At 41.7% G+C, this 144,179-nt stretch overlaps 1 protein-coding gene across 1 annotated transcript; it reads left to right on the top strand.

The window, feature by feature from the left end:
* Positions 1-50,587: 50,587 nt before the first annotated feature.
* Positions 50,588-139,405, top strand: LOC111158999 (transforming growth factor beta receptor 2). The gene is made up of 7 exons (XM_022521358.1): positions 50,588-50,762; positions 85,207-85,375; positions 90,066-90,256; positions 118,059-118,858; positions 120,547-120,688; positions 133,875-134,002; positions 136,680-139,405. The coding sequence occupies exons 1-7, from the start codon at positions 50,669-50,671 to the stop codon at positions 136,857-136,859; spliced, it is 1,704 nt and encodes a 567-aa protein (XP_022377066.1). The 5' UTR covers positions 50,588-50,668; the 3' UTR covers positions 136,860-139,405.
* The last annotated feature ends 4,774 nt before the right edge of the window (positions 139,406-144,179 follow it).

Here is a 144,179-nt window from a genome sequence, read left to right as displayed (position 1 = left end):
GTTGAAATTCAGGTACTCTGGTATTAGATCACAGCAGTGTGAGAGATTAAATTTCAAGCATGGAGACTTTCATTTCAGTGTTGTTCCTGTGATTGCAAAGCAACCACACGCATTCCTTTGCAGTAATAATTAGCCTCTCAGTTAATGTAATTGTTCCTAAAAAGTCAACAGAAAGGTCCTAAGAAAATTACAGTTTCCTTTTGTTTATCACAATATGAAAGGATAAACTGTAGATTAATTAAATGCTCTCGCTTCTGTTTCTATGTGGCATTGATTTTTCAATTCAAAGTTAAAACTAAAAAGCCTGTTTATAAGATCATTTTTAATCCTTCTCTGAAAAGGTTTAATTTGTAATTGAGTATGCTCTCTCCTCTACTTTAATTGTTCACAACAAACAATGCAAATGAAAATGTCTTTTATGGCATGGAAAATTGGGGATAAGAGAATTCTCACACATTAACTTTCAATATGTTTTTATAATTTCCCCGGAAATGGTATTCTATTTGAATAAGTGCCCTCTCCCATTACAATGGAAACATTGAACAAAAGAATGAGAGCACAGGTTTCTGTTGCAGAGGTAAGCCCACCAGGACCCAACATGATAATACGGAGCAATAGTTTTGATTAATGACTACAGTGAGTAATAATTCTGTTCAGGCTCTGTATCCCCTGCCTTTGGTTTCTCCTGGTCCCCTGCTTCCCTTTCTTCCTTCTTAATTTCAATGACTTTCATCTCTTGTTAATTTTTAAGAGTCCTTTGTAGAATTCTTTAAAATAGTATTTTGTGCATTAAAAAAAAAATACCAAAGCAATAAGAGAAAACTAAAACAGGCAATGACAGCAGTAAATTTCAAGGGAAAAAAAGTGTCCTTGATAATGAAGTGTTCAAACGAATTAAGCTGGAAATGTTAGTGTGTGCACATACACACAAAGAATACATAAAAAGCAAACCATAAAGATAGATCTTACTTAATTTACCCTTTTGAAAAGGGTATGACCTCACCTTTCATCACAAAAAATAAAGAGGTTTCTCAGCATAAAAAGATTGCATACCTTCATTTTGTTTCTGTCTAGTTTGGGAGTTTCTATTTGCTTCATTTCCATTTTGATTTGTATTTATATCTTAATAGAAAAAGTCAACTTGATCCCCCATGGACCTCAGAGCCATGATGTAGAATGGAGACCATTGATAAAAGGTAATCCCCTTTTCTCCCAGCCTGGTGGATGAGATGTGGATGGATTAAATAGATTTGGACCAAACCAACAATGGAGTCATTGATTTATGAAAGTCCCAGCTGTGAGCTTGGCATCAGACCAGAAACCATTTTTTGGATGCTCTATCCAAGAAAGACCACCAAGACTCTTCTTTTCCAACAAGGTAGGATCATGAAAGAGTCCCAAAGATCCAAAATCTCTCAAAGGATGGAGATCATAAACCGGCCTGCAGATAAGTGTTTGACTCATTTAGGTTTTAAATGTTTTTAATTAATTTCCAACATTTAAAAATATGTGATTTAGGAGTACCTGGGTGAGTCCATTGGTTAAGCATCTGCCTTCGGCCAGGTCATGATCCTGGGGTCCTGGGATTGAGCTCCTGTTCAGCAGGGAATCTGCCTCTCCCTTTCCCTCTGACCCTTCTCCCCCCTTCTCTCATGGCCTCTCTCTCTTGCTCTCACTCAAATAAATAAAAACTTTATATATAAAGATTTTATTATATATATATGATTATATATATGAAATCATATATATATGTATATATACATATATATATATATGATTTAACATAGAAAAACAAGATAACTAATCTTTTGGAGAAACATTAAATATCTGGCAACACCATACCTGTGTGTGATGGCATTGGCAAGAACGAAGAAAGTGCTAGCCCCTTTAGACAGACTGTGGGTGCTCTGGTTTCCACAGTGGGTGCCCTGCCCTCCTCACTCATATTGCCGCCTGCCTGGCCACCTGAGCGTGTTTCTCTGGAATCAGTTGAACATCTGCCCTCTTCCTGATGGGGAGACATGGTTGTAAGAATCGAAGGCCTTGACTGACATTGCCAGCCGTCTGACCACAGAGGTCAGCTTACTGAGGTCAGCTTACTGAACTCAGAGGATCAAACTCGCCTGTGCTGAGAAGGTGATGTGGGTCATTCCAGACACAAGGGATGGAGAATCTCAAAGGGCAGAATGTATGGGCAGAATTCCTTACCTGGAATGCCTCTGCTATTTCCCAAAAAACTGGGAGTCTCATACCAAGGATTAGTGGCGTCCTGTTATTATTACTAAGGACACGGTTATTCTTACGGGAAAGGCCAGGTCCAATTCCCAGGGCCTGATTAGAAGTGCTATCACTCTACCAGCTAACAAAGCTTGCACAAAAGCAGTGACATACTGCAGGTAGGCCTAGGAGGGGCTGGTCCTCTTTGTGGTCAATAAAACGGATGTAGTGCCTATAGACCATGCTAAAACAATATTAAAATTGACTGAAAGTCAGCTTACTTTGTATTTGTGCCCTAGCACTAGCAAATGTACATGCACTAGCAAATCTGAATAATGTCGGGTATGTAGAGATGTTCTTCCCTGAAAAAATACGTTAAGTTCTAAACTATCGCTGTGGTTGTAACTGAATTTTTTAAATATATGTGTAAGCAGAAAATTTGCTTATTTTATTTCTATGTGAAACTTAGGGAGTCTGTTAGACAGCCTGACCCAGAACATCTAGACCCAGCTGTGTAGGAACACACTTTGAGAATAAGTAGCAGTTTGAAATCCTTTGAGCTGGTTTTGGGCTAAGTTCCTGTGTCCAACATCTGCTGGACTACATATTCCTGTATTTAAACAGTAACTTGGAAATAAATAATGATGGTCCAGTGATTGCAAAAATAAGAAACACAACTTGAGCGACCTATTCTGTCATTGTATGGTGTTTTCATTTCTGTTTATAATTCTTCAACTGCAGGGACATTTGTTTAAAGCCCCTAGAAGCAGTCACACTGTCCTAAAGAAACAAATATATGGTTAGTTGTATTTTGGGGGATTTCCTATAAAATGGAATTTTTATAATTTCTGCCAAATTTATTCCTACATTTAAGGTGTTTCCTAATTATTTGCATATATATTGCTTAATGTGAAACTAATTCTTGGAAGTTAAATTTAATAAAGTATGTGCACTAATCAACAGTGAATAAAACAGATTGAGGGGCGCCTGGGTGGCTCAGTGGGTTAAAGCCTCTGCCTTCGGCTCAGGTCATGATCCCTGGTCCTGAGATCGAGCCCCACATCAGGCTCTCTGCTCTTCAGGGAGCCTGCTTTCTCCTCTCTCTCTCTCTGCCTGCCTCTCTGCCTGTTTGTGATCTCTGTCTGTTAAATAAATAAATAAAATCTTAAAAAAAGATTGAAACCTCTGAGGACACTCATTTCTCCAGGCACGCATGAAGAAAATTAATTTTGATGAAGTCATAGATAAATTTTCAGAAATTAAACCTCAAAAATGAACTGTCATGTTGTTATTCGTTATTGTAGTGGACAATATGATTGTACACATTCTCTTCTTTGTCCAAAGAATACATTAATGTAATTAAAAAGTATTATAAATTACTCTGTGTTTCTTTTCAAACCATTGTTGTTATGAATCCTTTTACTTTACAATATACCAGAAATAATATTACCTAGTGAAGGAAGGTGGTGTTAAATTGGGATAAGCTCCAGGTGACAATTATGCTAAATCTTTTACCTTGTGAAGTACCATGTTCTGCCTTTATCCCAAACTAGATTCCCAAGATTTATCAGATGTGGGTAACGGGTTTTCACCTGGCCCCCACCTGGACAGAATTTAGTGGCAACTCACTATCAATAATAGAATTCTCTGCACTGTGATATTTTCCCAGAGGTCCCATTCCTGGAGAGTTAGAGGGTTTTCTGCTTCTTAGCCGAACCCATAGCACTTTGCCCACAAATAAATATGTTATGAATAAACATTTACATGATTGTCTCCTCCAGTAGGCATGAGTTCCTATAACATGGGGAATATTCATTAATTATACTATTCCTACTACATTTCAGGTGCCTATAAATACCACTGGATAGATGGATGGATGAATCATGCTCTCATCTGAGAACAATGCTTTTGTGAATATGCGAGATGTACATTTAACTAAATATACAGGTATGTTCAAAGGAGCCATACATTTTCTTTAAGAGCAGACGCTAAACTTAATATGATTGATAGACTTTATTTATTTTTTAAGATTTTATTTATTTATTTGACAGAGAGTGAGCACAAGTAAGGAGAGCAGTAGGCAGAGGGAGAGGAAGAAGTAGGTTCCTCACTGGGCAAGGAGCCCGACGTAGGGCTCGATCCCATGACCCTGGGATCATGACCTGAGCCAAAGGCAGGTGCTTAACAATTGAGCCACCCAAGTGCCCCTAACTGATAGACTTTAAAACCACTCCTCACTGGTGTTAAGTATCAGTAAATCTGAATGAATTCTTTGGAAATCCTTCAATAGCCAATAGCCAATCAATGATATCATGACAGCCTAGTATGTTAGAGTTTGTCAAACTTCAACTTCATTGCATACCACTTCCTATTTTTGCCTAACCTATTTTAGATTATCTATGTGATTATTCTGTAAATATTTTAACTTCACACACTTTAAGTGTACATAAATATCTTAACACCATTTTAAGAAAAAACATCTGTGAATATTTGAGCTTTATGTGTCTGTTAAATTATTTTTCTAATGCACACTAAAATCGACAGATAAATATTGCAATGCATCACGTCCATCCTAGAACTATCTAAAGTCATCTCATATGCCAGAAAACACTGGCACAGTGGAATTAACATAGACTTTGGGAGAAGCTGAATGGGCATTCAAGCCAGAGCTTTACCATTCCCAGAGTAACTTAACCTCTTCAAAAGTCAATTCTTCGTGTAAATAGATATGGAAACTGACCTCAGGGAATTGTGAGGGTTAAATGAAATAAAGTATGCGAAGCACTTAAATGGAGCCTTCCATAGATTATTTAGAAGCTCAATCACAGCTGCTCAATCATATGGCCGCACAGAACCAAAGCGGCCCAACTGGATGCAAAGCAAACATCAGTCATAACAATCGCATTGAACAAAAATAAATAGGAACAATATAAAAGTAAAGCTGGGCCACTCTTAGGGAGCAAGAGTGCAGAATGGAGAATTCTTCAGGCACTGCTTCTAGTGGCCACCTGCCGCCTCTGCAACACCACATGGGCCCTCTGGGCCTTGGTTTCTCTATCTAATAAAATTGAGGGAGTAAGTTCTTTTTCCATCAAAAACATTAGTGGATGAAATGTGCCCTATTTCACACACCCTCCCTTTGCTTTCTTGTTCTCACTCTCGTAACTGTTCTTATTTTTATTGTGGGAGCCTTATAGAGCAACGTGCACTGTGCAAGTCTAAAGACCTTCTCCTGGGGTTTTTAAGAAAGAATTTTTCAAGTTCAAACAAGTTTTAATGTAACGTCCCTTAACCCCTCTCCTACAGAACCATCAACCCAGGCCCTTATCAGGGCATTGTCATCTCCCCCTCCCGCTTTCACACAGGTGACACCAACTCCCTTTTATTTGTTCTTATCTTGTTGGGGGACTTGGACTCTCAGAGAGAAAGTAGGTTTAAATCAAGAGCAGATAGCCATAGCTGGAATTTGAAGACTGGACAGGAATTTTAGTTTACATTTTTTTTTTTTCCCAAGGAAAGAAAAGCGCTTAGAGTTTTGATTGTATGGTCTAGGCTTCCAGAGCATTTAATTAAGATGTCTGAGGCAGATAATAACAAATATGAGGGATTCGGCTCCCCAAATGATCGCCTTGCCCACAGCCTGGAAACCAACAAGCATGGAAGCGGGAGTACATGTTTCTCCTTCTGACCCTTCACCCTGTGGACTCAGCAAGCTCACCACACGTGTGCCCTCCCTCAAAGGTCAGCTTCATGGAGGTAGAAGTACAAAGGTTCTGCCCGGCTTGAGTTCAAGTCTTAGATCTGTGCCACTATCGATGGTAGGACTAAAGTTACTGAAATTCTTTCTTAGTTCCCATCCATAAAAATGGGATTATACAGGAGTTTGTAGAAACCAAGTAAGAAACTGTTCTGATTATTTATTACTGCCTAACACACCACCCAAGAATGTAAGGGTATATCAATGACTGTTATTTTGCCTATGAACTATCTGTTCAGGAATTCAAACAGGGTATAGCCAGTATGGTTTGTCTGTGCTTCATTGTCTGGAACGTTGGCTGGGAAGGCCCCAGTGGCTGGGGTTGACTTGAATGGATAGGGCTGGAACTTTGTAAAGACTTCTTCACTTACGTGTCTGGTGCAAGAGCTGAGAAGACGCAAATGACTGGGCTCACTGGCATCCCTCTTGATGCAGTCTTGGGCCTCTTTCTGTGGGAGGTCTTCTCCTAAGTCCTCACCATCATGGTGGCTGCAGGATGATCACATTTCTTACATGATAGCCCAGAATTCCAACAGCAAATGTTCCAGGAAACAAGGTGAAAGCTAAATGGAAGCTAAACCAAGCACACACAGATGCTATATTTAGTAGTTAAATGTGTTATATTTAAAAGTATCAGACTCAGTACCTGCAACATTATTGGAGCTGTAGAAATATTCTAGAACAGAATGTCTCCAAGCCAATTTCCTATTGTAATAGTATGTAGTAAAGAGATCATAAAATATGTGAATGTATGCTTCACAAGACTTATATTCATTAGTTCATTATGTCACATTACCTCTATCTAAGTAGGAGAAATATATACAGATTTTTATATTATGGAAATAAAGAAAGTGAAAGTCAGAGAAGGTAAACAAGTTCCCCAGGATCACACAACTAATAGGATATCTGGGAACAAAACCCAAGATATCTAATTCATGATGTAATCTGTTTTACTTTGTAGAGTGAATGGGAATAAATGTACTCAAATATATAAGTGTACAGTTATATGCTTTTTTTACATTATAGACATCTGGTAATCATTGACAATTTCAGTTCATCAACTATAAGACTTGCATATGTATACATACACGCATTGTTATATATAATAATACATACTAATATAATATTATAATTATTACAATGATTATATATGATATTACATTATATAAGTTTTCCTCTTTGTCTGTTTCTTTTACTAACTTATTACAAACATAAAGTTGCAATGGCTCCCATTTGTACCATGTGACACTAAATTCTGTGAAAATATTCTTGGGCTGAATCCTCCCCTTTTTGTGTCATAAAAGAAAAAAGTTCCTGAAATGATCACTTTCCTAGAAACCATTAATAGTTCCTTATATTTTGACCAAAATTGATCTCTCAGGCTCTCTCTCAGAGTGAGTTGTACCTGGCGGCTGGTACATCATTATCTATTCCTCTTCTCCTTAGAAGGGTAGAGACCTCAGATCAAGCAGGAACCTGACTGGTTTCAATGTAATCCCACTCTTCTTGTTAATGAAAGTTTCAGGAACAATCATGTGATCATTTTTTGACCAATAAACAACAAGAGAAAATTACTGGGGGGTTTCTGGGAGTTTTCCTAACTCATCTGAGAGACCTAGAGTGACTCTAATGCTCTGACTCCCCAAGAATATGGATTAAAAAGTAGGTTTCCCCAGCGGTTGCTGGCAGCCATTATGAAACCATGAGACAAATGCTGAAGATGAAATCCATACACAGGGAAGAGTATAAACTGGAGAAGCACAGAAAAATGCAGCCAGTGGATGCTGTGGGTACCCTGCTCTGGTCCCTGTACTTTACCACATTGACATATGCCACTGCTAGGAGTGTTGTCTGCAAAGAGCTAACAGTTGCCCTTCTCTCCTGAGAATTGCCCTTGGTGAATGAGGTACCCAAGATCCCCGTCTCTAAAGTTATACACCCTTCCATCCCTAAAATAACTTACAGCAAATGATTGACTAGCACAGTGGTATGAAAGGCTACCTTCTTAACTCACAGTAAGACTGCTTTGTGGTACAATTACTGCTTCAGGGAGAGCTCCCTGAGCAACCAGGCAGAAGCTAATCCAGCTGATATGATGCCTCTGCTTAGCTCCTTTCCCTGCCTCTTTATTTACTGATGCCTTTTCTCCTGAGAATTCTTCCTCCATAAACCGCGTGGACTTAAACATCTCTCTCACATTCTCTTTCTCGGGAACCCAACTCAAAACAGTGCCTGAAAGCATGATTAGACCATCCCTGATACCTTCCTTGTCTCTGTTCTTCCCATTGTGTGAACCAGTGTAAGTCCTTGCGTTTGAAGACGTTATGGGTACTCTTGGCTGAAACTTTCTGAGTTATGAGATGGAGTTATGACAATGGACTTTATTGGGAAATCTGGGTCAGAGAAGCATGAAGCATGAGCTACTACTTAAAGGTCAGGTTTCGATGGTTACTATAAGACCTAGAACAAAGTGATCTTGGACTCAGAAAAGGACATGGTATTTCTGGGATAATAATTATCGAGGGTATGCTGAATATATGGTCTTATTTGCATATGCCAGGAAGTTAAGCCAGGTCAGTAAGACTCATATCTACCAATGAAATTGTTTGACCATTGAGACACATTTAAGAGTTGGGGGGGAGGGGTCAGGTGGAGAAGTTGGGTCAAATAGCCAAATATTTGCATCACCATCTTTCATTAAAACAGAGAAACAACTTAATCCTAAATAGGATTATCTGAGAAATATATCCTTGGAATTGACCTTGAGTTTAGGAAGCCAGAAGACCAATGTCCTTATCTTCAGGATATAGCTAGGCATATATCCCCCAGGTTATAGGCCTGTGCTGACTAATACAGTGGCCATTTGTCACATGTGACTATTGACCACTTAAAATGTAGTTTAAATTGACATGTATCGTAAGTGTAAAATATATAATGAAAATCAAATATTTAGTACAAAAAATGTATAACGTATCTCATTAATAATGTTTAAGTTATGCATTATTATGTTTTAGATCTGTTAGATTAAAAAATATATATTATTAAGATTAATCTTACCTGTTTTTTTATATTTATCAATGTGGCTACTAGAAATATTAAAGCACAAACATGGCTTATATTAACTCACTGGCAGTGCTTATCTGAACTGTTTAAGGCACAGGGATGTGTCATGCTAACACCATAGAAGTCAGGCCTGGAGCAACATGCCAAAAATTCCTTAAGGGAAGCAGCTTGAATTTAGAGCTAATATTAGTATGAAAACATGACTAACGAGACAACTAAGAACTAAACATCCAGGCTATCCAGTGAGGTTTAAGTCACCATATGCTCAGTCCAGTGTTTTACAAAATGTCACTCAACAATTATAACTGCTTATTTTTTATTTCCAGAGTAAAAATGGCTAAAATGACATTAAGGTGCAATTGACACCAAACTAAGAGGAGTTTGCCAACACACTCTCAGGAAAGACACAGAAGACATTGATGGAGGTGTGAAAGAGACAAACTAAATGCAAATGGGAAGGTGTTGTGCTGTTGTGTAAAAATACTCATCTCTGTTTACACTATTTACTAAATTCCTCTGTGATACAGGGATACATGAAGAAATACATTTCGGGAAACTAGTAACGGACAGATGTGCAAGAGATGATGCGTTGTTTCAAATAGTTTAGAGAGGAACTGTAGCTGTTTTGACGAGGAAAAAAAATTCGAAAGCATTTCCTTCTATCATATTTGTTGGGTGTGGTACCATATCCAGCTAAGGAACTATATTCCCCAGCTTCCTTTGCAGCTATGTATGGTCAAGTGACTACAGTCTTGACAATTGGATGAAGTTGTGGATGGAACTTCTGGGAAGCTTCCTTGCAAGAGAGAGTAGAAAGCTAGACTATAGCCCTTTTGATCTTCCTTTTATTCCTTCTTAGACACAGAACTGATGGCTAGATCCCTAGTAGCCATCTTGTTGCTTTGAGGATAAAAGCCACAGAAAAGATACAGGAGCCGAAAGCCAGAAAGAGCTTATGACATTGGATCCCTCATGCTAGCCCTTGAAGGTCAGTCTCAGAGCTTATTCTGCATGAGAGAAAATTAGTTTTTCACTTTTTTTCTAGCTGATAAAGGTAACTAAAAATTTTTGGAGATCCCTGGCCTATGAAAGAAGATAGAATGTCCAGGATTGGTGGTGGGAAATGAAGAGCAGAGGGAAAGTCAACCAGGCCACAGGAAGCTGGGAGAGGGTTTTGGGAGAAGGAGGACTCTCTCTTAGAACTGCACCAACCACCATTAAGGGAATAATCCAACCTGACCACACCAACGGGATCTTTTTTGCATAAGTTCTTTGGGGGGACCCTAGAGCTGTCTTGATAAAGATAAAATAAAACTCCTTCATGAGAAGACCAGGTTACCTCTCTGGTCTCATTACCTGCCACTCACTCTTTCTTTTGCTCTGCCATTCCTTTTGAAGGCTTGCTCAAATATTAATTCTTTATCAAGACCAAAGTCAAGTGGAAGAATCAGAGATAAAAGCAGATAAAAGTAGACGGGTGCCATTAAGTCATTTAGCTACCACTTGTGAGCAAGACCAAGTAGTCATATTAATAGCTTATGGTTAAATTTTGATTGTGAAAGGTCATAAAGCTCTCTTAAGAGGAGAGCCAAGTTTTCATAAAGACAAAGAGAAGAGTCCATTTGTTTCTCAGCATTGTGCTGCTAACTTCCACAGCAGTCCTATGGCTATTGAACTCACTTTCAACATAACAGCCAAAGAATGGATTTTTTTTCCTTTTTAAATATCTATTCCTTGCCTGCAAGCTTTATATGTGGATTTCAGTTTTTGAATAGAATATTCAAGTAGAATATTCAAGTAGCATCTCCACTTCATCTCCCAGCAAATCTCTAATTTTTTCCAAAGGAAGATTGCCCTGAATTTAGGGCTTCTTGAACTCTTTATAAGATCTGCCAGAAATTTTTGCCAGCTCTCAGTAATTCCTTCAACAAATACAATATCAAGATCTTAAAACCTCTCATTTCTGCCTTCCCCAGGAAAAATAAACCTCATAATTATACATGCATGTGTGTGGATATGTTTGTGTGTATATGTATATAATGCTTAGAGGTAAAAGAATAGATTTCCTCACAAATATTTTATTTCTGAGAAAAGGAACAGAGCTCCCAGGATTATTAGATTTAAGTTTCTACAATGGCTAGGAGGGTCATGATTTTAGAATCCCAGCCCTAACTGCAATGAAATGCTGATCTTGTTTCTCTTTGTTATATAGAATTTGTATTTATGCCCAAATCATGATTTGACAGATACTCAAAGGGAAATTAATTGTACAGAGATAAAATTTCATTTTTGTCTTTTTAGGTTAATATTCATACTTCAATTCCTAAAATTCTTAAATGGTTTATAGCCAAGCAATACAAAATTAGATTTAGAATTATAATACTTCAAAAATGTAACTGAAAAGGAGCACAAGTAATAAATGCTATTATTATAGCTGAATAATGCAGACTAGAGTCTATATTTACACAATTTGCAATGTGATCTTTTATTTGGAATAGGTTTTAATTTAAAATGTAATTAAGATTATATCAGTAAGGAGTCTTTATATTATATGCAGTAGAAAGCCCAACTCAAATATAATGAAAGAAAGTATTGACTCACAAGATTGGAAAGCTCAGAATTAAGGCAGGCTTTACATTTGGTTTGACCTAAAGACTCACAATATCATCAGGGCTCATTTCCCTTCAATTCTTTCAGCTTTTCCCTCTTTTGTGCTTTTATCTCATCCTTAGACTGGCTTTCCTCATGGTAGGAAGATGACTGCTAATCGTTTCCAGAGCTTTCTCCTGACTTCTACCCTTGTGGGTAAGGGATACTACTTTTCTCCAAACCAAGAGTTTAAAGTGTTAAGCTTCACATTGTATCATCCTTCATCATATTACAATTTCTAAAACTATAAATGCCCCAAGGATGTTGGAATTATTTTGATGGACCTGGGCCAGGTGTGACCTCTAGAACTAGCAGCCTGGCCAATCTCATATAAACCTTATGCCTGTTCTGCAGGGGAAAGGAGATGAAAGAAATTTTTCAGAGGCCACCAGAAGATCCACTACCAAAGAAGAAAAAGTATATATATTTCTAAGGTGTACTATTTACTTGCCTTAATGCCATGACTCATCGTATAATACCATAACAATATATAGTTCCAACACTGAAAAGACTCACAGATTTGATGTTATAAAACTTACCTATAAGGAAATTACAGTCTAGGAGATGGGATAGGGAAGTGACCAGTAAGTGTACTACTGTGTGATAAGTACTGTGAGTGATAAAAACCCTTGGAATTATGAGGCTCAGATCCAAGATCTGTTATAGCTCAGTTGTGGAGGACTTGGACACAGTTCCTCAGCAACAAAGTAGGGATAATAATATTTTCTCATTCATGGTGAATTCAGCTACAAGTAACATGAAACCCAATTCAAATTCTTTAACAATAAGAACAAGAGCTTCACCTTTGAGAAGACCAGAATTGATTAACTCAGTCACTTGATGACATTCTTAAGGGCCAAAATTCCTTGTGTGTGGGCAGGGGTGGGGGGGAGGAGTTTCTTTCAATATTACCCCTTAATGGCTTAAACCATCTCCTCAAGTAGCCATGCCCATAAGACCAAAAATAGAAGTTGTACATCTCTTTGGAGAGCAACGCAACTCTTTGGCAGAAGACATTTCTTACCCTACCAGCAAACATCTTGTTTGGCCAGAATTGTATCATTTGCCCATTATCCTGGTGTTGGCATTTATTAATTCTCTTTTTTCATTCAATTTGAGATCTTCCTTGTTCGTGGTATGAGTGATAATCTATAGCAACCTGAACTTTTTAAATTATGTTATAAAACTCTGGCTCTTATTTAAATCTTCTGTTTAAAGTGTGTGTGTGTGTGTGTGTGTGTGTGTGTGTGTGTGTGTGTGTGTGTGGGTTATCAAGACCTTTTTCCCAGATGGGGTTGTAACAGAGGAACTACTCCAAAGAAGCAAGTGAGGAGAACTTTAAAATGTGAGCTCTTTGAAACAATCAACCTCACTTCCCGGCACTAGTGTCTTTGTCAAGCAACAGGAACAGCAGAATCGCCCTAATGAAACGGAACAATAACCTATTTATTCTGATATCCTGTCTCCTACTGAGATTTATGCCAGGTTCTTTTGAGGAAGGGCTAAACACCACATAAGCACCCTATTGTGTACCACTTGATGGAGTATGGAGTGGGGCCCCTTTGGAGAGTATGGGAAGGGTGGTTTTCTTCCTGAAGCATGTGGGATGTATAAACAATATCCAATCATTTGTCCCAGATTTGGATTTCTAGGGACCTTGGTAAGCAGGACTTCTGAGCTGCAAAAAAATATGCTATGAATAGTGACAACTCACTAAGTACTTTGATATTTTCAATCACCTTTTGGTTTCTCTGTGCCTTGCCTTCTCTGCTCCCTAAGCTGAGCACGCTACCACCTATTCCAAGCTTTTTATTTTGACCTTGGGTAAATGCTATGTATTCAATTTTCTATGCTTGCATGTGGAATACTAATAACTTCTAGTAGTACATATTGATTAAAACTATTAAAAATTTATGATCTCTAAGTTTACCCACAGAACCAAGACATTTGTTCTATTTATCTCTACTTGATATTTACTCTTCTGCACAGCTGTTTAAAAAAAGCTGTTTTCACTCTGGAATCCTTTGAAAACCCATCACTTGCATTTTTTTTGGTTAGACTCAAATGTTGACTCAATGAATTTTTTTATTACTTAATATTTTATATCTATCCATGAGGTTTTAAAACACACCAACAATATTCATTTCTTACCTAAGTAGCTGTATATTCTATAGAAAGAGATTTAAAGTCTCACAACATGTTCTCATTGCATCTGGTTCCCTGGTTCTGTCCATTGTTTGTAGCACGAGTGATGTGAGGCTTTCAAACTATACAACTTGAAATCTTTTACATGGTTAAGAGACATGAGAAGATGGGTTAAAAAAAATCACATGAAAAATTATGCCAAAGCAATTTTCTCTGAAAGGAATGTCTTCACTGATGTGACAAGAGGGTTCACATGGGAAAATGCTCCATTAGAAGCCATGGAAAGTGGGGCATATTGACAGTGCTCTGTAGAACAGCCTGCAGGAGTGGATGAAAAATCAACAAAGGATAAAGAGTTAAGAGCCATTCTTATTCCATTTCGGCCTTTGCTGATTCTGGCCAATCTCCCATTGCTTGGTTTATTTAAAAAAATATTTAAATTTATTTATATTTTTATATATTTTTATAAATACATTTTTTTTGTTTTTTTGTTTTTTTTTAACAGAGAGAGAGAGAGATCACAAGTAGGCAGAGATAAATACATGTTTTATAAATACATTTATATAAATAAATTTATTTAAAAACATATTTTTATTATTTTCATTTTATGAGAGTAATTTCAGTAAACTCAATGCATGCACTGATTAAAAGTGCATAAAAAACAAAGCAGTATATATAACCTGAAGTTTAAAATAACACAAGCTACCTAGGGAAATATCTGGAAAAGAAAATCATATATGAGATAAACAAGAAAGGGAAAAGAACAACAAGGAATCTTATTTGACTGAATTAAACATGTTAGAATGACCAGTCCTGGACCCAGCACACTTTGCAGAAATGGTGAAGTAGAGTTTCTATTTGGTGATGTAGGGGAAGAAAAATCTCTTTTTGTCTACTGGGGAGGAATAAATTTCCTCTATCCTTCAAAGATTCCTCTGGCTGACTAGTCTAAGGATTAAATTGACATGAGGTAAGTTAACAGGAGAAAATCAAGTTTAATTTTGTATGCATGGGAACACCATATACACAGGAGATTCAAAGACAGAAAAGTAAAATGAGGTATATACGCCATCCTGAGCTAAGAAATGGAATAGGGGCCTGGGGTTTCAAATGGGAGGAGGGCAATTCACAGAGCAATAAGAAGACCAGATGTTTGGTGATTAGATGTTTGCCCTGTCATGCAGTTGGGTCACTCACACAGAAATGATCTCTGCTTAATAACTCTAATTATGGGAAAGCACCTCCATTTAGATTCTCCTAGGTAGTTAAGACTAGTAGCAAAGCTTCTCTTGAGTCCACAGGGTCTCAACTGCCTTTAGTTCAAAATATCCCACATGCCAAAGTGGCACATTCTGGGAAGACTTGTCTTGAACCCCTTCATCTCTACCTTCCTAGGTTCAGTGGTTGGGGCCAGCAAATCAAACTAAAAAAAGACAGATTAGCAAGAGAAAAAAAACAGTTGTAACTATGTGCAAATGCCCTAGTCTTCACATAAGAAAATTTGGCTCCTGAGAGGCAGTCAGAAGACTAAGGCTTATATACCATCTTAGGCTAAGGCTAAAGGAAGGGCTTCTGGGCAGGGGAGGTAAATTCTGGGAAGATGAGGGGAAGAAATGTATGATAAATAAGGGTTTTCTAGTTATGCAGATTAGAGTCTCTAAGGTGATAAGAGTTGTCTCTCTTCCTGGTACAGACACATCTCTACAAATGGAAATTTCCTTTAGAAATGTAAATTTCCTCATAAAGGGGAAATTTATACTTTATTTTTAGGCAGTTAGTGGGAGGTAAAGAGCTTTTCCTGTGTCTGTTGGCTCTTAATTGCCTGTAACTCAAAATATTCTTATGCCAAAGTGGCCTAATTTCTGATGGCATATTCTGGTACCCTTCAGTGATGTGTTGCCATAAATAATGAATAATAATGAATAATAGTTAATGAATGTTAAGTCCATCACTTCCCACTCTTCTTGCCCATTGGAGAATGAACAGACTTCATCTCATCCCAGGAACACTACTAAATAATTTATGAATATAATCTGCTACAAACCTTTTTATTTTATAGCAGGTTTAGAAGAACTTTTCCATAGAGAGCCAGGGAGTAAATACCAAGCCAAGATTAGGGAAAGACAAGGGAGGCATATAAGATGCAAAATTTAAAGAAGCTCTCTCAGGGTCAGGCAGGCACCCCTGAACATGAATGTCCACTACAGATACCACACTCATCTCATCCTAGTCCTGACCCTGAGTAAATCTGTTAGGGCTTGCTGGTCAGATGGTCTCTTGTAAGCACCCAAGTCTGCCATTGTAGCACCATACATTTTAAGACAATACTAAACAAATGAGTGTGGCTATGTCCCAATTTAACTTTATTTACAAAAACAGGCAGTGGGTCAGATTTGACTCAAGGGTTATAATTTGTCTAACTCCAGTTTTATGGGAATATTTAAAATGAATATAAATGTTACATTATTTGATTTGCCTATTAAATTTCATCAGTATGCAGAAAATGCGTTAGGCCAGCAAACAGCATCTATTAAAAAACAAGTTTCTGGGACACTGCTTGGACTTACATAACACTGGAAAGAAGGTTCCAGAATTGGGACCCAAAACATCACTGGTTTCTGGGTTAAGATGTGTATATTTTCACACCTTTTAAAATTTCTTGCTTGCTTTCTCTCGCTCTCTCTCTTTTTCTTTTTCTTTTTTTTTTTTTTTTTTTTTGGCTTTTACCCACCCACGTCCTAGTCTACCTGTCAAAGTGCTACTCATTTTTTTAAAAGCTAAATTTAAAAATTGCTTCCTCTATGAAACTGTCTCTCCTTACTTCATCTCCCCAAATTCAATTATTCACACTTCCTCTGTGATGATACAGACTTTGGTTTGGAATTTTATACTAAAAGTCTTCAAACTACCTTGGGTTATAATTAGCTATATATCTGTCTATTATATATTATTATATTTATATAGTATATTATTATAATTATTAGTAAATTATTATAATTAGCTATATATATGTCTAACACTCACTAAAGGCAGGACCCATCTTGAATTCACCTATTTTCCTAAATATGAAACTACATTGTACACTTGGCAGTCTTTAAATATATATTGAAGTAAAGTGAATTGATATTTTGCATTGGTCTGTTCTGAAGGCTTTACAAAGTGTCACTCTTCAAATCTCTCTCATGCCAGCGCACTCCAGAAAGAAGTGCCCTGAAGCTATGTGGGAAGCACATGTGGCAGTCTCTTAGCTCCAGGCCATGGTCACAGCCTACACTTTATATTTTAACAAGCTGATATGTCACCCACTAGTTAATTATTACATTCTAATTTTTCTGATGCTACATAACTCATAATGGGAATACTCCAAGAGTCCAAACATGCAATCTTTTATTAGAAAAAGATAATTGTAAATGATTTTTCAAAGTTATTCAACTGAATGCCATGACATCTAGGATTTTCTTCCTAATCTAGTGGGGTAGGGGGAGAGAGGGCATAGACGAGACGAGAGTGATCTTTGTGGATGAATATTATACTTAGGAGCTAGATACAGGGGAGTTCTGTCTATTTCTCTCAAGTTTTGTGTAAGCTTCAAATTTTCTAATTAGACAAAATGGCAAATCAGCTAAAAAATCAAAAACATTTTAAAGTCTGCATTTGTTTTTGATGAATGCATTTTTTCCTTAGAGACTAATCCAAAGAGAAATAGAAAGGAAGAATAGATAGATGATCGATCGATCAATACATAGATTGATAGATAGATAAAGCATTTTGTAATGGACCTATTTTTCTGACTTTTGTTTGTCTTGCCTTAATTCCTTCTGGACCTTTATCCATTGGTCAGTGTTTGTGTTCACAGCTCTGGTAGTTGTCTTATTGTCTTAGCCAAAAGCAGGGTAAAGAGGCTTAACAGAGGGAAGAAACCCACTCATACTAATAGTAGTATTGAGCACACAATATAGATAAAACACTGTTTGGTACATTTAATCCTCCTTGCATACCAACCAAAGAGTTAAATCCTATTCACCACCCTATTTTAGAGAAGATATTATGTAACTTGAACAAGTACACACAATTTGCAGATGGAAAAGCTGGGATTAAAATGCATGCAACTGGCTTCAGAGCCCCAGTTTATAACCATTATGTCATATAATAAAAAAGAAAATGTTTTATGGAATTTAGAAAATGGACTAAACCAAGCCCAAGTTCCATTCTTTAATGCCTGACTGTATTTCTCAGCTTCTAATCACAAGCTCCTCCTTAGAGTTACAGCATTTGCACTTTTGCAGCTACCTCTATGTGTGTGTTCCCATTCAGTACCCTAGAAGGGAAAAGAAGCTTCTATGTGAGCCATGGCTGTGTATATAGAACAGAAGAGCAAGAACTCTGAAGAAAACTTATGATGTCTCTGAAAGTTTGTGTGAACGTGAGATACATCACATCCCCTCATATTGCACTGGCTGAAGCATGTCATATGGCCAAGCCCAAAGTCAATGAGACATGTTTACTCTTCTTCCAAGAAGCCCAACAAGATATATATAAGAATAGGCCGGAGTGGTTTTTCTTCCACAAAAGAAAGGAGTATAAGTAATTGTGGAAAGTGAATTAATATGCCTTCTTCCTTCTAATAACCATTCATTTCTCCCATTATTTACTCTACCAATACTCTGTGATTACTAGGTACTGATTTAACATGTCCCTAGATTCCATCATTATTCATGTCTTGGTTCAAGGTTTTTCTTTAATTACACAAACAAGAGATTTTGGTGTTCTTAAGTCTGATGCTCTCATCTTAAAGAAAATGGGCTTCTTGTCCAAAGGCATATGAATAACTCATGAATAAATTGTTACAAGAGCACAGGACTCCTAAACTGTTGTCTAGGGCATTTGAAATCAGGATGATAAAATAAAAGTCTATTTTGGTGACCCCAGTTACATTTGGAACAAATAAGAAGGTGTTATTTAGGATTACATGCAACATCAAAAAACATAAACCCTACTACACAGTCTTAAATACAAAGGGTGTATTTTTCTCACATGTTACAAAACCCCAAAGTAGGCTATCCTGGGATAATAGAGTCAAGGACCCAAATTCCTTCTAATTTTCTACTTCACCTGCATATGCAAACTTTCTATTTCATACTTATATATCGGGTCCCATATGTGTGTTTCACGAGGGAAGAAGGATAAAAAAACAAAGGTGAAAATATAAACAGTAGTCTGTCCCCTTTAAATATGATAAAGTAGCCTACACAGAACCACCATCTGTGTAATTCTGCTTTTTCTCACTGGTAAAAGTTGGGTCACAGGGTCATCCTTACTTGTAAAGAAGTCTAAATTTTTATTTGGAAATATAGAATCACAAGAAGTTGCACAAATCCTGAAAGCTCCCAGTTAATCATTACACTGCTTCCCTCAATGGTAATATCTTCTATACCTGTAGCACATTATCAAAGTTAAGAAACTTATACTGACAGATTACATTTGACTAAACTACCAACCCCATTAAGATTTCACCAGGTCTTTTCATGAACTCTGTTGATATTTTATCACAGATTCACATAACTGTGGTCACAATCAAGACATAGAACAGTTCCACAACACAAAGGAACTCCAAAAGATGGGTCTTTTTAACTACATATATTGCAGCCCTCCACAAAATCAGGGATCCTGCTAGGAAGGAAAAAGGGAAATGGATTTAGGGTAGGCAACAAGCAGTACCTGCCACAAAGGGCAGCTATTTTAAGGAGAGGGAGTTTTCCATGATCTTGGAGACATGAATAGATTCCACCCACCCCCATCCTTCCTCCAGACACATACACTCCTTTTGTTCTTTAGAAATCTCTCAAACAAATGCCATACAATTTGATTTATCTCATGCTAGAGGACTGTAATGATCCCATTGAGATGTGGAATTCATGGTTTCAAGAAACAGCAAATATATGTCTGAGTTCAATACCACTAAAACCACCCAAGAGACCAATGAAAGAACAAAGGGTTTTTGTTGTTATTGTTCTAATGAGAATAATTCCTTGACACAGGACCAAAAGGCAATACGTATAGGAAAATGAAAAACTCAGAGGGTCTCAAATTGCATCATGTTTGGACAGGGGCTTTGAGACTAAGGGTGACCTTTTAACTAAAGAGCCAACCATGATTTGTAGTTCAGCTCCAGAATTTCCTGAGTGAAACTCAGCAATATGCTTACTCTGGGACCTGTGCAACATTCCTTCTTGTTGTTTAACCTGAAATTTCTTAAAGTGCTAGTAATGAGGAGAAATGAACATGAAGAAACATGTAAAGAATATGATGTCCATAGTGGGAAAAACGTATCTTCTAGAAAGTACAAACATATATAACAAAATAGAATCATTTATTCAGGGTACTCTGAATTTGCTCTTGCAAAACAAGGGCAAACTTGATCTGATGTGGTTGATTTGTGATTAATAAAGGCCATCTCATGACATTCATTTGTAGGGAGTTCTCCTCTCTACAAATATTAGCTACTGAGCTATCTGCTGGAAGAGGTTGCTCAGACCCTGGGCAAAAATGATCCCAGCCCAAGTAAAAATAACTATACAGAAAGCAGTTTGCCCACCAGAGCACATCTTTCAAAATGGCGACTTTCCCACTATTTTTGAGGTGACCGTTGGCATGATGGTGGTCACAGCAGATGACATAATACACCAGAGTAAGCACTGTGAAAATAAGGATCAATCTAGTCAGTACTGGACTGAAACCTTAGTGGTCAAATGATGAGACAGCCAGCAAAGTAATCAGAGGGTGATGCCATTGGTATGTACAACCCTGCCCCCCACACCAGGCTGAGGGATGCGTCATTCTACTTTTCCCCTAGCTCCTTTTGGGCCCCAGTTCTAGGACATACTCTCAATAGCTAAGGCTGGGTTTTATATATATATATATATATATATATATATATATAGCCTCTAACATGAAGGGAAATGAGTACATAATATATATATATTTTATGTACTCATTATGTACTTATATATATCGATATATATATATATTTTATGTACTCATTATGTACTCATATATATCGAGATATATATATATATATATATATATATATATATAAATATATATATATAATGTACTCATTTCCCTTCATGTTAGAGGCTAGTTTCTGAACCAAAAAGGTGTTAACAACCAGAGAAATCTATAGAGTGAAGAAGACCTCAAGTTGCAGGCACTAAATGAGTAACATCCGTAAATGGAACAGATCAATGTGTGACAGGAAGGAGTACTGAGGACTGTTCCTAAGAGTAGCATGAGTACGCAAACACATTCAAATTCACCAAATAAATAAATAAACAAAGAAAACATGAACAAACACAATAATATGCTTATTTGGATAGTGTGAAGGACAAATTCAGTCTAGGATCCTCCACTAAAAGACTTTTACCAAGTAGAGGACAAACATAAGACCAGTTGTGTTCTTCCAAAACTCTGCACTTTCCTTTATTACATAGCTTAAATCCAAGTTTCTGTCTTTCTCACGGTTTCTTCTGTTTGTAGGCATTTTTGCAATGGGTTCCACTATAATATTTTATTATCAGATTCTAACACAGGTGATTCCCTTTTCACTTGACCTACAAAGCCTGAAAACTGGCTACCATGGCAAGGATGTGGAGTCTGATCCCTTTCCACCTGCATCTACATGGACCTCCATGCTTGCTTGAACAACAGAATGCAGAGAAGCTATATTCTAAACCTCTGGGGTTAGGTCTTAAGATATCTTCATATCTTAAGATATCATCTGGCTGTTCCTGAGTTCTATCCTTTTAAAATGAACTGGAAATCTAGTAAGTAAAATACTTCTCTGGGTTCCGTGAGCCGCTCTAACAAATTAACCAAACGCAAGGAAGGGTCATAGGAACTTCCGTCTATAGCTGATGGTCAGTCAGAGAAAAGGGAACAACCTGGACTTGGCATTCCAAGTTGTTCTTATTGGTAGTGGTGGGGGGATGGGTCAGTCTTGTGGGACTGCATCCTGAACCTGTAGGATCTGACATTGTCTCCAGGTAGATAGTGTCAACATGGAGTTGATTTGTGGGACACCCAGCTGTGTCCAAGAACTGCTTCTTGTGGGAAAACCCCACTGTCCACATTGGAATTAGGTGTAGAGCATTTTACACAGTTTGGTTCAAAGCCCTCAATAGGACAATAACTAACACTGGCATGGTGCTTACTATTGTCAGGCACTATGACACATGTATTTCTCACAAAATCTATGAACTAAGTATTATTATTACCATCCTACAGGAAAATTATGTCACTTGTCCATAGTCACTCAGCTAATAGGCAGCAAGGCTGGGATTCAAAGCCAGGCAATCCGGTTTCAGAGTCAGTGTAGGTTATTACCTACACTAAAATCACAACACCCTTTTTAAACAATTTGATTCCCTTTATTCAGACTGAGGAAGGGTTATCCTAGTGTGCTCCATCAATCCTTTTAGGTGGTCTCTTTAGGCAGATGATTGTTCTTCTCTGCTTCATTTTGGGCTGTGCTGATGCCTTCACAAAGTACTAAACAGCCTGGTGCAGTGCCATAGGTGAAGGTTGAAGGATTCCACAGCACAGAACCTGATTACATTACACAATGCTCTATTTATAAGGATCCCCAGAAAAAAATATTCTTCCTGACATTAGGGTCAGGAATAGTTACAATTGTTCTGAACAATTGGTTGGCTTTGAATAACTAAAATTTGGTTTAAAAACAAATGTATGGCCCCACGACAAGGACCTGAGTTTAGGCATTTTTTATCTTCCCCTCTCCAGGCTTTATTTTAGGTCTTCACCTTTGCTCCCTTTTAGATTCTGTCCTAATTCCTTAATTTAATGTGCCTATAACTTGTGTGTTTTTCTAAACACATTCTAGAGTGAGACAAGGTAGTGATCAACAAATTAATAAAATCATAAGTATGAAGATAGTTTTGAGTTCTTGGGCAAGGTATGGAATGTAACTTTGAGCGTTCTGATCTTGAATCTGAAGTATGTGTGTGTGTACAAATTAGACCATTGGTCACCTTGTTGGAAATTCTAGAATATTACTAAAAGACAGTACCTGGGAAAATATTCCGCTAAGAGAAGATGACCCGGAGAAGAAGAAGAAAAAGATTTGGGGTAGACAACATCAGTGAGAATGTTCTCAGGTAAAAGAAACAGTAAGCGTAAACCATAAGGAGACCTACAATTTAAGCACAGTGATTTTCATTGAACAAGAAGCCTGGAGACAGCTCCTTCTAGCTCTGCCATGACGGTGTGGAGGACTAGGGTCTGACATCCTCTTGGATTCTGCCCTGAGTGGTTAGGTGGCCCCGGCCACTTCTGCTCCATGGGACTGCTTCCAAGGTAAGAAATGTCTCCTTAGATACTTTTCTGCTTTCATCGAGGAGGAAAAAACCTTCTTAGAAGGACTCCAGAAGACGGCCCTTCCATCTCCTTGTTCTAAACTATGCAGCAGGGCCATCCGTGGGTGCAGGGGAAGCTGGGAAAGGCAACATTGACTTTTTAACCTTTGTAGTAGAATGCAGGAAAGCAAAATGAGGCTGGGAACAGTTGTTAAGTAACAAGATATTGCTGCCTGCTCCAAGAATTCAATAAAACAAAAAACACGGGGGATATAAAATATTTAACAATGTAGATGGATTGCATAACAACCCATCAGAACGGAGGATGGCCTTGAACAGCTGGTTAGACTGGAGCAGGGGCTGCCTGGTCCCTATTAGTCTTGATTACACACAAATCCCCAAAAACATTAGTGAGATTCTCACAAGAATGTTCATGTCAACTTTGTAGTTCTTCCCAAGAAGGAAATAGAAGAGCTTTTGTTGAATGGGGCTTTGAGGAGAGAGGTGTACTGGCTGTCAGCAGCCCAAGGGGACCTCTCTGGGTAACCTCTTCAGGTTAAAGGGCAGGTCAAGGCCACAGGTACCTAGAATGACCGTGTGCCCTTGCCAGAGCAGCTCTGTGTTTGTTCTCCGTCTATACTGAGTTTAAAAAGCAGTTAGCTGCTAGCAAAATGTCTGATAAACATGGGTAATTTGTCGCAGCTGTAGTGCAGGGTTTCCCAAAATGTGATCCGCATCAGAATCCCCTAGGCGTGCTTGTCTAAAATTCATTTTCCTACATCTTATTCCAAACCCATAAATTACATATTCTGATTCATTGATTCGGGCCAGGGCCCAAGTTTCTGTATTTTAAGCAAGATCTAAAACTGGAGACCTCCCAAGATCCCATATAACCAATACCACCCTAAAAAGACACCTATTTCAATAATTAAAGATGTGAGCAAAGATTAAGTTAAAAGGATGATGATCCCTGGTTGTCTTTAATGATGATTTTTTTTTCTTCCTCTCTCTCCTAAATTCTTGTTGGACATTCAGCCCTGAAATGCTCATACAGATTCTGAAATTACACTCCTGGTTTCTCTTGGCTTGTGTCTATGTATGCAAAGTAAAAAGTGAAGTATTCATTGAAAGTGTTATATATAAATCACTCCTTGGGCCCTGCCAGGAATGCTTTGTTCCTTTCATCAATGAGGCCATATTTTAGAATAATTGTTTCAAACGACTGATGTAAGCTTTTTTCCCCCCCCCCAGGAGTTAAATAAAAACAGGCAAGTACAGACAAAGGCAAGAAGTACTTTGCGAATGGTTGAAATTCAGGTACTCTGGTATTAGATCACAGCAGTGTGAGAGATTAAATTTCAAGCATGGAGACTTTCATTTCAGTGTTGTTCCTGTGATTGCAAAGCAACCACACGCATTCCTTTGCAGTAATAATTAGCCTCTCAGTTAATGTAATTGTTCCTAAAAAGTCAACAGAAAGGTCCTAAGAAAATTACAGTTTCCTTTTGTTTATCACAATATGAAAGGATAAACTGTAGATTAATTAAATGCTCTCGCTTCTGTTTCTATGTGGCATTGATTTTTCAATTCAAAGTTAAAACTAAAAAGCCTGTTTATAAGATCATTTTTAATCCTTCTCTGAAAAGGTTTAATTTGTAATTGAGTATGCTCTCTCCTCTACTTTAATTGTTCACAACAAACAATGCAAATGAAAATGTCTTTTATGGCATGGAAAATTGGGGATAAGAGAATTCTCACACATTAACTTTCAATATGTTTTTATAATTTCCCCGGAAATGGTATTCTATTTGAATAAGTGCCCTCTCCCATTACAATGGAAACATTGAACAAAAGAATGAGAGCACAGGTTTCTGTTGCAGAGGTAAGCCCACCAGGACCCAACATGATAATACGGAGCAATAGTTTTGATTAATGACTACAGTGAGTAATAATTCTGTTCAGGCTCTGTATCCCCTGCCTTTGGTTTCTCCTGGTCCCCTGCTTCCCTTTCTTCCTTCTTAATTTCAATGACTTTCATCTCTTGTTAATTTTTAAGAGTCCTTTGTAGAATTCTTTAAAATAGTATTTTGTGCATTAAAAAAAAAATACCAAAGCAATAAGAGAAAACTAAAACAGGCAATGACAGCAGTAAATTTCAAGGGAAAAAAAGTGTCCTTGATAATGAAGTGTTCAAACGAATTAAGCTGGAAATGTTAGTGTGTGCACATACACACAAAGAATACATAAAAAGCAAACCATAAAGATAGATCTTACTTAATTTACCCTTTTGAAAAGGGTATGACCTCACCTTTCATCACAAAAAATAAAGAGGTTTCTCAGCATAAAAAGATTGCATACCTTCATTTTGTTTCTGTCTAGTTTGGGAGTTTCTATTTGCTTCATTTCCATTTTGATTTGTATTTATATCTTAATAGAAAAAGTCAACTTGATCCCCCATGGACCTCAGAGCCATGATGTAGAATGGAGACCATTGATAAAAGGTAATCCCCTTTTCTCCCAGCCTGGTGGATGAGATGTGGATGGATTAAATAGATTTGGACCAAACCAACAATGGAGTCATTGATTTATGAAAGTCCCAGCTGTGAGCTTGGCATCAGACCAGAAACCATTTTTTGGATGCTCTATCCAAGAAAGACCACCAAGACTCTTCTTTTCCAACAAGGTAGGATCATGAAAGAGTCCCAAAGATCCAAAATCTCTCAAAGGATGGAGATCATAAACCGGCCTGCAGATAAGTGTTTGACTCATTTAGGTTTTAAATGTTTTTAATTAATTTCCAACATTTAAAAATATGTGATTTAGGAGTACCTGGGTGAGTCCATTGGTTAAGCATCTGCCTTCGGCCAGGTCATGATCCTGGGGTCCTGGGATTGAGCTCCTGTTCAGCAGGGAATCTGCCTCTCCCTTTCCCTCTGACCCTTCTCCCCCCTTCTCTCATGGCCTCTCTCTCTTGCTCTCACTCAAATAAATAAAAACTTTATATATAAAGATTTTATTATATATATATGATTATATATATGAAATCATATATATATGTATATATACATATATATATATATGATTTAACATAGAAAAACAAGATAACTAATCTTTTGGAGAAACATTAAATATCTGGCAACACCATACCTGTGTGTGATGGCATTGGCAAGAACGAAGAAAGTGCTAGCCCCTTTAGACAGACTGTGGGTGCTCTGGTTTCCACAGTGGGTGCCCTGCCCTCCTCACTCATATTGCCGCCTGCCTGGCCACCTGAGCGTGTTTCTCTGGAATCAGTTGAACATCTGCCCTCTTCCTGATGGGGAGACATGGTTGTAAGAATCGAAGGCCTTGACTGACATTGCCAGCCGTCTGACCACAGAGGTCAGCTTACTGAGGTCAGCTTACTGAACTCAGAGGATCAAACTCGCCTGTGCTGAGAAGGTGATGTGGGTCATTCCAGACACAAGGGATGGAGAATCTCAAAGGGCAGAATGTATGGGCAGAATTCCTTACCTGGAATGCCTCTGCTATTTCCCAAAAAACTGGGAGTCTCATACCAAGGATTAGTGGCGTCCTGTTATTATTACTAAGGACACGGTTATTCTTACGGGAAAGGCCAGGTCCAATTCCCAGGGCCTGATTAGAAGTGCTATCACTCTACCAGCTAACAAAGCTTGCACAAAAGCAGTGACATACTGCAGGTAGGCCTAGGAGGGGCTGGTCCTCTTTGTGGTCAATAAAACGGATGTAGTGCCTATAGACCATGCTAAAACAATATTAAAATTGACTGAAAGTCAGCTTACTTTGTATTTGTGCCCTAGCACTAGCAAATGTACATGCACTAGCAAATCTGAATAATGTCGGGTATGTAGAGATGTTCTTCCCTGAAAAAATACGTTAAGTTCTAAACTATCGCTGTGGTTGTAACTGAATTTTTTAAATATATGTGTAAGCAGAAAATTTGCTTATTTTATTTCTATGTGAAACTTAGGGAGTCTGTTAGACAGCCTGACCCAGAACATCTAGACCCAGCTGTGTAGGAACACACTTTGAGAATAAGTAGCAGTTTGAAATCCTTTGAGCTGGTTTTGGGCTAAGTTCCTGTGTCCAACATCTGCTGGACTACATATTCCTGTATTTAAACAGTAACTTGGAAATAAATAATGATGGTCCAGTGATTGCAAAAATAAGAAACACAACTTGAGCGACCTATTCTGTCATTGTATGGTGTTTTCATTTCTGTTTATAATTCTTCAACTGCAGGGACATTTGTTTAAAGCCCCTAGAAGCAGTCACACTGTCCTAAAGAAACAAATATATGGTTAGTTGTATTTTGGGGGATTTCCTATAAAATGGAATTTTTATAATTTCTGCCAAATTTATTCCTACATTTAAGGTGTTTCCTAATTATTTGCATATATATTGCTTAATGTGAAACTAATTCTTGGAAGTTAAATTTAATAAAGTATGTGCACTAATCAACAGTGAATAAAACAGATTGAGGGGCGCCTGGGTGGCTCAGTGGGTTAAAGCCTCTGCCTTCGGCTCAGGTCATGATCCCTGGTCCTGAGATCGAGCCCCACATCAGGCTCTCTGCTCTTCAGGGAGCCTGCTTTCTCCTCTCTCTCTCTCTGCCTGCCTCTCTGCCTGTTTGTGATCTCTGTCTGTTAAATAAATAAATAAAATCTTAAAAAAAGATTGAAACCTCTGAGGACACTCATTTCTCCAGGCACGCATGAAGAAAATTAATTTTGATGAAGTCATAGATAAATTTTCAGAAATTAAACCTCAAAAATGAACTGTCATGTTGTTATTCGTTATTGTAGTGGACAATATGATTGTACACATTCTCTTCTTTGTCCAAAGAATACATTAATGTAATTAAAAAGTATTATAAATTACTCTGTGTTTCTTTTCAAACCATTGTTGTTATGAATCCTTTTACTTTACAATATACCAGAAATAATATTACCTAGTGAAGGAAGGTGGTGTTAAATTGGGATAAGCTCCAGGTGACAATTATGCTAAATCTTTTACCTTGTGAAGTACCATGTTCTGCCTTTATCCCAAACTAGATTCCCAAGATTTATCAGATGTGGGTAACGGGTTTTCACCTGGCCCCCACCTGGACAGAATTTAGTGGCAACTCACTATCAATAATAGAATTCTCTGCACTGTGATATTTTCCCAGAGGTCCCATTCCTGGAGAGTTAGAGGGTTTTCTGCTTCTTAGCCGAACCCATAGCACTTTGCCCACAAATAAATATGTTATGAATAAACATTTACATGATTGTCTCCTCCAGTAGGCATGAGTTCCTATAACATGGGGAATATTCATTAATTATACTATTCCTACTACATTTCAGGTGCCTATAAATACCACTGGATAGATGGATGGATGAATCATGCTCTCATCTGAGAACAATGCTTTTGTGAATATGCGAGATGTACATTTAACTAAATATACAGGTATGTTCAAAGGAGCCATACATTTTCTTTAAGAGCAGACGCTAAACTTAATATGATTGATAGACTTTATTTATTTTTTAAGATTTTATTTATTTATTTGACAGAGAGTGAGCACAAGTAAGGAGAGCAGTAGGCAGAGGGAGAGGAAGAAGTAGGTTCCTCACTGGGCAAGGAGCCCGACGTAGGGCTCGATCCCATGACCCTGGGATCATGACCTGAGCCAAAGGCAGGTGCTTAACAATTGAGCCACCCAAGTGCCCCTAACTGATAGACTTTAAAACCACTCCTCACTGGTGTTAAGTATCAGTAAATCTGAATGAATTCTTTGGAAATCCTTCAATAGCCAATAGCCAATCAATGATATCATGACAGCCTAGTATGTTAGAGTTTGTCAAACTTCAACTTCATTGCATACCACTTCCTATTTTTGCCTAACCTATTTTAGATTATCTATGTGATTATTCTGTAAATATTTTAACTTCACACACTTTAAGTGTACATAAATATCTTAACACCATTTTAAGAAAAAACATCTGTGAATATTTGAGCTTTATGTGTCTGTTAAATTATTTTTCTAATGCACACTAAAATCGACAGATAAATATTGCAATGCATCACGTCCATCCTAGAACTATCTAAAGTCATCTCATATGCCAGAAAACACTGGCACAGTGGAATTAACATAGACTTTGGGAGAAGCTGAATGGGCATTCAAGCCAGAGCTTTACCATTCCCAGAGTAACTTAACCTCTTCAAAAGTCAATTCTTCGTGTAAATAGATATGGAAACTGACCTCAGGGAATTGTGAGGGTTAAATGAAATAAAGTATGCGAAGCACTTAAATGGAGCCTTCCATAGATTATTTAGAAGCTCAATCACAGCTGCTCAATCATATGGCCGCACAGAACCAAAGCGGCCCAACTGGATGCAAAGCAAACATCAGTCATAACAATCGCATTGAACAAAAATAAATAGGAACAATATAAAAGTAAAGCTGGGCCACTCTTAGGGAGCAAGAGTGCAGAATGGAGAATTCTTCAGGCACTGCTTCTAGTGGCCACCTGCCGCCTCTGCAACACCACATGGGCCCTCTGGGCCTTGGTTTCTCTATCTAATAAAATTGAGGGAGTAAGTTCTTTTTCCATCAAAAACATTAGTGGATGAAATGTGCCCTATTTCACACACCCTCCCTTTGCTTTCTTGTTCTCACTCTCGTAACTGTTCTTATTTTTATTGTGGGAGCCTTATAGAGCAACGTGCACTGTGCAAGTCTAAAGACCTTCTCCTGGGGTTTTTAAGAAAGAATTTTTCAAGTTCAAACAAGTTTTAATGTAACGTCCCTTAACCCCTCTCCTACAGAACCATCAACCCAGGCCCTTATCAGGGCATTGTCATCTCCCCCTCCCGCTTTCACACAGGTGACACCAACTCCCTTTTATTTGTTCTTATCTTGTTGGGGGACTTGGACTCTCAGAGAGAAAGTAGGTTTAAATCAAGAGCAGATAGCCATAGCTGGAATTTGAAGACTGGACAGGAATTTTAGTTTACATTTTTTTTTTTTCCCAAGGAAAGAAAAGCGCTTAGAGTTTTGATTGTATGGTCTAGGCTTCCAGAGCATTTAATTAAGATGTCTGAGGCAGATAATAACAAATATGAGGGATTCGGCTCCCCAAATGATCGCCTTGCCCACAGCCTGGAAACCAACAAGCATGGAAGCGGGAGTACATGTTTCTCCTTCTGACCCTTCACCCTGTGGACTCAGCAAGCTCACCACACGTGTGCCCTCCCTCAAAGGTCAGCTTCATGGAGGTAGAAGTACAAAGGTTCTGCCCGGCTTGAGTTCAAGTCTTAGATCTGTGCCACTATCGATGGTAGGACTAAAGTTACTGAAATTCTTTCTTAGTTCCCATCCATAAAAATGGGATTATACAGGAGTTTGTAGAAACCAAGTAAGAAACTGTTCTGATTATTTATTACTGCCTAACACACCACCCAAGAATGTAAGGGTATATCAATGACTGTTATTTTGCCTATGAACTATCTGTTCAGGAATTCAAACAGGGTATAGCCAGTATGGTTTGTCTGTGCTTCATTGTCTGGAACGTTGGCTGGGAAGGCCCCAGTGGCTGGGGTTGACTTGAATGGATAGGGCTGGAACTTTGTAAAGACTTCTTCACTTACGTGTCTGGTGCAAGAGCTGAGAAGACGCAAATGACTGGGCTCACTGGCATCCCTCTTGATGCAGTCTTGGGCCTCTTTCTGTGGGAGGTCTTCTCCTAAGTCCTCACCATCATGGTGGCTGCAGGATGATCACATTTCTTACATGATAGCCCAGAATTCCAACAGCAAATGTTCCAGGAAACAAGGTGAAAGCTAAATGGAAGCTAAACCAAGCACACACAGATGCTATATTTAGTAGTTAAATGTGTTATATTTAAAAGTATCAGACTCAGTACCTGCAACATTATTGGAGCTGTAGAAATATTCTAGAACAGAATGTCTCCAAGCCAATTTCCTATTGTAATAGTATGTAGTAAAGAGATCATAAAATATGTGAATGTATGCTTCACAAGACTTATATTCATTAGTTCATTATGTCACATTACCTCTATCTAAGTAGGAGAAATATATACAGATTTTTATATTATGGAAATAAAGAAAGTGAAAGTCAGAGAAGGTAAACAAGTTCCCCAGGATCACACAACTAATAGGATATCTGGGAACAAAACCCAAGATATCTAATTCATGATGTAATCTGTTTTACTTTGTAGAGTGAATGGGAATAAATGTACTCAAATATATAAGTGTACAGTTATATGCTTTTTTTACATTATAGACATCTGGTAATCATTGACAATTTCAGTTCATCAACTATAAGACTTGCATATGTATACATACACGCATTGTTATATATAATAATACATACTAATATAATATTATAATTATTACAATGATTATATATGATATTACATTATATAAGTTTTCCTCTTTGTCTGTTTCTTTTACTAACTTATTACAAACATAAAGTTGCAATGGCTCCCATTTGTACCATGTGACACTAAATTCTGTGAAAATATTCTTGGGCTGAATCCTCCCCTTTTTGTGTCATAAAAGAAAAAAGTTCCTGAAATGATCACTTTCCTAGAAACCATTAATAGTTCCTTATATTTTGACCAAAATTGATCTCTCAGGCTCTCTCTCAGAGTGAGTTGTACCTGGCGGCTGGTACATCATTATCTATTCCTCTTCTCCTTAGAAGGGTAGAGACCTCAGATCAAGCAGGAACCTGACTGGTTTCAATGTAATCCCACTCTTCTTGTTAATGAAAGTTTCAGGAACAATCATGTGATCATTTTTTGACCAATAAACAACAAGAGAAAATTACTGGGGGGTTTCTGGGAGTTTTCCTAACTCATCTGAGAGACCTAGAGTGACTCTAATGCTCTGACTCCCCAAGAATATGGATTAAAAAGTAGGTTTCCCCAGCGGTTGCTGGCAGCCATTATGAAACCATGAGACAAATGCTGAAGATGAAATCCATACACAGGGAAGAGTATAAACTGGAGAAGCACAGAAAAATGCAGCCAGTGGATGCTGTGGGTACCCTGCTCTGGTCCCTGTACTTTACCACATTGACATATGCCACTGCTAGGAGTGTTGTCTGCAAAGAGCTAACAGTTGCCCTTCTCTCCTGAGAATTGCCCTTGGTGAATGAGGTACCCAAGATCCCCGTCTCTAAAGTTATACACCCTTCCATCCCTAAAATAACTTACAGCAAATGATTGACTAGCACAGTGGTATGAAAGGCTACCTTCTTAACTCACAGTAAGACTGCTTTGTGGTACAATTACTGCTTCAGGGAGAGCTCCCTGAGCAACCAGGCAGAAGCTAATCCAGCTGATATGATGCCTCTGCTTAGCTCCTTTCCCTGCCTCTTTATTTACTGATGCCTTTTCTCCTGAGAATTCTTCCTCCATAAACCGCGTGGACTTAAACATCTCTCTCACATTCTCTTTCTCGGGAACCCAACTCAAAACAGTGCCTGAAAGCATGATTAGACCATCCCTGATACCTTCCTTGTCTCTGTTCTTCCCATTGTGTGAACCAGTGTAAGTCCTTGCGTTTGAAGACGTTATGGGTACTCTTGGCTGAAACTTTCTGAGTTATGAGATGGAGTTATGACAATGGACTTTATTGGGAAATCTGGGTCAGAGAAGCATGAAGCATGAGCTACTACTTAAAGGTCAGGTTTCGATGGTTACTATAAGACCTAGAACAAAGTGATCTTGGACTCAGAAAAGGACATGGTATTTCTGGGATAATAATTATCGAGGGTATGCTGAATATATGGTCTTATTTGCATATGCCAGGAAGTTAAGCCAGGTCAGTAAGACTCATATCTACCAATGAAATTGTTTGACCATTGAGACACATTTAAGAGTTGGGGGGGAGGGGTCAGGTGGAGAAGTTGGGTCAAATAGCCAAATATTTGCATCACCATCTTTCATTAAAACAGAGAAACAACTTAATCCTAAATAGGATTATCTGAGAAATATATCCTTGGAATTGACCTTGAGTTTAGGAAGCCAGAAGACCAATGTCCTTATCTTCAGGATATAGCTAGGCATATATCCCCCAGGTTATAGGCCTGTGCTGACTAATACAGTGGCCATTTGTCACATGTGACTATTGACCACTTAAAATGTAGTTTAAATTGACATGTATCGTAAGTGTAAAATATATAATGAAAATCAAATATTTAGTACAAAAAATGTATAACGTATCTCATTAATAATGTTTAAGTTATGCATTATTATGTTTTAGATCTGTTAGATTAAAAAATATATATTATTAAGATTAATCTTACCTGTTTTTTTATATTTATCAATGTGGCTACTAGAAATATTAAAGCACAAACATGGCTTATATTAACTCACTGGCAGTGCTTATCTGAACTGTTTAAGGCACAGGGATGTGTCATGCTAACACCATAGAAGTCAGGCCTGGAGCAACATGCCAAAAATTCCTTAAGGGAAGCAGCTTGAATTTAGAGCTAATATTAGTATGAAAACATGACTAACGAGACAACTAAGAACTAAACATCCAGGCTATCCAGTGAGGTTTAAGTCACCATATGCTCAGTCCAGTGTTTTACAAAATGTCACTCAACAATTATAACTGCTTATTTTTTATTTCCAGAGTAAAAATGGCTAAAATGACATTAAGGTGCAATTGACACCAAACTAAGAGGAGTTTGCCAACACACTCTCAGGAAAGACACAGAAGACATTGATGGAGGTGTGAAAGAGACAAACTAAATGCAAATGGGAAGGTGTTGTGCTGTTGTGTAAAAATACTCATCTCTGTTTACACTATTTACTAAATTCCTCTGTGATACAGGGATACATGAAGAAATACATTTCGGGAAACTAGTAACGGACAGATGTGCAAGAGATGATGCGTTGTTTCAAATAGTTTAGAGAGGAACTGTAGCTGTTTTGACGAGGAAAAAAAATTCGAAAGCATTTCCTTCTATCATATTTGTTGGGTGTGGTACCATATCCAGCTAAGGAACTATATTCCCCAGCTTCCTTTGCAGCTATGTATGGTCAAGTGACTACAGTCTTGACAATTGGATGAAGTTGTGGATGGAACTTCTGGGAAGCTTCCTTGCAAGAGAGAGTAGAAAGCTAGACTATAGCCCTTTTGATCTTCCTTTTATTCCTTCTTAGACACAGAACTGATGGCTAGATCCCTAGTAGCCATCTTGTTGCTTTGAGGATAAAAGCCACAGAAAAGATACAGGAGCCGAAAGCCAGAAAGAGCTTATGACATTGGATCCCTCATGCTAGCCCTTGAAGGTCAGTCTCAGAGCTTATTCTGCATGAGAGAAAATTAGTTTTTCACTTTTTTTCTAGCTGATAAAGGTAACTAAAAATTTTTGGAGATCCCTGGCCTATGAAAGAAGATAGAATGTCCAGGATTGGTGGTGGGAAATGAAGAGCAGAGGGAAAGTCAACCAGGCCACAGGAAGCTGGGAGAGGGTTTTGGGAGAAGGAGGACTCTCTCTTAGAACTGCACCAACCACCATTAAGGGAATAATCCAACCTGACCACACCAACGGGATCTTTTTTGCATAAGTTCTTTGGGGGGACCCTAGAGCTGTCTTGATAAAGATAAAATAAAACTCCTTCATGAGAAGACCAGGTTACCTCTCTGGTCTCATTACCTGCCACTCACTCTTTCTTTTGCTCTGCCATTCCTTTTGAAGGCTTGCTCAAATATTAATTCTTTATCAAGACCAAAGTCAAGTGGAAGAATCAGAGATAAAAGCAGATAAAAGTAGACGGGTGCCATTAAGTCATTTAGCTACCACTTGTGAGCAAGACCAAGTAGTCATATTAATAGCTTATGGTTAAATTTTGATTGTGAAAGGTCATAAAGCTCTCTTAAGAGGAGAGCCAAGTTTTCATAAAGACAAAGAGAAGAGTCCATTTGTTTCTCAGCATTGTGCTGCTAACTTCCACAGCAGTCCTATGGCTATTGAACTCACTTTCAACATAACAGCCAAAGAATGGATTTTTTTTCCTTTTTAAATATCTATTCCTTGCCTGCAAGCTTTATATGTGGATTTCAGTTTTTGAATAGAATATTCAAGTAGAATATTCAAGTAGCATCTCCACTTCATCTCCCAGCAAATCTCTAATTTTTTCCAAAGGAAGATTGCCCTGAATTTAGGGCTTCTTGAACTCTTTATAAGATCTGCCAGAAATTTTTGCCAGCTCTCAGTAATTCCTTCAACAAATACAATATCAAGATCTTAAAACCTCTCATTTCTGCCTTCCCCAGGAAAAATAAACCTCATAATTATACATGCATGTGTGTGGATATGTTTGTGTGTATATGTATATAATGCTTAGAGGTAAAAGAATAGATTTCCTCACAAATATTTTATTTCTGAGAAAAGGAACAGAGCTCCCAGGATTATTAGATTTAAGTTTCTACAATGGCTAGGAGGGTCATGATTTTAGAATCCCAGCCCTAACTGCAATGAAATGCTGATCTTGTTTCTCTTTGTTATATAGAATTTGTATTTATGCCCAAATCATGATTTGACAGATACTCAAAGGGAAATTAATTGTACAGAGATAAAATTTCATTTTTGTCTTTTTAGGTTAATATTCATACTTCAATTCCTAAAATTCTTAAATGGTTTATAGCCAAGCAATACAAAATTAGATTTAGAATTATAATACTTCAAAAATGTAACTGAAAAGGAGCACAAGTAATAAATGCTATTATTATAGCTGAATAATGCAGACTAGAGTCTATATTTACACAATTTGCAATGTGATCTTTTATTTGGAATAGGTTTTAATTTAAAATGTAATTAAGATTATATCAGTAAGGAGTCTTTATATTATATGCAGTAGAAAGCCCAACTCAAATATAATGAAAGAAAGTATTGACTCACAAGATTGGAAAGCTCAGAATTAAGGCAGGCTTTACATTTGGTTTGACCTAAAGACTCACAATATCATCAGGGCTCATTTCCCTTCAATTCTTTCAGCTTTTCCCTCTTTTGTGCTTTTATCTCATCCTTAGACTGGCTTTCCTCATGGTAGGAAGATGACTGCTAATCGTTTCCAGAGCTTTCTCCTGACTTCTACCCTTGTGGGTAAGGGATACTACTTTTCTCCAAACCAAGAGTTTAAAGTGTTAAGCTTCACATTGTATCATCCTTCATCATATTACAATTTCTAAAACTATAAATGCCCCAAGGATGTTGGAATTATTTTGATGGACCTGGGCCAGGTGTGACCTCTAGAACTAGCAGCCTGGCCAATCTCATATAAACCTTATGCCTGTTCTGCAGGGGAAAGGAGATGAAAGAAATTTTTCAGAGGCCACCAGAAGATCCACTACCAAAGAAGAAAAAGTATATATATTTCTAAGGTGTACTATTTACTTGCCTTAATGCCATGACTCATCGTATAATACCATAACAATATATAGTTCCAACACTGAAAAGACTCACAGATTTGATGTTATAAAACTTACCTATAAGGAAATTACAGTCTAGGAGATGGGATAGGGAAGTGACCAGTAAGTGTACTACTGTGTGATAAGTACTGTGAGTGATAAAAACCCTTGGAATTATGAGGCTCAGATCCAAGATCTGTTATAGCTCAGTTGTGGAGGACTTGGACACAGTTCCTCAGCAACAAAGTAGGGATAATAATATTTTCTCATTCATGGTGAATTCAGCTACAAGTAACATGAAACCCAATTCAAATTCTTTAACAATAAGAACAAGAGCTTCACCTTTGAGAAGACCAGAATTGATTAACTCAGTCACTTGATGACATTCTTAAGGGCCAAAATTCCTTGTGTGTGGGCAGGGGTGGGGGGGAGGAGTTTCTTTCAATATTACCCCTTAATGGCTTAAACCATCTCCTCAAGTAGCCATGCCCATAAGACCAAAAATAGAAGTTGTACATCTCTTTGGAGAGCAACGCAACTCTTTGGCAGAAGACATTTCTTACCCTACCAGCAAACATCTTGTTTGGCCAGAATTGTATCATTTGCCCATTATCCTGGTGTTGGCATTTATTAATTCTCTTTTTTCATTCAATTTGAGATCTTCCTTGTTCGTGGTATGAGTGATAATCTATAGCAACCTGAACTTTTTAAATTATGTTATAAAACTCTGGCTCTTATTTAAATCTTCTGTTTAAAGTGTGTGTGTGTGTGTGTGTGTGTGTGTGTGTGTGTGTGTGTGTGTGTGCCTTTGTTTTCAATATTGCTCCAGTAAGTTGAGGGGCACCACGCTGTTGCTGTCAGTAATAGTAACAGCACTGAAGTCAGAGTCCAGGATGCCAAACTGACATCCACTGACACCTGATTGTGGGGTGGGGAGATTCTCATTGCTGGATGAAGGTGGAAATTCCAATCCCCATGTGGTATCTAGTGATGTGCCTTATTACTTCAGGGCAACAGTAAAACTTCTGAATCTCCAGGAGCTCTCTTCTGGCACAACCCCACTGGGGATGGGTAAAGACACTTTATTACCACAGGATGGAAGCAGAAGTTCAGGCTCTCTACATGGTCTCCACTGACAGCACAGAAGCAGGAAGGAACAGAATGGGTCTCTCTTTTGGACAAAAGTCCTATATTTCTACTTGGCCTTCTCTAATAGCACCTTGGTGAGGGTATTGGGGTCCCTCATTCCAACTTCACAAGCATGGAGATCTATGCTCCCTATTTGGTTTTTGCCAGCATGGATGGGGGTGGAGCCACAACATTTTTATGTAGTATTTGATGGAGTCTGAAATTTATCTCTTGATACTTTGTCTCTTTTCTAGTCTTTTGGCTAAAGAGAGGAGTCTTTGATTGGAGGAATTCTTTTCTTCTTCTTCGTCTTACCTATTGATGTTTCAGGCTGTGGGCTTCTTTAGCTCTAAATGTGAGCTTTATGGGACTCGAAGAGGAGTTGGGGAGGAGGGGAGGCAGGAATTGGGAAATTCGCCACCATGTGGTCCTCAGGTTCAAAGTCCTTAGATCATCTTACTTCTTCTCTCCACCTTCCATAGTCTTCCTATGTTTTCTTACATATAGTATCCAAGGTTTTTAGTAGTACTTATCAGGAGGAATAGGGAAAAGTAGTTATGTGCCATCTTCTGCACTGTGGAAGTCTGGTGTGATTATCAACCTGACTTTGACCTTGAAATCAATTAAGTCTCAGCAATGTTGGATGAATCGCTCAAGTCTCCCAGTTAGAAAGTGGAAGATCAGGAAAAGGGCCAAGAATAAAGACTCTAGGGTGAGACGGATTGGGTCTGTTTCCCAGATCTATCACTCACTTTAAATACCATTAGCAAGTTTTTTATATCACAAACCCGTTTGAAAATCTGATGAAAGCTATGATCCCCTCTTTTGAACAACATGTTTATGTAAATTCGTACAAAATTCTGCACATCATGGTAAATTCCATGAATTCCAGATTAAGATCTCCTGTTTTGGAGAAAAGTATGCTGTAGCCTTGTGTATAGGGAAGAGAGAGGCCACATTTATGAGAAGCAGCAAAGAATCACATTCCAAAAGGTCATTCACTGGTTCAAGAACTGACCTCAGGATCAGTAGAATCGGAGGCCGTGGAGCAAGGAGAAAGCAACCTTGGGGCATTATGGGAGTGCAAAGAGCAGGGGTTAGATGGGATGGCATCCCCCCCCCCTCCCCTCTCCAGGGCTCCACTGTCCACCCCACACCCTGACTCCCTTAGGGATGACAGTCCTGGACAGACAGTCCCCCAGGGCCCCTCTGTGTGTGAAGCTACTGTCCACTAATTTTCAGTCACCATGCTGCATGGGCTGTTGTAATGCTCCCAGGGTACTTCTGGACCCTTCTGGAAGCAAGGGACAGTACTTGAACTTCAAGGGTGGACTTTGGCATATCAGCAGAGATGAGAACCCAGTGTAGAGATGTGGAAGTCAGCAAAAAAGAGAGTTTAAAAAGTCCCTGAGGAAGAGAAGAAAGAAGAGTCAGGTAACCAATCTGTGTTCTGGCCTTTACTAGCTGTAAACCTTTGCAATCTGTAATCCTTCACTAGCTGTGCAGCCTCGGGCAAATCACCGAATGTCTTAGAATGTCGCTTTCATCATCTGCAAGATGGAGTTAACAATTCCTGCCCCATCTATATCACATGGTTTCCCGGAGTCACAAATAAGATCGTGTATGCGGAACCTCTTTGTAAATTGGAAAATGCTACACCAATGTTATTTTTAGGTCTGACTAGAGATTGTACACTTCACCCAGAAGTAGAATTTTTACATACAGAATTGTTATTTTTCTGTAAAAGATATTTACATAAAAGACCTGATTCAAAACCCTATAAAAGTTCTGTGGTAAAACCATGATCTCGTTTTCTTTACTTAGAGAAAAACGTCCTAGGGAATACGGGTGTTCTCCATAAAAGAAGCAAATACGTTTCATGGAAGCAGATGGCTGAGATGAAAAAAAAAGTAGAGCGTAATAAAAGGTGTCTATAAAATCAGTCAAATAAAACATTAAGTGTTGGGAAAATAGCCCAATGTTTTAATTGTCTTTTAGGAGTTTATTTTGTGTGTGGAGGCAAAATGATAATGATAAATTTCAAAGGCAGCCACTCTGAACTACTTCCTCCAGCATCCTAAAGAACTAGGAGCATTTTGATAGCCTTTAGGTGAGCAATGACTGCATGGAGCAGATGGTTTGATGTTCTTATGACTTGGAGATAAGCATTTACCATGGCAATTCTAAACAAGAACCTGGACGTCTGTTGTCAACTTCAGGAAGAAGGCAACCCTTTGAAAAGCCTGAAGGCACAAGTGGCACATGCTTTTCCAATGATTCAGTGAGTTAATAATTAATAACCTCTCAAGACTTTCGCAAATCATTATGCAAGAGCATGTATCACACTGTGAATTCTTCACCCCAGATACACTAAAGCGTTAAGTGTTTTGTTACCAAATATTCTTTGCAATCATCCTTAGCAGTTAATCTAAAGCTTCTGCATTTATAGAACTGCTGTGAACTGACTCAAGGCATTTTGTCATTGCCAAATATTTGCTTATGTTTGGTAGATGGAAGAAGTTAGAGATGGGTTGAGTACTGGAGGTCTCCCCAGATCCTCGCCACCCGGGAACACTTAACAATGGAAGTAAGTCTCGGATTGAATTCAGCTACACGTACACGTATTTATTAAGCAAACCGACATTGATCTCTGCGGAAAGGTAAAGACTCTGCTCTCTGTCCTTTCACACACCCTGAAAGTATTTTGCAGGAAATAGTCACTCCAGGAAAATGTGACCATTTTTTAGCAGTAGAGTTCAGTTAATCTGAGATCAAGGGTCAGAATCTTCCAAAAGTGGCCAAACACAGTATACTGGGTTAGGGCTGGGGCTCCCTCCTTTAAGCCAATTTACATACATTGAGCAGTAATCATTTCACCAATGAAAATTCAATTTCTGACCTCCATGATAACACTTAACAGACCTTCTGGAATTTATCTGAGTGTAATCATTTGATAAAAGCTTCCTAAATGCTACCACTACTCTCAAAATATTTATTTTTGACTAGGGTACAAAAGTTTCACCAGAAAATCTCAAATATTCATTGAATCTAATTAGCACACATGCATATTACATGCTCTAAGATGTGTAATACCGTGGGATCAAATTACAAATTAAATGTAGCTCTTAATATGGTTATGTCATTATTTTTTTCTGAAACCAACTAAATAAATCCACCTTAAGGTTTAATTTTTTAAGTCAATGAACCAGTACTATTATGTGATTTAGTACTTTTGTGAAATGAACAATTAAAACAGTTTGTTGTAATTAAAGCAATAACTTACGTTTGATTAAGTGTCTAACTTTCAAGTCTTATAATATAATTCAGTTAATAGCTATTTACTCAACTGAATGATTTTGGAGCTGAGAAAATAATGTTAAAACGAGACTGAAGTTATCCAGCATTTCTGCAATTTTGTTGCAATTTTCTTTTTTTTTTTAAACACTTAAAAATTAAAGATGAACACTCACCAGGTTGAAATTGATTAATGTAACTGTCAAAAACATAAACCTTGGGGCACCTGGGTGGCTCAGTCAGTTAAGCGTCTGCCTTAGGCGCAGGTCATGATCCCGGGGTCCTGGGGTCGAGCCCCCTGTCAGGCTTTCTGCTCAGTGGGAAGATTCCTTCTCCCTTTCCCTCTGCCACTGTTCACGCTCTCTCTCTCTCTCTCTCTCTCTCTCTTTCTCTCAAATAAATAAATAAAATCTTAAAAAAAAAAAACAACTTCTCTTGGGAGGTAAAAACCTGTTTTCATATATTTGTACCATTTTCACTTATAGGAAGCATTTCTCAACATTTTAAGAAGTTTATGCTGGTGTTTACATTCCATGGCAAGCATTTCTAGCCTCATCGGGTAACCAGGCATTGAGAGGGTTACAGATTTTATTTCCCAGATTCCCAATCAGCTGCATCTCAGTTCTTGAATGTTATATGTTATGTTTATTCATTGAATCATCTTATTATTCACGGGTGTTTATTGAGCAACGAATACAGATCACACACAGGAAGCTAAAGGTGTGAAAAACACAGTCCCCACCTCAAGAATGTCACAGTCTGTTGGGGGAAATTGAGGGGTCGCTAGTGCAATGGTGGCAGATGACAAAGTGGCTTAGTGCCTGGGCTCTGCAGGGGGTCTCCACTGGGCTGGAATTCTGGTTCCTTTTTTACCTCTCTGTGGTTCAGTTTCCCTACCTATAAAGTGGGTATGATAATACTGCCTATGTCACAGGATTGTTGTGAGGACTACAGGCATTTATTTATAAAAAAAAAAAAAAAAAAAAAAATCCCAGAAAAGTGGGTAGCCCGTAGTAATAGGTGGGCAGGACAGCCCATGTGAGTTACAAAATATCCCTCTGCTTCATCACATCTCAATACAGACACCAGTTCTGCCAAATGGAGCTCTTTCTTACCTGTTGATTTCTCTCCATTCCCATGCTCCTTGGGCTTAGATGTGTTATTTCACACTTGTTTTCCTACCACAGTCTTATGCCCTCAGATGCATCCTTCAGACTTTCTAATCATATTTTGAGAATCTTATCTGATTAGCTTTGATCATCTCCCTCCCTTGATCCAAATCTTCTTCAATGTCTTTTATCACCTGAAATATGACGTACAAACTCTTTAGCCTGACACACACACACACACACAAAAGGTCTTCTCAAATCTCAAGCTATTCTGAGCCGCTCTTGGGCTTTGAGATTCCCTTTTAATAATATGCAAAAATGGATAACCATTAAAAGGAATTCACGAAACTTTGATACATTTACATGTTTGCAATGTATAATCAATACAAACACATGTGGATATGTATTTCTTTATGAATATGAATACATAAAGATAATCGTGTGACTCACAAGATAATTGGAGACATTGTACAATTCTTAATTCATCCTTGATGTGGTTTTGTATTTGGTACACAGATTGACAGCCATGTGGTGACCGGAACATCTCCTTCTTTCCATTTCACTGGCAGACTTCTCCCTATTAGTTAGAAATAATTTTGACTGGAACTAGCAATTTATGTAGTATCAGTTTAGGATGTCTTGTGATTCTGCAATCTGGACTGAGATCACCTTGTTGATTCTATGCCCTCCAGCATTTGCTAGGACTGGAACGTCCAAGATGGCTTCTTCACTCACATGTTTGGTGCTTTAAGCAGGAGGACTGGAATAAGTGGTGGCTGGCTGGGTATCTCATTCACAATGTGGCCTCTCCCATGGCTAACCTGGGCTTCCCCACAGTATGATGGTTGCAGGGTATTCGGACTTTCTCACCTCGTAGGTGGTTTCTGAGAGAAGTCTCCCTTTGAGACCAGTCCTAGAATAGGCATTGTATCATATCTAACATGTTCTATTGGTGGAAGCAAGTTATAAAGCTAGACCAGATTCGGGAAGAGAAGAAAGAGAAAATGGGCTCCATCTCACCTCTTGATGTGAGGAGCAACTCTAAGTCAGTGAGGGAAGGAAGGGATCATAACCACCTGTGAAGACTATCTACCATACTTGGACAATGACCAAGTTGAAGTGATTGCTTGTATTGGTTCAGTAGTTCTACTCTGTGATACTTTTTGCCTTCTGTCATTGTTGAAACATGATTATATCACTTCTAACTGCTTTACCCTTCCCCAATCATATTCAAAGGTAGGAAACAGGAGTGAGCAAAGTGGCTTTCCTTGGAAAGGAACCTTTCTCACAAGCCCCAATCCAATATCTTCTTACATTTCTCTGCCCAGAATTGGATTACATACTAACCCTCAACCAAGGATGGACTCTTTCCCAAAGATATGGTCAAATCCATATCCTAAACAAAATTAGACTCTAATAGCAAAGTAGGAAGGGGAAGAATTAATTTTGTGCAAGTAACCCATGGTGTTGGCCATATTCTATAATTGCATATACAACCAAATTGTAGATAACACCAAAAATCTAAATTAGAGCTGCCTTGCCCTCCTCATCTTCAGCCCCATGACAAATCCCATGATAGTTTTTGCTTTTAAGAACCCTTTGCTTCTAGCAGAAGGGACTCCAGCTCACAAGGCAAAGAGCATGAATTCAGGGAGGGGTGCAGAATTGGGGCCAAAATATGCAATCTAAAATCCCTTCAAATCTAGACTCTAGGTATTGTGAAGTCTTTACATTTCCCTACCCACTCTATGATTGTACTTCTCCTTGTCTCTGCGCTGCTGACCTGTGTGTCTGCAGCACCCTTCTTTATGCCTTCACGTGACTATACTTCAAGATTCAGGCCAAAAAGCACTGCTTCTGGGCAGCCTTCTCTCACTCTCAGGCTTCTTTACAGTCTCTAATCTAGTGCCCGCTCCTGAGGTACCCTGAGCTTATCACCATCGTGACAATCATATTATCAGATTTATTCATATTATTTGTCTCCTTATCTCTGTCTCACATTAGATCATAAGGACAGGATAATGCCCTTCAATTAAGGCCTGGATTACATTTTCTGAGCCCTCATGTTTTCAGTGCTTAACACAGTATTTGGGTCATAGTGGAGGATCAAATGCTGGTGGGATGCATAAATGGATTGGCATAAATGAAATTCTATCCTGAAGGCAATGGGAAGCTGTTGGATAATTTTAAATGTGATTGTTATTCTTGTGTTTTAGGAGGGGACTATTTGGTCACAGTGGAGTATGTAGTGGGATGTGGTAAAACCAGAGAGGCAAGCAGTTGAAGAAACTGAAGGAATCCTCTGTGAAGTTATAAGAGACAGAACTAAAATATGTCAGTGGTGTTATGAGAACAGCACAGACTCAAAAGATACATAGAAAGTGAATAGATAGACCACGATGCCTACTTAGTTCAGGAGGGTAAAATAGAAGCAAACTTTTAGCTGATTTTTAATGTTTCTGGACTGGGTTACCCAAAGGAGATAGAGTCATTTCTAAATCCGGGGAATGTACCAAGGGGACATACATTTTGGAGTCCAATTTTAGAATAATGAGTGTGTGCAACCCCAGTATAACATCTATGAAGAGTTGAGTAGGTGATTGGAATAATGGTAGCTTAGGTGAGAAATTAGAGCTTGATGATTAGATTTGGAAATAATCATGTATTACTGCAGCAATAGAAATAGATGTACTGAGGCTCCCTGGGTGGCTCAGTGGGTTAAGCCTCTGCTTTCAGCTCAGGTCGTGGTCTCAGGGTCCTGGGATCGAGTCCCGCATTGGGCTCTCTGCTAGGCAGGTAGCCTGCTTCCTCCTCTCTCTCTCTCGCTCTCTCTCTCTCTCTCTCTGCTTGCCTCTCTGCCTACTTGTGATGTCTCTCTGTCAAATAAATAAATATATCTTTAAAAAAAAAAAGAAAAAAAGAAATAGATGTGCTCCCAGGGAGGATGAGAGGGGCAGAGAACAGAAGTGGTAAGGACTAGCATCTGACCAGTGAGTGGAGGAAAATAAACTTTAAAATATTGAGAAGGAACAGTTGGAAAAGCAAGCAGGAAATGGGGTGTCCTAGTCTGCTAACACTGCCATCATAAAATACCACAGACTGGATGGCTTAAACAGCAGAAATTTATTTCTCACAGTTTTGGAGGCTGGAGGTTCAAGATCAAGGTGCTGGTGGTTTGGTTTCTCTTGAGGCCTCTCTTCTTAGCTTGCAGATGGCTGCCTTCCACTATGTCTTCCCATGGCCTGTTCTCTGTGTGTGTTTGCCTGTGTCCCTTTCTCTTTTTGTGAGGATATCAGTCACATTGGGTTAGGGCCCCAACCTTATGAACTCATTTAACATTCATTACGTCTTTAACGTTCCTACCATTAAATATAGTCATATTGTAGGTTAAGATTGCAACATATGAATTTGGGGGGGGGTAGTATTATGCAGTCCGTAACATAAGAATGCAAAAGCAACATGGAAGTCAAAGAAGAGAGAATGCAAGGAAGAGAGGTGAGCATACGAGTGGTATCCAAGGCAAGAGCGGAAGAAGGCAGGTAAGCCACTGACTGGAACGTGCCCACTGATTGTACAAGTTGAAGACAAGATGTGAGCTGAACTAAAGAACTTTCCAATGGAGAAGTGACTGCCATGGGTTGATTAATGAATAAGAGATGAGGAAGTAGTGACAGTAAAGGATGGCCCTAATCAACCTTTAGTCACCCAAGATACTGTGGTGATCAGGCTGGTCCGCTGGTTACGATCAACCCCTTTGTCAACTTTCTCTAGAGTGTGGACTCTGGAGCTAGAGACAGGCCTCTGTTTAAACCTGGGCTCTGTCCCTCACTAGCTATGTGACCTCTGCCAACTTCTTAATCTCTGTAATCCTCAATTTCTTCACCTGTAAAGCAAAGCTTAGAATAGTACAGCAAGGACGTGCTCCCAAATGTTAACAAGTGATTATCTTTGAGTGAGAGAGTGAAGGATCTTTATTTTTTGCCTTTGGCTTATCTGTATTTCAGATTTTTTTCTACCTGTGGTTACCATATATTATTTTTGTAACTTGAAACAAAGCTATGTTTTCTCCAAAAGAAACTCTTCATGCTTTCTCTAAACAAGTAGTGTACTTGCAGGTTTTATTAATATCTGTAAAGAACTGCAAGCAAGGGGATGGATTAGAAAAACAAATACTCTCATTTTCCCCCCTTTTTTCCTCTCATTTTTTCCCTTATTGAAGACAGGAAACATACATCGAATACTGTCGGGCACCAAGTGTGGTTCAAGGTTGAAAAGGGAATAATCTATGTTTCTAAGAACCTTACAATTGGTGGGGTAGGATTCCAGAAACTGATGAATAATTATAACGTACTCCATATCAGAATGGGGTAAATATTAAAAAATATATATGGCTAGGGCGCCTGGGTAGCTCAGTGGGTTGAGCCGCTGCCTTCGGCTCGGGTCATGAGATCGAATCCGCATCAGGCTCTCTGCTCAGCGGGGAGCCTGCTTCCCTCTCCCTCTCTGCCTGCCTCTCTGTCTACTTGTGATCTCTCTCTGTCAAATAAATAAATAAAATTAAAAAAAATATATATATATGGCTAAATAAACTAAATGCCCCTAGAGTTCTCCTTGGGAGAGGAGGGGTCAGTTTAAGCTGGAGGAATCAGACTATTTCCTGGAGGAGCAAACCTGTGTAGGAGTCTGAAAGGGGGAGGGGAGTGATCCTCCCACATTCACTATTTTCTCAGTGCTCATCTGGTCTGCTTCACAATAGAAGGAAAATTGGTCAGGAGCTAAGAGCTGAGAATGCAGAATGTTTGATTTATATGGAAAGGAGTCTCCCTTCAACTGCTTTGGTTGCCAGTAACCTCAACAGCTGCATGTCAAGAAGTTCAGGGGAGTAGAGAGTTCTTGCCTCATCACAACTGGAAAATGCAGGGCTTACATTAACTACATTTTGACTCAGTCCAATTGTTTTGTGTGTTCAGAGTTCATGGAACTGGAAATATGGAGACACTCAAGCTGTTCAACTTTGGCTTGACTTGGGTTTTATTGTTTTTCAACTTGGTAAGGGCCTAAAAATTACTCTCTTTGTTTTTTAAGTCCTGAGTTGAGCTTTAAATTTTGTTTCTATCTGCAAATGGCCAAATTTTTGCATATGTATATTAGCGGGAAATTGTATTGCATCAAATATATAACTCTGTGTGAAAACAATGTTGTTGGTTTTTTTTAAAGATTTTATTTATTTGAGAGAGAGAGAGTGAGTGAGAGAGAGCATGAGAGGGAAGAAGGTCAGAGGGAGAAGCAGACTCCCCGCAGAGCCGGGAGCCCCACGCCAAACTGGATCCCTGGACTCAGGGATCACGACTTGAGCCGAAGGCAGTGAGTGGCTTAACCAACTGAGCCATGCAGGCGCCTCTGAAAACAAAGTTTTAATGGAGAGTATCAGACTTCTCTTTCAGCGAGAATCCCAAAAGGATTGACAAATTTTTCAGATCGCCAAATTGCAATATGTGTGAATTTACACGTCTCTGATTTCATTGTGATGGCTTCTAAGGGATGAGTTTGCACTTGGCAATGCTGACTTCAGACTCTCGATTTCACAGGAGATTGGGGATTAAGTCAGAAATGCTAAAGGCAAACAAAATTAAAATCAACATTCGTGATACATGATGACAAAGACCACCAGTTAAATACTCCACCATGGACACCACTGTCCTCTAACAGCGAAAAACATCTGTCTTGGCAATAAGTATAGAGAAGAAAGCCTTTAGAATCCCTTGGACATTTTTATTTACCTCTCAGTGTGTTTGGGGGGAATAAGGAAGTATATGTATACTGCCCGGAGGAACTTGGGCAAATTTAGAAAAAAAGAAAAAAAACCTACACACTTCTTCTTTTAAAGAAAAGGAAGTAATAGTGACATCACCCTTAGCTAAAATCTAGCCTGTTTACATCTCAATTCAGTAGGTAACAGAATGCCTTCTCCGGAGTTGTGAAATAGGGAGGATGATGAAGTCCAGTTTTCTTCTGAATCTTTACGACCTTCTTCTTTCCTTCATCCAACAGGTATTTTTTAAACACCTATTATGTGCTTGGTACTAAGGATACAACAGTGAGTCGAGGGGGAAAATGTAATCCCTGTCCTCAGAAAAGTTGGACTTGAGTGGGGGAGAGGAATAGAAATGAAAGAATGACACAAAATCATCACAAAACCAAAGCTGTACTAAGTGCTAACAATGAGAAGCGTAAGGTACTAAGAGAACCTGTAATAAAAGATCTATTCAGGGAGATCAGGGAAAGCTTGTCCATCCAGGAAGTTAGGATGGGTCCAAGCAAGACTGGAAGTTGGCTGGGTAAAGAGGAAAGGAAGGAAGGAGAAAGGGAAGGGTGCCCTGGGAAAGGCTCTGTGCAGGAGGAATCATGGGTATGCTCTATGAATCTGGAAAAGGCTCTCAGCTGGAGAGGAAGAGAAGCCCAGTGAAAGGTTACCAGAGAGGAAGGGCATTGAAGGATCTGGTTTCTAACCTCCATCTCAAGAGCAGTGGGAAGCCATTGAATGAATTTAATCAGAGGCTTGGTATAATTAGGTTTGCATTTTGAAAAGCGGACTTCAGCTCTGAGCTAAGAAACTGGGTGACTGGGCCCAGAATGCCCATGACTGGGGATGGGTGGTTAGGAGATCTCCCACCCTAGTGATGGCAGTGGCATGGGCGGGGTGGAAGTGGAGGAAATGGCAAGAAGCAGATTTTGAGCACAACTCTCTGACTAAAGTGGCTCCTGCATTAGCAGGAAGCCTGTTTGGTAAGGCAAGGCTGTTTGGTAAGCAAGAAAATGCCCAGTGCTCCTGATTTCCCTGCCCTTCCTGAACACAAGAGCTGGGAAGTGGTCTTTTCCTAAGAGACATTCAGAGGCAGCCTCAGTGTTGGGCGGACCAATGGTGAGGAAACTTGAAGTTTCAGGGACCAAACAAATGAATGCTTAGATTGACAGGGACGTTTTCTGGAGTTGGGTTTCCGGGGAGAGCTATTTGCTTTTCTTCCCAGCGAGCCTGGCCACCTGCCTTGGCAAATAATCTTTTTCTCAGATAAAGGAAGTTCATTGTGTAGCCTACTGGAAGATCTCCTGGCCAGCAAACCATACAGAACTTAAGTCTTTGAGAGCTGGAAGTAAGATGAGCATATAATTCCTTACCCATCCAAGGTGCATGGGAAAGAAGAAGGGGCTTCTTTAATAATTAAACCTCAAAGGTTTAAACCTCAGGATCTCTGAGGGCAAACTTGGTCACCCTAGCAAGAAGGGGGGGTTGAAAGTCTATCCTGTCCTGCTGCCTTTGTTTCTCCTTCCACAGAGGAGAAGCTAAGGGTTGTCTCTCGTTTCAGGGTTTGGAATGCAAACCCCGGCACTGAGCTGACTCCCAGGCCACTTTCCCATTTACATTTTCTGCCACACTCCATATAGTCTCAACATAAAATGTCCCACCACTGTCACTGTGGAGGCTGTTCTTTTACCCTTGCAGAGGCAATTCCAAAAGGGAGGCAGTGCTCGAGAGCGCATCAGAAATATGGCACCATGGATGTCCCGGATCAGAGGATCAGAACCCACATTTTCACAAGATACTCAGGTGGTCTATTTGCGCAGTAAAGTTTGGGAAAAAAAAAAACAAAAAACTAAAAACAAAAACAAAAACAAAAAAATTCCGGACTTCGACCTACCGTAAGCAAAACATTTTACAATGTGGCGGCGTGTGTCTGTGTAACCGAAACCAAAGTTCAGTGACGCAATCCTTACTATTCGATTTGAAACAGAAATGTGCTCACAGCTCCGATTTCAGCATCCAGTCTTGGGAGCTGGAAAACACAGTTCTGGAGCACCTGGGAACAATGCAAAGAAGGTCGTGGGGAGGCGGAAGATGCTCCCTGGGGGTGCTCTGGGAAGTGTATACACTTTGTGTGTTCAGCTCCTTTCTGAAACGCGTGCCCTCAGTCACGGCGGGGTAAATACTTGGAGCCAGGAACTCCCGAGGGCGGTGGGGGCAGCTGAAAGTTTGCCAAAGCCCTCGGAGGGGCAGGTCTCAGGGACATGATTGGCAGTCAGGAGAGAGAGGAGGGCTGGAAGCCGAGTGGAGGGAGAAGGCTCTCGGGCGGCGAGAGGTCCTGCCCAGCTGTTGGCGAGGAGTTTCCTGTTTCCCCCGCGGCGCCCGGGTGAAGTTGAGTGAGTCACTCGCGCGCACCGACCGAAGACACCCCCGCGCGCGCGCTCGCCAGGGGCAGGAGCCGGCCTCCTGCGCAGCTCCCCTCGGCCGCCGGGGGCCTCCCCGCGCCCAGCCGGCCTCCAGGCCCCCTCCCGGCTGGCGAGCGGCGCCACATCTGGCCCGCGCATCTGCCCGGCCGGCAGGCGCGGGGTCCCGAGAGGGCGCGGCGCGGAGGCGCAGCCGGGGCTCCGGGAGGCGCCGTCCGCTGCGCTCGGTGCTCGGTCTATGACGAGCGGCGGGGGCTGCCATGGGTCGGGGGCTGCTCAGGGGCCTGTGGCCGCTGCACATCATCCTGTGGACGCGCATCGCCAGCACGATCCCGCCGCAAGTTCAGAAGTCGGGTGAGTGGCCCCCAGGTGGGCTCGGCGGGGCGCCGGGGGGTCCCCGCTGCGCTTTGACAGTCGGCCCCGGGCGCCCGGCGCTCGGGCGGAAACGGGAAAGTTCCCTCGGCTGCACCCACGCAGCGCTGCTCCCCGGGGCGCCGGGCTGTGAGTTTCTCTTTCAAAAGAGGAGGAAAGTTAAAGAGGAAGGGGCGCGGGCACGTCGGGCCCCCTTTGTGCGGGCAGGAAAGGCGTTGTGCATGCCGCGTTCGAGGCGAGCCCCCACCCCCGGAAAGGGAAGTTTGAGAAGTTGCTTGGGTATCTGAAGGAGGCTGGGGAGCCGCGGCCCGGTGCGGAGGCCGCCGAGGCCGCCAAAGCAGCTGGCGCACCTGGGGTCGCCGCGGCCCGGGGCGATGCTGCGTGCCCACCCAGCTCCCGGCCAGACACCCCATTCAGTGGCCCGCAATTCCAGTCTGGGCTCTGGGGAGGCACCGCACGTTCCCCCAGGCCCGCTTCTCGGCCCCCGAGTCACTGTATGAAAGTTTCACGGAACCAGGCAATTTCCAAAAGAAAGTTATCTGGCTCCACCGAGGGCTGGGCGTGGGTGGGGTAGGAAGCGGGGATTGTCAGGTGGCAGGCGGGGAATTATTAACTCGGTGCCCACTAGGTGCTAGGTACTGGGTGCCGGAGATGTTGCCTGGAGCCAGACAGCCCTGCCTTGCCCGAGGTGATGGTTCTCTGCAACTGTCCTTTGAGGGAAACGGAAAGGTTAAATTCCTAACTGTCCCTGAGCTCCCCATCTCTGGACGTCTTCGGAGGTGAAAAAATGCAAGAATTGAGTTGTTAATTATTTGTTATGGAAAGTACCGAACCCCCTTGAGACTTTAAAAAGTTATTACTTTCTGGCAGCTGTGATCTGCATAACCCAGTTATCTGCAGCTGGGGCCTGGGTTAACTGAGTACTTGGAACCTGAGGGCCTCAGCTTCCTCATCTGTAAAATGGTTAGATTTGGATAACTTTACATCCCCTTCATCTGTGACATCTTGTCGCTCTCTTTCCCCTTTGGTGACTTGGAGATGCTCTGATAGCCCACATCACCCTGAGGAGCTTGCTTTATTTACCAGGGCCAGAGACAGACTTAGCTTTAGGTTTGTCTAGAAGAAATAAGCACCAGGTTCTAAATGGTAGGCCTCGGAGTATTTGAAGTGAATTGAGAACTTTTTAAAATGACATTTCTTCTTGAAGGTGGCATGGAGATGGGAGTTTCGAATGGCATGAGGAAGAAACACTGTTGTAAACAAAAAAAAAAAATGTTAAAAATCATTAAAACTTTTGTTTCAAGCTAGGAAAGAAGGAAATCAAACGACCTTGATTTCGTTAGATTTTGTTTACAAGGAAGATTTATGGATTTTCAAATTCCAGACTCAGTAGTTCATGAGTCAGTTTCATCTTATCTATATACACATTTCTAAACAATTAACTTAAAAGCCTAGTGGCTTTTTATTTGGGCTTTTGAACAGTTTTAAACAACCCACAGATTTCATATTTGATGGAATTAAAGTCTCCAAATTTGAACTAAGGAATCATTTTGGAATTTGCATTCATTTGAAATTAAATTTTCAAAGATACTGGAAGGTTGAAGGTAGCTATAATGAAAACGAGAAACCTACTTCCACTTCCATTTTAATTTTCCATATAAGTAAGCAGTTTCAGGATTTTTCTAAAATAACTGCTAAACCGTCAAGACATTTTTCAAAATATCTTCCTGTGTGATAAGATATGAGGAAATGAGATGCCTAGCAACATCCTTTTAGGCCCCGCAAAAAAGTCCATCTTCTGTTCCATAGATTGATAAGTGGGCCAAGGATTTCAGTATAAGAAAAAACTTCACTCAGAAATGTACTTAAAGCCTTCTTAAATTTTGTTTTGTTTTGTAGATCCACCCTTCCTCAATGCCCCAAATTAAGTAATGACTCTTCAGGGGGAAATCTTAAATGTTAGAAAACTCTTCAGATCTGGAAAATGTGACCGGTACTTTTCAAATACCTAACAAGAGATTTCTGTTGAGGACTCAGTGTTGGTAAAAGTATCATACAGATAAACTTCTTACCTAAAATCATATTAATTATGTATTTATTTTTGTCAGGGTCAGAAACTAGTGATTACTAGGCCCAGAATTTGATCTTTGGTCTATGGCTTTTCGGAAAACAAATTTTGACCTCCCTGGCTGCTTCCTTTAGTAACATCAGTTGTGGTCTATACAAAATCCTGTTTTGGATTTATTCCCTTTTTACAAGGTAGCACCCCATGGTGATGAGTCCTTATTATTGTCTGTGTAGCTGCCTCAACTGCTACATGATTTCCATTTTAGTTTTCCAATCCTTAGTTATCAACACAACTTTTAAAATTTTTCTTTATTTTTTTAACCCCATTTTTCCAATTAAGAATGACACCTCATTGGTGCCATTGTAAAAAAACAGCTATTACTAATTGGTCCTTCTCAGCGTATTTATAGAGTATCTCCTTGCACCAGGCAGGAGACTCAGACCTGGAGACACTATCCTAAACGAATAAGACAGTTGAACGTATGGGAGGGTGTTAAAGGCAGAGACCAGGACACATAGTTTAACACCGTGTGCTTGGGAGCATTAATGAATACTGGTGTTTATTTTTCAGACTCCCCCTTTACAAGAGCTGTTTGGTTGTTGAATGCACTTGGAGGGGAGCAAGTTGAATGTTTTTTTTTTCTCAGTCCCTCTGAATGTCTTCCTTTTTGTTCATCTGTTCTTTTCTATGCCCACCATGTTATAGGCCCACACCCCAGTCCTCCATTCTGTAGCCAGTGTGGTGGACCCAATGTGACGGTCTAATCTTTGTTTTGAGGAGAAGCTTCGAGATATGAGTTTTGGAATGGAGGCCTCGTGGGTTCCAGACCCAGCTTCCATTTACTGGCTGTGTAAGGGGACACAGTCCTCTTACTTCTCTAACCCCCATACCCATTTGTAAAATGGGGATTCTGGAGTTATGGTGAAGATTAAATGAAATAATGCTTTGAAGTGCTTAGCCTAGTGCCTGCCACATAGTAAATGCTCAGTAAATACCAGCTTTCATTATTATTTTTAGCTCCGAATTCAGGCCTCAATAGGATCCTCCATGACCTGGTTGCCATTTGATTCTGAGACTTCACATTCCGCCAAGGCTCACACTTTCCCACTGTATCCTGGTCATCCTACATACACATTCCCTGAGCAGCTTAGTAGTGCCTTTGTTCAAGCTGCTGTCATGCTGGAACTCCTAGCACCTGAATAATTTTCCCTCATCTTTCAGACTTAAGTGTCATCTGCCCAAGGAAACCCCTTTGAATGCCTAGTGGTTGAGCTAAACATCCCCTCCTGAGGACAGGCCTCTCTCTTAGCTCATAACAATAGCTGAAATTACATCTTTACGTGACTCCCTTGCCAGTCAAGCCTCTCAAAAGCAGGAGGCGTGTCTTATTAATTTCTCCATATCCAGGGTTTCTGAAAGGACCAGAAACATCACCTAGCACCCAGGAAATGTTGAGCTGAGCTCCTGGTACAATCCAGAGCAACCATTTTAACAACCAGGCAGCCCTTATCTATTGGGAGTTTGCTCTGAATAGTAAAATCTTCCTTTTACTAACTTAACGCAGAGTAGTTAACTACTAGTAGTAACTCTAAGTTAGAGTAGTTTACTACTCTAGTTGTTAACTAGTAGAGTAGTTAACTACTACTTTTGACTCTGATCTAAGTAAGCAGTTTGGCTGTTTTTATAGTATGTAATTGGTGTGTATTTTTTTTTTTTTTTCATTCTGATGAGATATGGAAAAAGATGCTTCAGCTTCTGACAAACATGCTGGAAAGTTCTCATGCAGTCCCTTTAGCTATACATTTTGAATTGATGTAAGACATTCTAAGCCATCCAAAACTTTAGGGTTTCACCAAAGAAATTTTCCAGTAAATACTGAATTCTCTCTCTCTCTCTCTTTTTCTTCTCTAGAAGGTTGTCGAAAGGAGACTTTCATTAAAAATGAAGTGCTGAAAATCTAAATTTAGCTTTTAAGTTTCTTTTTTCATCAGGGTTTGATGTTTTGGTTTATAAGCGGTGAAGCAGAGTCCATCGAAGGGAAGTGTGGGCCCTGTAAGCAGCTTCTGTCTGCTGCAGAGCAGTGTGGGTATTATTTAGGTCTGATGCAAACCACCAAAACAATTTAAAATAGGGTGCAGAGGAAACATACTTCCTGGCTAGAGCATGGCATTATTTAGCCAATTTCCACATAAAGGCATAACGCTGTCACCTTGTTAGCTTCTGCCCTCCAGCTCCTCAAGTGTAGCTTCGGCTGAATTAACACGTGATTTTCAGTGGAAGTGACTTAGCAGATATGCACTAGAGGTGTGCACGCTCACCACTTATTTTGTGCTACCTCTTTTTCATGTCACATTTTGCTCCCCAGGTGTGTGTTACTTCTGACCAAGGCAAGACGATGACTCTCCCTCCCTGCCTGGCATGTCAGAAGGGTTTAGAATGCTGAGCGGGCACACTGGCTACTTTCAGGGAGGAGCGGGGGTGGGGGGAGGGAAACCAACATTTGAAAATCTGTTCTGAGCCAGCTGCTTGACGTGACTTATCTAATTTAATCTTCAGAAGAAGTCTGCAAGATAAGTTTTGTTAACTTTATTTCTAGATGGGGAAGGTGGCGTCTGCTCAAGGTCTCTTGAGGTTTGCCCATGCGTGCGTGTGCTTGTGCGTGTGTGCGGGTGTGCGTGCGTGTGCGTGAGTTCTCAGCTTGCCCTGTTTGCATTCAGCTAGGCTCTTTCACATAGTCCATCTGTGAGCATCTGTGTTCAGATGGAAGTTAGGGAGGGGGTAAGGAGTCCTCATGTTTGAGAAGGAGAAATTTACCATCTGATACCATCAATTCAGTGCTCCTGATTTCACGATTTGCTTGGCTTGCATGATCTGCCTCCTCCCTGAGTATCTCTGTACCATAGAAAATCAAGATAAGGCCATCTCTTTAGAAGGAAACTCTACTCTTCCTAGTCTGATCACAGAGTCCTGGTGGTGGAACCCACCTCATGTGACCCCATGGTTCGACCGTTAACAGCAGGACAAGCACCGTTTTCAAAGCTGTGTATTGTACATCCCACATTGCAGGCACGTAGGACCAGCATCTGTGTACAGGTCTCAAACAACTGTTGGTGAGGGCAGAAAGAACAGAATTTATCCAACATAACAAAGGCGGATGGGATGATTTGACTTTTGAGGTCCCACTAATTTGAAAACTTGTAGGTGGTTAAGATTCTTCTCCCCATGATAGGATCTGGCCTTCTACTTGCTGTGATCAGCTTTTTAGGTCTTGGCAATCAGCATGAAGCTACTGCCTCCTTAGATGTAGTCAACTCAAGATCTCCCCTTTAGGCTTTTAAGGGTTCCCTAATATCTTTGTTTTGTTTACAGGACTGAAGCTCAGTTCGTTAGAATTAGGGTTTTAGTTAGTTCATTAGAATTAGTTAGTTCATTAGAATTAGGGTTTAGTTGCAGAGTAAATGCCCATGACTTCTAAGGATATGAGGATATAGGTGGGAAAGGCTGTTTGCTGTCAAGACATGCAGCTCTATCTCTCTCCTTTCTTTCTATTTCTTTCTTTCTTTCTTTCTTTCTTTCTTTCTTTCTTTCTTTCTTTCTTCTCCTTTCTTTTTTTTTCTTCCTTTCCTTCCCTTCCTTCCCTTCTTTCCCTTTTCTCCTTCTCTTCTTTTCTTTTCTTTCTTCTTTTATGATGAGATCTCCCCCTCAATTTTTTCAACTCAGTTAAAATATAGGCCTAGTATGTGGGCAAAAGGGGCCTCTGCCCTGGATATTAGAGGGCACTGCCTTTGGTCTTCTCAAGTCAGACCCCTGTCCGTGGAGTAAGAAGACTCTGGGCCTCTGAGTCCAAACCCCTCCCTTTTTTAGATCACATTTCAGGTACCTGGGAACAACACTTCACTATCCAAATAGCCCTGGGTTAACTTTTACAGGCTATATGGACCTTTGGGTACCTCTGTGTCTCTAAGGGGTGGATACGGGGGAGATGTGTATGTGTAGGGTATGTGCAGGGATGTGTTACAACTTGGGTGTCCATGCATATCTCACAAGGCCCCACTTGATATAGGATGGAGCAGGCAGTGGAAAGAGGAAGGTATTACTGGCCAGGCCTGGGACAATGTTCACCCAAAGCACCCAGTTCCAGAAAGGGACTTGAGTAGCTCAAGAGTTTCAGAATTATACTAGGCCTTCCAAAGTATTACAAAGATACATTTGTCAGTCAAGGTAGGACAAAACCTATTTTATGGGACAGTTTCTCCACTTGATTTATAAATTTCCAATATTTTGATCTTTGGTATGTGGGCCTCCGTATGCCCTCACCCTGGGTCTTCCAGTGCCTTTGGAACAACATTCCTTTCCAGAGGTGTGGGGCACCAGATTGGTTTTTGTTGATTTTATTCTGTTCTTCCTGGAGAGACTGGTCATTAGCAAAAAAAGCTAAGACTCCTTCTGTAATCATAACGTTGTATCTTCTTTGAGAAATTCAGTTTTTCATAGTTTGTATTTTCTTGAAGGAAACCTTAGTTCTATTAATTTGACTTGTCCTGTCTGTTATTTCACTTAACACATTTTTTTAAAAGATTTCCCAGTGCTGTATTGGCATTTCCTACATGTATTGGAAACACTAGGGCAAGGTGAAACTTCTCTGGATGTTTTTTCTGCTATTGTAAATGTTTATTTGAGTGATCCATGGCCTTCTCAAGCTCTGTAAGGAAAACAAGAACATTAGAACAGTGTTAAGAAGTAAAAAGCCCTTCTGACACTATAAAAGGTATAAGGTTGTCAAAACTATGCATTTTAGAGAGCCGGGGAGTTGGCAGAACAAACATGAATGTTTCAAAGGAAAATATGGGGTCAGATGCATGCTCTGAGCCTGTGCCACAGCAGGTCTTATCTGTGAAGGCTATAAATCATTAGAGGACTCACTGACTTCAGAGGAAACTCACTCTGCTGCTTTGTGGATGACTAGTGGTCATCCTAAAACTCTATGAAACTTTTCCACGTAGGGAAATTGAATTGGCTTCATGCTCCCGGGGAGCTGTGTCCCTCTCTTGAGGAAGCTTCATTCGTGACCCTTCTTGGACCGGTTTCCCACTAATGTATGGAGCCCACTTACCGAGATCTTCCACTGCCTAGATTGTGCTGAACACTTCTTCTCTTTAGTTAACCTTCAAATCAACTCCAAGAGGTAGATTTTATAATACTCATTATAAGCGCTTTGGAGTTTAGAAAACTTAGCAAAGGCTGCCCTGTTATCAAGTAATTATGTTGGGGTTGGAACCAAGATGGTCTGGTCTAGGGACCCGGCCTTCAATTGTTATATTATATACTATACTGAGACTAGGTCACCTCAGGTGACATAAACTGTTCTCTATTGTAGCATGGGTGGTGGGAGAACATAGGGGTTAAGAAAAATAATGGTAATATCCAACATATTTCTAATGCTTTAATGTTTTTCATTTATTATCCCATTTAATTTCTTTAGCTAAATAAAATAATGTTTGATTCCTACACCAGGTAATCAAACGTCATGCCGGTCTAGTGACCTCAATGAGAGAATGAAATATATACATCACTTGACAAATCGTGGCGTATTTATGCCATCAAGGAATTTTTAGGTATTCTGAGCAAAACTAAACCTTTGTTTGGAAGGATTGGGGGAATTAAAAGATGCATAAATACGTGGGGGATATATATAGTATGCCAAGGTGGATTCATCATAAGTGAATGGAATGTAACTTTTAAGGCTTATGCCTGGTGTAGACCCATCTCCTGGCTTTGGAAGGGAGACTGGCAATGTGGTTAGTGAGTGTCAGTCAAGTCCAAGAATATTTAAGAAATCTTGCTGTGCCTTGAATATTATAGCTCACCATATAAAAGGAACTTGATAGAGGTTTTCCCAAATTTAGAGGCAATTCAGAACATTTATAGTATATCACTTAAAATGAATGAGGAAGCTGAAACTTTTTCCAAGCTATTCAGAAATAAATTACGAATCCGGATCAACAGTTCTAGAGGAAAGACTGATTTATTTTTCAATTCTCTCTATACAGACTATTACAAAATATCATTGGAAGATGCAATCAAAGAGTATGCAATCAAAAAAGGTAGTAAAAATATCTCAGAGGCATGTCAGGCAGTTAACTAATAAAAATAATCGTTTCTTTTCAAATTTTATGTTTGTGGCATTTGTAGCTTTTTTAAAATTTGCAATTTGTAAGACGACATTTTAAATTTCAAGTATTCACTTTCATACCTTAATTTCTATTCTTAATTTTTATATTCTTTTTCTTAGGGTGCCCCTGAAATTTAAAAGCTTCAACATTCACAAGACCCAAATCTATGCTTAATGGTAGGATTTGCTTTTTGGCCTAGAAAAATAAATAGAAATGCCTCCTCTTCTACCACCCACCCCCATACTGAGACTGAAGTCTGCATTGTTACATCACCAAACCCAAACTTCTTTTTCCAGGTTTAGCTAAACCCTTCATTTTTTTTCCTAGTTCAGAGGCCCCATGCCAAGTAGAGAAGAAGTTGCAAATATGTAATTATCGCAGAACCTCGATCCTGAATGAAACCCAGATCTGACCCTTAGTTTGAGATGAAGACTCTACCTACAAAAGAGCTGGTGAAGACTAAAGCATGTTATAGTGGCAACCAAGGTGTCTGGGTGATCTGGCCAAGTCCCTTGGCCTCACTGGTTCTCATTTTTGTCTAGGTACAGTGGCAAGAGTTGGCCTAGATGAGATTTTCAGTTTTTTTCTGTTCCGAAATGTTTCATTTTGTAGCTTTAGTGGAGGAAACCATTGAAATTAATGTAAAAACATAATCCTTAACTAATCGAAGTAGAAAACTCAAAAGTCATAACAGGACAGAGCAGACAAATACCGCAAACATCCACTTAGAGTTTGTCGGAGATGACTACTATTGAAAAAAGAGAACAAAACCATAGTTATTTTGAAAATTTCCTGCTACAGGTGCCTGAGCATACACCCTAACTAAATAGCATGTTTACTTGAGCTAGCACTTCTTCCTTGCTGAAAAAAAAGTTTTATTTGGTTTTGGTGGTAATACCATTTCTCTTTTGTTAATTATGGTGTTCTCATTCTCCCCTTCCTCTGAATTGAAGAATCTGTGAAAGTTTTTCCTGAGGAAGAGAATTATGTAATGCTTTGCTGTGTCTAGGAAAAGAAAGTCCTAAAGGAGCTTCTGTGTTTTTTGGGAAAAGAAAAGAAACTCGTCTGAATATAATTAGTCTTCTCTTGCCTTTCAAAGATCTGTCCACCACTTTTCTTAAAATATTCTCAGAAAAGACAGAATTTGCTACAGATTGGCAGATTGCAGACTGCTTTTTTCGGCAGGGGAGTAGCTATGAGGCCCATAATTGCATTTCTGTATGGTCTGCATACATCAGTTAGCACAGAGGAGAAATCTAACTATTGCTTTGAATGACTGTCTTGTTACTTCATATCACTTTTATGGTTTTGTTCTCTTAAATGCATTGTATTGGGGGAAAACAATGATAAAATTTGACCTCAGATGTGTGAAAAGGAAGAACAACAATTACGACAACCGGCAGTCGCATTGTGCATTCACTATTCTGGAATCCCTAAAATTACATTGTTGTGAAACAGTTTCTAACAATCGCAGCCCTTCCTGGGCACTCTTTTATTCTTATAGTTTCTATCATAATTAATTATATAATTTATATTGCCTCTCTTATCACCTATTTATTTATTCCAAGGAGCCCCAGACCAGCCAGTCTCTTCCTTTTTGCTATTTTCTGTTTTCCATCACCTCTGGGAAGTCCTGCTTGTTCCAACTTCTCACCCCTTCATGAGCCTCACTTAACATCTACCTATTGTGAGTTAGAATAGGAACAGAGGTTCAAATCTGGAGCTCAAGCATTCTGACCCCAACACGATGCTTTCATATCATCACCTGATAACAGTAGCTGAAGATGTTCTAATACCTTGCTACTCAAAGGGGGGTAGTCCAGACCCAGCAGCACCTGCATCATTGAGAATTACTGCAAATGCAGAATGTTGGGCCTGTTCAGAACCAGCATTTTAACAAGATCCCCAGGGGATTCGTGTACATATGCCCTGAAGTTTGTGACACGCTGCCCCAGTAGCCTTAAAGCATCTTCCACAGAGGAATTGAAGGACCTGCAGTAGTGTTGGTGAATCAGATCAGACTTCTTTCTGTCCCCAAGGAAGACAGGGATTCCAGGGAGAGTAGCTTCTAGTAATATGAGGGCATTTTGACTCCTCCCTAGCTACAAGGCCCCCTTCTAACTGTATGTAACTAACACACTGAGGCTAGCAGAAGCAAATGCTCTGACAGCAAGTCAAGTCAATTAGTGAGTCAGTTTTATCCTGTCTGTTTACCCAAAACATCTTCCATGGTTCTTTCCCTTGACCCAAAACTGTAGATCCTAGAGATCCATTTCTCTGCTGAACCCATAACATTTAACACATTTACTCATTAGGCATTTAATCATAGACTGCCTTGACATTTGTAGGCCTTAATTAAGAGCTATTATACCTTGGTGTTTCTTAAAGCATGTAGCACTGTGCTGTATACAAAGTATGAACCCAATAAATTAATGAATTAATGCCAGGTTTTTCAGGACATGGTTCTAGTCTTCGGCATTAAAAACATTTTTATCTTTTGCCTTGAGAAACTTATTTCACTGATGATGAGTGAGAACTCACTGAATTTTTCTTGAATCCATCAACATTTTTTTAGTCTGTTCAGATCATGCTACCAGTGGGTTTTTCGGTGACTGGTATTTTATTCATCATAAGGCAATTTTTTGCACCTCCGTTACTTTTGCCTTTAAGAATTGTTGGTCTCAGCCAGTAACAACAATCAGTTCTCACACCTCTTTCTGACTTTTTTCAAGTAATTTTATTACCTATTTTTTTTTCCTTCTGACATTGTAACTGTACTCGGCAAAAAAAAAAAAAAAAAAAGAAACAAAAAACTTTCCATAGAGATCTGTATCTCACGTTGCTGCCTTTTGCATCAAATCTCAACTTATTCATCATAATAACTGTAAATCTTATTTCCTAGAATCTCGTAATCAGACAAATTTTTACAACAGGAATGCCGTTACATGAAATACATAACCATTTGGTTTCATTTTTACTCTTAAATCATGCTACCGCAATGCAAGTCGGAACTCGTGTTTTCTGTCTGGTGTGAGAAGCTCTTTGGTTTCTGCCTGTGGATGCCCTTCGTCCCTTTTCTCTTTCATACATATCCATGGCCATCGGTTAAATCTTCTCCCCAGATAACATTTTGAATAGCTGGCTCCTGATAGAGAGCCTTCCGTGATCTTCTCTGTGGATCCCAGGTGACTGATTACATGGCCCTGACTTTTTCTCTTTGAGGTCAGGGGCTGTGTCAATATCCTTGTCTCTTAAGATGCATCTTGGGGTCCCAGGACCAGTTAGATGATTCCATGCATGAATGAGGCCAAGCCTCTCCCCTATTTCCCTTTCTGCTCTTATACATGTCTCAGGCCCTAGTTCCCTTTGAACTGGACGTCCTCACACATCCTTCTGCTTTTAGATTTTCTAACTGGTGACTCTTATCCCAATTTTCCCATTCTCTACCCATGCCCTACCGTCCTCCACATGCTGAAATAACACCTGAGTAGATGCCATTTCCTCTCCTGGCTCTTCACTTAGTTATCCCAGTCAGATTTCTCTCCTTTTTCCTCTTCACAGCCTCACCAACCGGCCTGGCTTCCACACTCAGGTGACTTTATGTGTGTGGCTGTATGCATGTGCCCGTTACTAGAATGAAAATTCTTTAATGGAGAATCTTCCGTCTGATTCTTCCCTGGCACTCACTGTGCGTTCTCACTGAAAGATTGTTGCTGTTTAGAATTCATTATTTTAAAGGCCAGAGAAACTGCTTATAAATCCAAGATGGGATTATAGGTTATACACACACACGCACACACACATATATAAATAATTTATATTTCTATTTATGTATTTATATTTAAATTTGTATATGCTTATTTTTTTTTTCCTAGACTGTTTACCTTCTCACCATCAAGTGTGTCATCAGGGGCTTTGTCATTTATAATAAAGCCACCTTGAGGGAACAATGGGCTTGTGGGAAATTTTGAATGATCTGATACGTGTAAGTTTCTCTTTGCAGGGGAGGTTCCCTGTGCCTTCAGTCTTTAGCTTCTGTGAATTTGGGGGAGCTACAGTCTGTGGGTGTTAAGGCCTGTTGCTTTTCCGTCCATCACAGACTGCCTTTGATTCATCCTCCTCTCGTGTGTGAATCTTTTGTAGAGGACCCAACGTGTTATGCCTGTAGGCGCCCAAAGAAGTCATAAAGTAAATCATATTATCTGACTCAGAAGATTTTTTTTGCCACTCCTGCCTTTCATTTTTTTATGAATTGTAGATTATCTCCTATCACTGGGATACTTGGAGAAGGGGTAGTTGAACGAAGGGGTCTAGGTGCAATGGAGAGCGTCGGAAGACACCTTTCTACCTGCCTGAGGGAAGACATCCCCGTTGCAAAGGTGACTCCTGACTTTAACAGCACAGTTTCCAGACATGCTCCTGCCTCTCTTCCTGCCGGATTGTCACCCAGGGAGCCCCTCTTCCAGGGAAATTGGGGAGCTCCCCTGACTTCATAACATTACTTAGGCATGGACTAACAATGCTCTATCTGCATTATCTCGGGGAATCAGGAGATGAAACAAGAATTTTCTGTCTTAATATTCTATGGCACTTAAGAGAAATGGTTGAGATAGAATACTTTTAATTTGATGTACTGTTGGTTAACTTTCAGAACTGCTGAAAACATTTCTCTTTCAAGATTTTGATGATGCCATTGGTGAGGATGTTTGTGGCCGTTACATAATCACTTATGCAGCGCTGTGTGAAACGTTTGGCAAACTCAAGAGTGTCTCCTGTTACCAGCTACCAGCTTATTAATGTAATACTTATGGTATCTTCAGGGCCAAGGAAGGAACCTGGTTTCTTGATAGTCCCATTTTTACTTTTTGAATAACTGTTGGAACTATAGTTACCTGTGCTCCAAGCTTACTGGCTTTGTTACTCCTCAAGGTATAACTCCTTCTTAAAAGCGAATGACTAGGGGCGCTGGGTGGCTCAGTGGGTTACGCCTCTGCCTTTCGACTCAGGTCATGATCTCAGGGTCCTGGGTTCAAGACCTGCATCGGACTCTCTGCTCAGCAGGGAGTCTGCTTCCCCCTCTCTCTCTACCTGCCTCTCTGCCTACTTGTGCTCTCTGTCTGTCGAATAAATAAAGAAAATTCTTTAATAAAAAAAAAAAAAGTGAGTGACTGAATGGTAGATGTCTGTGTGACTCATATTCTGCCAGTCCAAACAGTTTTGTTTTTCTTTCTCTACTTTGATTCAGACATTCATCTTTAAGTTCTGGAAGGGGAATCTTCACCTTGACCTCTGACACAATGTACCATCAGTACTTTAATAAAATTTATGTTAAAGCAAGTCATGGTGAGCATTTTGTAAGGTGCCAACTGTCAAATCATTCTGTTGTACCCCTGAAGCTAATATATAATATTAAAAGTCAAGTGTACTTCAGTTAATATTAATGGTAATAATAATGAGAAAAGAGAGTCCTTTAGAGGGAGTCCCTGAAAATCTTGGGAAAAACTGATCCAGTGTCACTTCTTCCCAGTTACAGGAAGTGACCGTGGAGCCCACCTTGGCACTTGTGCTCTCCAAATGGAAGTGCCTTGAAGTTAAGAGCCAATGAAGGGGCTGGAGGTGGTAGTTGAAAGCAGCCACTTGTGTGCTCTTTATCAGCAGTGACCAGGGCTGCAGTGGAAGGTCCAGATGTTTGTGAACATTTCTGCCCACAGCCCCCTCTGGCACATATCTCTTGGGAACATATAAAATGTCCTTTGTTGTTAAAATGGCTGTTAAATGAATATGAAAAGCACAACAAACATCGTAAAAATAGTCATTTGCCAGCCTGTCCAGGCAGATAAAAAACTAGTGTCAGGAAAACAGAAAAGAGCAGGGATTTGAATAACTTTATTCTTTTTGAGGCTTATGGGGGAAAGAGCACCAGTAGGAAAAAAGACTGGTGTGATAACTTTGAAGAAAACATGTTGACCATGTCTGGCTATAATAATTTTTTAATAGTCCCTTCTGTTAATAGAGTGTTTTATGTAAACTGTTTCACCTGGATGTCATATTTAATTTTGGAAACAACCCTCTGAGTGGGTATAATTACCCTGTTTTACAGATGATATGGAAACAGAAGCCCAGAAAGATGAAACCATCTGAGGCATTGTAAAGACTCACAAATTTGTGTTTCTGTCATTTTACCATTTTTTGATCTCATGCTCCCTTGCTGCCTAATTTTCTAGGTAAATGTAAGACAAACACTACGGTCCTATTGTGTTTTTATATTTCCATAGCTAACTTGTAATAGAGGGGATGGTAGGGTTCACATCAGAAGCCCTGTTCTTTGCCTCAAAAATCGGAAACCATATTGAGGACGGGAGAATTCCCTCCTAAAAGACACACTTCTCTGAGGGCTTTGTCCCCGAGTCTTACTAGAGTTCAAGGCTATGTAATGAGTCATTTTTCTTTTTCTCCTTTTCTTGTGGGACAGTTTTTCTTTTACACACTGTGCGGTCTGCCTTTTTGAGGGTCATGTCATGCCTACCAGTAGACACAGGTTGCCATTTATAAAAGACTGTGGTAGTTGCCACAGTCCTGTCATTTTGCTCTTCTCCAGAGCTTCAAGGTCCTTCACATAATTGGGGAGATGGACGTCTTTACACAGGAAGGGTGTGTCTTTGCCATATAGGCCTGGAGGTCAAGTGTTGTCTTTGGCTTCCTTTCCTAGAACTTCTTAAAGATGAATGTCTGAGTAAAGATTTGGAGAGGAACAGGATTGTTTTGACTGGCAGAACAGAAGAAACACAGACATCTAGGATTTATTTAAATTACTTTTATATAAAAGAACTTATATCTTGAGGAGTAGCAAAGCCTTATTATTTGACTGACATTTTCAAAGGTGATGGTAAAGAATCACCTTCATGAGCAGAAACTGCATTTGTTTGCCAGCCACATGAAGGTAACTGATACGCCTGCCTGCCTGCGATTTGTTCTATAAAATGTCATTTCCCCCACAGCATCAAAGGGGAAGTTGAGTCATGATGTCGTTTACTCCATTTTGGTTAAGGAAACAGGTTAAATAAGCTCCCATGTTGTATAGTATGGACTTCTTTCTCCTCTTTTCCACCATTATTCATCAGGATGATTTCCCAGTGGATTTGGGATTAAGGATTATTCTGATCCTTCCACCTCTGTGAAAATTTCCCAGAAGAGATCAGCTTCTTTAAGGAATGACTGGGTTCATGAATTTATATGGAAAGTGGAGAGACCTTCAAATTAGAATAGATTTCAGTGTTACCTTTTTGTGTACTTCTTATCTAAAAGGGATGCCATAGTAAATCTTCTAGAGGACTACCTTTTATATCATCCTTTAAAAAATGGTAATTTGTATATACTGTTTTCTGTTAAGGCAGATGTAATTATATTTTGAAAAATATCCAAATTTTGAACATCTCAGAGATGGTCCTTCTTCAGATGTCTTACATTGGTGGTGCTTAGTATATAAATGGAATAAGAAAGAAAAAAAAAATCAGAGACTAGGAAGAGAATTAAACTGTAGGACTATATTGACTTAAAAGTTATTTTTTTGTGTTGTATCTATTTAGCTTCGAGATTTTCTGAAGGAAAGGCTTATCCACAACTGTTAACTCTGATCTAGGGAACTGTTTATCTTATTGATTTCACTGGTAGTTTATCTAAAGGGAGATACACTTTCTTACGTTTGACTTTTCTGAAATCATTATTCATTTTGCCATGTGGGGTCAAAACCCTTTAAAAATTCAGCTTTCTCAGGAAATCTTCTCCTCAGGTCTTCCGACAGATCTTCCTTCAAACTTATTGTGCCCTTGGCGATTGGCAAAGGATTTCCACCCTTTAAAAAGATAGGAATTTGTAAAACTCCTACTAAAAAATTAGGCTAAAAATGACCTTCCAAGGAGTATTTGTACAATAGCAACCAAATACCTGACACCAATTATGTTGATGATTCCTGCCTCATCCCAAAACATTATTAGAGTTTGAGTCACATAAGAAAATCACTTGAGGGGTGCCAGGGTGGCTCAGTCGGTTAAGCGTCTGCCTTCAGTTCAGGTCATGATCCCAAAGTCCTGGGATCAAGCCCTGCATTGGGCTCCCTGCTCAGTGGGGAGCCTGCTTCTCCCTCTGCCTCTGCCCCTCCCCCTGCTCATGCTCCCTCTCTTTCTCTCAAATAAAGAAAATCTTTTTTTTTTTTTAAAGATTTTATTTATTTATTTGACAGAGAGAGATCACAAGTAGACAGAGAGGCAGGCAGAGAGAGGGAGGGAAGCAGGCTCCCTGCCAAGCAGAGAGCCCAAGGCGGGACTCGATCCCAGGACCCTGAGATCATGACCTGAGCCGAAGGCAGCGGCTTAACCCACTGAGCCACCCAGGCGCCCCAAGAAAATCTTTTTTTAAAAAAAGGGGTATATAAAAGAGATATACACTGATTAAAATGTTCTGTTCTAATGCCCTTTGCGACTTTCCTAGCAGCCAGACCAAGCTGCGAAACAGGGTTTGTAGTGCGCCTGCCCTCCTTCCTCTCTCTGGGGCTGTCCGCTTTCTCTAACCCCCAAGTTTGTTCCTGTTTAGTTCTTTGCTCCATACAGAATAAATCCTTTCCTGAACCATATTTACTTTTTTTTTTTATACTTCTGGCTGCACATAAAAATCATCTGTGGAGCTTTTAAAATAATCCAGTGCCCGAGCCAAACCCCTGAAGTTCTGAATCATTCGCCCTGATGTAGGGCCCTGGCATCACTATTGCTTGGAAAAATCCCCAGATGGTTCTGTTGTGGAACCCAGGTTGAGAAACACTGATTGCTACAAATGGAGGATTTGAACAGAGAAGTCAAGGTATTCACTTAAAGCCCCTGAGCAAAGCCGTACCATTGATTAGGGTCAGAAGATCCCACCTTCTGACTCTAAATCCAGTATAGCAAATAAAAGAAAGGCTTTGTTACAGAACTATGGGAGAATCAAAAATCCCTTTTCTTCTGGAAACTCACCAGCAGAGCAGGGTTAAATGCTCATGTAAAAGCCTGTCTCACAGTACTCGTGTTTGAAAATCAAGGCCAGAGGGACTGCAGCACTGTAGGGTGGGTTGCAGGGGGGTGACTTTCCAAAGGAACAAACAGTTGACCTGGCTCGGAAAGCCTGGACACCCCTCCGTGGTACCATTCATTGTCCACTCGTTAGCAGTGGTGTTTCTGTGCTTGCTTCAGGAAACTGAGGCACAGCTGGGGAGAAGCTTGCATGCGATGCACGCCCACCAGCCACACGGAGGAGGTGTCCAGCTCTCCCAAGCCACAGCCGACATGGGCAGTCAGCACACTCTCTGTCTTGGGTCTCTCCTCGTGGAAGATGGCAGACACTAGTGTCCTTGGAGAAGCCATTTTCTGAGTCCGTCTCCAGTCAGAATAACCCCCACAGTGGCTGGCAGAGGCACTGAACTCTTTTTGAGGCCTGGGCAGACCACCCTGGGGATCGGAGGTCCTGTGGGGAGGTGGAAATGCCGGGGGTGAGGAAGGCAGAAGGAGTTAACGTACCATAGAGTTTCTGGTTAGGGGTTGTTGCTCAGCAGAAAGATAATCAGACTATGGGGGCCTTAAATACCAGGCCATATTGTGGTGGCTTAATTCTCTGAGTCACTGGCAATTTAAGTGGGGACATGGCATAATGGAGCCATCGCAAAACCAAGAGTTTGTGATGTGAAGGCTGTGAATGCCTTTCCTCTTTGCCTCCAGTGGCTGCCTCTGTAGTTAGCCAAGGGCAGGGGCGCCCTTCACATCCTGCCCATGCACCTGGTCGGCCCCTGGGCCCTTCTTAGGGGTCCACTGTCAGCACCTTGTGATTTTTTAGAACACCAGTTCCTTCATGGTACCTCAAAAGCTATATGGGGAAGCTCGGAAGTGTCCCAGAACTTCTAACATTTCCACCTTCTGTTTAGGTTTTGTACAGCTCTCACTCCGTATGAAGGTGTCTGCTGACTCCTCTGGAATGAGGTGTGAAGGAACCAAGCAAGAGTGCAAATGCATTAATTCCAAAGGGATGCTTGCTTTTGCCGGGACCTCACTCGTAGACCTTTTCCTGACATGTTCACACCCCAAGTATCTCCAACATATGCTTCATACTTTTAGAAATCTGAAGAATTTAGAGTTTCAGTTGGGTAGAGCCTCAGTGGAATACTTTTATTATATCTAATGCCGTTTTAATGGGCTTGAGACTAGGGAGGTTGGGTTGATTGGACAACTTATATAAACCATTGCAAGGAATTTACTAGAGTGGAGAATGATGCCAACAGCCCAGAAATGTGGTGTTTAGGGAGCTTTTTACTTCTTAATCACCATGACAATATCGGGACAAATTGTGTAACCTTTTTAGACAGTAGCACCGTTTACTAGAACTTTCTGTCTGCAATGACAGTATCTCATATCTTGTGCTCTCCACTGCACTAACCATTAGTCACCCGGGGCTTGAAATGTGGCAGGTGTAACAAAGGAACTGAGTTTAAAATACTATTTTATTTCCATTACACTTAAATGTAAATAGCCACATGTGGCTATTGGCTACCATAATGGACAGAACAGTTACAGAAGATTCTTTAAAATCCTCTTTCTTTTCAGGTCCTCTGAAGGAGCACAGTCAGGTAATTTCTTAACCTCTGTAGTCCTAGTGGGGCCGATTACATTATTTCTATCTTTCCACCCCTGTACTTGGGAATTGTAGGCTCTTTCTGTCCTGGACACATGATATTCTAATGTTTATGGAAATACCCTTTAGTAGTACACTTTAATTATAATACTTTGTTCTGGGAGGATCCAGCCAGGCCTCTTTTTATCATCGTGTTTTCAGTTTTAGTCTTAAAAGGGCTATAAAAATAGCATTGTCTTGCAAGAAAAAAAAAATGCTTAAAGTCGATGGCCGTGAAGCAGTAGGGATTATAAAACATTCAAACTTATCCTGGGAATACTGAATAAAAAAAGAAGCTAAGGAGGCAGGTAGAAGTCTCCAGGGAGAAAAGTTGCCCTGGAGGAATGCTTTTAATTAGATTTAGCTTCCCTCAAAAGGGTCTAGCAAAGTGGCTTTCCCTGAGGACATCGGGATTTTCCCCTGTGAATAAATTCTCTCCCCCATCGGCCGTCCCTCTATTGTGTTCTTCTGCACACTCACCCTTACTTGACGTGCCGTGACTTAAACCTTCCAGAAAACCTTGGAAAAGAAGCCAGTATTTTTTTCTCAAATGTTAATTTCCTTGCTTTAGGCTTATGTAGGCTTTGACTAGAAACTCAATCTGTGCACCTCGGCTCTGCTTTATGTTTCAGTCATTGAAATAGGGCTTAGTAAGAATTACTTGATACCTTGGGAGTCAGATGAACCTCACTTTTTTTTTTTTTAACATTCTTTTATCTTAGGCGCAGGGATTTGCATTTTGTGAGGCTTTGCCAGCTGACTTGAGCCCCCACAGGTTTTAGCTTGTTGCAAACTGATTTTGGCCCATTTTTCTCACTTCTGGAACCTTCTGTTGCTGCCACTCATGGTTTATGAGTTTACTGGGGAACTCTAGTCCTAGTCCGTAATTGTCTTGTGTCCCTACCTCACAGTAAATACTACAGATCACCCATCGTTTCCTACGTAACACCTCCCTTAAGAAGTCGGGATGGAACGTTGATTACAAAGGCCATCCAAGCCAGTAGACAAGTCTTTTCCCCATGGCACTTCTTTTCTGGCTCTGCCCTACTTCTCCTTCCATGTCCCTTGTAGCCTCTGATGTCAGAGCTCCCTGGAAGCTGAGAAGCCCAGGTTTTTCAGGATTTCTTCAGATCAGCGTTGTCCAATAGAACATTCTATTGTGATGAAAATGTTCTACATCTCTTCTAGTGACACATGGCTACTGAGCGCTTGAAAATGACTAGTGCTACTTGAAACCAAACATGTGATTTTATTTTACTTTAGATATTTATGTTTATGAATTAAGTTATTTAAATTTAGAAAGCCATGTGTACTCCTGGACACCATATTACACATTACACATATTACACAGTGCAGCACCAGACCATTGGCTTCAGAAAGCATCTTCTTTTGAGTGCCCCGTGGTGTTTTTTTTTTTTTTAAAGATTTTATTTATTTATTTATTTATTTGAGAGAGAGAGAGAGAGAGAGAGTATGAACAGGGAGGGGGCCGAGGGAGGGGGAAAAGCAGACTCCCCACTGAGCAGAGAGCCCGATGTGGAACTCAAGCCCAGGACTCTGGAATCATGACCTAAGGCAAAGGCAGGTGCTTAACTGACTGAACCACCCAGGTGCCCTGCCCCATGATCTTCTACCTTTGTGAACCAGTCCTTCCCAGAAAAGAAGTCCTCTTGACTTCTGAACTAACTTCTTTATACTGCTAATTTTGATTAATGGAAACTTAAGCTTTTTATTTTTATACTGTTAGACGCCGCACAGGTTGTTCACACTCTCCACAACTGGGTTCAACATGCTTTTTTTTCCCATTGTCCTATTTCCTCTGTGAGCATATCTTTATTCCTTGTCCAACAACTGTAAATTTGCATTATTTTATTATTATTTTACAAATAAGAGGAATTTGTCAGAAAAGTAGATGTTTTCTCCAGGAACCTAAGGAAGGGATATGAAACGTGGCGTTGCAGCACAGAGGGATATGAAAAACTGAAAACAAGTGTTTATTGTGTGTCAACTACCACATGCCAGTCAACATTGAAGATTCTAGAGTAAAGCAATGAACGAAACAAAGTCTCTTGTGCTCAAGCTAGCAAACAAGATTCTACTAATATGTTGGAGATGTTAAGTGCAGGGTGAGGGGCAGAGACTGATGATGAGTAATTTTAGAAAGGGTTGTCATACTGCTATCTGAAGAAGACTGTCTGGAGTAAGAATGTTCCAATTGGAGGGAATAGCAAGTCCTAATGTCCTAAAACCAGAGTGTTCGTATTACCTCTTCATATCATCTCCATATCCCCATGGTCTCTCATCTTCGCTTCTCTCTCTCTCTCTCTCTCTTTTTTTTTACATTTATAGGTACATATTTCTAGATTAGACTCCTCAAGATAAGGAGTCAGTCCACAACCCCATTGGTGTTGGTAAAAAGGTTAGATTAAGATGGATGAGAGACCACACAGTGTAGTCCAAATGTGCTTTCTTGGTCACCAGTAGGGGCCATGCTGCAATTTACATGTCTCAGCTCTCGTTCCGGCACTGGGTAGTTTCCAGCACTAGGGAAGTTGAACGAGTCAGATTATTTGAGTGGGGGGCAAATCCAAGGGGCAGAAGTTTGCTGCCTATGAGAGTGTGTTTCAAAAGTCTTCTGAAGAACTCAAAGGTATTGTCATTTGACCTCCCAAAGACAATTCAAAACATTTTGAAGTTTGAGTTACTTACTGCACGTTTAGCCCTAGTAATGAATGTTATTTTCGTATGCAAATATGGCTGTTCCCAGTGGTGGAAGGAGCCCCCTGTATTCCAGTACCAGTGGCAAGAACAAGGCAGCTCACAACTGTGGGTATGCCTCTCATTTTCTGTATCGAAATGACTACTGGGGAGTCTACTTGACTCCTCCACAGCTTGCTGACAATGAAAGCAACATCTTTACGTAAATTCTGTCTTCTCACCAGCTTCGGTGGGGTTGTTATGGCGTGGAGGGAGGTTGACTTTTTACTCAGTGGAGGAGAGCATCACACAAATCGCAGCTCCTCTACCTTACGAGGGCCCTCTCTGCTGTTTACCGCAAATAACATTAAGGTCATGACAGCGATGAGTAATGCCCAGGAAAGGCATAAGTCCGCCTCACACTTTCTCATCCAACTGCACTGTGAGAAAACAAGCGGAGTTGCCCAGTTTAAGGGCAGATTCTCAGATTTCATTTCATATTTCCTACCCTTTGTTGTCCCTTCTTGAAGGCTTCACAATACTTAAAACACGTTTCTTTTTTATTTCACTTCCTCTGTTTGAAAAACACGAAGGGAAGGTTTCAAAGTATTTGGTGTTACTTACAACCAAAGTGAATCTGAACGTGCCTTTTAGTTCTCTTATGCCGACTAGGCAAGGGCAGTTTGGCTGCTACTTGTCAGTTAAAAGTCTCCCCAATTTTTTTTAGAAGTGGATCACAGTTTATTAATATAATGCTAAAACTATACCAGGAGTGGTTTTTACTTTCATTTCCTTAAAACTGACTGTAATTTCTTTGCCTTAATTTTTACTTTAGGGAAAATAGCCTTAAATAGATAGCATAATAGAAGGAGCTTGATTTGGAATTTTGGGCTTTTAATTTAACATTTATTGAGCCCGTTTTGTGACATACCCTGGGCCAAGGCTATCCACCTTGGAACAAGATAGATGACGGTCCCTGACCCCATGAAGCTTACAGCCCACTGTCAGCCCACCTCAGCAAGTTACTTTAAATGCTTCCCTCTTCTGTAAAATGGAAGCAATAATGCTAATCTTCCATAGCCATTTGTCAGATGTAATCAAAGTATAGATCAAGTAATAGGATGTTTTTGTACAATCATATGTGTTATTATGATTTATCATTCAAGCAGGGCCCAGAAATGGATTCAGAGTAAACAGAGATTTTTCTAATGCTGGAGATTGTTTTTTTAAACTGCTAGAGTGAATGTCTGTGCTTGAAACCAGAATTTCTTCCACATCCCCCATAAAATTAGAGGAAATGCCTACAAGAGCTGAATGGAAAGTGATCCTTTGTCATCAGACATAATTTTCCTTCCTTCCAACCTCGGGATGCACGAGTATTCATTTTGCAACATGGACCCGCTACAGTGATCGGGTTTAAACCTGAGTGTGAACAAGGGATGTGGACCCCCCACAATTGCAAAGAGTGGGTTTCTCAATGTGCAGAGATCACAAAACTTAAACCACTCTGCTTGATCGTTCTGAAGCCATTTTTCTTATAAGCTAAAACATAGCATCGCGTTCTGTTTAACCAGAACTGCCAGGTCAGGCTGGAGCACGTTTGAATGATTGAGCTCTCTTGACTTCTGGGGGTTGAAATGTGAATATTTTCCAAAATGAAAGGGATTTGAAGATCATCCTATTCAGCCTACCTCTTTGACTGTCAAAGGTTGGCCACGGAGAGTGGTTGGGTAGCTTCCTGGAGGACCCAAAGCCTGCTCACTGTGGGTCCAGACCCTTCTCTGCTGCAGGCTGCTTCTGACTCCCAGTGTGAGCTCTCCTCCAGTGAAAATTCTATAGCAATATCACATAATTAATTTTTACATGAGTAAATGGCTTCAAGGAGAAGAGATTAAGGAATATTGCTTTCCATATATCTAAATGGCATGGAACACGTCTTAACTAGATAATTAAAAATCTAGTCGAATTGTTGCTCATATTCTCCCATTTTCTCATCAGCTGTGAATCAAACTGTACGGGTTTTATTTCCCTGAGAAAGAAGGCCACACGTAACTTCATTTCAACATTTTAGAATTCCATGATCTTCAGGCGCCTCAGTGCCTCCCCATCTCTGCTTGTCACTCACTAATTTTATTAGCGCGTTGCCAAATAACACACAAAGCGCCTCAAAACCAAGGCAGATCAGCTCTCCCTGGTGAATACTGTGCAAGAGTCAGCAGAGGATTCGAGAATCGAACTCGATCCTCAAGTTACTAGCTATTTGCCAGACCTAATAAGCTGGTGATGAACAATATTTTAAAACCAGATGATCTGGCTCTGGTAGGGTGTTTAAAGATCCCAGCACTCTTGGGAACTTGACTATAGCAGTGGTTGATTCCATTAGATTTCTTTGAAAGCTTCGGATAGTGGTGGTAACAAAAAGTTACTATATTTCAGTTTGTTGTTCACTCAAATTTCCTGAAATATTTTGTAGAAGTCATCAAACTGCTGCATTCTGTTGATGAGTAGGAATAGATTTTCCAAACTCTTAATTATCTTGTCATGCCTTTCCTGTAATTTTCTTTTGAGAGAGAGTGTTGCACGCCGTGTTACTTTCCTAACCAGAGTGCTTGTGTGGCACTTTCTATTGTCCAGACGACTTCACATGTAGTCCAAGCCTGCTTTCTCTTCATCCTGACCCTCGAGAGTACCATTTCATAGATCAAGAAATGGGGTTCTGAGAAGTGTAGTGGTTTGCCTTGGGTCTCATGGCTCTGATTAACAGCAGAACCTGAACTCTGAAGTCTTTGACTTTAAAACCGTTGTACTTCACCAAGCTGCCTCTATTATATATGTCTCCCCAAATGAGTGAAGTAATTGCAAAGAACCAAAGCTCTTTTCTAAGAAACATACTGCTCCTCTGCCCCTACCTGCCCTCTACGAACTCCTTCTGGCCACACTCTGTCTTTGCCTTCTGCCAGAGGGACCATAAAGTTCTGCCTGAGAACCTTTACAATGGGGATGGCTATCACACTGCTAGGATCAGAAAAGCTGACGGTTTTGGCTTTGTTTCTCATGAGCTGTCTCTCATTGACCTTTGATAGTTATTTTACCTCTTTGACCCTTAATTTCCCCATCTATAAAATGGCAATGACAAAATTACATGGCGGTTGTGACGAGTAAATGAAATAATCATCACAGCACTTGGTATTGGGCTAGGCATTTGGTCTGCATTCAATAAATGGTGTAGAAATACCTATTATGATTACTAGCTTTATGATGATGGTGATGATGATGTTCCCATGCAGATCTGACTTCTCAAGTAGAAAATTTTCCTTTTTCTTGAACTGAAATATGAGTCTCCATATTCATGAATCATGTACATATTGAAATATATCCATATTAGAGAGTTACACATGAATTTTTGCATTCCAGTTAAACCTCCAATACTGGGAGCCCCTGGGTGGCTCAGCTGGCTAAGCGTATGACTCTGTTTTGCCTTGGGCCATGATCTCAGGGTCCTGGGATCCAGTCCAACATTGGACTCTGCTCAGTGGGGAGTCTGCTTCTCCCTCTTCCTTTGTGTCCCCCCCACCTCTCTTTTTCTCAAATAAATACAAAATCTTTAAGAAATTAAATAGACCTCCAAGAGTGGAAGAAATAATTGAATAAACATGTTAAAAAAATCATTAATGGTAAAAATTCAGATGGCTGCAGGGGCCAGAAGGAGTAGCAGGGAGGACAAACATGGATCCTCATGCCACTTCAAGGGCCCAGCCCTCCTTTCCAGCTGACTGCGGGCTGTCCTCAAGGGACCCTGTAGGCCCACTGCTGCCACATCTTTTTATTTTCTTAAATGGAGTTGGAAATACGGCTTTTCGTGCAAAATATCCTCATTTTAACACTTGGGACAGAGGACCTCCGGGGACTGTACGTAGCTTATACAGTTCCTGCTCTAGTGTCTCCCAGACGGGTCTACTCCTGTGTTACCTGATGGTCAGAAACCAAGCATCTGAGGCCTCACCCCTCAAAAAAGTATTTTGCCTGTGTGCTAAAATATTCCCCGTCCTTTTCCATAGTGGGAATATGGGAATCATCTGCTTTGACCAGTATTTTCGCATACTTGATACAACTGTAATTGAAACATCTCTCAGGCACCAACCAGGCACCAGGACACTGCAGGACATTTTGAAGAGAAGGGGAGAAAGCCTCTACAGAGAAATTTCTAAATGAAAAGCCTGCTCTCACCAGAAATTGATATGCAGGCCAAATTCCTTACTTCGTTGAAGCAAATGGTTCATCTCAAGTGCCTGTTTTTCTGATTCTCTAAGAGTTTTACCTTAAAAAAAAAATCCCTTCCCAGCTTTTCCATTAATTTTGGAATTTGGCATTAGGCTGCCTCAGCACTTGGAGATAAAGTATTGTTTAAAAATCTAAAATGAGTAACTTCATTAAAAAGCACATCTTCATGAAGAACCTTTCCATTTCTGAGGTTCTTTTAATAAAAATCATTTTTGTACTCTTTCTTTTTCTTTTCTTTTTTTTTTTTTTTTTTTTTTTTTTTTTTGGTTCCCTGTAAGAGCATAATCATCTTGAGGAAAAAGGATTATGTCTTATGCTATCTGCCTTTGCGATCACGATTTAATAGAAAGCTGCTCACAGAGCAGATACGTAATACTGTTGGTTTATGTCGGCTAATTTTTCTGGTAACAATTTATTTGAGCTGAATTGGAATGCGATAGCACTCCATAAGTTGTGTGCTCATTATTGTGCCTCTATCAGGCTATTTACCAACGCTGTTTTGACTGTCACCAAGGAGTTAGCAAATCATATTTACTTGCAATAATCTCTGGGTCCTTTCACTTGTTGCTACAGTATACCATCCAAGTTGTATCGACGCAGGGAGAATTGTTTTTTCAGTTACTATTACTTTACATAAAGTACCAACTTTCAAGCACTTCCCAGCAGAAGAACAGTTACTATTTTGACAGAACGTGAAATAGTGCCAAATTATACTCCTTCACTTGGTATGGTATCCCATTTACATTGATGTGGCTTGATGTTTTCGGCTGGCTTCATCTTTTCCTCAGCCCCCATTCCTGCATGCTCCTGGGGTTGGCTCATCTCAAAGTCTCTACAGTTAGGACTTGCCAGATAAATACACTGTGAAAATCAGCTTTCTCAATGATAAACTAAAATTTACATGTATGGATGGTGGTGTTTGTTGCCGACTGCTCAGCCCTGCCCAGCTCTCTGGGGGCTGTTTTTCTACTGGATCCCTATTAAAGATGAAAAAGAACAATTGAGAATGTTAACAGTTTTTCAGCTCTTTGAATATGGCAAAAATGCTAGCATCCTGAAATACTGACTTTGGCAATAACAGAGATATTTCCGTCTGCAAGAGTCATTTTAAATGTTTGGGTTTTGTCACCTGATATGTGACCTGATTCTGGGACATATATCCAAAAAAAAGAAAGCAGATTCAGCAAGTGTTGGGAGAACTCAAGCTGCACTTCATCCTCAGCGATCCAAGAAATTCAAGGCTAAGCAAGAAAACAGAGTGTGCATATTGGGAGCTATTTGGAGCTCTAGGGGCCGGGGAGTGTTCAATTGAGAAGTTTGCTATTGAAACCCCAGCTCAGTTATTTTATGTTTGTCACTAGAAAATGCTAATTACTTTTCCATTCAGCTACAGCTTGTTTTATTCTATATGTGGCTTTAAAAAATTTCCTTGTAAATCAAATCTTAAAAATTGTCTTTTAAAGACACAGTCAAGTTTTCAATTTAAAGTACCCTGTTGGATGAATCCCTTTGAAATATGCCTTAATCCCTTGATTTGCTTGTTGGGCGAATACAGATTTCTATGTTTGTTTATGCAGTTTCCTTAAAGCAATCCATAGTGAACAATTCAACTCATTTTAGCTAAAAAGGAAAAAGAAAAAAAGAAAGAAACCAAAACCATCAAAGCTAAATTCCTCAGTAGAAGAAATCAAAGAGGGAGAAACACACACACACACACACACACACACACACACACACACACACAAGCGCACACGCACGCACACGCACACACACCCCTCCTCGCCATTTCATTCAGAGTTACCTATGTTTCAGGGAAGTTTCATTAGGCTGGTTGACAACTGTCCAGATTCATTAGTTTATTTGCCAGTCCCTGACTTTTAAGTTTTTAAACCAGGCCTTGAGTTTATTCAGTTCATTTCTAGAGTAGACTATTTCTATTATAAGAGTAGGGCGGACAAAGTCTGAGATTCTGTTCCTGGCCCTTGTGCTTCTGCTGGGACTTTTTCTCTGCCTTCTTAAGTCTCCTTGCCTTTTGTAAATCTCATCTGCGTCAAGCCAGGCATATGAACGGCATGCACACCAGAGCATTGATGAGCCCCTCAGCCTTCCCATCTGTAGAATGCAGGAAATATCTTTTCTATTAGGTTTTGACTGGAATGATTTTTCTGCCATTTCAAAAGATACTTTAGCATATGGACCAGGTCATCCTTGGGAGGTTTTTTTTTTTAAAAAAAGTATTATTATTACAGAACATTTGCATGAAAATGTTCTGAAATAAAATGAAAGAATTGATGGGTTCAGGCTGCTTGTCTCTATTTCTCTCCTTCGCACACCCTGGTCTCCAGGTTAACTATGTGATGGTTTCATGCTGATCCTGGGGCCCAGAGACCATGTGGAACCATCACTTGAAGGAAAGCCCGCCTCCCCTGCTCTCAAGATGTTTATAATACTTAGAGAATGAGGGTTCAAGCCCTTTTAAAACTGAAAAAGAAGGTATTACTTTGTGTTAGAATCTCCAGGTATGCCGTAGAGAAGAAGAATATGACGGAGATATCTTTGACTTAATCATGAGGTGTTTTTTGTTTGTTCATAGTAATTGGCCAAAGTATTTTATTCACTTGGAAATGTCTTTCTTTCATGAAGGATCATGAAGGGACTCCTCTGAGGCTGCTTGACTTGCTGCTTTGTTCTGGAGGGGAGGACGTGTGTGACGGGCCCATACACTTGTCCCACCTGGTCTCGGGGGCCTTAGGGTGTTTGTTGCCAGCATCACAGACCATGGCGGCTGTCTGCCAGATGGTTGCCTCAGTGTCTGACTCTGAAATGCCAACTGCAATTAAAAACCTTCTTTCAGAGAACAAGTCTTTCAATTCTGGGCCCATATGGTGATCAGAGCCTCTGGGCCTGTGATCGTTTAAGAGGCCAGACTCAAGAGAAAAGCAGATGGAAAGAACTGTAAGATGAGACATGCCCGTAAAAAAAAAAAAAAAAAAGGTGAGGAGTAGTATTTAATTTTGCTGGATCCAGCATTAGTGGAGAAAGGGAAACAGTGGCCAGTCAAAGACTTGGGTTCACCCTCGCCTTCCCACTCAACACATGAACCAGGAGCATGGGCATAGCCCGGGACCGGTTTCAGCTCCTACCTGGAATGCTCAGTTTAATGAGGACTTGGCCATGTTACAGGGCCCAGTTCCTCCATCAAACATTAACCTGGGCATTGCTGTGAAGGTGCTTTGCAAAAGTGATTAACTACAATTGGCTCACTGGAAGTAAAGGAGGTTATCCCTGGTAATGTGACTGGGCCTCTCCCAGTCAGTTGGAAGGCCTTGGGAGCAGAAGAGGTTTCCCCGAGAAGCAATTTCTGCCCCAACACTGCCGCATTCATTCCTGCCTGACTTTGCAGGCTGCTGGACTGCCTTATAAATTTCAGACTTGCCAGCCCCCCTATTGCATGAGCCAATACACTACCCCACACCTGTGGGGTAACGTATTCCCAAAAGCTTTGTGTCCCTCTTAACATCTGAGAAGCACGGCTGAGAAGCGTTCTGAGTTCTGTTCACCAGTTGCCATGGATTATTCTTTGAGAGGCTGCACGTAGTTGGATCAGTTTTTGTGGTCCTGCTCTGAAACGTATAGCACTCCGCAAGACAGCCACAGGTGTGTGTAGAATAAATAGATTCTTCATTGCCCCCCAAAACACAGAACTAAACAGCAGTAGGCAGATGCATGATTCAAATGGGCATGAATGCCTTTCTGGCAAAGTATTTAAGATTATTTGTAGAGTCTTGAGATTTTTACCTACTAGCTCAGTTAATAGTTGACACCATTCCAAAGATACAGACTAAGAATTTATATTCAAAACTCCCTGTATTTATCTGGAGTAAAGCTAAGCCTTACTAGGCTGCTCATCATTGACCTTCAAAGACAACAGTACTTTTCCAGCAATAGACACAGCTAAGCATTTACTTAATTCATATTCTCAAGACCTGGAACTTGTGTCTCCAGGCAATGAGTTTGGGGGAAAATGTGCCCTAAAATGAGGAAGGCAGCATGACCTAGACTGAAGGGCTTGATATTACTCACGGGTTTGTTTGAAGAAAAGTGAACTATGATGAACCATGTGATCCCATCATATGCTGAAAAGAAGCTGTCCAGGCTCACTTCCTTCAGCGCATGACTTTCTAGGTGAGAGACACTCTTATTGGAACCTCTTTTTTGGGAGACATCATGAATAGCTGATTTGCCCGTTATGGGTAGAAAGTTCCCTGGAGATGGTCAGCGGGGCACAGAGGGCATAGAGACACTAAAATACACTACCTTAATATGAGAACAGATTAGCTGAAGATACAGGAGTCATTTAACCTGCATGGAAGTCATTTTGAAGTTAGGGTCTACTCTGGGGTAATGAGATGGCTTTTGTTGTGCCATTGAGGGTAATATCTTTGTCCCTGGCTATTCACTTACATGCATTTATTCTTCAAGACTTAGGCTTCGTGAACATTATTAAACAGAAGGTGCTTGATGCCCATGGTTGCAATGGTAACTTCTTTTCCTGCTGATTGGAGCGCACAGATGCGATCATGCCTGTAGTGAGTAGCCATCGCCACCCTTCCTGCTCCCAGGAGCCCTCCACCCCTCTAATGAACAGGAACTACTTAGGGTGTTATCTGTGACCCCGGAGGACACCGGGCTAGTCCTTGGATTCTTCAGTGTGGATTTGTGGGTCTTCAGGGAGTCTGTAAGTCAGCCCCCGGCAATGATGAGCAAAGCTTTGTACGTAGGTCTCTCGGTGCCTTCTCCCCAGCGTGACTCCATCAGTTTTTATCGAAATTCAGTGATCTTCAGCACAGCCTAAAGGTAGCTTTGCCCCTTACACTTCACCCTATCCCACCAACACATATTCACGAGGGAATCTTAAACCAGAGGCTGACCATTACTGAAGGTGGGGAGCCTCCTGAGGTCAATTAGTTAAGGAGTGGCTGTCGGGGGAAGGGAGGGGGAAAATTATAGCGACTATGCCCCAGGTAAAGGCTTTCACATTTTTCGAAAAGAAGAAGGAGAAGAAGCAGCTGCTCAAGGTGAAAAGTCTGTTCACCTTAGCAGTGGTCACTTTAATGATAATAAAGAGACAAAGGAGGCCTCCTCACTGGCTACTTAGGACATGATATGTGACGACTTACGTACTTTAACTGGCACACAGTAGGTGCTTAGTGTGTATGAGTTCCCATTGTATGCTGTCCCCTCCCCCACAAACCTCTGCCTCCAGGTGTGGAGTGAAGTTCGCTGTTGGCCTTTCTCCCAGAGTTCATTGCAAAGGTCTTCTCTTTCTGGACCTTGCTGTAGGCAGCCGCCATCATACACCTGCAGGTCTCCAGGGGCCCTGTTTGCTGACTGTGATCTGAGTGATGCCCCTGGATCTGTGCAGCTTGGTGGCCATTCTCCATTCCTTTTTTTTTTTTTTCCCTTTTTCCATGGTCTCCTTTGGTGTCTTCACTGTTGATCGTCTTTTGTAGGCATCAGATCTAAACCACTTATGCTTGTCAACACGTCTGTGGCCGCCTCTGTGGCTTCCAGCAGCAGACTCACTGGTGGCACTTCTCTCATTTCACTCCCTGACTCCTCTCACTTTTCTCACACTTCTTAGCTTGTGTTAGAAAAGCATTGGCCAGCCCAGCAGAGGACCCCTTTCCATCTGAGGGGTAAAAGAGTTCATCACATAGCTTTCAGACCCTGTTTTTCACAAGGAATCTCCTTCCAGATTTATTGAAGGGCTGCTCCTTCACTGTCATAGAAAGTGTGTGTGTGTGTGGGGGGGGGATCGGAGTAGGTGTTTCTTTGTTTTCAGCCAGTCAGGTTGTTTTCAACTCATTCCAGGTCAGGGTTCTCTGCCTTGGGTGCATGTTAGAATATCTGGGCAGCTTCAAAAAATCTCAATGCTCAGGCCACCTTCCAGAATAATTAAATCAGTGTATCTGGAAGTAGGACTCAGGCCTCATTATTTTTTAAACCTCCCTAGGTGATTGCTTCTAACATGCCCTCAAAGTTGATAACTACTAAGACAGGCTAAAATCCTAAAATGTGAGAAGGCTGAATTCTATTTCATGGAGGCTTGATTTTATATTTAAAAACAACAAAGCTTCCTAGCCAGCAAATACATGTTTGTGTGAAACATACTCTATTAAAAAATTCACATAATCAAAACATGACCCAGATTTTTGTTGTTTTACCCGTGTCTTTTAGGGAAACCTGAGGGGTTAACTTAGTTGTTTTACAAATAGATCCAACTTTAACTATTGTAGAAAAATATATATATTCATTGTTGTGTTAGTCCCAAATTGAACACAAAGTTCAGAAAGCATTTTGGCCTGTATTTTTAGCTTAGCATAGAGCTCTTGGTCTGGGAGACAAATTTCAAAATAGTTTGTTGCCTAAAAATACACTTCCTGAAATGAACTTGAGGCCTGAGAGGGATGAATGGGTGTTTTTTTTTCTTCTATATTTAATGTTACCACAAGAAAGCAAATCTTAAATTTATATATGTTTGTATTTTTAGAGACCCAGGAAACAGGTGCTATGCCCAAGTGACAAGGAGGGTTTTGTGGCAAAGTGTGGATGACAGAAATCAAAAATTCACGGGACAAGGAGAGACCGTGGGAGGGCGTTAAAGTTGTTTGTCTGGCTTTAGGCAGGAGCATATTTGACACAGGGAGGAGATGAGGCTCTCCTCAGGCCTTTCCAAGGGAGATCGCTGGCAGAAACACACCTCCCAGCTGCCTAATAGCCAGTGATTGGTCCAGTGCTGTACCTTGTCTAAACACATAATCTTTCTTAGACTAGCCTGTAAGTGTTTCTAAGTTCATGTCTGTTAACCAAATGCCTCGTAGCCTTGTCTTCCTTCACTTGATTCTCCAAACTCAACCCTTTAATTTCCACTTTTGCCAGTAGAAATGGATCTGTTGGAGGAAGAAGATGGGGAAGGTGGTGTTACACCTTTTTTAATGGTCTGGCAACGTGTAGCATGTGTTTTGCTAAGAACGGTCCTGCCTGTGATATACTATAGATGACTGTGAATGAATATTGCATTTATAATCACCACCCTCCCCATCTGAGTGAAGAAGTTCTATATCCTTTCCCACATGGCATATAGAGCCAAGTGTGAACTTCTTAAATTCAGTCACTATTCACCCACTCACTCAACAAATACTATCGGATACCTTCTATGGAGCAGGTCCTCTTCTTGACACTGGACACCCAGTACATAAAGTACACCCAGTACATAAAGACAAGAGCTCGTGGAGCGTACATTTTGGTGGATAGGTTATAAACAAGTAAGTGAATGAGGTCGTTGTGCAGGAGATAAAACAGAATTCTGGGCTAGTTACCCGTGGGCTGCTTTAGGATGAAGAGGTGACATTAACAGGGGACCAGAAAGGTGAGGAAGGGGATTGTAAGGGAAAGGCTCTGAGGAGGAAGGAACTTGGCTTCTTCCAGCGAAGGCCCATGTGTCCTAAAAGGTAATGAGTAAGGAGTAAATGGGTTGGTGGTGGGGGATGAAGTCAGAGAGGTGGCGGAGAGCAGACTCTCAAGGTGGAACTCGGCTTTTCCTCACCTGCAGGACTCCAGTGCTCTGAGCCTCACCAGTGTTTGGGATTCTGTCTCAGAGACACTTATTCGGTGTTGGTTAATCACCTGATTTCCCTCAAGGCAATGGGAGAAATTAGAACCAGTCTCTCTCTCTCTCTTTTTTAAGATTTATTTGTTTATTTGAGAGAGAGAACACAGAGGGAGCGGGAGAAGCAGACTCCCTGCTGAGCAGACAGCCTGATGCAGGACTTGATCCCAGGACCCTGAGATCATGACCTGAGTGGAAGGCAGATGCCTAACTGACTGAGCCACCCAGGGGCCCCTAGCACCAGCCTCTTTCAAGCAAGGGTCTTAGAGCTCTTCCTATGCAGGTCGGAGAACACAGGCGGTGCCCTGCCTCACCTACAGTGTCTTCTCTGAGTTGGCCAGCAGCCTTACGCATTGCACAGCTCTACACCATTGTGACCTGTCTCTGCCCATCTTGGTGGTGACTCTTGTCAGGATCCTTTATCCTCTGTGCTTCTCTCTATCTTGGGTTACCCTACCCTCATCTGTTTCTTCGTCTGTCTACCCACCTAAAGGATAATTTCCTTAAGACAGTATTCTCTGTGCTCTTACCACCCAGCACTGTGCAGTGGACCCGTCAGATCTATGGTTCTTGATTGAACAATTGTGTTGGAGATAGAGTGCCTTATGGTAACCACTGACAAAAGCAAGAAGTTACTCAAACCTCCCCCCACCCCAGCTACACCACCCCCACCCACCCCCACCCCCGCCGCAATGGCTTTCATTACAAATTGCGTACGTGAAGGAAATTCTAATCTGATGTGAAGGCATTATTTGGTTCATTTGAAATTGCATAACATCATCAGGAATTCATTGGCAGGCTGCCTAGCAGTGAGATACTCATTTAGTGTGTCTTTTCCCTCCCCAGTTAATAGCGACATGATGGTCACGGACAACAATGGTGTCATCAAATTTCCGCAATTGTGTAAATTTTGCGATGTGAGATCTTCCACCTGTGACAACCAGAAATCCTGCATGAGCAATTGCAGCATTACCTCCATCTGTGAGAAGCCACATGAAGTCTGTCTGGCTGTCTGGTAAGGCAGCTTTTGAAAATCTCCCTTTTCCCCCTTTTGCAAGTGATGCACGCCATGGTACATTAGAGTCAAGGCTGTCTCCATGCCCTCTCACACGTCCCTTTCCTTCAGGCCGTCTCTCTTTCAATGATCACATGTAATTTCCAGAGATATTCTGTACATTCTCAGATTCATACACACCCATGTGAATCGCTATATATGAGCGTGACGGTATATAAGATGACCTTTCATATTTACAATAAATCCTGGGCCTCTTCCTTTTATGAAGGAGAGACATTTGCCACTTGTCATTTTAATTGACACCTGCTTCGTACCCCAGGATGACACCAGGAGCTTTGTTCTTCTGAGGCAATCTCAGTCTTGTTCTGTGGAAGAAGAGGAGATGAAAGGTGGGCTGTTGGAAGAGGGAAGCCTTTGTCAAAAAAAAAAAAAAAAAAAAAAAGGAAAGCTTTCTGGAGAACCAGAAAGACAACCCATTCTTCACTCTAAAGCCCTGACCAGTTCACTCACAGCACCACAGGCTACATGCGACATCTTCTTGGATCAACACTGCGTATTTCTCTTAGATCACATTCCCTCCATATTCTCTCTCTGTCCCTCCCTCTCTCTCTCTCCCTCTCCTTTTCATTCCCCCCACCTTAACACACACACGCATATGGTGCTCACAAATCCTTTGATTCTGTCATAGTTACAGATTGGGAGTCTGAACAGAGATGAAAGGAAAAAAGAGATTAAAAGAGCCCCCATTTTATAAAAAAAAAGTATAAATTCATTAATGAAATATAACATTTGCAGACTTATTCTGATGTTTTGAATTTACCAGCCTTTTTTTTTTTTTTTTTTTTTTTTTAAGTAACCTATGTGTCTCCTGGCCAGATGGCAACTGAGAATATAAACCCAAATATCCCGCCCCCCTTGTTGGGGTAATAAGTCTTTTAACCACATATAGTTAGCCTTGATGATAGATCTGGAAACCTTGCCAATTTCCACACACACTGCAGATGAACTCGTTTCTTAAGCACTAAAAGAATGTTAACAGCAAAGAACTGTCGTGACATCTTGCTGTCCCCGCCAGCTTCATTCAGGTCCAGTTCCGAGCACTGCTTTTGCAAAAGGGATTTTGACAAAGATCGTGTCCAGAGGCAAAGGGGCCCGTAGGACTGCAGGCTTAGGAAGCAGAGATGTGAGGAATGGTCGATGGAATCAGATACAGCCAGTCCAGTAGAGAGAAGACTTGGGTACCGTGGAGAGATCCTGGAAGGGCTCTCAAGTGGAAAATATAATAAACTTATCCTGTGGAATTCCGAAGGGCAGAAAGAGGATCCATAATGTTTACCAGGGGACAGACTTCAGTATAAATTTAAACGTTTTCACCATCATGGTTTCCTAACAGCAAAACAGTCTTCCTCCTCTGAGGAGTCAAAGTTCAGGAGACGCTGGAGGACCATCCCATCAGAGGCTAGTGCAGGAAAGACTGAGACGCCAGATTGGGTGACCTCCCTGCTTCCTTCTTTGCTCCTGTTTTCTGCTGATCATCTTTACGTGAATGTGCACTGTGGCGTGAGAGCTTCTGTTACCCCATACAGGCTCATCCAATAAGGGCATTTTTTTCTTGACCCACCATACAAACCCCATTGATGGAATGTGAATCAAGTCTCTCTGGAATGAGGCGTTACGTTATTCGCTGTCTCAGGAAATGTGAGCATGTAGGGAGAGGAAACCCCCCACTCCCGTCTCCTCTCCGTTCCCACTGTAAAGAGTTAACACAGTGAATGTTTTCACCTGTCTCGGCAGAGACAAATACTCCCGTGGAGTGGGATGTCAGTAAGAAGAAAGGGAAGCGAGAGGTACTGTGGTGCACCTCGCTGATCCCCCTCAGCAGTGAGGCGCTCTGCCCTCAGCTGCTGGCCCAAGTCGCTGCGGAGGGACCCCTCCGAGTCCCTCCAGGGGAGTACCACCCCTGCCCACACTGCCTGGAGCTTCTTCCCTCTTTTGGCCCCTCCTCAAGTTTGCTCCTCTCCATAGGCAGCCAGCTTCCCATGACTGGTTGATGCCAGGGTCCAAAATGCCGGCCACTGGGCCTCCTTCGAGACAGCTCTGACCCGCCATCTTACGAGGCATCGTGAGTAGGTGGCTGTGATCTGCACTGGGGTTCCACCCCCACTGTGTGCGGTGCTGCTTCCCTTACAGGTGCCTCTCGGAAAACTCTCTGCACAGAAATCTCACAGCCTTAAGGTCTGTTTCCAGGGAACTCAAAGGAACAGCCAGGTGTAGAAACTGAAAAAAAGGCTCTCCCCTGAGAGTACACTGCAGTGCCTTTATGAGTCTTAGCATTCTTTTCATTCATTCACTGATGCGTTTGTCCGTTTCACTGATGGCAGCTGGGTACCTATCCCATGTCAAACGTGTCAGTTCTTTCCAAGGATAAAAATCCTGTGGAACCAAAATTAATTTGATCATCGTGGTTCTTTTGTGAGTAGATCGTGACAAACCTCTTCACTGGCTCAGAGCAAACGTTTCAGGACAAAGAAAAAGTCTGTGTTTGGTTCATTGTGTTTTCCCTTCCTAGGCTCAGCTGTATCCAAAGACATTTTGCAAAGTTGGCTCTGCCTGCCAGGGAGCACTGTTGTAGGAGTGAGTGGAGAAACCAGTGAAGGACTTTCCCGGGCTCAAGTATTCCAACTCAATTTCCTCTCTGCGATGTTAGTCCTCTAAGCAGTGAGGGATGAAAGGCAAGAGGCTCTGGAAGGGCTGCCCAGTGGTTATAGAGCAGCTCTACTTCAGGGCGCAGAGTTCCTTCCTCATTCCGTTCCTTGGCTTCTAGAAGCTTCCCAAGGAAGAAACACCATGCTTTTACCTGGGGGCATGGAAGACGCAGAGAGCCTTCATTTTGTGACCCAAACCAGAAAACAACCCTGTTGGGCACATGTCTGAGGACAAACACACACACGCTGTGGGGACAGGGAGGAAGGTGCTCTTGTTTCATGACTGTCATTTTGCCAAGACTTCCCAGGAGTTTTGGAGTTAAGGATAAGTGGGTTTTTAAACATACATAGTTTGTTGTGTGGTCATGCCAAGTGTCACATAGTTCCCTGCTAGCCACGCTAGAATAAAGATTCCGATTTGGGTGCTTCCTTTTCCAGTAGAGGCCTGCTTAGCTAGGACTGGCCCCTCTTGCACCCGCTGGAGTGTTAGGTCGAGAACCAGAACCCCTGAACTCCTTCAGCAAGGGCACACCTGCCTCTGAGGGAGCCAGCTCTGGGTTGCATGGATGTCAGCCACATTGACTCTGGTCCTAGTTCGACTGTTCCATCTGCCCCGCACTCCTGCTCTTCTCATCCCCTTGTTGACAAACCGTCCTTTAGTGTCCCAGAATAAAGCACTCTAGCGGTGTTGCCATCAAAATTACTCGTTCTCTGGGGATATGGACCTGCCTGTTTTCCAGGTGAAGGCTGGACTTAATGCCACTCCTCACTTCCTGCCTGTCTGCCATTTTGTTTGCTGCAAGCAGTGAGCTTTCGGGGGGAGGGGAGTGGCTGGTGAGTGTGAGCAGGCATGTGGGCACTCAGAAACCTTCCCCGGGAAGATTCTGTTCAAATAGTTCAGGCCTGATTAGCCCTACCCTAGACTCCCCCTCCCGAGGTAGAGAGGACCATTTAAGACAACAGGTTGCCTCTGAAAACGTCAGAGATGGGAGGAAAGAGGTCAGCACAACCTTGGTGTTGGAGGCAGTCATGCAAGAGGGCAAGTTTATCAGAGAAGCAGATTGAAAGAGGCAGAGAACGATGTACTTTTCCAAGGATGCCAGAGTTTTCTTTTGGCTTTTGCAATTATAATAGAGGGCATTAATCATGTCATTTTTAAATGTAATGTACACATAGATCCCACTGAGCACTTTCTAGGGCCTCAGTAAAATGCCACGGGAGAGCTTCTTGGAGTCCTTAGCTGGGTTAAGCTTCAGATATTTGAAGTGAAGGGATGCTACATGTAGAAATAATTTGTTCATGACAGGATAAAATATTTCACTGAACCATAAACAAAGAACACCTTGCAGTTCTTTCCCATGTGTTTTCATTTTTTCCCCTTCCGTTCCTTTCTGTGAGTCAGGGAAACTGCCAGTGTTTCATCTAGGAAGCGTGTTCTGTGCTGTCCACGCAGCCAGCTGCGGACATGGGATACACCCTCACACAGAGCCCTCTGGGGCCCAGCAAACAGATGTGAGGAGTTGCCATGATGTTCCCAGGAATGCTCTTGGAGCACAGTTGAGCTAGATGTGACCTTGATCCTCTGAGATAAACTGGGAACGCAGTGTGAACCTGGCAGCGTGTTCAGGATGGAAGGTTTAACCCTGAGGACCTCGCAGTCTTCGGTTGACCATGCCTTCCTGTCTCCTCGTTTAATTAAGATTTAATATGTAAGTTTCTCCAGCCAGACAGCCCCTAAGGAAAGCCTTCTCGTTTACACTCATAAGTGGGTTTTGAGAATACGCAATGGAAAAACCGAAATGAGTAGAAAAAGCACAGGAGATTAGAGGACAACCTGTTAACATGGGAGAACAGGAACCAGCTGCCATTGTTCAAACAGCTTTGGGAAGGATATAGAGTCCAGAGTACTTTCCTGTCCAGGAGGCCATATTCACCCATTCTCTTTTTTTCTCTTCTCTCCCCTGCCACGAACCTCTGCACCGTAGGAGAAAGAATGATGAGAACATAACACTAGAGACGCTTTGCCATGACCCCAAGGACACTTACCACGGAATCGCTCTCGAAGATGCTGCTTCTCCAAAGTGTATTATGAAGGAAAAAAAGGTGTTGGGTGAGACTTTCTTCATGTGTTCCTGTAGCTCTGATGAGTGCAATGATCACATCATCTTCTCTGAAGGTGAGTTTTCTTCCCTTGAGGGTCAGGAGCCCAGCTTCCTCTGTGTGCATCTCTGTGTCCCTGGCCTGTGGTCTCAGACTCCTTCTTCTACAAAATAGTGTATGTTCCTTATCAAAAATTCAAACAGTCCAACAGTATGTAAAAATTTTTAAATGGAAGTACATGAACCTCGGCCCCTCATTCCTAACCCACGCTATCCATCCATCCATCCATCCACCCATCCATCTATCCATCCATCTGTCCATCTGTCTGTCCATCCATCTCATATACTCATCTACCTTTCAGTGCAAATAGTTGATCATACAGTATTATTTAACAATATTTTTTCCACCCAAACACTTTTACTCCTTTTAAACAGAACAATACATATTGTTATATGTATATATTGTTATACTACATGCCTCTTAATTATTGTCTAGAAACTCCATAGTATGGATTATCTTCTTTGACTGATTTAACATTCCCCTATTGGTAGATTATGTAGGTGTCTTCATTTTTCCACTCAATGCTTAATTAAATATTTTTGTACAAATCTCTTGTATGTCTGTGCTAATATTTCTGAAAAATAGGACTTCAATTCCATTTCTAGAAATGAAATTTTGAATCAGAAGTTACACTTGTTTTAAATCTGGATCACCACAATTAAGTTGTTCTCCTTCCCACAAAGATACTCTGAGTATGTGGATTTCCATACCCCTACTTTAACATTGGAGATCATAAGCATTTTAACTTTGCCAGTGTGATAGTGAAAATAATATTCTCTTGGTTTTAGGAATGTAAATTCAGAGTGGGGAAAGATTGTTTTAGCTCCAGACAGGTCTGATTGAAAAAGAAATGCATCACCTACTGCCATTTCTCTGCTCTTCTTGTCCAACCCCTTACCAGTGTTAACTGCTCAGTGTACAAAATCAGACATGTTCATCTTGTCAGAGCAGCACCTTCTAAAATGACTCCTCCCTCCTATTTCTCATTCTGAATACTCCATTTCTTTCATTTTTAAAAATATAATTTGTGTTAGGAGGGAAGATGTAACTATATTAAATCACACTACAGCATGGTAACAGCTGATATCCTGACTGAACATGTTAACTTTCCCTAAGTAGTTCACCTTTTCAAAGAACTCCCGGTTTAAGCCAAAGGAATTAATCTCTAATAGCAGAGTATCCAAACAAGTTTATTATCATCCATGAAACTTTTCTCTCCTTTTGTGTCCTGGCTTATCCACAATGGAAGAGTTTATTTTGTCAAAGGGACTATATATATATATATATATATATATATTATAAAATATAGTATATATTATATATAATATATATATTATATAATTTTTAATATATATATTTATATATAATATATATAAATATATATATATATATATATATATATATATATATATATTACTCTAAGCTCTTAAGATACTCATGACTTCAGCTTTCAGTGTATTTCAACTCAGGTGATAATCATGGGCTCATTTCTGTATTTTCCCTCTTACTCATTATCAGAGTATTTCTTTCCCTGTGAGGCAGGATAATCAGCATAAAGGCAGTTTCTCATTGTACAGCTCAGGAAATCCAGTGCAGCTAATGCCTCGGTTGCTGGATGACTTCAGAGTCTCCTAAAATGCTCCAGAGAATATTTGCTTTTTAGACATCTCCCTTCTCTGCAGTGAAATAATTCCCCACCACCACCTAAAACACCCTATAATTAGCAACATTCGTGGACCCACTTCCCCTCTCATTGCCACCATCTCTCTCTTACACTAAGAAATTAAATCTCTTGAAGCAGTTTTTATTTCTCCACTCCAAGTCAAATAAAATGTCAAACACAAACACTCTAAAGTGTTTTAAGCTGTGTTTTTATCAGTATAGTACTTTGTTCTTGTTACCAGATTTCTGATCTGCAAACTCAGCAAATGATAATTACTTACATCTTCCATTTTTCTTAAAAACTTAAGGGAAAGGGTGCTTGGGTGGCTCAGTCGGTTAAGCATCCTACTCTTGATTTCGGCTCAGGTCATGATATCAGGGTTGTGGGATCCCGCCTTGGGCTCTGTGCTCAGTGGAGGAGTCTGCTTGAGTTTCTCTCTCTTCCTCCCCCTCTGCCCCTGCCTTCCATGATCTCAGTCTTTCTCTAAAATAGTAAGTAATCTTTTTTAAAGATTAAGGGAGGGGTGCCTGGGTGGCTCAGTGGGTTAAAGCCTCTGCCTTAGGCTCAGGTCATAATCTCAGGGTCCTGGGATTGAGCCCCACATCAGGCTCTGTGCTCGGCAGGGAGCCTGCTTCCCCCTTTCTCTCTGCCTGCCTCTCTGCCTACTTGTGATCTCTGTCAAATAAATAAAATATTTTAAAAAAATAAATAAATAAGGGAAAGAGGTGAGCCCCAAGATTTTCTTTTTAAATGCAAATCTTTATTTTCAGGGCTATGATTCCTGATAGCTGACATTCAGGGGGAATGGATCCTCCCTTTTGCCAAAAGCTGTTGTGTAGAGTTCCAAGAAATCAGGGTCTGCCCCCTGGACTCACCCAGACCTCAGATTCCACCTAGAAGAGTGGGCATTTGTGTTAGTCCTTATTGATGGCCTAGTGACAGCTGTTTGTCAAAGGAGACCTGTCAGGCTCCAAGACTGAGCAGGAGGAGGGACTCCAGAGCCAGCTGCTCTGCTCACTTGCAGATGGTATACCCACTTTGCAAAGACATTATGCGGTTATTGATCTCCCACTGAAACTTTAAGAATCAAACAAAACCGCTCAGTTTTATTCATTGCATCACCAGTTTCCAAGGGCAGTGAAGACCCTTCATTTGCAGAGGCTGAGCAAGGTGATTGTTGTGGTTTTAGGAAAGAGAGGACTAGTGTCCCCTAATTGGTCAAGAATGAAATCTCGAGATGGCTTTCGATGCACTGAGGGCCCGACCTGCTACTTACTAGCTTTGCCAACTTGGGCCAGTTACCCGATGTCTCCCTGCTTCCGTCCTCTCGTGTGTGAAATGGAAATAAAGGGGCGGGGTGGGGGTTTCGTGATACTGTCAGGATTGAATAGATGGATGCAGGCAGAACATTTGCATCGGTGCCCGGTCCAGCGGGAGGAGTCACCAGTGGCTGCTGGTTTTATGGGGGCCCTTTGTATAGGGTCTGGGACTTCTGCGTGAGCTGTGGACGGGACGGTGCAGCCTAGGTCTGCTCCGGCACTGAGGTTGTCTAGCAGTGTTTCGACCAGGGCGTGCCAGCAGAGCATTGAGATCCCTCTGCGTATCTGTGCCTCATCCTCCATGCGCCTTCAGAGAGGCAAGGGGGCAGGTCGAGTCTAGGATTTCTAATCACAGCTAACCACATCCCTCCTATCGCCAGATGATATGACAAATGAGACACCTTGTTCCTGTTTTGACTCAGAATCACAGCAGGAAGCAGCTAAATAAAACTGGAAAGACTCACAAGTGCCACTCAGATCGGTGGTGAGGGTAATGACACTGTCCTCGCTAAAGAGATGCACTCCTTCTTCTTCTTTTCAGCAGAAAGCTCACATCGGGCCACATGCCCTTCTCACTGAATGGCCGTGCCGCTCTCGATCTCCTAGTGCTGATGGGGGGACCTATTGCTCAGGCTGGCTGTGGGGGGTAGAGAAGGTGATTCTGGGAGAGCTCGGCTCAGTAGCCAGCACACAGCAGGTGCCTTCTGTCTTTCTCTTTCCTCCCTGAGGAAGGAGAATGCCGTGCCAAGGAACACAACTATTCTGAATGCTGAAAACTTTTCATACCCAAAGTCTTGGCTCCCCAGTGGTGGCAGGCTTACCAGGGAGCTTGTAAGACACATGCAACCTCCTGGACCTGTCCTACCAGCATCTTCCCTGTAACAATGTCCTTGGTGATTTCTTTGCACATTGAAGAGTAAAAAGCCCTGGTGTGAACTCACCCAGCAAGGAATGGAACCAGAGATGAGTCTTGTTAATTTCATGCTGGTGTCTTGCTGAGCTAATCAGCCCAAGAGGAATACATTTGGTCTTAAATCTGGGCCTGTGGAAATGAGCTAAAGATACTGTACTCAGTCTATTCATGTATCATGTAGCAGAACTCTGCCGTGAAACGTGGCTGTCTTTGAACAATGTTAGTAAAGTAAAAAGTTCATTTATATACTCCACAAACTTGGTGCTAGCAGATGCATGTAGATATCAAGCACCTTTTAGGTAATATTTCTTTTGTTTCCATGATAATGTTTATGTTAATTTGTCTGTGGGATTGGCCCCTAATAATTCCCAAAGCAAGAAGACATTTAGGAATGCTTTTAGGATGTTCTGAATGGGGTCTACCAAGGAGCTGTTTGGTAGCCCTGGGCAGCCAGCCCTGGCCAAGTAATAGAGTAACATGAAAAAGTTTGCCTGAGTCAGTTTGTTCCTTGGTTGTTTGTTATGATCATCTGCTGGAGCTGGGTATGTGGAAAGCAAGAAGGTGGCTTATAGGAGCTTCCAGCTCCCAGATGACTCGACCTCTGGCCATTCCACTTTTCCCCTAACTTGGAGCTGAACTGCTCATTCCAGAAATTGAGAGGCCCCATGGCTCTGCAGGAAAGGGAATTAGCATTAAACTCCAGTCCTGAACTTTGAGAAGTCTGGTTTCAAGGCCAGAGACCCAGCCCCTTCCTTAACTGAAGAGCCAACAGGCTAAAATCTTGTCCAAGGTCCAGGCTAAGGAAATTCATAGAATATTAGAACATTAGCAGTGATGATCACTGTCCTTGGTTGGGAGTCTGTGATAGATTAGTCACCTGTGCTAACCACTTACAGATATGTTGTCTTGTTTCATATATATATATATATATATATATATATATATATATGTATATATAATATTTTTTAAATTTTAAAATAAATAAATAAATATATATTTTAAAGGTTCATTCATTTTAGAGAGGGGGGAGGGACAGAGGAAGAGAAAGAGAGAGAGAAAGAATGCAAAGCAGACTTCCCACCTAGTGTGGCGCTCCATGCAGGGCTTGATCCTGTGACCCTGAGATCATGACCTGATCCTAAATCAAGAGTTGGACATTTAACTGACTGAGCCATACAGGTGCCGCTAGGTTCTATTTTTTTTTTTTTAGCATCATGTTTTAGCATTTTTTTCAGCTTTATTGAGGTATAATAGGCAAGTACAATTGTAAGATATTTAAAGTATTCATATACAGTGGTGCCTGGGTGGCTCAGTCAGTTAAGCCTCTGCGTTCAGGTCAGGTCATGATCTCAGGGTCCTGGGATCAAGCCCCATGTTGGGCTCCCTGCTCAGCAGACAGCCTGCTTCTTCCTCTCCCATTCCTCATGCTTGTGCTCTCTCTCTCTCTGTCAAGCAAATAAATAAAATCTTAAAAAAAAAGTCTACACATACATTATGAAGGGATTCCTCTCATCTAATCAATGATGTCCGTCAGCTCACATATTTATTTGTATGAATGAGAACATTTAAATTCTACTCTTTTCACAAATTTTGTTTATACAAGACCTTTATCAACTATACTCACCATGTTTTACATTAGATCTTCTGACCTTATTCACCTTACAGATGAAAGTTTGTACCTTTTATCAACCTCTCTCTATTTCTCCCACTCTTCAGCCTCTGGCAACCACTTTTCTACTTTTTATGAGTTTGACTTTCTTTTTTTTTTAATATAAGGGTCCATGTGTAAGTGATACCATGTAGTATTTGTCTTTCTTTTTCTGGCTTATTTCAGTTAGCCTAATGCCCTTAAGGTCCATTGGTGGTGTTGTGAATGGCAGAATTCCCTTCCTTCCCATTGCTGAGCAGTACTCCATTGTGTGTGTGTGTGTGTGTGTGTGTGTGTGTGTGTATTCCATGACTTTTTTATCCAGTCACCCATTAATGGACACTTAGGTGGTTTCTGTGTCTCAGCCATTGTGGATGATGCTGCAGTGACTATGGGAGTGCAGACAATCTTCGAGATCTTGTTTTTATTTCCTTTGGTTATTTACTCTGAAGTGGGATTGCTGGATTGCATGGTAGTTCTATTTCTGATTTCTCGAGGAGCCTCCATACTGTTTTCCATAGTGGCTGCACCGATGTACATTCCCACCAGCAGTGCAAAACAAGTTTCCTTTCCTCTACTTCCTTGACAACACTTGTTATCTCCTGCCTTTTTAGACTCATAAATTTTTTATGCCGAAGTGAGTCCCATGAAATAAGCTCAGCTACACTTGCCATTTTACTTACAAAGAAATGGGTCTCCAGAGAGTGACATGAGTTTCCCAAGATGTTCCAGTTGGTTCTTCACCTTTTGCCCACAGAGAACCAGAGAATCTTGTGTCTTCTTCAGGGAATGCCCTCACCCTTCCACAGTCAGGTGGGAGGGCTGGGGGAGGGTAGTATGCTTTTCCTCAGGCTTATATCCGTGACTGTTTGCACCCCTCACCTCAGAGGCCGTCTGTTCTGTGGGCACAGGATGGGTCGCTGAAGTACAGACTCACCATTCAACAAATCTTGGCAAGAAGTACAACCTCAGGCCGACATTCTTGACGGGCTTGTGAGAAATGATGTTTATAATGTAAAGGATGGCCAGCAGGATGCTCATCTTTTGAGAAGCTCATGGTTCCCTCCCCACCCCCCAAGATGATCTGAGTGCAAATCCCCAGTAAGCCACAAATAAACTGTCCCTGAGTGAACCGCTTCACCTCTGTTTTCCCCTCTGAAAAGTAGAGAGAAAAATCGTGCTTCTTTGGACAGGATTCTTGTGAGGATAAATGACCTTATTCACTCACATAGGGAACTTAGAAATAGTACCTGGCCCAGAGCAAGTCTTTGATAAACTTGGCTATAAATAGTTACTGTTGCTCCCCTAGATTCAGATGTCTTGTTGGATTTAGCCAGATAAGCAAGGAGCTTTGAGAAATGAAATCAGGGTGATATGTACACTGTAGGGAATGCTGTTGGGGAAATGGTTGCATTGTCTTGTTGGATTTAGCCAGATAAGCAAGGAGCTTTGAGAAATGAAATCAGGGTGATATGTACACTGTAGGGAATGCTGTTGGGGAAATGGTTGCATTGTGTTGTTCTCTCCCTGAGGAAGCAAGGAGAAATTTCTCTCAGCTGCCTGCTTAGGAAGGGTGTTTCCCTCACAGTGTCCTCTTCATTTCTGATCTTAAGGACACTTTAAAACGTACAGAGTAGAGGTCAGCAAACGTCTTTGCTAAAGGACCCGTTAGTAAATATTTTTTGGCTCTGCAGGCCCTAGAGCCTGTCCCTGTCCCAGCTCCCCAGCTCTGCTGTGGAAGAAGCCAGAGATGACATATAAACAATTGGATGCAGCTGTGTTCCAATAACACTTCATTTACAAAAACAAACTTCAGCCCCTGACGTTCATCATGGTTTTTGTATATCCCCCTTCCGTACCAACTAAGTCGTGCCTCTAGAGAGTATGTGGTCCCTGACAACACCCCCTGCTTGCCTTATAGTCCACATTTATCTTCTCGTTGTCTTCATTCCACCCCTCCCTCCCCCGCCTTTTCTTTTCTTGTACTCCTTCTCTACTGTACTTATCTATTGGTTACATGAGACTTTTTTGTTGTTGTTAAACAGGATGGAACTATCAGTAAATACATCAATTATGTACAGTCAACTTAAACATGAGGACTCTAGAAACCACTTCTGACTCCAAGTTCAACCCATGTGGTTAAGCAGAGAAGCAGACCTTCCGAAGTGGGCTGCTGCCCAATGTGCGTTCACTGCTGACATGCCTGCTACGTGCAGACCTTTGCAGTTCTCGTGCCCTTGAGCCTGAGAGGCTGAGAGGAGAAAGAGAAGGGCTCCCAGTAGCCACAGAGTTCCAGTCCTTCCTCTCTCATTGTAGAAATTCTTTTAAATGAAAACAGCTTCTTTGGTTTGCAGGCCTAACTCTGGCAGGAAGACAAATGATTTTTTTTACAGTATCAGACACGCGGTTTCCTGTCTATGTTTAACTTGCTAGCAGAACATCTCAGCCAGCTGGTTCCCCCTGGACCTATTGTGACCTTAATCACATGGCCTCACGCCATCCAGCCACCCAGTCTGTATTGGTCACATGCCTTGCCACACCACACTGAGTCCTATTGGTTTCTGAGTCAGAGACGACCCAGGAGTGTGGCCCCCTTTCTCTTAAACCCCACTTTGGGGTGGTTCTGTCCCAGCATCATGGAACTGGCTTCTTGGGGAAACTCTTAGCTCTTGCATGGAAGAAACACGAAGAATAAATGGCGGTCTGGCAGCTGTGGGACTTCTGGGTGTGCTGCCTTTGAACTGTGCAGACACTAACTCAAAAGAGCTGTCTCGCCAGCTGTGCGTTTTTGTTTTAGGAGAAACAAACCGGATTGGCTTTCCGGTCGAAATGCAGAAGACAAAAGTAAGTGTGGAAATAAGGTTGCGAAGAGTTGTTAGAAGAGGAAGAAAATTATGGCTGGAAGTCTCTGGTTTCATTCCTGGGAAGAGAAATCAGTTATTTGAGGTGATGACTCAGGGCTCCAGGGTTCTTGGGTTGTGAATGAGCGGGGTTCAAAAGCAGCCTCTGAAACTGATTATGACCTGTGCCTGGCCAAGAAAATAATAAAGGTCATCCGTGCCAGAGGGCATTGTGACTCAGTCGAGTGCAGCTTAGAATATATTAGTAGCATCTCTGGACAAAGCAACTCTTTTCTGTAGATTTTTTTTTTTCCTTTCCTAAGTAGCACAGTAAACGAAGAAGCTCTGAGGCCAGATGTGGTTGCCTGTTGTGATTCTTTCTACTCTGGAACCTCATTTTGATGTGAATCATGGCCGAGCGGAATCCAGTCAGGACACGATCTGTCTGGAATCCCAGCCACTGGATGTGAGTGACCAGCTAAACAGTTGGTCTGATCAGGTGGTACGTCTGCCGTCTTGCCTCACCCCCGTGACCACCTCCTCGTGTTCCACAAACAACACATGGGTGGGTGACGGCCAAAAGTGTCCACGGAGACCCTTTTGCTGCTTTACAAGTGTCCCAGGGTCCCACCAATGGAAAAACACCAGCGTGCTAGCTAACCACCATGAAATTAACTTTCATTTCCGCTCATACTGAACTCCAGAAGCTGTATTTACCACCGCTTGGACATCTGGCGGACATGCTTTTGCAAAACCTTTTCTGATCCTGAAATCACTCCTGCATGGTGCTAATTATGCAAAATATCAATTTTACCAGCCGTCATTATACAGTCATTAGGAGGGAACCATTTTGTTTATCTTTGGCTTTAGAAAACAGCATGAAAACCAGTAAGTGGATGTATAGGAAGTCCACTTGGACTTAATGTAAAGAGGAAATTTTTAAATAGCCCAGTGTTTAGACCTTATCCTCATAGATCTACAGCTAGATCTCTTGTGATTAGATTAAGGAATGATTTACAGAGGAATGGGGTCTCCCTGTTGTTACCTTTCATCATTTCAAGGACATAATTCATATTTTTACTTTAAAAAAATATACCTCGTGTTGCCTCAAGAGGATATAGCTGGTTCCAGTGTCAAGAACAATGGATCCTAAATGTAGGCATTAAAATTCCTCCCATTCCTTCTTTTTTCAGGTCCCATCCTATTCAGAATACCTATTTCTCCCATCCAGCTGAAGTCATTGTTCTCTGCCTTGGCTCCACTTTGGAAACACCTGAGAATCTTTAAAAACTATTCATTAACTGGGTCTTAGCCCTGCAGTTTCAGATTTAATTGGTCTGAGGCCTGGTATCAGGATTAGGGGAAAAAAAAAAAAAAAAAAAAAAAAAAACCTCCCCAAGATATTCTAATATGCAGCCAATGTTGGGAACCACTGAACTCAAGACAGTTTGTTCTGCCAAATATTTTTAAATTTTTCACATAACCTGGAAAGGATGGTAACAATTAAAGAATGACAACCACCACAGGAAGTAGCTGAAATTCAGCCTTCCAGGTTAGAGGAAGAAAAGAAAAAGAACAACCAAAAACCAAAAAAAAAAACAAAAAACAAAAAAAAAAACCTATATTATCATATCCTTGAGGAATAATAGGGTTCTTTATTATAGGGTAATCTCGTGCTTTCCATAACTTAGAAGCAATTGCTTCCAAACAAGTGCCTCACTGAATGGAAGCTTCTGAGGTTTTAGAATTGATGTAATCATACATCAGAGCAGGCATATGTTAACCCCAAACTGTGACTAGAAAGTTGGATGGCATATTTGGGGTATCACTGCTTTGGCAAAGACAAACGAGAGGAGGCGGTGTGCGTAATGGTAGGAGGTGAAGATCCTCAGGTAGGAGGATCTGTGACAAGCTATGGTTCCCCTGAAAGGCCAGAGGAGAAATGAGGATGTGTTGCAAGTGGCCGAAGGGGGATCAATAGTGGGAATAATTAACATGTTTTCCAAAATGGGCTGGTCTCCCTGTTGGAGAAGATATTGAAATGACTTACTGTACTTGTGCTTTCAAGCTTTCTGAGAGCATGAAGAGCCCCTAGACAGAGTAGAAGATGACATTCAGGTAGGCAGCCCAAAAAAGAATGGAAAAATCAAGGTGGGTGGTGGAGCCTAACAAAATCCAAGCTAAGTGGTCAGGCTGCGGCTCTGTCGGTGGTGAAATAAGCATGTGATCATTTCTCGGACAAAGCCTGGCTTGGTTTAGGCTCTCTGTGATGTTGGTTGCCCTCCCAAAGCCACAGCGACAAAAGTAGCAAAAATCTATATTCCAAGGAGGAACATGAAAGATGTAAGTGCAATGGAAGGAAGGTCTACCACAGCAGAAACGGAATCAGAAATTTATTTATTTGTTAGAGAGAGAGCAAGCGATCACAGGCAGACAGAGTGGCAGGCAGAGGCAGAGGGAGAAGCAGGCTCCCCGCTGAGCAAGGAGGCTGATGTGGGACTCGATCCCAGGACGCTTGGATCATGACCTGAGCCAAAGGCAGCCGCTTAACCAACTGAGACACCCAGGTGTCCCCGGAATTAAGGTTTTAATGGCCTGGAATGACTAGTGATATGAAACTTAACAGATTCATGGAAAATCGGGCATATGGGTTCAGGCAATCGATTGCAGAACAGTAGCTCATCAAAAGCAGCTTGGCATCTGCTCATGTGATGAAGACCCAGGGGTTTACAAGTGAGTGAAGGTCATTTTGAATTCAGGGGATCTAGCAGAGAGTGTCAAAACAAGAGAACCAACTGACCAACCAACAGTAGTCTTCAACTGCTCTCCTCCGAAGGGCCGGCAAGAGTCCCAATGTAATCTTTGCTAAACAGATCACATTCTAAGTATTGTAGTCGGGTCTAGTGAAACATGGAGAATCTGGAATAGCAAGAATGATTTCAGAGAATAGATCACTTTACACTTAGAAAAAGGACCTGGCATTTAGTGGGGGTCTGCTGTGTGCTGGGCAGACAGACGTCAGAGTCTGGTGTATGAGTCTTTTGAAGAGCGATTGAAGGAAACAGAGATGTGCAACCTGAAAAATAAGTGATTTAGGGAAACAGATGAACTGCTCACCAAGGGTTCAAGAGCTGACCTCCATCCCACAGAACAAGAAGCCATTTTGTTGTCTTTTGCTTTAAAGAATAGCATGAAAATCAGTAAGTAGATGAGCAGGAAGGTCACATTTGACTTAATATAAGAGTAAATTTGTAAATAGCCCAGTGTTTAGACTTTATCCTAATGGATCTGTAGCTAGACCTATTGAGATTAGATTATGGGATGATTTACAGAGAAGTGCGGTCCCTCTCTTGTAACATTTCCACCAGAATTTTGATCTCAGGAATATTCCAGAAGAGGTTGTCATACCAGACTGGACCACCTGTAAGGTACTTTTGTTGGGGAGAAAGGTAGGAAGGAACTAATGTAAGGTAGACAATGGAATAGGATGCACAGGCTAGGGAATGGCTTAGTTTTAAACTATGTATAATTGGAATAAAGCAATCACAAGGACAAGAGGGAAGACATTTTCCATTATATTGGGAAAAATTATCCTCAGAATCTGTCCAGAATGTCAGACTGTTCTGTCAATATTCTGGAAGCTAAATTCAATCTTGTATGCCCAGTGAGCTCACTGTCCTTCTGTTGTTTAATTAAAATGATTCTTGTTGTTTGCCTGAATTTAGTTGTTTGCTTTTTGTTGGGACAATGGATGAGAAATCCTATCTCACTCCGCACTCCTGCAGCAGTTGATTTTGTAAATTCTAATGGACCATTTTCTCACTGGCTAGCACTGAGTGCAGTTCTACTAGGGCTTTGCAAACAGGTCCATTTCTATGGCGGAGCACCAAGGAACTTGGCCCCTGTTTGCTAAAGCCCCGCTTCTCAAATTGGACTGTGAAAATGAAGCAACTAGGGAACTTGGTAACATGCAGATTCTGATTTAGGAATTTAGGACAGAGCTGAGATTCTGCATTTCAAATGAGCACCCATGTAATGTCTGCTGAGGTTGTTAGTCTAGGGAACACTTTGTTTTCTATTTTTTTTTTTAATTTGAGTATAGTTGATACACAGTGTTACATTAGTTTCCAGCATAAACTGAGGAACTTTGAGCAGCAGGTTTGCCAAGAGATTCTTTATCATGCCACCAAAATGTTTACAAGACCCGTGCTCTAACCACTGAACTATGGAGCCTTCTCACCACCAAAATTTTTTATAAAAATGCAGAAAATGTTGGTAAGATCTTGGAACTACCAAGTTAGGAAGTGTGTGTGTGTGTGTGTGTGTGTGTGTGTGTGTGTGTGTGTGTGTAAAATATAGAGGCTTGGTGTGTTTGTATGCGTGTGTGGTGGGACAAGAACAAAAGAAAACTGGTAAGGATATGGGATATAACAGAATCAAGAGAGACAGTTTGTTGTGCTTCATATGAAATCCTTTATCTCACTGTCTGGGGATCCCAGTGTGTCTGTCCCTAAAGAGGTCTGTGGATCCATAATAATTTCTTTGCATGTTGAATGAACCTATGTGAAACATATTCAGTAAATGTATAGGAGATAGCGGTATCTGTGGTTCACTTTTGTCATTTTCTTTATTGTAGCTGGATCCAGCTTCATTAGGCATATGGTCGAGCTGAGTTATATCCCTCAGAGGACGACATCCAAACCAAAATCACATGCCTCCATTTTCCCAGGACAGCCAGATGACCTCCCGACTTTCCTAAATGAACCTTCTACTTTAGAATGGCTATTTCACTTCAAACTCTCAAAATCTATGTTATCTTAAACTTATTTCTGACTTATTTCACTTTTTCGGGAAAGAGAATCTTGCAGCTCATTTGGTCATGGGGAAGATAGGTTCTCTAAAAGCCACATTATCATTCAACATGACACAAAAGAGGCCAACAAGACATCAATCAAACCACATACTTCGTGATATTTTAATGCTTCTTTACCAGATCAGGATTTTTTTTTCCCTGGTTGGAAATCTGTAAAATATGTTATTATTTAGAATTGTTTTTTGTTAGGGTTCATCACAAAATAATGCAAGCATTTCTTGAGTGTTTTCTACCTTACCTTAGAGAGCTTGACAAATACTTAAGAGCTTGGCAAAGATCTCTTATAAGCCTTATAAAAACCCTAGTGGGGCTGGTCCCAGGTTGTCTTCATTATGCAGATGAGGAAGGAGAAAAAAACAAAGCTAGATCTAAAAATCAGATTCCAAAGTTTTTTTGTTTTGTTTTGTTTTTGTTTTTGTTTTTGTTTTTGTTTTTGTTTTTTTAAACCAAGTTATACTGCTTCTAAATACACAGGACGGTTTCTGTAAAGTTTTTAATCTCAGGATCTACTTTATTTTGGGAGCTTCCTATTGCCTGATAAAATGTTACTAGTTTGAATCTAGAGTTAGGTTTTTGTTTTGTTTTGTTTTTTGTTTTGTTTTGTTGTTTTTTTTTTTAATTTCCCCGCAAATTGCCAAAAAAGTCAGCTTCTCGATGTGCATTGAAAAAATCATGAAACTGGATCTCAGCTCAGTGTGGTGTCCCCCACACTGTGGTGGGGAGGTGAAGTAGCATGAACATATTAGCACATCACTTAGTCCTGGAACAATAGAGAGAACTCCCCTTCCAAGAGCAGCCCAGACTTCAGGGCTTTAAACATAGTGGCTGCTGCAGAATATTGTGTGAAATAGTTTAAGCAAAGTAAAGGGAGCGAAATCCCAGGCAGCAGACAAAACAGCGTGGTGAAGAAAGATGACTGGGTTATACTGGGAGACTTTGGGGATAAAAATACTCGAATAAGCTGTTTCAACAAAATGTACTTAGTGTTGGTCTGTTTGGAAATAATAGTTTCTTGACTGAAAACAAGAGTACTTCTAACGACATGAACTTCTTGTCCTTCCTGATACCTGTATCATCTTTTACAAACATATTATTTCATCAGAAACGAAGCCCCAGGTCAGTGAATCTGGAATATAGCAGAGGAGCCAGCACAGGGACATTTGGACACCAAGAGTCACTGAGAACAGATGTAAAAGACTAAGCTTCATGAAACTGTCGAGGTATAAAAATTCTTTCTATTGTAATGCAGATGCTTGCATTTTGTTTCACTATACTGATTAGGATCTCCATTTCATATTCAGCAGAGATGGCTCTGGTTGGCCTCCTGTTCCTATTTTTACGAGAAATGCACCTAGAGGCACCTGGTTGGCTCACGCGGTTTGAGCTTCTGACTCTAGGTTTCAGGTTAGGTCATGAAGTCAGAGTTGTGAAATTGAGCCCCGCATCAGGCTCTGTACTTGGCGTGGAGTCGGCTTGAGATTCCCTCTGTGCCTCTCCACCTCTCGCCACCCTCTCTCTCCCTCTCCCTCTCCCTCTCAAATAAATAAATAAATCTTTTTTTTAAAAAAGAAAATGCATCTGACATTTCCCCATTAGGATAAGTTTTGTTGAAGATCATTGGTATATATCATCAAGGTGCTGAGCATCATCATATACTTTCTGTGTCCACTGAATTGATCATGTAGTTTTTCTGCTTTAATTTATTAATGTGGTAAACGATAGTGGGTTGTTTTGTTTGTTTTTGGCACTAAGAGATGCTTTCCTGGTTTTATCTTTGTTTCATGTGGTCTAATGGATTTGGCTTGCTATTTAGTTAGAATTATTTTTTTTGAAATCATTAAAATCACTGTACATGAGTGACATTGTTCAGTAATGTTCTTTTCTCATACTCTCCTTGTCTGTATTTGGTTGTACTTATTTTCATAAAGTGCATTGAGTCTTGGTACATTTTTTTTCTGTTTTCTGAAAGAGTTTGTATAAAATTGAAATGACCGGTTCCCTACAAGTTGAGTAGCTCTCAGCTTCATCTGGGACTGGTATGTGTTTGGGGCTTTTGGGGGAACACTGTTGCTCAAGTGTTTTGGGTTACTTTCTTCCCCACTTTTTATTTAAAAACATTTTAAACTTGTAGAGAAGTTGAAAGGAGCATGGACGGCAGGTACCTTGTATACTTTCCCTTTCTCAATATTTACCGTGTTAACATTTTACTACACCCTTGTTTCTCTTTATGTGCCTGTGTGTGTGTGAGCATGTGTCTGTATAGATTATGGTCAGTACTCAAATGTCCCCAAAGCTGTGGGGTCACTGATGTTTAAATTCAGAATCTAGTCAAGGACCAGCGGCTGCCTGGGGTTGTTTTGCCTCATCTGTGTGTTTCTTGTTTTTCATGACATTGACTTGGAACAGGCCAGCTCTGCTTAATGAGATTCTTTTTGCTTATTGAGATGTAATTGACGTCTGACCTTACATCAGTTTCAGGTGTACAGCATAAGATTCCTTGTATGTATATATTGCAAAACGATCACCACAATAAGTCTAGTTAACATCTGTCACCACACATGATTACAAACATTTTTTTCTTGTGATGAGAACTTTAAGATTTACTCTCTTAACTTTTAGAGATGAAGTACAGGATTTTTAGAATCACTAGGTTGTACTTTATATCCTCCAGACGTATCTTATAACTGGAAGCTTGTACCTTTCGACCACTTTCATGCATTTCTCCTGTCTTTAACCCCTGCCCGTGGCAACCACCAGTCTGTTCTCCAAATCTACACATTTAGTTTTGTTTTTTTTTTTTTAGATTCCACATATAGATGATAAACTATTAGTCTTTCTCTGTGTGACTTATTTTGCCTAGCATAATGCACTCAAGGTCCATCTATGTTGTCATAAATGGCAGGATATCCTTCTTTTTCTGGCTTAATAGTATCCTATTGTGTACATATATATATATACATATATATGTATGTATATATATCAAATTTTCTTTATCCATTCATCCATCAATGGATACGTAAGTTGTTTCCATGTCTTGGCTACTGTAAATAATGCTACAGTGAACATGGGTGTGCATCTGTCTCTTTGGAGAAGTGATTTCATTTCCCTCAGATTGATTGGATTCAGACTTAACATATTTGTAAGGATTCTACTGGTGTTTTATTTTAGGAAAATCTGGCATGGGGGGTAGACAGTTCTGCAAAGTTCAAATTCTGAGATATATGTTCAGACATGTTAATACCAAAGACCCTAATTTGACAGTAAAAGGCTCAAAACGAGAGAGGGCGAGAAAGAAAAAAAAAAATTAAGATATTAGGAAAATGTTTTATTACTCAATTTCTTTAACATTTATGAGATTATTCAAGTTTCACAGTTTTTCCTCGGTCAGTTTTGGTAAGTTACACATACATATTTTTAGGACTTCAGCGATTATTGTCAAGTTTTTAAATTTATTAGCAAAAAGTTGTCATGATGCTTTGAATCTCTGCTGTATCTGTAATGATGCGCCTCTGTGCCTTTGCTTTATTGCCTTAACAGTCTCACAGAGGCTTATGTGTTGTATTAGTCAGTACGCATGGCCAGTTTGGGGTGTTGTTGCCCCCCACCTTGTGTCTTTGTTTCCTATCTCGCCGATTTCAACTTTTATCTTTACCATCTCCTTCCTTCTATTTTTCTTTGGCTCTCTAGTCTTGGCCGCTTTCCAGGGCTCTTGTCCTCTTCTCTTTTTTTCTACATTGAATCCTGTGCTGACTGAAGGTCCTGATAGCCACCATAAGCATCCCTCTTCAGCAAAGCCCCACCCCTTTGTCTGTGTCACTACCTACCCCGCAAGTCTCCTCTGCTCTGACCTCAGCTCACTTCATGTACATTTCCCAGTTTCCATTTCTAGGGCATGGGAACAAATAATACATATCTAGCAGTGTGGCTGTAAGATTTCAAAATAATCCATGCGAAACACAGTGTTTGGCATGAAGTCAGTGCTCAGTAAATGAATGCTGTGCTTTTTGACATTATAATGAACAGAATAACTTGAGACAGGAAGTTCTCCCTACTCCCCTCCCCCCGCCTCCTCCCCCACAACCTATCTCTCAAGCATGGTTTCCTTCTTTGGATCTCAGCCAGTTGCATATATATCCTGTTGCTTTAGATGGTATTGGCGTGTGAAAGCTTAGTGGTTAGACTGTCACTGTTATCTTCAGGAATCTCCGGGCTGTCATGTGGTGTTTATTTACCCACGCACTAAAGCATACAGGAACCAATCATCCCTATCCCTTTCTATTGCTTGGATGAATTAATATCTTGGTAAATTTGTGCCCCAATCGCCTTCATTAAGTAGAGGAATTGCCAAAACTACTGCAAATACTAAAAGTAGGAGCCCATCTCTCAAATTCACCTATGGTGATGTAGCTTTTATCAAAACACATTAACTGGGGCACCTGGGTGGCTCAGTCGTTGGGCGTCTGCCTTCGGCTCGGGTCATGATCCCGGGATTCTGGGATCGAACCCCGCATCGGGCTCCCGGCTTGGTGGGAAGCCTGCTTCTCCCTCTCTCACTCCCCCTGCTTGTGTTCCCTCTCTCGCTGTGTCTCTCTGTCAAATAAATAAATATTTAAAAAAACAAAAAACAAAAAACAAAAAAAACACATTAACTGACCCACCTGTGGCTTTTTTCCTATGTTGGCCTTCATTTATTGTCCTTTTTACATTTACATTTATTGTCTTTTTTACAATATTTACAATTTAAAAATATTTACAAATAGATAGATAGATAGATAGATTTTTTTTGAAACTGAATTATAGAGGTTCAGTTTGAAGTTCCTTTTAGCAACCAGTGTTGGATTTGGGTATAAGAAGGGACTTGAAAGAGGCTAAGAGCAACCTGTTTTTATGGTCATTTGTGTGCGCGTGTGTGTGTGTGTGCGTGTGTTACTAGGCAACTTGTTTACTTTTAAATGGCTCCTAAGGAATGTATACCATGAAATTTCCCCTTGAGGCTTTCTGCCAGTTTGTATTTTTTTATGGCATACTAACATTTATCTTTGACATCTGTCTTTAAAAAATATTTATTTATCAAGGCTCTGACATTTGCAAAGTGTTTCTTATTTGCAACTAGGTCTGGCCTCTGCATGTGGGGCACATTTGGTTGGAGAGTTTCAGAATTACTAAATAGACTTTGGCATTCATTGCTAGGGAGACAGCTTGGTGGTATGGAAAGAACAAAGGCTTTGGAGTTGCTCAAACTTGGAGGAAACATGCTCCCCTATTTGCCCTTGAGTGGTTTATCAAACTCTCAATTTCTCTTTCTTCCTTCCTCTTTCCTCTCCCTGCCTCCCTTCTGCCTTTCCTTCCACATTGCAAGAACATGTCTTGCAGCATCAGTTGGACCTTTGAAAGAACCAGTAGTGGTCCTTATATGTTCAGACAAGGAAATTAATTTCTTAACCCCTAAAATAGGATAAATACTTAAAGGGGTGTTCTGAATATCAAATGAGATTACATATTTGAAATGTCTGGCACATAGTAGTGCTCCAAAATAAAGTTAGTTTTATCTCCCCTTTCCTTTAACCCCAAGAGCTTCCAAAATAATATACTTAGCCCAGTAGCAAGGCATGAGCTCTGTAATTATTCTTGTGATTTCTCTTTTGAAAAAAGACCTCTTTTCATTCCAAAATAAAATACAAATACAGAAAAGCACATAAAACAAATGTCCTACTTAGTGAATAATGTTAATGTTCTTGTAACCCCTGCCCAGGCCCAAAGAATATAACTTCACCAGATATCCCAGAAGTTCTTGCATGTTCCTCAACTCAGTCACAAAGCTCTTCTTCCCTCCGGAGTTACCACTATTCTTCTTTTGTAATTATCACTTCCATTGTTTCCTTAAAAGGCTTTATCATCCAAGTTTGCATCTGTAGACACTAGCTTGTCCTACTACTACTACTACTACTACTACTACTACTACTACTTTTTATTATTATTATTATCATTATTATTATTATTATTATTTTGGTAATTTGGTATACCTAAAGTTTCTGTTAATCTACTGCCCTCCCCAATTCCTTTTTTGCCCCTTATAGCACATCATAACCCCTGTAATCTGTACTACTTTAGAGTCTGGATTTTGCTGATTGCATTCATGGTGCAATTTGCTGCCTTTCTGTGTTCCCTGTATTGTTTGCAAATTGGCAGCTGGATCTGGAGGCTTCATCAGACTCAGTTTAGATCTCTTTGGCAAGTCTATAGGTTGGGTTCTGCTCCTCCATCAAGGGTAATTATGTCTGACTATCTCATTTTGTGATATAAGTTGGCATGGATGCTTGCTGCCTAGATCCATTTTAACCCTTAATTAAGTAAAATTTCTATAAGGAGATGCTTTCTTTGGTTACCTTTGGTTACCCTGTGCTATGGTTCCGGTGAAAAAGTCAGGATGCATGCTTGATGTTTCTCTTCATTTTCTCGTTTTCAGTGTAATGAGCTGACATTCTATTATCCTCAGAAGTTGATAAATTGGTTTGGTTTGGTTTGGTTTTTGTTGTTGTTGTTTTGGGTTTTTTTTATTTGTTTGTTTTGGCTAAAACAGCATTTATTTCTCATAATTCTTGAGGTTGGGAAGTCTAATATCAAAGTACCAGCAGATTTGGTGTATTGTTTTGTTTTTTCCTTTTTTAAAAAGTTTTTATTTTTTTTTACTTAAATTCAATTAGCCAACATATAATACATCATTAGTTTTTGATGTAGTGTGCAGTGATTCATTAGTTGCATAAAACCCAGTGCTCATCACATCCCGTGCCCTCCTTAATGCCCATCACCCCGTTACCCCATCCCCCCACTCCCTTCTGCAATCCTCAGTTTGTTTCCAAGAGTCAAGAGTCTCATATGGTTTATCTCCTTCTCCGATTCCTTCCCATTCAGGTTTCCCTCCCTTCCCCTGTGGTCCTCCACGCTATTCCTTATGTTCACATATGAGTGAAACCTTATGATAACTGTCTTTCTCTGCTTGACTTACTTCACTCAGCATAATCCCCTCCAGTTCCATCCATGTTGAATCAAATGGTGGATATTCATCCTTTCTGGTGACTGAGTAATATTCCATTGTGTATATGGACATGTTCTTTATCCATTCGTCTGTTGAAGGGCATCTTTGCTCCTTCCACAGTTTGGGAATTATGGACATTGCTCCTATGAACACTGGGGTGCATGTGCCGCTTCTTTTCACTACATCTGTATATTTGGGGTAAATTCCCAGTAGCACAATTGCTGGGTCCTAGGGTAGCTCTATTTTTAGCATCTTGAGGAACCTCCATGCTGTTTTCCAGAGTGGCTGCATCAGCTTGTATTCCCAACAGTGTAAGAGGGTGCCACTTTCTCCACATCCTCACCAACATGTCTTGTTCCCATCTTGTTAATTACTTTTAAATCATTCTGATATCATAAGCTTAAGCATACTTAATGGATCCTAGTTGCGTTCCTTTTTTAAAATCTTCATTAAATTTCAAACTATCCTGTCTTGGCCAATGAGAATCTCTTCGAGGTGGCTTCTGGGTCTTCTCGTCATGACCTTAGTAGTCTTTGATTGCTTCCTGTTACGTGGCATAACAAAATATTCCAAACTCATTATTGCTAGCCCCAGACCTAGAATTGGCCATTTTACCAAGAAGCTCTGATTTCTTCTTTGGAAGTATTCTATTGATGAGGCATTTTTTTTTTTTTTTCTCAAGTGGAACCAAGAACCATAAACATTCATAAGAAATTGAGTCACAGTGAGGTTAAATGACTTCCTCGGATTTTATAGTGATTAATTACAGATACAGGAATAGGATCTCAGTCTCCTGGTTTCCAGTCTAGGGCTTCTTCCTTCACACCACATCCCAAGTACTCATGTCCCAGGTGCTATATGCAACTTACAGGGAAACTGGTGTGCTATGAAGCATGCATTTACCAAGCAGAGAGAGGAGAGAGCCTGGCTCACCCGTGGAATTTGGCCTTTGGAGGAGAGGGGCTCAGCTCTGCAGAATGATTCCTCATCAGATTGATTCATCAAATCTATTCCTTCATCCACTCAATAAGTTTGACTTGTCTCCTTATTTATGGGCCAAGCTCTGAGCGTTACGATGATGAACAAAAACTCTCTCTTTAACAACTACAATTCTACTTTGACTGCGCCAGAGAAAATTGGCAGGAAAACTGACACTAGGGCAACATGTATTTCGTTTCCTAAGTAAGCTAAGTAAACAAGAATGTTGTAGAATCCACCCAGGCTCAATATCCTTCTCTAGAAAACAGAGCTATTAATAGAACCTCACTTGGTTGTTAGAGAAATAAAGTGAGATGATGCTTGTAAAATGAATTGCCTCATTCCCTAAAGCACATTGTATGTTAGTATCTTTATTATTGTTGGGATTTCAAAGGAGGCCTTCCCACCATTTTCCATTGCAGACCTCCTTGCTTGCAGGACAGAAGGGACAGAAGCTCTGAGAAAATTCAGAGTTGCCCCTGGGGGACAGAACACATCATGCCAGAAGGATCTGCCATTGGCACAAGCTTCCTGCCTTAGTAACTTCCCAGAGACAGCCGAATCTCAAAATCTCTGCTCTAGGAAATCCTGGCAGAGACGAGTTCCAGTGCCTTCCCTCTGCCAAGGGTTCTTCACTTTTTTTGTGCATGTGCCATGGACTTCTTGGAAGTCCGGTGAACCCTGTGGACCCCTTCTCAAAGGGATGTTTTTCAAATGCCTAAAATATAATACATGGGGTTTCAAAGAAAATTACTGATGTTGAGAAATACTTGTCCAATATTTTTAAAAATAAATTTGTGATACAGTAACATGTGCTTCTGTAGTCACGTTTGAAATGACAGGATCTAGCATCAGATCTAAGGTACCGAAATGTCTCAGTGATGAGTATAAATGATACACCAAGACATCTGCCATGAATGTAACATGGCATGAAAATATCTGTGGTTCCTATTGGTGACAAAGTCGTAGCTACAGATGCTAATAGGAAATGTTAAATTTTAGCTAATGGCTGGAAAAAACAAAAAGATGTGATTTTTGCCCATTTACATTCACAGATTGGCTGAACTCTGCCCATGTAGCTCAACTAACAACTATTACCCTGGAGAGCTTTACTTTTTATAACTTAGAGAAATTCTACTGTTCTTTGTAATCCTTCCCTCCCAGAACTTTACAGGTGTCCCCCGCTATCCAAAAAGAGAATGTTCCTATGAAACCTTCTGCAAGCCAAAATGGCATAAAGCAAAGAAGCAGTTACCATTAATTTATTTGGAAACATTTTTTGAGCATTCCCAGACCCCCCCCAAAATAACCACGTTGAGGCTTTTCTGATACTGTGGGACACATCTTGTTAACGGATGCCCAAAATAAATCGAGATAAAGCACAGATGTTCACAGAGTTCAAAGCTATGGTGGCTGGACGCTGAGATGCTATGTGCGGTCCTCAGGGAAGGAGCTTGGTGGGGCCAGTCTCGCTGCTGGAACGGACGCCCCCTCTGTAACAGCTCGCTGCAAAACAGACACTTACTGCTGTTTTCTCTTCTTGCCTCCTTCCGTGGAAGTGACAGTCCTCTTTGGATTTCTTACCCTTGGCAAAATCAGGTATTAATGTAAGTCTTTTGTAAGAGCGAGTGGCATAACAGGAACGTCTAACAAGTGGAGAACACCTGTGTCTGACTCGATGTGATGTCACAAGGGAGCATAATGTGATGGTCAAGTCTTGAGCACTAGTTGCCTGACATCCAGGAAACAGTTTATGTAAAAATTCCAGTGGATTTGAATTGAATTGAGCATCGTGTGTTGTAGGCCCTGGGGTAGACTCTGACAAAAGAGATTTTAGGGTTCCTCCTCGCATAAGACTTTTTTCTTCCCAGGCAGGGAAAAGACACATATTTGCAGGGACACTACTCAATAGCGGTTCTTGGTTAGAAACCAAAGAGAAGGGGACGCCTGGGTGGCTCAGTTGGTTAAGCAGCTGCCTTCGGCTCAGTTCATGATCCCAGCGTCCTGGGATCGAGTCCCACATCGGGCTCCTTGCTCATCAGGAGCCTGCTTCTGCCTCTGCCTCTGCCTGCCATTCTGTCTGCCTGTGCTCGCTCTCTCTCCCTCTCTCTCTGACAAATAAATAAATAAAATCTTTAAAAAAAAAAAAAAAAGAAACCAAAGAGAATGGTCCACACACCTATAACATGCCCTTTGGGATGCGTTCTCTAAGAATGGCTGATAATCACTTAATCGATGGCCAAAAATCACGTAGTCTAGGCCTCAGTGAAGGCAACTAATTTAGCAAGTTGAGAGGTTTTATTTATTTATTTATTTATTTGTTTATTTTAAGATTTAATTTATTTATTTGACAGAGAGAGAACAGGTAAGTAGAGCAGCAAGCAGAGGGAGAAGCAGGCTCCCAGCTGAGCTGGGAGCCTGATGTGGGGCCTGGGATCATGACCCGAGCTCAAGGGAAATGCTTAACCTACTGAGCCATCCAGGTGCCCCAAGTTGAGAGTTTTATAAAGTTATTCTTAATTGGCTGTCACCAGTGTGAAGTGTAGAGACAACATGGCATGGGGTTAAGAGCAAGGTTAATTAATTGTCTGTCTCCAGTCAGGCAATTCATTTCAAGTATCAGCTTTGCTATTACCTAAATGGATGATCTTGAGAAATCGTTTAATCTGTCCAGCTCTTAGCTTTCCTGTCTGTGAAATGGGGCATACAATCATAGTTATATCTACCTCATAGAGCTGTCTGTGGATTAAATACAAATATTCTAGAAAACTCTTAGCACACAGCCAGGCTCATACTGAGTATTTGATTTCTGGGCTTTTGTGTAATTGGGGGTTGGCAGAAAGAAATGCCTCCTGTTAGTTTCTGAGTGAAGGAGATGCCAACTTGTGCATATACTTAACAGCTGTTGGTTTTCTAGTAGCAGCCCAAGAGTTAATACTGTGAGAGGGTGTGGGTGGCTCCTGTTTAGACAAAACCACATCCCAAAGCTCCCTTTTAACCAGGTTTGCTATTGTTAGGGTTTTTCACCACCTCTTTGAAGTTTCAAGATTGACAGATGTTATTCAGTAATTCCTGACCCACCAAATTTTTACATGTAGGTTTTCAAAAAGAAATCACAGGAAATTTGAGGGGAAAGTAAAACTTTGGTTTCTGATATTGAACAGGGGCGGGGGTGATTTCTAGAATCTTCTTCACACATAAATTTCAGGGGATTTCTGTTTTTGTGTTTCCCTTAGCCTGAAAAAGAATAGCAGTTAGCGAGGAAGATTCTTTTCATCTATGGCCAGGAATTACAAATAAAATTAGCAGCAATAAGTGAACTGTTCATTTGAACATGTTGCGCTTTTTAACCCATTGAAGACACAGCAAAGTAATTATGCCATTAATGTTTGTTTATTTTTTTTTAATTTTCTAGTTCTGTCATTGCCCCATATGTGAAAGAGAATATTCACCTTGGACCAAAGTGAAGTCTCCTCACGTTCTGCCAATGCCTTAGAGGTTGTTAAAAGAAATAACATCTATAGAAGAGGGGCCAGCAAACTTTGTCTAGGAAGGGCCAGGTAGTCAGTATTTTAGGCTTTCTGGACCAGGTATCGTCTCTGCTGCACGAACTTCTTAGTCTCTTTCTTTTTCTAAACAACTCTTTAAAATACAAACAAACATTTGTAATGTATGGGACTTTACAAAATAGTCCCTGGGGCCATGGTTTGCCAGCTCTGCTCTAGAACAGAAACACGTGTGAGGGCTCTTGTCCTGTGGAAGTCATCATCCATTCAGCTTCTGTGACCAACATTCACTCGGTGTAGGTACCCATTCTGAGCCAGGTGCTGGGTATAGCGTGGTGATCAGTATGTATAGATTTACCCTATAGAGCGTGCTTCCTCTTGGGGGAAACAAGCAACATGGGAATCAAGCCGATTTATGATGATAAGGCATCTTGTGTGGAGGCAGACAAGTGGGTGCTTGAAGCAGACCCATCCATGAGATCCTTCAGATAATAGAGGCAGAGTTACTGGGAGGGAACATTGTTTCCCACTTGGACACCTCCTTCATCTGGCCCTTACCCTTGCTCTCCAGGCTCATACTTTGCTGAACAATGGGGACAGTCCGTATTTGTCCACATGAACTGTTTCTACTTTTGCAGTTCCAGTTCCCTCTGTCGTTGCCTTGTCCCCTTGTCACTTCCACCCCCACTCTCACCACCTGTCCTTTGTCCCATTCATGCCTCCCAGTGTGAGCAAGAGTTTGGGTTTTCAAGTCAGTTGCCATATTGTTTCCCCTTTCCTGTTGTTTTTCATGCACTAATAGATCTTTCCCCATAATAGTGATTGTTTTGTCCTCTTGTTTGCTGAAATTCAGATGTTCTGGGGTTACTTTTCAAGGTCTTTTTTAGTGCCATCAGATAGACATAAGAGCTAAGGTTTTCATCTAGAATATATAGGCAGTGGAAGTTGGCGTTTCCACTTAGAATTGACCCTAAGACCAGGCAGGACGTCAAGTCAAACTTGAATAGCCCCTCAAAATAAAAACCCGAGCGCCCCAAACCAGCACAGCACAAGCTTCATTTCTCACTGTGCTTTGTTAAGTGATGATATCAAATACGATCTAGGTAATGGGTTCTCTTCAAGAGGCTATGGTTCTCTGCCTTTCACCTGGACTATATTCTTACTACTGTATCCTCATCAAACACCTACAGTAGGTGAAGACTGTCTATTGAACAATTACAGATACTTTCTCTGACATGATGTCCAGTTCCTTCACCCACATTTTTTCTTTCGGTTCCCTTGCTGGAGTTGGCAGTTTGGGAAAATTGCTCTTCCTCAAGCAGATCATATATTCGCAGTTTCTAACCTAACATTCCTTCTAGCCATCACTGACTTTTTCCCATCTTCAACTGACCACCTCAGAGACAGTCCTTGCCACCGTGGTTCCCTGTCTCTCTAAGCTTTTCTACATTCCACCAATGCGTGTAGACTGCAGCGCACATTCCCCACCTGTCCCAGGTGGCCCTGTGTTACTATGCATCTGTGTGCGTGTCCTAATCCTCTCCTCGTGTTGTAACCTCTTTGAGGGCAGGGCCATACCCATGGTAGTCACCCAGCAGCTCTATGTTGAACGAGCGAATCTAGCATCTGATCATGAGGTCTCCTTGTTAGTAGGTACCTGTGAGGGAGAATGAATGACACATAAAAGCAATAGGATTCTGGCATTCTTGCCCAGTGGAGACAGCCCACCACAAAGCTCTCACTGAACCATAACTGCCTTTCACTGTTTCTTGCCGCTGTTTCTATTCGTGTTTTTCTTCCCTAAAGGAAAACCATGTGACGAGAGTCAGCCAAGGCCAGCGCAGGAAGTAAAGTTTGACATACACGACAGTATGTGTGGTCAGATAGCTGGGGCTAAGGACTCTCCTCCATCACCGCACAGGTCTGCCTCAGTGGTCCCAATTAGAAAACCGGCTACATTTCCTTCTTTTTACTCTTCTCACCTTTGTAGTAATATTTCCACTGTTGCCAGTAAGATTTCCTGTTCTACGAAACTTCAGATCAACATGCACATTGAAAAGAGGGATGTTGGGCAGTTGGTTAAACATCTGCTTTCGGCTCAGGTCATGATCCCAGGGTCCTAGGATCGAGCCCTGCATCAGGCTCCCTGCTCATTGGGGAGCCTGATTCTCCCTCTCTTCCTCCCCCTTGTCATGCGTTCTCTCTCTCTCTCTCTTTCCCAAATGAAAAAATAATACCTTTGGGGGGAAAAAGAGGGATATTGGGTGGATATGAGGTAACTGACTTCCAAAGAGACCCTTTTGCACAGACTCCTCTCCCCACTCTCTTCCTACCACCTGCTTAAGGGTGGACTGAGTATCGGTCAGAATAGGACAAGCTGGAGTATATAAAAGAACAAAGATGATGATAGAACTGTGCCAGTCTCTTCATTTTTACCCTGTGCCATCCATACAAGCTTTTTGGAGGCAGGAGCTGTCATTCTTTCTTTATTCCCAAAGCCTCCTTTAATGCCCTGGGTTTAGTTAACACTCCATAAATACTTCATCCATTTATCCAACACTTACTGAGGACCTGATGTGGGCTCAGTGCTGTTTCCAGTAGTAAAAAAGGAAGACGTGGCCCATGGCAGCATGGAGTTGTCAGTCCTTTGAGGGTGGGATAAGTAGGAAAAATAGGGAAAGACCCCCATAACCGGAGTCATAGTGATTTAATTCAAATTGTGCCAAGTTGTCATATAGGAAAAATGTAGAGTGTTATGATAATATATAAAATAAAACACTTTCCCACATTTTCCTGGATCTCCTTTAGAGAGTGACATTGAAGCTGAACTTTGAGGGAAGACTAGGAGACCTTGAGTAGGTGGCCAAGGGCAAGGAAGTCTGGACAGGTGCACCCACCGTGGAATAAAAAGTCACAATTTATTATCCACAAAATCTATGCAGATGTTAAAACATCTAGGTGCTGCAGATATGAACCCATTCTCTGACCTTGCATACCCACTGAACCCAATTTCTTCTCTTCCTCCTTTTGTTTCCACATCAGAATATGCCACCAACAACCCTGACCTGTTGTTAGTCATATTCCAAGTGACAGGCGTCAGCCTCCTGCCACCGCTGGGAATCGCCATAGCCGTCATCATCACCTTCTACTGCTACCGCGTTCACCGGCAGCAGAAGCTGAGCCCGTCCTGGGAGACCAGCAAGCCGCGGAAGCTCATGGAATTCAGCGAGCACCTGGCCATCATTCTGGAAGACGACCGCTCTGACATCAGCTCTACCTGCGCCAACAACATCAACCACAACACAGAGCTGCTGCCCATTGAGTTGGACACCCTGGTGGGGAAAGGTCGCTTCGCTGAGGTCTACAAGGCCAAGCTGAAGCAGAACACTTCAGAGCAGTTTGAGACCGTGGCAGTCAAGATCTTCCCTTATGAGGAGTACGCCTCCTGGAAGACGGAGAAGGACATCTTCTCAGACATCAACCTGAAGCATGAGAACATCCTGCAGTTCCTGACAGCCGAGGAGAGGAAGACGGAGCTGGGTAAACAGTATTGGCTGATCACCGCCTTCCATGCTAAGGGCAACCTACAGGAGTACCTCACACGGCACGTCATCAGCTGGGAGGACCTGCGCAAGCTGGGCAGCTCCCTCGCCCGGGGCATCGCTCACCTGCACAGTGACCACACCCTGTGTGGGAGGCCCAAGATGCCCATCGTGCACAGGGACCTCAAGAGCTCCAATATCCTCGTGAAGAATGACCTGACCTGCTGCCTGTGTGACTTTGGGCTTTCCCTGCGCCTCGACCCAACTCTGTCTGTGGATGACCTGGCCAACAGTGGGCAGGTAAGTTAGACCTGGATCGCCTTACTTGTAGGGGGCCTATGCCACCTCTCCACCCATCTCTCATGTCTTTTGTCTCAAACAGCCCTATGCGCTGGACACCTGCCTAGAGATGCTAGCCAACTTCAGGAGTTGCCCCTGGGCATGCCCCACTCTGTCCTGCCAGTGTGCTTTTCTAATGAACAACATTTCCCTTCTGGTTTCTGCCAAGCCCATCTAATTCAGACAGACATTCTTCTCCTTAAGTCGGTCTTCATTTCTCTCCCATTTGCAAATGACTTTTCGTTGCTTTGAACAACCCCATTTGTGCTTTGTTCTATCTTTTTCCTCTCTTCTGCTTCTACTCAGCCCTTCCTACTCTGAACTATTTGTGGCTACCTTGCTTTCTTTTTACCTTTCTAGAAAGCAGCCTCCTTCGAGCCCAAATCCACTTGCATTTTTGCTCCCATCTAGCACAATGCCTTGAACAGTGAAAGTGACCAATAAATATTTGAGTGAGTTGACAGACTGAGTGAACACACAATTCTGTGGTTCCTTTGAAGCATCTCACAGATGAAAATAGAAATCTTTTTGGGTAAGGAGATATTGGAAGATCACTAGAAAGTACCAAGCCATCCTTTATGAATAAGAGCGCCCCATCTTTTCACACACTGGAAGCTTGATGTGGATTACAGTATAGTCTGGAAAGCACCATTGTTTCCTCTAAGCAGGTGGGGGGGTATGTGCTTTTGAACCATTTGGTTACTACTCAGTCTGACCTCTTGGGTCCATGGCTGCACAGCCAATGTTCAGATAAATATATCGAGTGAAACATGGATGGAGTAATATGACAGGGTAATGAGTCATGCAGTGACCTATTAAGAAGAGAACTTTCTTCTGTTACATACCATTAAGAAACATTCCTTGGGACAATAATACCAATTTACCTGATTTTCCTTAGCTTCTTGAGAAGGTAGGACTTCACTGTTATTTAGTGAAGCCACACATGGTATAAAACCAAACATTTAAGTGATCCCTTCCCTAGAAATATCTTTCTTTTTCCCTATGTATGCCAGTGTTTTCACATTATCATAGTCCAAACAAAACTACATGGCATGGCCATCAAAATTATAAAATGGTCTAGATTTAGTATTTTATTATAGAAATACTTTCATGCAGTTTATTTTACTAGAGATTTTATGCAATTATACTACATTCTTGGCACACTGGAATGTATCATAGAGTAAACAAAGAAGATTAAGATAGTCCTTAAGTGACCGAAACTAATGACAATGATTCTTGTTTCCCCCATAAATCTTGGTGTTTCAGGAATGAGAAAAACAGTTAATTTGCAAAAGCAAAAATAAAGATCTAAAGTAGCACAGACGTTGTCTCCCTAGTTATCTGTGAGGATGTTATTGTATAATACGATAACATATATCATGAAACTAGATAAAGCAGCTCTGGGGTTTGGCACTTCCTTATTTTGGTATGCTTTGTTTATATTTTTGAAAGTGTTTTCAGGGAGAGAAAACCTATTTTTAAAAATAATTTCATAAGCTGTAACTTTCTTTGCCTGTCTCATGATTTAAAAGAGCACTGCACTTTTCAGAAATCATCTGCATGTGTAGAGGACAAACATCAGTTATATTTTTAAAATAAAGATGCAGCTGGAATTGCATGATGGGCCTCAATGTCTTTTATTGCTTTAGGTGGGAACTGCAAGATACATGGCTCCAGAAGTCCTAGAGTCCAGGATGAATTTGGAGAACGTTGAATCCTTTAAGCAGACAGATGTCTACTCCATGGCTCTGGTACTCTGGGAAATGACATCTCGCTGTAACGCAGTGGGAGGTATGTATGGACCACCATCATGGGGCATTTTGATGCGTCTTCAAAATGATGTCATGCCTCTTACTTCAAGCATGATTCCAGGGGTATAATAGTGTTAACCCCACAGTTGGAACTAGTTGAGATCTGTTAGTACACAGCCATTCCAGGAGGATTGGGAATTGTGCTAATAAAGGCTAGATTTTTAAGCTGAAAGCCATGTTTGGAGCATAAAGCTTTCTATCCCCCTTTCTGAAGTATGATTACTTTTCTTTTGATACATCTTACCAGATATTTAAATATCTGGCAAGAGATAAACATGAAAACAATTCATAGAATTAGTTCTATTTATCCAATGGAAAATATTATTTATATATATTATAAAAATATTTGTATTATAAAAATATCCAATGGAAAATATCTGATTTTTGTTTCATTTTCTATTTTAAGGGTTCTTTTTGAACCTTAAGAATTATAAGGTCTAGGTAGTGGATTTGGCTCAAAGTTTATTTTTATGGAGATGACTTTACTTTGTTGGGCAAAACAAGTGGAACGATTTGGTATATGTGTTTAGATTTGTAAAACTCTAGTAGAGAAGTTTTTAAGGAATGCTATGGTATTCTTTAGGGGTGTAGAAGGGATGCCACTGTTTTAGACAGCATTATCCTGATCTCCATGGACATGAGAATGGCTCAGGTCTACATTTTTATCCTTTTCGCATTCTTCTCAGTAGTTGCCATGACTGAGCTCTCACCTAAGAAACTTATGCATCTCAGCTTGGTCTTGGCTGGTGGCTAAGTCAAGCCAAGCCAACTCTAGTTTTATTTTTAACTCTTTGTTTTGTAATATTTTTAGACTTACAGAGCAGTTGCAAAAATAGGATAGGGAGTTCCCATATACTCTTTGCCAGCTTCCCCTACCATTAACACCTTACCTAAACCACAGCACAGCTATTGAACACAGTCATTGACATTGGCACAATACTCTTAATTAGTCTGTACAAGTTATTCATGCCTCTGAGTTCCCAGCAATGTCCTTTTCTGGAGCAGAATTCAGCCCAGGATCCTATATTCCAGTTAACGTCCATGGCTTCTTGGTCAACTTGTGACACTTCCTCATTCTGTATGTTTTTCCTGACCTTGACACCCAGGAAGAAGTTAGACTAGTTCTTTCATAGACGGGTCTCTCAACTTTGGGTTTCTCTGATGTTTTCTCATGGTTAGATTGAGATTGTGCTTTTGGGGCATGAAGAACACAGCAGTGGTGCTGTGCCCTCCTCGGCAGCTCAGGGAGAGGGCACAAGACGTCAGGGTGCCTGTTCAGTTTGGTCCCTGGATTGGGGTGGTACCTGCCTGGTTTCTCCCCCGTAAAGATACTATTTTTTTCCATTTGTGGTTAATACATATCTTATAAGCAGCTACCTTGACCTGTTTCAGAAGTACTCAACACATATTCGTAAAGATACTAGACCTGTTTCTTATCATAAATTTACCTGCTGATTTTAGGATCCATCAGTCATCCTTGTTGGCAACTATTATTGTAATGTTTGCCTATCAGTGATTTTCTGTTTTCTTAGCCTTCCTACATGTGGAAGTAGATCTTCTGCTGTAAGGGAGATCTGTCTTTTCCCTCACCACCCCCAGTATTTATTCTTTCCATTATGCATTTATATCGGTGTGGAGCTATGAATATTTATTTTATTCTATGAGTATCTAATATCATCAAAATTTATTTTGTTGCTCAGATCATCAGAGCTTTGATCACGGGGCCATACTACCCATGGGTAAAACATGGTGGCTCTGGTTGGCACCACGCTGGCTCTGAGTCTTCATCCTGTTCAGAGCTTCCTTAACCGATCCTCCAGAATGGGTCCAGATCACTCTTTTCCCCTGGAAAGCTTACTGTCCCATCACCTATTTGCCTGGGTTCCTGCATAGGGATGGCACTTCCTATCTGGCTGTCTTGCTGAGTTTCTTCCCCAACAGCACTTCCAAAACTAACTGGGTTTTTCCTTGCACAGTGAAATTTGTTTAACCAAGTTTGAGCCACCGAAGATAATTTTCTGCTTAAAAGCTTTGACAGTTCCAAAATGAATCCTCAGACCAGTATGCGTTGTGTAAGAGATGATGCTGTTGTCACTGTCAGAATAAATCTACCTAGATTTCGGTATCTTTTCTCTCCTTTCAAACCCGCTATTCTATAAACATGAGCTGGAGATTGTGTCTCTGTCTTTCCCTCTGTCGGCTCAGCCAGCTTATTAAGGTCCTGTGTGAGCTCCCTGCTCTCATTGTTATCAATGACTGAAGCCCTTTCCTGTTGATATCTGCTGAGAGTGGAAGAATTCAGGCTCATGGGGAAGAACTGAGTTCACCAACTTTTACAAGGTCTAAAAACGGATACAGTATAAACAAGTTTTCCCAAGGAAGGAACAGGATCTCATTTGCTCAAAAAACCTTTCATAACCTTTAGGATAAGAACAGACAGCTTTTGGGGAACCGGAAAGAGGCCATCCCGGTTCTCATTTTGTTTGATCTTAAGCCCACAGTCCTTTTTCTCCCATCTCCGCTCAGGCTGCAGAAACCCAAGTTATGTATCTGCACTCACTTCGATCCCACTGAAAGCCCTTCAGTTGATTGAGTATGTGAACTCAGAGATTAAGTCCTTTCGTTAACCTTCTTTGGAAAGCATTGTTTTTTGGTTTAGGGATTTTTTGTTTTGGTTTTGTTTTTGTTTTTGTTGTTTGTTGTTTTTGTTTTGTTTTTTGTTTTTTTGTGTGTGCGTTTTTGTTTTTGTTTGTTTGAGGGGGGATCTACCTTAAAAACATTAAAGACAGATTCTTAGCCTAGTCTTGGTTTCAGAAACTTTTCTTCTGTATTTTAGGAGTCTCGTGGAAACAACATAAAGCCTGCAGATAGATGCATTGCCTCCCAACTGTTGTTGATATAGGGGTAGAAGGATAGGTTTTGCCTTCAGGAAGTTTGTAGCCTACTGATGAGACGGACTTCTTTTTCTTTTTCTTTACTTTTTTAAAAACGTACGCATGCAGACACATCTCTTACCTTAAAAGTAAAATGGATAATAATTCCCTCCAGGTAATATTAGGCTTTAATTCTGAAAGTCTAAGAAAGAGAACAGGATATAAAAAGGTTTTCTTGAAGCTTAAGCCTTCTTTTCTGCAATCTGAGATAAAACGTGTGTAATTACCATTTTTCATTGACCATCTCGTTTCTAAAAAGGAAATGGTGGAATATGAAGCTTAACTTAGTCTGATGACTTGTAGATTGAGATTTTTATTTTGCAATGTAGGTCAGCTAATATTCCTTCCAGCTTTATTCTACGTAGCAAAACATCGAACTGAATATAGTAGGATACCAAGCATCAAGGGACCGTCTTACAGGGAATGAGAAACCCCAGCTTTCCTGGCTTTAAGTGAATCCATTCTGTTTTTGTGGTTGAGCCCAGACTCTTCACATGGATCCTAAATCTGACCCTCGCTCACCTTTCTGGGCTCGTCTCCCCAGGCACCATTGTACCACATAACAGGTCTTCTATGAATGTCTTTTAGGTCCCAATACTAGGCTTTGTCTTATGCTATTAACGGGAACTGAAGTAGACTTTTGAACAGGCAAGTGCAATTCAGTTGTGACCCGTGCTGCAGGAAGGTAAGGCAGGGCACTGAAAGCCCATGACAGCTGAGGGGAGTGCAACAGTAGGGTCAGGTACAGGGGGGTTAGGTCAGCTCTGGAAGGAAGGGGAAGACTCAGGAGTGTCCCCTTGAGTTCCTTCTTGATCAGTCTCTCCTCTGTGCAGAACAGCTCAGGGGGAAACAGAGAAAGATAGAGCACCACACTGGAGAAGTCTCTCTTATCAGATGAGAAAATGCAAACAGAGGGTAATAGCACTCTTCTGAAAGCAGCTGGTCCAGCGCCATTCACACCCAGGAGCTCAAGCGATGAGCTGTCATAATTGAAGAGGGCAGTCAAAAGGGGAAGGCCTCCTGGTGGATGCAGGTGTGATCATGTCGAGCTTCAGAGGAGCAGCCGCCGTGACTGTGCACTTGCCTTACGGGTCCACTCCTCCCATCTACCAAGGACCCTGAAGTGAGCACTGTTACTGGCTGCATTTTACAGATGGGAAAACTGAGGTGTCAGGAGTTGGGCAAGCTGTGTGGCCAGGGATCAGAGCCCTGCTCTCTGACTCTAGCCCACTGGCCCTGGCCTTCCTAGGATACTGCCGGCCTGACCAACGAAGGATATCTCAAGTAAGGGACAGCTGCTGTCCCTATTGTTATCATTACGGATTGGGCAGCCAGTGCGACCTTGTGCATCCTGGCCTTTAATTCAGTGCCTCTCCGGAAGTAGCTGGCAAAAACGTTCAGTGACAGCCTCCTTCATGAAAGTCTCCAGGGACTGACATGGCCATCTCCTCTGGGTGCATCTCTGTCAGCAGAATCCCAAAGCTGTTCCTTTCTGAGCATGTTTTGGCCTCAGCACCTTATAGTCTGAAATAACTTTCTTACCCTTTTTTCTCTGACAATCTATTTATTCATTCATTCCTTCCCTCAACAAATATTTATTGAGTACCAGTTAAATGGCAGGCACATTCAAAATGCTAAAGGCACAGCAGTGAAAAAATTAAAACCAAAACAAAACAAAACAAAAATCAGTCTCTGTCCTCAAGGGACAAGTTGTCTCTGAAGAGCTAATATTCTAGAAAGACAAGTGGTGAACAAACGGGTACGTGATACAATACCAGCGGTGGGAGGAGGCGAATATGATGATTTTAGGAAGGAAAAATAAAGAGTTAGAGACAGGTTACGACAGAGGGCCTAACTTCAGACACTTGGATCACCTGACAGAATATAAAAGTGAAGAAAACAGGTCTCTCAGAGCCACTGGAAGAAGGAGGTGATTGGTCTGTTCCTGTCTTATAAAGAAGGAGGAGGGTCATGCAGTCGTCACTCGGCAAGGGCAGACGGAGAGCCTAGCTCTGTCTTACAAAGAAATCTCTGTCCGGCTCTCGGTTTGTTTGGTGTTCATGCAAGTGTCTGTGGTGTGGGAGGCGGATGGAGGCGGGGGGCCCTTTCAAGGCCCCCTGTGGCCAGCACAGCAGGCACAATATTCACATCATCCCCAGCCAAAACCCCAGCCTAAACAGGCCCACAAGCAAGCCGACTTCCAAATCCCTGGCCATTTGGCTTCTGAATAGAAACTGACACACAGCAGCCCGCAAAGCAAGCGTCTAACCAGAGGAGAAACGCAGGCCCTGAGCGGACTGTCAGCTTGCCACCGCCATGCAGAACAGACAGGAAGAACGCACGAATCAAAAAGAAAGGAAAGAGACCCAAAACAAGGACAATAACAAAGAGGGGTGGGGGAGAAAGGCTGAAGAGAAACAGGAGAGAAGGGTTTTGCTTTCCTGGGTTTCAGGGGAATCAAATCTGGAAGCAGATCTAAAACTCAGGAGCGCTGCTTCTGGGAGAAGTGTCAACGGCTTTGCTGCTCTGTGGGGTTGGCACCACATCAGAACAACAGCTGTGTTCCAGATGCTGGACGGCGCTGCGTCCCAGGGCCTTGCCCTCCGCGCGCGCAAAACTGGGGAGGGGTGGGGAGTGGAGAGAGGCAAGCGTGGCTTCTCTTCAGAACCTTCGAGACAAATTAAAAAACGCTGCAAGGGTCTGGGAGTGCCGGCTGGCTTCCACCAGTGAGAAGACTTTGGGGAAAGGCAGCGGAAGGGGTGTTGGAAAGAAGATCAAGTTTTCCAATAAAGACATTTCTTAGAAAAGAGGCAGTCAGTGTGGGGGTGGCGATTGTGCGGTGGTGGGGCTTGGTGTACCTGGCCTGGAAAGCAGCCTGAGGGCGGGACAGGGACTTGGTTTGATTGAATAATTCTGTTGTGTGAGCATCTGCCTTGGGTTAGGTGCCTCAGGCCCTGGAACAAAGAATTGAGCCTAAGTAGTTTATTTGGGAAGTGATCTCAGGAAATGCTAGTAGGGGAATGGGAAGTGAGTCAGGAAAGGGAAGGAGGCCGAGAAATGGCATGTTATCAAGCAGGACACCACTGCAGACAGCTGGAGCTCAGTCCTGCCGGGGACCCCCGGTGCAGTCAGACACACCTTGACCTTGGCATCACACCACCTGGCTCACGAGGAAGCTGGGGGCTTACCTTCCGAGCCCCTTCCATCTTGGGTGGAGGGTAGCTCCTGGGGTAGTTTCGGAGGATGAACACAAGCTGCCCAGCCTCTCCCACATGGAGTTGGGCCAGCAAGCATGAAAAGTTGTGTGGCCAGCGGTCTTCTGGGAGTAGACTGAGTAATGTTGGGGAGCCCACTCACCCCTTAATTGGCTTGCTCTCCAGCTCTTCCTAGAAGGGAGGCCTGAGCCTGGGCTTTGTTTGATCAAATGCACAAAGAGGACTCTAGAAAAATGTGCACGAACTTCTTTGCCAACCCTGTCCTGATCTGGTGCTCACAGACCAAGTTGTGAGAGGCTCATTTTTCCCCACCCCCACCCCCACCCCCACCCTCCCACTTGTTTCCCTAAACCCAAAGTGGACGACTATTTGGGTTTAATGTCGGAAAATAATAGTAGTTAAGGAGAGGGCTGCTCTTAGTAATCAGTGCTTTTTTTGCATAACTCGTTTAGAAATTACAAACCATCACTATCCACTGGTTCCGTAAGCTTCCCCCTCTCAGAGTCATGCGGTGAGCAGGGCTGGCCAAGGCAGGGAGGAACACATTTGTCACATCTGTGACAGGCGTGTTCCCACCTGGGGCTGCCCCAGCTGGGCTTGCTCTGGCTGGGGGAGAAAGAGCTCACTGCAATGCTTGAGGAGAGAGGAGAAAGCATGCAAGGCTTCCTAAAAAGGCAAAACCATTTTCAGAGTTACCAGTAATCTAGCATGCAATTCTGAGTGTTCTTCCCGGAATCCAGTGCACACTCTGGCCTCTCTTTTCTCAACTGTAAAATGAAGTGTTGGATCACGTCTTCGGAGACTCTTCTTCCACCTTCCCTGTCTGACTCATTTGTAATGCTTCAAGTGTGCTTAATAACTTGTATTCACTTCCTCTGTCAAGATGCAACTCCTATTTCTTCCTTGCAAAAACGTTTACAGCAGTGCCGCTCCAAGCCTGTTCCGTGGAAGGTGCTGGTTCTCGGATGGGTCGTTCCGGCTTTGTGATATGATGAGGACAGAGCGGGTGTTTTGTGACTTTAAGAGCAGTTTGGTGTTGCCCACGACACCCGAGTAGCTTTCATTTGTCTTGTGATTTGTTTCCGCAGTGTTTTACTCAAGCTTCGGTCTCCAGTGAACTGGGGAGTGAAACACCTCATCTTTTATAAAAATACAGATTGAGAAAGGCTCATTGTAAACAGTAAGGGGAAATTTTAAGTCACCTTTAATCCCAGCATTCAACCTAAGCCAGTTTTGTGCAACTAGGAATGAGGATTGGGAGAAAGATTTGCTTTTGCCGTATCCGTCTATTTAGTAATTTTGGAGTCTTAATCACATGCACTTTTTTCCTTTTCTTTTTTTAAAAAAATATTTTATTTATTTATTTGAAAGAGAGGGAGATAGAGATAGTGAGAGAGAGAGCAGAGCGCAAGCCAGGAGGAGAGGGAGAAGCAGCATCCCGCGAGCAGGGCGTCCAATGTTGGGGCTCGATCCCAGGACCCCAGAATCACGACCTGAGCCGAAGGCAGATGCTTAACCGACTGAGCCACCCAGGTGCCCCTCACGTGCATTTTCTAAAATAAAAATACTTCAAGCACCAACATGAAAAATAAATAGAGAAAGATAATGGATAAGTAGGGATAAAAGATATGGAATTGGGACCCAGCAGTTTTGCCAGAGTGCTTGAAACGTCTCAGCCTCTAGATGCTTGAAACCATGGGAGAAAGTGGGAGCTAAAACTAGCCCCTGGTTTGGCCGGTCACTCGCTCTGCTCGATACCTCAGGACCATCTGGGTATCTGTGCTTGATATCCCGTCCCGGGGAGGACCATCGGTGCCCACCAGGCTGACAGAGACCTCCTGCCCTCAAACCCCTGCCTGGAATTAAGGCCTCCACCCGGGTGTCTGTGGCCACCTCCTTCCGCTGGAGACAAAGCAAATGTACTCCGTATCCTGAGGGCCTCTGGGCAGACCTGAGGAGCAGTTAGCACAAGGCCCGCCAGGAAGAAGAGGCCTCCAGCATAATGTCTGTCAGCAGTTATCCTCCGGATTGGGGTGGAGGTCTGAGAATGACATTGCCTTCATAGCCACAAAAGGTGGGGGGGGGGGAGGCATTACTGGCTGACGGTGGTTTTCATGCTGCCACAATCAGATATTAAAGCTGGTGACAGAGAGGCACTGCCAAGCATAGGTCATCATTCTAGAGCATGACTAAAAAAATAGGTGGGAACAGTATGCTTAAACTGTGGGCAAAGAGCAAAGACAAAGAGGAATTGTAAAAATCCATAGTAAGACCGAAAAAAGACAAAAATTAGCTGTCTTGGAAAATATGTATTATATAAGTATGACATCCTCCGGGAGTTGAAGAAAGGTCAGCTTAAAACATGCATATGTTTTTTTTTTTTAATTTTTTATTTTTTTAAGAAAGAGAAAGAGCACAGGGGAGGGAGTGGAAGAGGGAGAGGGAGAGAGAGAATCATAATCAGGTGCCATGCCCAGCACAGAGCCCAATGTGGGGCTCTATCTCAGGACCCTGAGATCATGACCTGGGCCGAAATCAAGAGTTGGACGCTTGACCAACTGAACTACCCAGGCACCCCTCTTTTTCTCTTTTTACTTTTTTTAAACGTGCATGCGCTTTAAGTCTCCATCTTGGTTCCTCACCGGAAAGACTACTTCACTGTTCAGGAATTGGGGTGTGCCTGTTTGGGCCACATGATGCTCACCCAGACTTGTCTAATTTGAACTTAGAAAGAGACTCATGGAATCACATTCTCCCAGCTTGACTCAGGGCCAGCTGCTTTCAGGCTGTCCTTGACCTCCCTTCCCTACGAACTCTCCCACAAGTCACATAATGGAAACAGGCCTCATACCCCTTAGGGATACTAGAGAATCTCACAACTTCCCAATGTTTTAGGAAAAGTAGGAAGTAATCCAGTTAAAATTCTCTTTGCTCTGGTGAAGGACTGTCGTCTTTGTCTTCTTTTCCAAAGGAGCGTTCATGACTTTTCCTTTACCCGTCCCTGATATCCTATGCATCTCTTGAGTGCTCCCCCATTCCCCATGGAAACCTGCTTTGGTTCCCACAGAACTTACAAAATTAGACACTGTGGTTTATGTGACTTTGAAAATTAAGACTAGAAATGAAATAAATTGGCCCTGGGTTATAACCTCAACTATGAAGATGGTTTCCTTTGTTGTGAAGGAATCTCAGCCATGAGATCGACACCTGGGATTGATTCTGATCCTGCCATTTTCCTTCCCTGACCATGGTCATCCCCTGCCCCTTTCTGAGCACTGTGCTGTGAGGATCATTGATGGGTTAGTACATTCAGTTTCTCAAGAAGAAGCCCTAGCAAGTCTTCCTCAGGGTGGCTTTGCAGCTAGGGTCAGAGGGGGCAGTTTCACTGAGAGATTGACCTAAAGAGAAAGTACTTCCTTGGCAGCTGTCTTAGGACAGCTTTACTAGAACTAGTCTGACACAAAGATTTTTTTTTAAATTTTATTTATTTATTTTGACAGAGAGAGATCACAAGTAGGCAAAGAGGCAGGCAGAGAGAGAAGGGGAAGCAGGCTTCCCGCTGAGCAGAGAGCCCGATGTGGGGCTCGATCCCAGGACCTTGAGACCATGACCTGATCTAAAGGCAGAGGCTTTAACCCACTGAGCCACCCAGGTGCCCCTGACACAAAGATTTTTGTGCAATGGTTCATTGAGAATAGGTCTCAAAGGAAGGGAGTAAGAGAAGCAGGAATGGGAGAAGCTCAGCAAACCTGTAGTTTCAAGAGTTCTAGCCTCGGCCTGATCTCATGGGGGAATTCTAGAGGGTGAATTGCCCCACAGTCATATCCCTGCAGAGGCAAAGTGTTAGACTATGAAAACCCCCACATAAATTTATTGTTGGCTGCAGGGTACTGTGGGGATGAGACTTTCTGGAAATCTCCAGGCCCAGCAGCAGTCCTCCAGAGAGGACAAAGGTGTGAGCCCTCAGAACTCAACACCTGTGGCAGCTGGGTTCTGGCTCTGCTGGCCAGGTAAAGGGATCTGGGCAGGGAGCCAGTGACACCAGCTATGGCAGCCAAAACAGCTGGAAATAGACACTCTGTGGACTGATAGATTATCTAAAGAGCACTTTATATCCTATACAAATCCTATCCCATTATACTGTATTAGAATATACATACCTCAAGTCAGTGTGCTAAGAGGTCATCATATTGTTCGATTAGATTGGATTACAAGATAAGTCTGGAGAGGAATATGGAGGTCATCCAATTCAGCCCCTTCCGTTTATAGAAGAGACGGGTTAGGTCAGAGTCAGCTGTACTGAGAACCAGCTCTGATTGCCAGTCCTCTGCTTTTGTTTGGATTCAACCCAACTCCTATCTAGTGAATGCCTGCTGTGTATATGGCACAGTTTTAAGCACTGAGTGGAGAATTGGAAGACCCTAGACTCAGCCTCTGCCTTGGACCTTACAAATTTAAAGTCTATAGAAGATAAGGGAATGAAAGAAAGAAAGAAGAATATTATGCTGATCAAAGTTCCACTCTCACCCCTAGAACAGTGAGGAGGAAGCGTTATGGCACTCGAGGACAAAAGTAGACACACAGAAGGATGGTTTGTGCTTGTCTCAATGTGATGTGAGGCCTTCATCTCAAATCTCCTGAGAAAAGACGATATCCTGGTTACTCTTCTACTTGGGCTTGGGAGTGGGAGTATCACAAAGATGAATATGCAAAGGGGGGTTCTGGAAAAGGGGATAAAACAAATAAACCAATAAGAATAGGCCATCCCCGGGCGCCTGGGTGGCTCAGTTGGTTGAGCAACTGCCTTCGGCTCAGGTCATGATCCCGGACTTCCAGGATCGAGTCCCGCATCAGGCTCCCAGCTCCTTGGGGAGTCTGCTTCTCCCTCTGACCTTCTCCTCTCTCATGCTCTCTCTCACTCATTCTCCCTCAAATAAATAAATAAAATCTTAAAAAAAAAAAAAAAAAAAAAGAATAGGCCATCCCTTTTCAAAAGGTGCCTTGAAAGCTTTTTCACTTCTTAGCCTGGAAGGGCAAATTATTGAAAGTTTTACTCATTAAACAAGATTATTTTGCTAAGGGCCAAAGGTCCTACTTCCTGAGAAGTATATTGGATCCAGCCCATCCCCCCTTTCCATCACAGACACATTTTAATATAGGCGTGTTTTCTATCTTTTAGGTTATCCTGTGCCGTGGTGATGTGTGTATTGATCCCCCCACTTAAGTTAGTATGTTGTTTTAGTATTCAACTAGAGTTGAGGCATTGCCACTTTGGACCAGATCTAAAATTCATTCATCCATCCATCCATCCATTCATTCATTCATTCCTCAATAAAGCATGTGCTGAGAGCCTCTTGTATAGGAGGTTCTGTCAAGGGTGCTAGGGATTCAAGAATGACGAAAGGGAGTCGGAACCTGCCCTCAAATATTCACAGTCTTGTTAGATGAGACAAATAAACGTGTGATCGTGTCACAATATGGTACAGGCTAAAATAGAGCTCTGCCCGGGACCTCTGGCCGGGAATGGCTTGGGCATATTCAAGGAAGTTTCTGTAAAGAGATTGACTTTAGCAGAAACCTGAAGCCCTAGGCAAGGGGTATATCATCCTCTCTTCTCTTCTTTGTCCCATGGATCACTAAAGGAAAATTACCTTTTTAAATTTTGTTTGTTGATGTGTTGTTAATTGCTCTCCTCCATCATCCCAGTAAACAGCATTGCTTAACATTTGTGTCATCATTGTTGTGGTAAGGAGCCTTGACAAACCTTGTTTTCTTTGCCTTTTTTTTTCTCTTTTTTTTCTTTTACTTTCTTTCTTTCTTTCTTTTTTTGGTAAGTAGGCTCCACACCCATTGTGGGGCTGGAACTCACAACCCTGAGATCAAAAGTCGCATGTCCCCTCCAACTGAGCCAGCTGGGTGCCCTGACATTTTTTTTTCCCTAATCAGTACTCCATAGCAATTTTTTTTCTTCCATCGTGGAAAAATACACATAATCTAAAATTCACTCTTTCAACCATTTTTAAGTGTAGAATTCACTCGCATTAAGTACATTCACAATGTTGTGTAACCATCATTATCTATTTCCAGAACTTTCTCATTCCCCCCTCCAACTGAAACTCTGTATTCATTAAACAACAGCCCTCCATCTCTTCATCCCCCAATCCCTGGCAACCACCATTCCACTTTCTGTCTCTATGAATTCGTCTATTTTAGGTACCTCATAAACGGAATCATGCAGTATTTGTCCTGTTGTGACTGCCTTATCTCACTCAACATAACAATCTTAAGGTTCATCCATGTTGTGTCTTGTCAATTTCATTCCCTTTTCGGCTAGATATCCCCATGAAGTTTACCACCACATATTAAACCTGTTTATATACTGGGGACCTTCGCTAGGCTACCAATCATCGTAATGTGTAGGATTTTTCTACCTCCCAAGAACCAGTTTTGTCCCCCTTGGAGCAATATCACCCCACTAAGAATGCCTGCATTAAAATGTAACCTCAGGGGGGGCCTGAGTGACTCAGTCCGTTTAGCATCTAAGTCCTCATTTCGGCCCAGTTCGTGATCTCAGGGTTGTGGGATCAAGCCCCAGGCTGGCTCTGAGCTCAACATGGAGTCTGCTTGTCCCACTCCCTCTGCTCCTCCCCCCACTTGTGCTCTTTCTCTCTCTCTCACTATGTCTAAAATAATCAATTAATTAATTTAAGAAATAAATGAAATGAAAGCTCAGTGACCTTGTTGGTCTTGTTCTTCGCTGTCCCCAGCTGTTAGCACAGTACCTAGCTCATAACAAGCCCTCGACAATTATCTGTTGAATATCTCTCAAGCTCTTTCCACAACCATTCCTTCCTTCTTATTTTAATCCACCGTTCTTAAAAGTTGCTCTCAGAGTAATCAGAGATATATTTTGATGCTCAGTGCCTCAGGCTACTCAGCCAGAGCTCTCAACCTGCTCAGGTCCCCAGGTGCACATGCCTTTCTCAATGGCCCCGTGTTCACCTGCTCTCTTTAACAGAAGTGAAAGATTACGAGCCTCCATTTGGTTCCAAGGTTCGGGAGCATCCCTGTGTTGAGAGCATGAAAGACAATGTGCTGAGAGACCGAGGGCGACCAGAAATTCCCAGCTCCTGGCTCAACCACCAGGTAAGGAACGGCTGTTAGGAGGGGAGAATAAGATTTCTCTGAAGTAGCCTCTAAGGGAGGAGAGGATTGTAGGATATTGGGCTTTAATCTGGATCCCTTTGTGTTCTAGGGTCCTGTTAGGTTTTGTTTATAAGGAAAATTTCAGTCAAACAGTATAGACTTGTTCTGAGTTCCAAGCAGCAGGTAGACACGGCATTCAAAGACGGCTCTCAGATAATCATTTGAGGGGTATCTGTCCCACTTTGCAAGCCCGCTTGTTTCTGGGTTGAAATATTTTGTTTGCAGGCTCTGCCCCTCACCCCGAAGACTTTACATAGAGTGTTTATGATTTGTTGCCTTCTGGGTTCCAGATATTTTCTCTTGGGAATCTTCAGCTCTAGAAGGAAATACTTAGCAAGTGAGAAGTAAGCAGAGTTTGTCAGCCAGCTGGACTGGGGGTGCCCATTGCCTTGTGCTCAGGGTCATATTGGGCTGGGTGCACAGAGTTTGCAAAGACGAGGCCAGTTCAGGAAAGAAGAGAGCCAAGAGAATTAAGAAAGTGCAAGTGAACAAACAGGAAATGTGTCTGTGGGGCACATCTTCCTGGCTGCTGCTTTTTTTGCTTTCAAGAGATGGTAGGTTAGGCCATTTTTGGAAGGATAGCGGCTCTGGGCTTAACAGGACGAGGGAGAACTATCCAGATTCTTTGTTTGGGGGCATTTCGAGCAGGGCAGTGGTCAGAGAAAAAGAAGAAAGTGGCGGGTGGCGGGTGGCGGGGCCGAGAGGGCCATGTAACATACCCAGGAGAGCGTGAAGGAAGAATGAGAGAGAACAGTGCACTCCCATCTCACCGACAGAGTTGATCTTTCTACGGAGTAAATAGTTTTATTGCCTCCTTGGGAAGAATTCCCTTATCCAGTGAAGGCTGGGGCAAAGTCTTAGGTTTTCCTCAGGGCCAGGCAAATTGAGATAAGAAACAGAAACAACAAATCACGCGCAATCAGGAAGACAGATGGAGCAGGAAGCCCGGTCTGTGCCAATCCTGGCCTGGAGCCACTTCAGCAGACAGACCCTAATAAAGTCAGCGGAGAGAGCGTGAACCAGGCCATTGCGGCCCAGGGCTTCCCCTGGGGTTTTGGGCAAAGCCTCTCTGACTGAAAAGGCAAGTCTGTTCTGTGTTACCTCTGAAATCAGAAGGCACCGGTGTTATTTCTCTCAGATTCTGTTGCCTCCTCTGCTGTACAGTTCTAGTAATGAAGCCATTATTCATGATGATAAAATTCTGGAAAGAATTTGCATAATACATTTTTTCTCTTAATGAGATTTGTTGCCCTGTTGATTTCAAGTTAATGCTTAATATTTAATTTAATTTACTGCCTGTAATTACAGTGCCAGAGTAAAATAAATGTTACTTGTGTACCAACAATACCACTCCACTCTTAACAGGCCATCAATCAATACCATCAATTAGGTGAATTATACAATTAATTCAACATCATGAATTCACTCACAGGTTGAGAAGGGAGGGAGCGGCTCCTAGGTGTGTTGGGAAAGTTATTGATAGTTGATGTTGGACGGAAAAGTGCTGGGATGTATCCGGTCTGCCCGGGCCACTCTGGGGAAAGATCACCAGTGACCAGACCAGCCTCTAACTGCCGGGAGCAGGCTCTAGTTCTTCCCATCAATTTAACCCCTGCCTGCTTTATTGCCAAAAAAGGGTTTGAAAGGATAAAAAGTATTTGCAATGCAAAATAAAAATGACAGCCCTGAGAGAAAACCCTTGCCACCATACTGGGCAGCATTTTCTTGATGGGCATTTGAATGGGACCTTCATGGGGTTGGACGAAACCCTCTGACATAGCCTAGAATCTAGCCCAGCTGACCTACAAGACAGCTGCTTCTACAGTGCAGCCTGATGTTGCTGGGGGTGGGGGGGGTGGGACGTGGGGCCCAGGGGACCATCCTTGGCAACTGCTGGAAGCCGTCCACAGAACCGGTGACTTTCCAAGATGAAACCAGACTAAAGCCTAGACTTGACTCTGACTGCGGTATTCGGTGCTGTTTAAACAGAAATGTGTCTAGGATTCCAACTACAAGGTACTCTAGAAAGGTAAAACCACAGAGACATTAAGATCCGTGGTCTCCAGGGGCTCAGGGAGGGAGGAAGAAGGGGTGATGGGGGCACAGATGATTTTTAGGGCAGGGAACTTACTCTCTGGGGTACGGTAAGGGTGCATGCATGTCATCGCACGTTTGTCAGAACCCCTAACACGTTCCCCACTACAAATTGTGGACTGTGGTTGGTAGGGATGTGTCCGTGTTGGTTCATTGCTTGGAACAAATACACCACACAGATGCGAGATGTCCGTGGTGGGGGAGGAGGTATGTGGACACCCTCTGTGCTTTCCACTCGGTTTTGCTGTGAACCCAAAACCACCCGAAACAAAAAAGCCCAAAAGTGCCCTAAAAAAGAGGTAAGGGTGACAAGATATTGAGGGGGTGACAGGATATTGAGGGCCATTCTTCAGGGGAGTTTTCCAGCATTGGGATGCTTCTGTACCCCAGAGGCCTCCAGGAGAGGTCTTGTCGCAATCAAACGTGCTGGCTCTCCATTTCATGACCTGCCGTGATCAGATGGCGCCCGGGAGCAAATGGGTACAGCAGCTCAGGGAGTCTGTGCCTTCTCTCCCAACCGCAGGGCATCCAGACGGTATGCGAGACTCTGACCGAGTGCTGGGACCACGACCCTGAGGCCCGGCTCACTGCCCAGTGCGTGGCGGAGCGCTTCAGCGAACTGGAGTACCTGGACAGGCTCTCAGGGAGGAGCTGCTCCGAGGAGAAGATTCCGGAAGATGGCTCGCTGAACACTACCAAATAGCTCTTCTGGGGGCAGGCTGGCCTACGTCTGAAGAGGCTGCCCCTGTCACCAAAGAACAAGAGGCAGCAGGAGGCTGTCCCCGAACCTGAACCAATGCTTCCTGGAAGCCCGGGGGTCACTGCCCTCCCTATAAGCTGGTGGGGCTGAGCAGAACCACCAGCAGCGGGGAGTGGGTGACATGAAGCATTCTATGCCTTTGACTTTGTCATAGGATAAGCTGTGTTAGCACTTCCTCAGGAAATGAGATAGCCAATAACATTTGCACTTTATTAATGCCTGTATATAAATATGGAATAGCTATGTTTTATATATATCTATATATGTCTATATCTATATATATACAGCCATACTCTGGAAGAAGACAAGGAAAATAAAATCAAATATACCAGGAAACTGGTTTGTTTGGAGAGCTCTGGAACCAGGCACAGAAGGAAGGGATCCGTGACAGCATTAGCACTTGACAATCAACGTGGGCGCAGGTGTTCGGCCTGCACGAGGTGGGGGCTCTGCCTTAGGAGAGGGGCTCCGAGTCTCAGAGCCGGCCGTGGCCACGCCGCGCTGGCTTTTGCAAAATAGTCATTCCCTGCGCGGCGGTTCTTTTCTGGCTATGGAGCCAATTAGCGTCCCACTGTTTGGGGACCAGATCCTGGGGTTCCTGTGTGCCCCTGCGTGTTCCTGGACTTTTCACTTGAGCTTCAAGCCCACATCTGGTTTGTGAGCCACTTTCTTCAACCAGCTCAGAAACCCTATCCCATCTTTGAGAGTTGAAAATTGCGAGCCCAGTTTTTCACCTTCGCAGGTGTCACAGGCATAAAAATCAGGACAAATTTCCCCACTTAGGAAATCATCACGTATTCTACTAAGGAGAGATCACTCTTTCTTTTCTTTAAAAGAAAACCCCCTACCCCCTATTCCCCTGCCCCCATACCTATGCTACTATATTCCCATGCTACTATAAAAATTTGTTCCCTTTCCTTAAAGAGAACAAATCTCCCCCCTGGGGTTCATTGTGTTCGGTTTTTCATCAGGCTTGGTTCGAGTCTCTAGCTTTCTATGCAAACACCCGTGGGTTCCATCTGTCTGGACTCCTGAATGCTCAGGTACATTTTGGCCTCGTCAGGAGGATTTGAGCCGCACAGCATTGCCGTGGTCAGAAGTGTTTCCTCAAGCCTCTGAACATGTGTTTTGCTTGGCCAGCATGGCATTTGACAAAATTGAGCCACTTCTTAAATATTTGGAGATTTTGAAAAAAAAAAAAAAATCTGGATCTCGCAAGTGAGGATAGATAGCAGATGGTTTCCACGATTCCCCAGTGCACATCATTCACAAAACGAAGGTGTAGACACACTTATAAAGCTGCTTTACTTCTTGATGTAAACATTTGCCTTTTCCACTGCCCACCCCCATCTGGGTATTAAATCCACCCCAAACCAAGGCTTCTTGTAAGAAATGTACTTTCCTTCAGCCCTTCTCTGGCTCTACGAGCTTGAGTCCCTCCCTCTTCCTGGTCGGGTGTTAGATTTGAAGTTGGTCTTTTTTCAGACTGAAGGGGACCCCCTCTAAGCGGTCCCAGGTAAGCCAAATCTATTTTTGTCTATATATTAAGAGCTTTGCCCCTCCCCCCGCATTAGGGAGGGAAGCTCTTATCGAGAAGGTTTTGCCACGGTTATCTTTCTCGCCACCATACCATCCCTTTGCAGGATTTGCCGGCAAGGACTTGAATGTGGGACACAGGAGTCCCATTTGCAGTTAGGAAGTCGTGTCCATGTGGGCAAGAACAAAGAATGAGCTTTAATACTCCATAGGAACTCGTTAATCCACAAACAAGTGTTAATGCTGCCCCCCCCCAAAAAAGTCTCTTTTTCTAAAATGTTTTCGAAGCTACCTATTTTCAGCCAAATAGGAATACAAGAGAGGACTGGCAATGAGTAAGTAGATGAGTTCCATTTGGATTCTGGAAGATCTCATCTCATTGAGGTTTTAGCAGATATGCGGAGATTTGGGATTAGGTGAACCTTGGAGGCACCGTGCTCAGTGGGCGTGAGCTGAGAGAGTTCGGGACAGCTTGCCAGCAGTACCCTGGAAGTGCCCGGAAGTTCCATGCACCTTAGGGCTCGCGGATGCTGTCCCAATAGCTGTTGCTCATCGGCCTCTAGTGGTGCATTTCTAGAATACTGGCCCATTAATGGGATTTTCCAAGATTCAAAAGAGCTTTCTCATTTCTGGGTGGTCATCAGCATAAACTGGAATGTAGTGTCAGATGATACTGTGGCTTGTTTTATTTCTTTTTTCTGTGTCAAGAAAAAGACCAAGGAATAACATTCTGTAGTTCCTAAAAATACTGATTTTTTTTACTACTATAAAGAAAGGGAAAGTTTTATTCTTTTATGGAACACTTCAGCAGTACTCATGTATTAAAATAGGAATGTGAATGCTATATACTCTTCTTATATCAAATGTCTCAAGCACTTATTTTCATTCTATGCATTGTCTTTTATATAAATAAAATGTTTATTAGATGGAATAAAGCAAAAATACTCAGGTCAGCTTCCTGCCTCCTGATCCTATTTATCATAATTAAGCCATTTAAACTCACTTGGTTATTCTACAGTTTATGCTGGAAAAGTCACAGGACAGATTGTCTCCACATTTCCCATATTCATTGTCTCCATCAGCTGACAGTCTTGAGTCTTTAAAAAAAAAAAAATTGCAAAAGATCCATAATATGAGATGTACTAGTTGTCATTGGTGGCCTGGGCATGGAGTCTGTATGTCTTGCAGCCACCATCTTTCCTGTCCCAGGAACTGTTTCCATCCACATGACTGGCACAGCCAACGCTCACTGTTGCTCCTTCTTATATCTTCTTCTTCCCTCACATAGCAGGCCGATAACTGTATCTTTTTTACTTCTGTTGTGTGTCATGGTTCCTCCCTCTTCCTTTCAGTTAATCTGCATCATACATGAATGTGCCTTAGGCTGTGGGTTCCAGGTCATTGCTTGAAGGGTTTCTGGTTAAGGATGTATATGATTTGCTGCCCAAACTTCAGGCTACCTGTTTTGTAATCCTGCTTCTTCTAAGTAATCAACTGAGTTCTAAATAGTTAAGATTATATTATTAAGATTATATTTAATGTAATAATGTGAAGGTTTAGAAACAGCACTGCTGACATTCTGCATTGGATAATTCTTTGTTTGGGGAAGTGGACTTGTCCCATGCATTGCAGACAATGTTCCTGGTACCCACCCCATAGCTGTGACAACTAAAAATGTTGCCAAACACCCCCAGTGTCCCCCAGGGAACAAAATCGCTCCCAACTAAGAATCACTGAACTAGAGGATATCCTATACTACTGTGGGCATGAGTTATAGTCCTTTCTTAACTAGTAGCTTGGCAATTTTAGTGGTTACCTCCTCCTCCATACCAGCTACATGAACTGGATAAATTTCTTATGCTCTCCATGCCTCAGTTTAATTATATATAAAATAGGATTTTACAGGCCTCAATCTATACAAGATACCATTGTGATGGGAATATATGCAAAGGTTTTTGGAATTGTCTTGAACATGGAAAGCCTGCAATGCATATTGGCCAAGATTAAGTTGGTTTAGTATGCCAATGGCTGCTTTCACAAAGAGGGAGATTTTTTTTCCAATTTATTATTTTTTTTTCAGTGTTCCAGCATTCCTTGTTTATGCACCACACCCAGTGCTCCATGCAATACGTGCCCTCCATAATATGCACCACCAGGTTCACCCAACCTCCCACCTCCCTCCCCTCCAAAACCCTGTTTTTTTCTCAGAGTCTCTCATCGTTTGTCTCCCCCTCCAATTTCCCCCAACTCACTTCTCCGCTCCATCTCCCAATGTCCACAAAGAGGGAGATTTTGAGACAGACCCTAGAAAGCATTCACAACACAGAAGAGATCTGGGAACACGCTACAGACCTGTAAAACAGGAACGTTTCTGTCCCTGTGCGTTGACAGTCTGAGGGGAACTCTCTTTCACTACCTGCTGTGTCATCACATTTAATCCCCCACTAGCTCCCTGAGGTAGAACTGTGCTCATTTTGCAGGTGAGAAGTCATGCTGAGAGAACTCAAGAAAGAAGCCTAGGATCTCACAGATATAGAATCTGTGTACAAGGCCAAATTGTCCTAGAATTTAGAATAATTTGGAATCATGCTTGGTGCTTTTCTCTACCTCATACTGTTTCCTGAGGGAACTGGCCCACCCAGTGAAATGAGAGGCCACACCACGAAGAAACGTTCTACTCCATCTACACAGGGCGTGGTCATTGTTCCCATCTCCCCACCATGGATCTGCTGGCTCAGGGGAGGTATTTCTATTGCCCACTTGCTCTCCACTCACATGATAAATGTTGTCCATAGCCTTGATGAGAACGATTGGAAGATGAACGAATGTATGTGGACAGCATTGCCTAATGGACGAAATGTACCTTAGGACTTCAGATCACTTCAGATTACGCCAACCCTTAAAAAAAAAGGGTTTTAGTGGGGCTATTTTTATTTTAACATGCAATAGAGGAAGACAAAAACCCTTAAGCATGGGGTTTCACAAATATGAATCCATATTAATCACTAACGTGTATTGAGTATTCAGAAGCATCAAACACTATTCACTGTTTTACTTTATCTGCTTTAATCTTCACCACAAACCTGCAACGGAGCCTTTTCTCCATGTTAGCGATGAGGACCCCAAGGCAGAGAGTGAGCTTTTCCCAAGAGTCCCACAGTTAACGATCTCTAGGCCAGGAGTTGAGCTGAAGCAATGAGATTCCAGAGCCCATCTTCCCACCTTGAACACGAGATAAAATCTGGTGTTAAGAGGGCACAGCCAGAGGCTCCTGAGCCTGATTCCTCAGCTTAAACTAGGGAAGAGGAAAATGTAGTGCACTGGAGGGGAGGAAGTCGGCCATAAGGGAGCCCAGGGAGAGAAAGTCATTCCTCAAAGGCACTTGGACTCTGGGCTCCAGCCCAAGCACTTCAGCCAAAACAGGAGCCAAGGTCTCCTGACCCCCGTCGCAGGCTCCGTTTTGCCGGGGCTATTTCAGTGCCGGCTACTGCAAGGTCAGGAGCGTTCCCTGTTGGCAGTAAGTCTCCAAGTGCCCTCAGCAGGGATTCTTATACCAGTCACCAGCTTTTCAATGCAGACTTTGTTTGTGCCCAGGAGGTTCTGTGTCCAAGAGGCAACTTCTGTTTTAAGCTCCCTTTGCGGATGACACGCTAACGATGCGGTGCTGAAGGAAAACTCTCCGCAAGGTGACAGACAGGAGGGAAACTTCATTTCAACTAGCGTGTCCATCCTTGCTCACGAAAGTCTCGACAGTTGGTATCTGCTGATGCTGTTCACTTTCTTCCTGAAATAGGCCTTCTAATCGTCGCTTATCACATTTCCAATTACTTTTCTTTTTTTTTTAACTTGAATAATTATAGCTCCAGACTATGGGTTTGGGGCCACAGCTCCCAGGCATTTTGCTAACTCTGCTGATAAAGATGAGATTATGAACTTTCTCACATGACATGGCCTGCCAATCAGCCTCACACAGCAGAATTTCATTCTGGTGCCCCTCCTGATCTTTGCTGCATTTCAAAATAACTTGTTAATAGTCTTGCCATCCTAATTAAGCTAAAATTGCACACTGTGAAATGCTCGCTCCCTTTCACTCAGTATGCAGGCGTGCCTGTGTGTGTGCCACATATACGCACATACTCACACAAACACACGTGGTCCTTAAAAATCACTTCTGTAGGGATGCCTGGGTCATTAAGCGTCTGCCTTCAGCTCAAGCCATGATCCCGGGGTCCTGGGATGGAGCCCCAAATCAGGCTACCTGCTCACTAGGAAACCTGCTTCTCCCTCTCCCACTCCCCCTGCTAGTGTTCCCTCTTTGTCTGTGTCTCTCTCTGTCAAACAAATAAATAAAATCTTAAAAAAAAAAAATCACTTCTGTATGCAGTCACACAGTAAGCAACAGAATAACTATAGCCTGTATGCCATCGGGTCATCAAAAAGATGAAATGCCTTTGAATTTTCATGTTTTGTCTAGCCATTCATAACAAGATCATTAAAATTGGGACCTCTAGAGCCAGACCCTCTTGGTTCAAATCCCAGTTCTGCCACCAACTACCTATGTGACTGTGCAAGCTTCTTAACCGTTTTACTCCTTTGGCTTCCTAATGCATAAAAAGGAGGGGGAGAGTGTTGGACCTACCTAGAATGGTGAGAACTGCTACAAGAACAGAATTCCTATTTTAAAAGGAGTTAGAACAGAGATTGGTGCACATAAGCACTAGTTGTTAGGATGATAATGGTCATGTTTTCCATTCTACTCGAAAATGAAGCTCTGTTGTAATATTTTGCAGACATAAGTGTTCCCCAAATTTGGGGGCAAAGTAGACTATTGGGGAAAATTTGTCTGTAACTGTGAGCAGACCACCCCATATCCTGGAAGAGACTGTTTTCATTCAGTGTGCCTGTCATGGCTGTGGTGGTGAATACAGGGCTCTGGGAGACAGGCAACCTTGGGATTTAGTCTTGCTTCCCACCCATACTCTGTTCTTCCATGACTTTAGTCTCTCGCCCTTGTGCCTCACCTGAGACCTCTCCCTGTCCTACCTACATTACGAAGCTGGAGAAAAATCAAATGACACACTAAATTAAAATGCCTGGGAAAAGTTCTAGATATCATTGATGCAAGATAGGATGTATTTTGGTGGGTGGGGGGCAATGGATAGATATGCTGAAACTTGGCTGGAACATGAGCTTCTCATTCATTAATAACATAATATATGTATATGGTAATCATCCTGGCAACCCTATGGGGTAGAGATTATTTTCTCCATTTTGCAGTTAAGAAAATTAAAATAAGTGTCTTATGCCAGTTTACAGTGTGCACCAGGATCTCTCAGTACAAACCATCCACTCCTCCAAGCTGTTGTGTCCATATTTCTTCCCTTCCTTTAGCATACGTTCGTTGAATGCAAGGTGGTGTACCACCCAAGGTCTACCTGCACCTTGAAAACAGGAACTATGTGTTAACTGGTATTCTATATGGGAAGTTAGCACAGAGTGGAGCACGTAACAGTTGTCCTTTGAGGGAAGAAAAGAAGGCTCTTGACTTTGAGAATACCTATAGGAATGATATAGCCTGAGGCCAAAAATGCCTAGGTTCTGCAGAGAAATTCCATTGAGAACCTGACTGTTGTCCCATACCTGCCCCTGTGGAAGTTAATGTTCCTGCCACCATGGTTACCCCTGACAGGATGGCCTTGCTCTGTCAATTTCCCCTAGAACTCTCTC

Source organism: Enhydra lutris, unplaced genomic scaffold (assembly GCF_002288905.1).
Source record: "Enhydra lutris kenyoni isolate GAN:26980312 unplaced genomic scaffold, ASM228890v2 scaffoldscaffold66, whole genome shotgun sequence".
Taxonomy (NCBI): Eukaryota; Metazoa; Chordata; class Mammalia; order Carnivora; family Mustelidae; genus Enhydra; species Enhydra lutris.
The sequence above is the reverse complement of the archived record's forward strand: the minus strand, read 5'-3'. Positions and strand labels throughout refer to the sequence as shown.

What these genes read in the sequence shown, in the direction of transcription:
- LOC111158999 (XM_022521358.1), top strand. Translation starts at nt 50,669, where the DNA reads ATGGGTCGGGGGCTGCTCAGGGGCCTGTGGCCGCTGCACATCATCCTG. An exon ending in TCACATCATCTTCTCTGAAG is followed by an intron (nt 90,257 to 118,058) that starts GTGAGTTTTCTT and finishes TTTCCACATCAG; the next exon opens with AATATGCCACCAACAACCCT. An exon ending in ACCTGGCCAACAGTGGGCAG is followed by an intron (nt 118,859 to 120,546) that starts GTAAGTTAGACC and finishes TTATTGCTTTAG; the next exon opens with GTGGGAACTGCAAGATACAT.